Source organism: Pseudorasbora parva, chromosome 21 (genome assembly GCF_024679245.1).
Source record: "Pseudorasbora parva isolate DD20220531a chromosome 21, ASM2467924v1, whole genome shotgun sequence".
NCBI lineage: Eukaryota > Metazoa > Chordata > Actinopteri > Cypriniformes > Gobionidae > Pseudorasbora > Pseudorasbora parva.
The window spans coordinates 35,883,823-36,028,001 of NC_090192.1; the positions used below are offsets into that span (position 1 = coordinate 35,883,823).

The window sequence follows — 144,179 nt, forward strand, 5'->3', positions numbered from 1 at the left end:
TGCATTACATTGTACACATTGCCTACTCATCTTTGCACCAATAAAATGTGCAACACTTTATGTTTTACTGCACAGTTATATGTAATATCTAATTAATGTACCTTACAGTGGAACATTTTCCTCGACATCTCAGGGTTTCGGGGCTTGTGAGTTCCCGACCATAATGCATGATGGGATACACTTAGCCTCGAATACCACTCTAAAGTGTGGGCTACAGGCCAAAGAATACTTCACTTTTTAAGCTTAAGTAAGGGTCAGCATACAGTGCAAGTGACGCAAATTTCCTCATTAGAAGAGTACGTGCATACTGAATGTAATTTGTACGTGCAGGTTGCACATCCACGTCATTTTTTTTGTAGTATTTCATTGGGTTGTAACTTGTGGCGAGACACTGCGGATGTGTCGAACGCCCACATACGAGTCAAAAGAAGTATACTGCGCAAGGTTGTGTGTTCACCTGTGTACACGTAAAGTATACTTTCGGCTTTAGTGTGCATTAAAGGCACTGCACTTTGGCATTTTTAAGACATGGGAGAGTCTTGCACACTTACTTCCTGTCGTTTGCACGTGCTCTCAAGTGGACATGACCGCAAGTGTGTGTATTTGGACACGGAAACTTTAGTGTTTGGGGCTACTATGGATACAGCCACGGCCAGATTGTCCTACTGGGCATGCGCACATCAATATTGCATCATATTTGCATTATTCTAAGGGTAGGCTTAGGGTTGGGGTAGGTGTAGATGTTAATAAAACACAATCTGATTAGTAGCAAATTCATGTATAGTTTTATGGTGAGATTTTGCTTCACTTCTGGTCGTAGCTGTATCCCTTCTAGCCACAGCTGTCTTTTGTGGAACCAAGTATGCTGCACACATCCTGAAAAGTGAAGTCAAAAAGTTTTGATTGCCCCCTGGTGGCTGGCTATGGAATAGATCATAAACCCCAATCTATACCTGTAATCAAATGGGATGCAAACCAAATTTAAAAAAATCTCTTTTTTTTTCAGGAGATGGTTTCTATTATTTTAGGTAGTTCTTCTTATACAGACGTATATTCAAGTGATTGTTTTTCAAACAAGTTTGGTTTTAGTTAGTTATTTGCTGCTATGAAAATAGGGTGTGACCTCATGATTGACAACTGTGCTTGATACTGAGTCTATGGGAGCGGGAATACAGGCGGGACTTTTATAAAGCGACCACCTCAGGGTCGCTACTGCGCAGACTCAGGCTCGCTACTGCGCAGACTCAGGCTCGCTACTGCGCAGACTCAGGCTCCAAATGATGCCATTAGCAATTGCCGTGTCTGGGATATTTTGACTTTTTACAGTGGAAGGAAGTGGAGACGCGTCGTCCAGCTTTTCTTACACTGACTGGAACTGTACAAATACAACTGTGCTAAATTACATTTTGCAGTTGTAACATGGATTTGGTGGCAGCGCTGGAGTTTTACCTGTCCCTGATGACTCAGAACACACTCCAGATCTGCTATCCTGGTCTGGTACCGTATCATTTCAGCCTGAAGCTGCTCTCGAGTCTGAAACAGAAAACAAAGAACAGACACCTTGATGTGAAGGTAAGATCGTTCTGTGATGTGAATCATGTCAACTTTCCTTATGAATCGAACTTTCGTTTCATTTTTGTGGATATTTATGAGTAAAACAAGATATTCAGTTAGGAAGAAAACAATTGTAGGGCACAAGTGTGCCAAATAAGTCCTGAAAAGTGAAGCCAAAAGGCTTCAATCGGCCCCAGGTGGTCGGTCCCAGAATAGATCATAAACCATGTAATGGAATGGGACATGAGACAAACTAAAGATTTGAACAGAAATGTATTTATTTATTCATATATGTTTTTTGTCACTTTATGTAGTTATCACATTGATTTCAAGTGTTTATATTGGGCCACACTGGGACATTGGCAGCTTCACTTTTCTACAATGGAAGAGAGCGAAGGTGCGTCATCCATATTTTTTCTTCAGTCTATGGTAGGGTGGGATTTCATGTTTTTCATCAGGAAAAAGAGATCTAGTCACTCATCAAGGTCAAAATAACTTTTTAAAGCTTGACACTTTATTACATTGTGCTTGGTTATGACAGTGTAATACCGCAAAAAGAATCATATTCATATGATGAACTAGCCATCTGTTAAGAGCTGAGATGTTGTTGTTAAGAGAGTGTATATATAAATATTTTATGGCCGAGATGTTTAAATGATTTACCTTGACCTCTTTCTCTGCATCAAACGTTCCTCCCACCTGCTCCTGCAGGAGAGCGTAAGCGCGCTGAAGAGCCTGATACTCCATCGTCAGCTGCCGGAAACGCAGCTCGGTCTCCTCCTTCTGCATTCCCTAAGCACAGGAGATGACAAGATTACAGTTATAGTTTACAGAAACACACGCTTACGAACACACACGCACCTCTTCGAGGTCATCGTCTGGTGTGCAGGGCGTTCGGTCTGTGTGGTAGGAAATGGAGGAGCCGTCCGAGTCTATAGAGCCTTCCTCATCATAGCCAAAAAACGTCTCCACCACCGGCTATGGAGAGAGAGAGAGAGAGGATTTTTATTTTAAAACCCTTTTTGACTTTAAATATACAGAAGGGCAAAAAAGAAAAAAAAAGAAAAAATTCCCATCTGGTTCACTATCTTTGTGGGGACTCTCTATAGTCGTAATGTACAAACTGTATATTCACTCCCCGACCCCTAAACCTACCCAACAAACAAAACGACCTGTATTTTTACATTTTCAAAAACTCTTTGTTAATTGTTGCATATTATATTTTAAAAGAGACATAAATCAAACATCACAAGCCTTAATCAATGGTGTGCAGCTGAATTAATAAAATGACATCATTGAGTACAAAGTAAATTAATTATATTGAGAAGATAAAGATAAGTGCATATTAAATGCATAATTAAACAATCAATCAATAAAACACACATAAAATATTATTTAAAAAAAATGCATAATTGAAAGTGCATCACTCTCAAAAAATAACTATATTAAAAAATTAACATGAAAGTAAATATTTAAACTATGATTATACAAACAGATGCAAAGCCAAGAATAATGTAATGAAATGTCATTTTAGTATTTATAATAATAGGAAACAAATAAGAATTAGATTGAGTTTATTCATTTTTATTAATGGAAAAAAACTTTATAAAACCCCTTATTGTATTCTATCTATCTATCTATCTATCTATCTATCTATCTATCTATCTATCTATCTATCTATCTATCTATCTATCTATCTATCTATCTATCTATCTATCTATCTATCTATCTATCTATCTATCTATCTATCTATCTATCTATCTATCTATCTATCTATCCATCCATCCATCCATCCATCCATCCATCCATCCATCCATCCATCCATCCATCCATCCATCCATCCATCCACATATATACATACACAAGTATTACTATCACAAGTATCACAACTATTACTCACTTCAAACACAACTATTAAAAAAGCTTAAATTTTCACGGATGCTCCAGAACGAAACACGACGCATTGGATCATCCAGGCAACTCAGCGTAAGTGACACTTTTATATTAAAAAAATCTTGTATTTTGTATGATCTCTTTAATTTTGTTAAAACTATTACATTTTCACAAATTCTGCAAGCGGTTCACATATTTCCCCTGCAATATATATATTTTTGTTTTTTGGGACAATGACGTGTGCATGCGTACCCTACAGGTTCTGAAGGGCTTCTTCCTGCGCAGGCTGTCCTGTCTCCTGTATCTCAGCAGCATGTCTCTCTCCTGAGAAACAAGATTAAAATAAGATGTAATATAGGGAACAAAACATTAACTTACATCAGATAACCTAAAGTAAATAACATTTTCCTTCTGTGTATTTAAAGGTGTATTGAATAACAGCTTCTATTGCACTTCCATTTGTATCCATACAATTCTAATTCTGCTCAGTCATTTCAGTTTTCATTGAATTACTTCATTCACACTTTGAGAAAACAGATACTTCTGCAGATATTTTAATCTGGGTTGTGTTAGGTAACATGTACTCCATTCATATTCAAAAACATATTTTAGCATTTTACAGTGTTAATATTTCCCAGAGGCAAAATGACTCACTATCACAGTCTTCACATATCCAGCAGTTTCCAGCGCCTGAAAAATTTAAAATCGGCCAATCAGAAAACAATACGAGAGATTTTGTACAATTTGTATTCTTATTCATTTTAATCCTTCATTTAATTGAGGCTTTGTTGACTTTAAAACACATGTTAGTACGTCCCTGTGAGAATAAATGCTGATACCCTGGACAGATCGTCGATTATGTTCTGTTGCTCCAGCACTTGTAGTCTCAGAAACTCAATCTCTCTCTCCTCTTGACTCTGATCCAGGTCGTTCAGAGAACTGGGCCGGCGTATCGTCCCAGCCTTCTCTCTCTGCAACATAAAATACCATTCCTCACATCAAGAGGCCGGATGTGTGCACAGAGACTGGTGACAGATAATTACTCATGTCTGATGAGTTGCCATAATGATCAGATCATTCAGACATGAGCAATAACAAGGTTGTGTGCTGAACGGCTCGAGCGATAAATGTGTTTATATGAAAACATGGCCGTGTTACATAAAGATGCATCAGTATTCAAAGCAACTGTTTTATGCAGTCGGCGTGAACTTCAACTGAAAAGACTACTTCAGGATCCAACATATATGGTGTATGCAGTTGAATAGGCAGATGAATGCTTATTTTGTCTAGGGAATAAATCAAAATAATAGCCTAAGCTGGAAATGGCCAATTATGTCTAATGACAGTGGAGCGGTTGTTGGATATAAATTGACCACAGCCTCTCCTTCACCATCAGGGAAAGTGTATAAGATAACTAGATTTCCAACAGGAATAATATCTATTTGTTAATTCGCAGAAACCTAATGCCTGCAGGAAAGTTTGTAAGAAAGTTAGAAAGAAAGCAATGAATACTTTTATTCAGCAAGGATGAATTAAACTAAGCAAAAGTGACAGTGAAGACAAATGATTTGTATTTAAATAAATGCTTTTCTTTTGAACTCGTAATCAAGACGCATCGTGGTTTTCACAAAAAATAAGAACCAGCACAACTGTTTTCAACACTGGTGATAACATTAATAATTGTTAAGCAGCAAATCAGCATATTAGAATGATTTCTGAAGGATCATGTGACACTAAAGACATTAATAATGATGCTGAAATGCAGCTGTTATCATCACAGGAATACATTTCATTTAAAAAATATTAAATAGGAGAAAATTTAAAAAATGTTCAACTTTATTTTTGATAACACAAATTTAGCCTTTGTGAGCATAACAGCCTTCTTTAATAATCAATTAAAAAACTTCTGAACGGTAGTATAGTGTGTATACATTATTTATATCAACATCATTATTTAAAGATTATTCACCACGTAATATTTCAATTTGATAGATATATTTTTTCAAACATTGAATCACACTGTTGCTCTGTTTTGTGGTATAATAATGATTTCCTAAAATAAAAATCCATCCCAATTAATTTGAGCTCATGTTATGCAAATACATTTATGTGCATAGTGGTTTTCTGCTTCATTACCATTTCAATGTTCTCCTGAGTGACGAAGTGCAGTTTGTTCTCCATGCGTCTCAATGCATGAGCCAGCTCCTCATTTTTGTGGCTGAGACGTTTGTTCTTGTCCAGTAACGGCTTATACTGGCTCTCAGCTTCACGGAGACGCTTTAACTGGGCGCACAGACATAAACAGATGGTTATAAAAATGTTATTGGTATTTGGAAAATTGGCAAAAGAATGCAGTAACCTAGTGAAGCTAAGCATTTTGAACACAATGCATGCTTTCAGAATATGGTCAGACTTTGCAGAGCTAAACGATTAGACTGTATTTTGAAGAGCCATCTGGCAGCAAATATACCACAATGCAAATACAACCTGTATAAAAGTATACTTGACTGTCTAACTAGTTGGTAAATAAGTTTAAGAAATGAACTCTAGACGAATAGAAAAGCTGACTGGACTATTGCAGTCTACTTGAACATCATGGCATATTTGAGAACTGAGTGGAAAATTGAGTCCGAACCCTTCCTGAAGGTTTCAGCTGCCATGTTTAAATCACTCTGTCTCTGTATCGATCTTTAAGCCTGTCTGAGCTGAGTCATTCATCACTGCTCAGCCATACTTACCACCATTACTGAGAACATTTACACCACCACATTACACTTAGAAAGGCAAAGACCATCTTTAATACGCTATGATGTTACAGTAAACATGATACAGAAGAGATACACATATACTGTGTGCACAGACACTTCTTTTGTGCACAAAGCAAAGACATTGAGCATTAAAATTATTTATAAACAAGAAGGCCGAATTATTTTCTGGATATAGTCTGGATACATGAAAAAAGTTAAATAAAATAAAATACATATTTTACTATAAAATAACAAAATTAATATTTGTATACAATATATACTGTCTTCTTTTGCTTTCGGCTGTTCCCTTCAGGGGTTGCCACAGCGAATCATCTGCCTCCATCTAGTCCTAATATATATATTTTATTATATAGAATTTTATATTATTATTTTTTATAATATTTAATCACTCTGTTGTCTGTGGTATAAATGATTTCTTTAAAATCTGTCCCAATTTTACATTTTTACACACACACACGCACACACACGCACACACACACACACGGTTAATAAAAAAAATTCATTCAAATTCAAATGAAATTCAAAAATTTCATCCAAACGCCAGCACACACTCACCAGTTCATTGCGTTCCTCTGACAGCAGTGCATTGCGGTCTTCTAGTTTGCGGATAATGGCACTCAGTTCTGCGATTTTTAGTTGGAAACGTCGAGCGTCCTTCTCATCCAACTGCTGCATCTGGAAAACAAACCAACTGCAGGTAACTGCGAAAAAAAAATCAAAATAAAATAAGTCAAAATCTGCTTATTGGCAATAATGGAACAACGAAAAGTGATTTTTCACTTTTATTTACAACAGGATCTGCATTTTCAGTTAAAAAAAGGTTTTTGTTGTAAGAGACAAAATCAACTCAGCATAAAAAAACACTCATTTTCTGATAAAAAAAACGAAAACTGCCTTTAATTTTTTTTTTTTTTGCCACATCTTTTTGTTTCTGATTAAAATGGAATTTATTTACATCACAAAATCACCTTAGAAAAGTAGAATGAACTAAGCAAAAAGTATTTTGAACGCCCCAGCAAGTTTAATGCACATATCTACATCTGAAAAAACTTTGACGGGCTGTCGGCTGGAATATTAGAACTAAAAATATCGACATTGCACACTCATGAGTAATCAATCACTTCACTGAATGCGTGCAGGCTAAGAAACAAATACTTATTATTTTGATAATATAATATACCCCTGAACAAAATCTTAAGAACAGGGGATGCATTGCAAGTTTTGCCCCGATGCATAACCGGGTTGTAAGTGCTGCTTCAAAATGCCAAAAGAAGAAACAGGAGCATGAGACAAAAAATAGAGAGTAGGCAATTTATTGAAAACTGCATTTAAACTCAAACCGGCCGTTCATTAGCTGTGGCTGTAACACAATCAGCAATAAACGCACAACTGTACTAAAAGTGTCAAAAAAGAACTCAGTAGTGAGTAGCCCCAGCGTTCTTGTTGATCTCTTCAAACACTCGTTTCGGCATGCTGGATGCGACTGTTTCCAGGAGGCTGGTGGGAACGTTGCTCCATGTGGTGAAGATGGCTTCACGAAGGGCATCCACGGTCTGAAATTGACGTCCATTTTTGTAAACTTCCCTTGCCATCCATCCCCAAATGTTCTCAATGGGATTTAGATCAGGGGAACACGCAGAACACGTTGGAACATGTTGGTCCAAAAGAGCAACGTTATTCTCCTGGAAAAAGTCCTTCGTCAGGCGGGCGTTGTGAATTGCAGCGTTGTCCTGTTGAAAGACCCAGTCATTACCGCACAGACAGGGGCCCTTGGTCAAGAGGGATGAACGCTGCAACAGATCCACATAGCCAGTCGCCGTTTGACGCCCCTGCACAACCTGAAGCTCCATTTTCCCATTGAAAGAAAAAGCACCCCAGATCATGATGGAGCCTCCTCCACTGTGCCGTGTAGAAAACATCTCAGGTGGGAACTTCGTCATGCCAGTAACGTGGCCTTTTGGAGACGTTTTTTGTTCTTGAAGCCCTTCTCTAGCAGATGACGTCTTATGGTTATTGGGCTGCAGTCAGCATCAGTAAGGGCCTTCACGGATCGACCTGTGTCTTCACGGACAACCCGTCGGATCCTGCGGCTCAGTGCAGGTGAAATCTTTTTGGGTCTACCACTTTACTTTTTTGTCCCATAACTCTGAGGATTTTTTAAGAAATGTAAAATGACTGTCTTACTGCGTCCAACCTCAGCAGCGATGGCGCGTTGCAAAAGGCCTTGCTTGCACAACTCAACAATCCTGCCACGTTCAAAGAGAAAGCCTTTTTGCCTTTGCCATCAGGAGATCTTTACAGTATGACTGCTTGAAGAACAATGACATGAAAGCCATATTTTTGTGCAGATTTGACCTTTTTATAGCTATGGTCTTAAACTTTTGATCAGCTAATGAATGGCCTGTTTGAGTTTAAATGCAGTTTTCAATAAATTGCCTACTCTCTATTTTTTGTCTCTTGCTCCTGTTTTTTCTTTTGGCATTTTGAATCAGCACTTACAACCTGGTTATTATCCACAAGTGCGAAATGTGTAAAACTTGCAATGCATCCCCTGGTTCAGGAGTGTATTTATATTATATATTCACATCATTTGAATATCACATCTTCAAAGTCTGTCAAAAATAACGTGCACAATACAGTGTACGGTAGTATTTACACTTCCTGGGAAAACCACACTGGATGTTTTAACTACGTCATCACTTTCCAAAAAAAGGGTGAAAATGCTGTGTGTCAGAGGTGATAACGTGTGCATTATATAAAAGCATGAATATGAAGTGATCAGGGAACAAATACTTCACACACAATCTAAAGAGAACAAGCAAATCCAAATGAAAAACTTCACAGAGTTAGGGAAACAGACAATTTTTTACAGACTTTTGTATACACAAACTACACATATACACAATTTGTTAGATTTAATTAACCGTTAGCATATTTTGACTATATAGTATGCATATTTTTGTCAGTTCTGTTTGGTGCTGTAACCGTAGAAACCGAGCCAGAGCACACCGGTGTGTTGTCCACATCTGACAAAGACCTGAAAGGTCACTAATCAAAACCATTTTTTCTCCTGCAGAGTAAATGAAAGCACACCACACCACAGCTGAACCTGATATCAAACCGACAGCAGCACAAATATAGACCGAGACACAGATGTTCCACTGCTGGAAAACAAGCCTCAGATATGAAAACGCAAGAATAAACCACAGGTGTGAATACAAAGTGTGTGCGCTCACAGATTGCGTTCATCCACAAGCCCCGAGAAAGTGATATGTGAGAAAGATCACACTCTCACATATAAAGCCATCTATCCACTGCTGACAGATCTATTTTTATAATTATATATTTGACTGAACAATGGGAAACCCAGGAAGAGTTTAAACTTGTTGGAAAAGAGTCAACCAGTTTGTTGGTGCCAGAGAAATGGCACAAAGATGCTTTAAAGGAGTCATGGACAGAGAAATACTACAAGATAATCTTGTAAGTCTCAGAACTGAACACTTAATAATTATTAATTATAGTGCTTTTTTGGATACTCAAAGTACTTTACATGAAAGAGGGGACTCTCCTCAACCACCACCAAATTCTTTTTTTTTGTCCAAACAGCTTTTACTGTTACCAAGCCCAGATAATGGCTCGTTGTGTAATGTGTGAAAGAATACCTCTGAGGAAGAAAATCATTGTTGCAAAAACCTACTTCAAACCTACTTCATCATTGCAACTTTGGCCCCACCCACTGGCGTGTTAGTAAGATGACAAGGAGAGAAGAGCAATACACGACTACAAATAATATTATATTTTTTTTTTTCAACAATGTGAATATCTCAGTTAAGCATTATTTATTTGTATTCGATACATACATATATACATATAAACGATCACTTTACAATGAAACGGCTCAAGTTTATCAGTGACTGAGTTCTGTACCCTTGCCAAAACTCCTGTAATAATCAACAAATCTCTTATTTTCATTGTGTTTGCACTGTTAGTTATGATGAAATCATTTGTTAGTGTGAAATCGAGTTGCAATGATGAGATGGCTGCATACACACGCTCAGCATGTCTCTGATCAGCTACAATGCTCATCTCTGCAATCTTTCATGCCACGATCTAAATATAACGGAGCGCTAAACGTTTTTGAGAGAGTTAAGCCAATCACAGCAGTGGGCGTTTACACTGAACATTGGATAAAGCATTGCTTTAGAAATGACTATAAAGATGACAAGTGTTAAAAGTGCCTGCTAGATTGCAGAGAAATTATAAAAATCTATAGAAAATGAAAGGGGCCCTTATTCAAGTCGCAGCAGGAGACACTTTAAATAAAGTTGTTGTAAATATGCTTTAGATCACGTGCAAGAAAAAAGTTAAACCACAAACCCAAAGCACAAAGCCAAAACGGCCAATTTCTAGCAACATGCATACTGTAAATGGTTTTGTTTTGAAGCATGATATAAAATTAAATCAAAAAGCATCAATGGCCAAATTAATATTGTGTTTAGCTTGGCTGTTTTGTCGATCATCCTTAAGTTAATTGAGTGTAAACACTATAAGTATTGAAAAAGCTACTGGAAACCTGTCCTAATGTCTGTTGACAAGTTTGCGGTGTGATTATGATCTTTATGCTGTAATTTGTGATATAGGACAGAGCAGGACATTAGATTCATGCAGTGAAGAGGGACGATCCTGGGAAAACTCTGAGTGAGAGCTGCTCTCAAACAAGCAGCTGGACCAGCAATATCTTCCTCAATCCCAGACCTGATAATACTCTGAGAACCTCCTCACATAAATTTATTTTCAATTACCTGTCAATGAGGTGCATCAAGTTAATACCAAAGGTACATTAATGACCCTTTTAATGATCATTTATATGAATGTTCTTGCTCTGGATTGGAGTAAAACTCATTTTATAGGCTCTTCAAGGACTGATGCTGAACAGCACCATCATTCATAAACAGGGAAACATAAAAATGCAAGTCTCTGATTACTTTTGACATCAGTTGTGTGTCCGCAAGTATTTCCCCATTCATTTTCTCCACAGGCTTTTAAAAAGCAATTTTCAAAGAGATTGAAGCCATTAAAGGTGCACTATGTAGTATTTTTGCAGTAAAATATCCAAAAACCACTAGGCCAGTGTTATATATTTTGTTCAGTTGAGTCCTTACAATATCCCAAATGTTTCCAACTATTTGTAAATTGTGAGAAAATTGCTATTTTAACTAAGGACCGGGACGTTTCAGCATAGCGTTTGAGCGAGTCGCCTGTCAATCGCGTCATATCTGCGCTACCCTCGGTTTTATTCTGCAGAAGCGCTTTACTCTTAGCAGTGTGAACATGTCACAGCAGCGCCGAGCGAACACACAGAGTAACGTCATAACATCATTTGAAACACACTTAAATGTATCTAATATGAAAACAGAGCTGCTTTACCTTACTCGACTGGAAAAAGCGGAAGTGTGCGCGCCCGGCGACTGTGTCCCGTCCCGTCATAATAAAAGTCCCGGTACTCGCGAGCCGTGTGTTGGTATAACAATCACTCCAGCGGCCGTGCTCCGCTCCACAACACTCGGTCCTGTTCTGCTTTACACTACAGTAACGTTAATAACCGCATCCATGAACATGATTTCTGCCCGTGTCCTATTTTCCACCGGCTGTGAGGTGAAGACCACATGTCCCAAGATACTGCGCTCACACTTTGCGTCATCAAACTACGCCTTTGTTTAGAATAGGCGCCCTCCAGTCGAGGGAAAGTTGCATAGTGCACCTTTAACCAAAAAAACTTCAGAACAAATGACCAGATTATAAACTTTGATTTGAAGCTACAGGTGAAGTTTAGGGTCTGTAAGATTTTCTGTTTAGGGTCCAATTAGGGTCCTCAGTACAAGTCGTTTACTAGCACGCATTTTTCTAGGATATTGGCTTTTTATTAGTACTTAAAATTCACTTTTTAATGCCTTATTCTGCATGATGATAATATTCTACATCCCTTAATCTCAATACCTAAATTTAACTATTAACTACCTTACTAACTATTAATAAACAGTAATTAGGAGTTTATTAAGGGAAAAGTCGTAGTTAATAGGTAAGAGTGAGTATTGGACTATAATCTATTATCTATTATATAATCTATTATATTTTTGAAAGAAGTCTCTGACCAACTCTGCATTTATTTGATAGAAATACAGTAAATACAGTAACATTGCATATTACTTCAATATAAAATAACTGCTGTCTATTTTAATATATTGTAAAATGTAATTTATTCATGTGATCAAAGCTGAATTTTCAGCATCATTACTCCAGTCTTTAGTGCCACATGAACCTTCAGAAATCACTCTTAGGATCATTTGATGATCATTATTAAATGTTTAAAACAGTTGTGCAGATCTTTTTTTTTTTACTTTAGATCCATTTCATGTATCTAGGATGAATAAAATAAATCTCTTTCCAAAAAGAGAAATGTACAATATATTTAACAACTTTTATAAGGCAATGAACTATATGATCTCATAAAAAGAAAAAACTTTTATATAAAGTAAATTGAAGATGTCATTTTAAGTGTATTGTATAATATTCAAACATACTGATTCAAAAGTAATTTGTAGTAAACTAGGAATTTGGCTTTTAAACATGACTTTTTTTTCTTTCTTTTTTTTTAAAGACCTTACTTCTAGTTTTTAAAGAAGCATGTTAGGTCTATCTTAAAAATGTATGTTATCACTCACAATCAGTTTATCTATGGAGAATATGAATGGGATATTTATATCTGGGTTGAGGAAAACTGAACCACAGTAAAAGCAGAAGTGCAGCAAGCGGTGAGGTTTAGTAATGAAGGAGATGTGCTTACAGGGTTAGCTGTGTTCTCTGCTGCGTCTCCTGCAGTGGGTGAGAAAGGGCCCTCTCGTCTGGGGCTGGAGTCTCGCAGCAGGGCCAGCTGAGTGTCTACAGCCTGTTTCTGCTGCTGTAGTTTCCACGTGTGGCCCGCCTGAGCGCTGAGCTCTCTCTCCAGCCCACAGACAGCACGCTCCTTTAGTTTAATCTCATCCATCTACAGGACAGAACACAGCACAGTCACACTATGCATATGCGCACACGCCGGCCTTATGTAGGACACAGTTGTAAGTATACATAAAACATGACCGACAGTCAGCAGGAGGAAGCGTACAGCTAATACGTCCAGGACAGGAAATGGTACAACCCGTACAGTGTATGTGCCACGCCACTTAATATTCAGCGATTTTATTGATTTGACTGCACTGACACTATTGGATGGAACTAAACTGAGCTGGATGACGACAGTTTTCTCCAGAGCTGCTTTGTAGCTGAATTAAATTAATTCCACAATTTACCTATTTATCTATAATTTATCTATCTGTCCGTCCATCTGTCCGTTGCCCATCCATCCATTCATCCGTCCATCCATCCATCGTATCGTATTTCTCAAAATCCATAAAGCACTCACAGACCTCACCAGCTCAAAATAATCTTTACGCTCTAATTATGCACCGATTCAAACACCGAATACCATTATACATCTTAGATGTACAGTTTCTAAAAACTGCATGGAAATGGTAATTAGCTGATTATCTTTGACTTTTCAGAAAGTTTGAACTTGAATGACTTTTTACTCCAGAAAATTTTTAACAGGATTATTTTTGAAAGTCAACTGTACAGAAACATGAGTTAAAGTCTTGGTTACAAAAATAATCTATTGAATATTTCCACAGTTATTGCCCAGGAAAAAAGTCACAGACACTGAACAGACTGAACTCTTATGACAACCAATAGCATGGCATGTTGACACACTATGGGGAAAGTTGTCACAATGTAAACCAGGCATTAAGCAGCCTATTATCTGGACATACAAATGCTTGGGTTTAGTAAGATTTTTTAAATACTTTAATTCAGCAAGGATACATTAAAACTGATCACCAATGACACGAATGTCACCAAAGATTTCAATGTCAAATAAATGCTTTTATTTGGATATTCATCAAAGAATCCCAATGAAAGAATCATGGTTTTCACACAAAAAATGTCGTAGCAAAATGAGTAGCAAATAATCATATTAGAATAATTTCCAAAGGATCATGTGACACTGAAGACTGGAGTAATGATGCAACCCCCCCCCCCCCCCCCCAAAAAAAACAGCTTTGATCACAGGAATAAATTACATTTTAAAATATATAATAATAATAATAATAATAATAATAATAATAATAATAATAATAATAATAATAATAAAGAGTAATTTTAAATTGTACAAATATTTCATAATTGTACTGTTTTTTTTACTGTATTTCAGCCTTGGTGGATATTTCCTTTTCACCCCATTTTTTTTATGTTCTTTTTAGATTTAAGCAGTACAACAAAGATGAAGCAAAACAATCCATGAAACAGTAAAAACAACTCCATATGACCACTATCCCCCAGTCTCACCTAAACATTCCTATACACATCTCAGTAGTGTGCTTAGCTAACCTACTGAAGAAGTGACAACTATTCAGTGAATGAAAGTGCAGTGTATCTCTCTTTTTATCTCTTTCTATCTTGGTGTGAGAATGACTCATTCTCGGTTTGTCAGGCACGCCCAACGTAGGCGTTACCACAGTGATCAGTATATCTTGTAGGAACTCTCAGTGTGTGTCTATGTTTATCTGCGTTATATAAAGCACTACATGGTGTGGAGGTAAAGATTAGCTCGCGTTCTCTTATACGGCATCCCTGCAACTAGAGGAAACGACTTATTGAGCATAAATGCACATTCTATAACACATTAGCATTTTACATTTTCATGAGCTTCATGAATACACTGATTATGATGTATGCCATTACACACGCTGCACTGTTTCCTTGGTAATTCATGTGCATGATAACTTAATTTAATCGAAGAACATCAGCCTTGGACATTTAGTATCCGGGCTCCAGGCCAGACCGCAGGGCTCTAGACCCATGAGGGATGCCGGTGCACTGAATAACATGGAGGTGAGCACAGTGAGCCCTGCTCCTCCGTGGAAATGTCCTAGTTTATTAAAACAGCTTTCTTATAGGACCGTGCTTTGAATGTCAAGCAAACCAAGTTTCTGATGAGCATGGATTTGCACATAAATATTACACATCATGGCTACTGCTCATTGGTCAACTGTGTAACAGTGCCCACCCCTTTTTCAGATGCGCTGGTTACATAGATTTTCCCCCATAGGGAATTTTTTTTAAAAAGTCTTCATGAAAGAGTAAAGCCACAGACCAGCTCAAGCCAATCAGCTACGAGGTTAATCACAACACTACAAACTTTGATTTGAAGCAAAGTTTTTAAAAATCTGACAAAATGACAAAGGTACAAGACCCAAAAATGAAAATTCTGTCAATATTCACTTACCATCATGTCGATCGACACCCATAAGACCTCCGTTCATCTTCGGAACACAAATGAAGATATTTTTGTTGAAATCCGATGGCTCAGAAAGGCCTTCATTGACACCAATGTCATTTCCTCCCTCAAGACCCATAACGGCACTAAAGACGTCGTCACAAAGCCCATCTCACTACAGTGACTCTACAATAATGTTATGAAGCGATGAGAATAGCTTTAGTGTGCAAAAAAACAACAACAACTAAATAATGACTTTTATAGTGATGGGCTGATTTCAAAACAAGGTTTCAAACGGTTATGAATCAGCGTATTGATGCATGATTCGGAGCGCGTGTCAAACGCCTGAAATCATGTAACTGAGGCGATCTGAATCATGAATCGATTCACAGAATCAAAACGGTTTGAAACTTTGTTTTGAAATCGGCCCATCACTATATCAGTCTTTTTTTTTTGCGCACAACAATTCTCATCGCTTCATAAAATTATTGTAGAACCACTGTAGTGAGATGGGCTTTGTAACGACGTCTTTAATGCCTTTTATGAGTTTAATCCCAACAACATGGGTGATGTCCTTCAAAATTATTTTCCCTTTGCTGCTTTAACTGGCTGGTTTGGCAACTGTGCTGATGTCACCACTGTAGCTGACCAATCAGAAAAGGTCTTGTGTGATGCATTCCGCCATTCCATTCTTTTAATCCCGGCTCATTATTCAAACTTTCCACAAGCAATAGATCAGGTTGATCCAAACTCCCTGAAATGGCCGAGGCACGGCTATCTCTGCAGAAAAGGCGGGACAGCTGTAATCCACCTTCCCTCGTGAGCGTTTGAGCCTGTGTCTAATTGACATCTCAACGCCTCAGACGACTGAGTCTCGCTTTCATGTATCAGACGGCGTCTCGTTCTCTGAAACTAATCCTGTTACACCCCTTATCCACGAACTCAATGTTATTTACCCAGCCTTTATGCAAAACCCATTCACACTAACACATGCTTAATAACTTACAGTCTGTCTGCACGCAGAGGCTTGACACATTATAAAGAGCACCTAATTCCACGTTTCTATATCCGTTGGTATTAAACATATATTCCTATGACTTATTAAAAGCGATGTGTGCCATGTTCTGCTTAATATTACAACTTAATATGCAGAAGTATTGTTTACATTCCATCTGATCATGCTAGTCACAGAAATTACACATTTAACATCAAATTCATGAACAACACACGCACAGCATAAAATATGAATAGTGATCTAAGGCGGCTGGAACTACTGAACACAACATTTTATAGATATTCAATGACAGGATACTTTTTATTTATTTTTAAGTAACAAGTTTTTGTGGTTAACAGTATCGCTATTTGGCTGCAAAGGTATTCAAGATGTTTTTAATATGTTGCTATGAGGTTGCTAGGGTGTTCCGAGTGGTTACTAGGTTGTTGCTTACTGACAAAAGTCAAGAAAGGCTATAGGGTATATGTTATATAATTATAATACTAAAAAAAGTAATAAAAAAAAATCAAAGTTACAAAAAAATAATAAATTTGTATAACATAATAAATACATTTAAAATATATAAATATACATGCATGCTTACAAACACATATGCATGCATACAAACATACATAAACTTTAAAGACTCTACATTAAATAGGTTTTAAAGGGGGAAACCAAGAAACTTCTCTATCTGTAAAATGCATGAAATGTCCTGGCATCTTCTGGAGAGTAAGCACCATTTAAAACAAAAATCCACAACTCAATGCCAACATTCCCCTGTGAATTGCATCAGTTGGCCTCTTAACAATTTTAGTAATCACGTTCTTCACTTCTCACACCACTTGTCTAAGACTCAGACTGTGTACCAACAACGCTTATCCCTTTATTTAATTTAACTGAGATCCGAACATCTCTTTTATTTAAAAATCACACACAAGCACATCCTCCTATCGGATCATTACTATAGATGTTTTAACTGGCTGGTTTGGCATCCTGTCAACTGGGGCTGATGTCATCACTGTAGCTGACCAATTAGGAAATGGCTTGTGTAAATCATCTTTTCACTATTTCAATCTTTTAATATACTGGCTCATTATTCCAACATTCTCTTTTTCTACCCTTTATTTATACATATTTGCTACTATGAGGTCGCAAGGGTAGCATATGGGTGGTTGCTAGGTGGACACTGGGGTCTGTAACACAAACAGTGCTTGCCTCAGCAAGAATCTCTAATGATGGGCTGGCTTTGTTGTTTTGGTTGGGTGATCTGTCCCGTGCACAAAGGACAGTCGTGGACTTGTATCAGCAAATAGGTGCGCGAGCACACACACACACACACACACACACACACACACACACACACACACACACACACACACACACACACACACACACACACACACACACACACACACAGAGTGTTCACCTTGGCATGCCCTGCCACTCTGCTTGCTAAATGCTATTACATCTGTAGCTGGGCCGAAGATCCAAAGATCAATACCTCCTCAACACACAACAACAACACAGGCCTCTATAAATCGCATGTAAACCTCCTGCCTTCACAACACACATCAGCCACATTTATTCAATAGCTCTCCAAAGAGTTAAAAGAATGGATTAAGATCAGGGACAGGCAGAGACTTATGGATATGAAATTTTATAGGAGTGAGCAGTGCACCAGCATCTAATATCACGGTATAAGTAATTTAATAATCCTGGTATTATGCACAAAAGCTTTATAAAAAGAAATGAAAGGTCTATGTAAATGCAACACGTTTTGGAGGAAAGCATTTATTTTATAATGTGCTTATATCTCAGCATATAATTCAACATGAATTCTACTTGAATATCGGTACTACTTAATTTAATTTGCTTGTTTTCTTGAAAACTAAAAGATCAGATTATTCATAACAAAAGAATAATAAATGTGGCATCAGTGCAAAAACAGCTTCATGTTATGTATCCTAACACTTGACAGACAAACATACTGTTTGTGATATTACAAACGTGGGAGATATTAAATATCAAGGCTTCTCAGAAGAGAGAGAAGCTTCCTGTTTCTTTCCATCACTCTGTTCATCAACACATATCATTCAGAGACCTGAATCAAACCCGTTTTCCACAATATATCTTATATTCAGTGAGTCCTGAAGCGATATAGTGTAGAACGCTCAACCACATGAGAGAGATCGATACCGTCAGGCACTGACTGCAGAGATATTTTCATACTCAAGGAAAAAACGGATGGCAAAAAGCCCAGAACAAGAGAGAACGGAAGACAGCAGCTTCACTTTAAAGACACACACTGCCATTTTGAGACACACACACACACACACACACACACACACACACACACACACACACACACACACACACACACACACACACACACACACACACACACACACACACACACACACACACACACGGCTAAATATAAAATGTGACCCATTGATATAGAACCTTGAAGCTTTAATAGGAGATCAAAGTCTTCAATAAGCTCCGCCTTTAAAAGATTACCGAAGAATACTACATTAGCAACTGTTGCCGTCCTCCATATCAGACAAGCTTTTACTCCCTTCTAATGCAAGTCTATGAAAATCTTGTTTTGAATGGAATTTTACTAAACATTTTTTCACAATAACGCAAAATACATGGCAAGGAATTATACAGTTTCAAATTCTACATTTGTATAGTAAAAACACCTACATTTGCTCCAAGGTAAATAAATGTTTTCTTGATTCTGATTTGCGGTGCCCGCTGTATATTTAACTATTTATTTAAAGATAAAATGCATAGCAATGCCAGAATGCATTCCAGCCCATATAAAATTAATATCCAAACATTTTTAACACTTAAAGGGGGGGTGAAACACTCAGTTTCAGTCAGTGTCATGTCAATCTTGAGTACCTATAGAGTAGCATTGCATCCTGCATATCTCCGAAAAGTCTTTATTTTTTTTATAATTATATAAGAAAGATGCGCTGTTCCGAGTCTTTCCGAAAAAAGCCGAGCGGGTGGGGGCGCGTCGTGTGAGCGGAGCTAAATAATGACGTGTGCAGCAGCGCGCTGCAGTGAGGAAAGTGAGTCGCTCTGTGAGGAAAGTGATTCGCTCTGTGAGGAAAGTGATTCGCTCAGTGAGGAAAGTGATTCGCCCGCCGCGTGAGGAAAGTGATTCGCTCTGTGAGGAAAGTGATTCGCTCAGTGAGGAAAGTGATTCGCCCGCCACGTGAGGAAAGTGAGTCGCTCTGTGAGGAAAGTGATTCGCTCTGTGAGGAAAGTGATTCGCTCAGTGAGGAAAGTGATTCGCCCGCCGCGTGAGGAAAGTGAGTCGCTCTGTGAGGAAAGTGATTCGCTCAGTGAGGAAAGTGATTCGCCCGCCGCGTGAGGAAAGTGAGTCGCTCTGTGAGGAAAGTGATTCGCTCAGTGAGGAAAGTGATTCGCCCGCCGCGTGAGGAAAGTGAGTCGCTCTGTGAGGAAAGTGATTCGCTCAGTGAGGAAAGTGAGTCGCTCTGTGAGGAAAGTGATTCGCTCAGTGAGGAAAGTGATTCGCTCAGTGAGGAAAGTGATTCGCCCGCCGCGTGAGGAAAGTGAGTCGCTCTGTGAGGAAAGTGATTCGCTCAGTGAGGAAAGTGATTCGCCTGCCGCGTGAGGAAAGTGAGTCGCTCTGTGAAGAAAGTGATTCGCCCGTCGCGTGAGGAAAGTGCTAATACAGATCGACCGCCGGCCTATCAGTGGGTAAGTCAGTAGCTACTGGTTATATCACCTGTTTAGCATCCTACAAGCCAGCGCTTTGATGGGCGTAGCCTGTTGCTTTCGCTCTCTCCCTCGCTCTCTCTCACGCGCTTCCGGTAGAATTGTCCGTAAGGCCCATACAAGGAAATTCCGCCCCCATTAACGTCAATGGGGACGCATGATCTCAAAAAACTTGCCGAAACTTATGACTAACCGGAAGTAGTATTTTTGACAAAGAAATACTCCCATCAAACGTCCACCTTAACTTTTAAAACTTTGTCTATGTTTAGGATGGGAATCCAAGTCTTTAACAGTGTAAAAAGATCAGTATGCATGAAACAGCATTTCACCCCCCCTTTAATGATCACATTTCACTTAAATTCATGCATTACATCAAAACTCTCTATGAATTGGTTTATAAAGCTCATCTAAGGCCCTGTCCACAGACTCCACACAAAGCCTGAGTTTTCCCAATACAATCTTTTTTTTTCTTCCTAATTTCAAGAAATATCTGCGTACACGTGATCACGTAATCCGACTCAAAATGATGTAGTACACTGTAAAAAATCCAACTCACAAAAATTTAGCCTAATGATTATGTTTTAGTTAACTGGACAATTAAATGCAAAAAAGTTAGCTTAACTAGTGAAAAGAAGTTGGTTCAACAAACAGCAGCAGTAACAAATGGGGGCAAGGCTGATTTAAATTTGAATGAAACTTAATTTTCACAGAAGTGTGTTGCAATCAATAATAAATAAATGCAACTAAATAATTTCTTGCTTTAAATTAAACGACTGACTAATAAGATTGATTCCAGTTACAAACACACAGAAAAGTTCCCATCATGGCAACACCCATGAGGTTTTCCCTTGTGAAGCCCTGCCAGTTAACAAAAGGTTTTAATTGAAGCACATAAATTGCACAGACCATCCCCATGGAGAAACCCGGAGAAAGTGGATTTCTTATCTCTCATAAGTCCACAGGAAATATAAGAGGTAGGTCAGTCATTTACAGACAGATTAATACATTGATTAATAGTGCATGCATTGGAACTGTATTACGCACCAGCCTGCGGATGTCTCTTTCACACTCTCTCTTGATGCGGTTGATTTCCTCCTGGTGGAGATGGTAGACGCTGCGGATCTCGGCGGCTTTGATCTTGTCGGCTTGCACGGCCATGCTTAATGCCTCCTCCATTTGCCTTTTCACCGCCTTCAGCTCGGAGATCTCCTGCTGCATTCGCATGCGCTCCACTTCAAAACTCCTCCTGGACTCCTCTCGTACCTCCGCCATCAGTGCAGACTTCACCTGCAGCGGCACAGAAACCACATGGGATTTACATTCAACATCAACATTTTCACCCATAGAGATTTTTTTTTAAACCAGATTCTTTAATATTGGGTTTACTGATAATGGAACCATTTGGTGGGACTTTAAAAACCAAACAATGGCACAAACAAGCCTTTAGCTTAACAATTAGACCAAATGAAAGATGAAAATAAAATTACAACCATCAAGATAGCAATTTTGAATATATATAATTCCCTAAATATTATTATTGTTGTTGCTATTATTATTATTATTATTATTAATATATTCATTAGGTGTTAACAGACACTGCAGCCAGTTGAGGAACTTTAAGTAAATGTAAACCTCTGAATATGTAAAATATTCCATACCTTTTCGGTTGATCCATCTCTGAGGGCACCGACAAGCGCCTGGAGTCTCTGAATCTCTCCGTCTTTGATCTTAATGACCCGTACCAGCTCGGACTCGTGCTGCCGTAAGAGCGTTTCCCGAACGCTGTGCATCTCCCGAAGTTTCTCCTCGTGTAGTTTGGCTTTTAACTCCGTCACCACCACCGTGGATTTGTGCTGCTCGTGACGGACCTCCTGAGACTTCTCCCTTTCCAGCTTACTGACCTAAGAAAGAGGATGTGACCAATTAAATATTCTATCATACAAATCATGTTCAATAAAATCAAATCAATAAATTGCATGATGCTATCTCAGGCCAGATGCATAAAACAAATAAATAATCAAAGTAATATATATTTGGATGGATGGATGGATGGATGGATGGATGGATGGATGGATGGATGGATGGATGGATGGATGGATGGATGGATGGATGGATGGATGGATGGATGGATGGAAATATTCAATGCTATTTATAAAGCTGAAAGGATATCTTATCTTTGGAAAGCAACATAACTGAATTGTAGTATAATGTAATGAACATTCATGCAAAGCAACGCTGCACTACAGCTGTGGGCAATGCCCCATGATTCAGTGCAGCGGAGAATATATTGAGCGTGCCCTGAGAGTCAGTGTGTCAGGACGTGACCCCACCACAACAGGGTCACATCAGGACACCCTCTCTGTTTCGACGCAATCGGACACATGCTGCCACAGGCAAGCAATGAACCACAACGCTGTTAACATAAAGAGATCGCATCCTGAAACTCAGTCACAAAACTGACAGACAACACTGGAAGAAAGGACAGTTAACTAGAGATTAGCATAGACAGACCTAATTACACATACCCTAGTTACATTATTCTGACCACTTCGATCACATTTAATCCACAAGCCGCATGCCTTGCGGTATCATTCATGTCTGTGTGGGACGACTTGAATACTTAGACCAAACCCTTCCCTAACCCAATATGCAACAATAATAGAGATGCTTGCCTTAGCAAACACCACTGAATAAAATCAGGTTAGGAACGTCTTAAATGTTGACAGAAGAGTAAAAGTCTCTGCTCTGCACCCTGTCTGCTGATTTTTATAGGTCTAACTCCAATCGCTGGCAGTCAGATGAAGACAGTAATTTATATATGGCTGACACCACACCAATCTAGATTAAAACTGGGTCAGACGGTCACTGGACGGCTTTGCATGTTTTCATAGAGGAATAAAACCGCTGAGGAGAAATAATTTTGGGCCTACAGGGAGCTTGCATTTTAATGCTGCTTAAGAGACGTGTGGAGAGGTTTAGAGTCCAGCGAGAGTCAGCAGTGCTGATATCCCATTAGCCTCTGCTGAAGACCCAGCCATCCGTGACGTTAAATAAATGTCCAGGGTTCAATATCCGTCCAGAGCCCTATTGACGGCATTCGTGGCGACAACACAATGTTGATTACCACAGAAAATCATTTAGACTCTGTTTGATCGGTCATTTTCAAAATATATCTTCTTATAACTATATCTGACTTACAAAGTGTGTATTTTAAAGAATTGGATAATTTTAAGAATTGGTTAAGAAGAGTCAAATTTGACTTTTTTCCCCCTTTTTATTATATATTCCTTTTTATATAATAATATAATTGTATTTTATTTCACAAGTAAATCAAAGGTTGTAATGCTAGTGAAAATTCTTTTATACCATAAAAAAATATTTTCTTATTTTAAACATTCAAAAATAACATCACTGAGATGGAATTTTCTTGGAATTTTTTTATTACATTTTAAAAACTAGTTTTACCAACGTTAACAAAAGGGACTAAAATATTATAATGATAACAAAAGGGACTAAAATACTTAAAACAAAAGGGACTAAAATACTTTGTGCATGTTAGAGCTTGCTAATGCTTAAGCTGGGGGAAAAACGAACTAACTAGATGATTGTCTTCTTCAAGCTACATTTGTCCGTTTATTTGAGCTTGAACGGACACATACACACAAAATTACATCAAAAAACACTTCTCGGCAGGGATCCTCATATTTATTTATCTCTCGGTTTGATGCATCTTGTTAAGTGAACAGTTGAGAAAGAAACAGGATGTGTGTCATTATATTCGGTCTTAAAGTGACAACAGACATATTATAATATTATAATATAATATTTTATACAGCTTTAACAAAGATGAACCTATATTTAAATTCTACAGTGAACAAATAGGCTTGTATTATATTTATAATTAGGCAGCTTGTAGGATGTGCTCCTTTGAGAACCAGCACAAAAAAGTTATTCGCACCCCTGTATATAAAAATAATATAACAATTATTGAGCCCAGAACAGTCTTTTCATTAAAGTAATCTTATAGTATAAGATAAAGTGCACAGATTGCACTCTTATAAAAACAGGATCCACAAATGTCTGTAGATCGGTGACGGGGTTGCAGTAGGTTGGAAAAGTCTTATGCCATTCTTTGATGGCGTGGGAAAACATCAAAAACCTCCAAATATCAGTCTTCCTTTCCCTGGCAGACTTGATCTTGACATTTTGATCTGACACAATGGTCAGGAAAAACGATTGCAACCATAAAAACATAACAGGCAAGAAATAGGATTCAAACTAGAAAAAAAAAAAAAAAAAAAATTAATGGAAAAAGAGTCCAAAATGTCATCTCCTAAATTCACATAAAGATGTAGGCATACTCTATAATGCAGTCCTTCCCCTGTCCACAAATAGCATTTATCAAAACTAAGCAGTAAAAGCAGCCTGTTCAGTATTGACATCAGTCCATGAGCTAATTAACATATGACTGCCCACATTTGCATAGCAACTAATATTATTTGCATATACTCGTCAAAAGTTCAGTAGTAAAAACAGCTTGTTTAATTCTAAAGGTCAGGAAAACAAACATATACTTTGACGACTAGTGGACAAAAAAGGCATAATATTATAGAATAAAATATCTTTCTCGCTCATAATAACATTCCATGACTCAAACTCCCCATTAAAAATGCTATTCAAAACAATCGGGGACTATACAGCTGGAGAAATGCAGTGTGAGACACCAGCACCATCTCTTTCCATCATACATGATGAGTATTGTTCATTCAGGCCTAACAACAGTAGAGACAGCTCCTATGTCCCCTCTTACTGTCAGTCTAAAGAAGCCCATCACAATAGCTGCATTGATGCGCGCAGTCTGACAGCACATCTATGATTCGTATCTGACAGTCTCACACAGTGGTGTGCTCTCACTGCGCTCACCAAGAGAACATATTCATTTACACAGGAGTGTAATGTCTGAAAACCTGCCTGCACGCTCACAGTTCATTTCTGAATGATGCTAAGAGACCGTTTTGGGCTTTAAGCAGTGTGGCGTTTATATAAGGGCACTTAAATTGAACCACATCTTACAGCATCTTAAGGGATTGTCAGCGTTAACTAAAACCTAGACTAATATATTATAATATATATATATATTTAAATTTAATATTGTGCATTAATGTATTAAGTTAGTTTTTATTTATTTAAATTTAGTTGTTGGGCTAGATTTTTTTCGTTAAATTTATTTTCCAAAGCACCATTCCTAATTTTGCTTAGAAATGTCATCTAATATGTATATATTTTCATTTAATTTAAGCTTTTTTTGTCATGAAAAATCACATTTGTGATATAATGTCAAAATTGTGTGTTCTCTTCTAAAGCTGATTTCTTTGCTTTTGATTCATGTAATTCTCTGAAATGTGCAATCTACTAGATTCAATTATTTAGGGCGAATGTGAACCAATTAAGTACTCCAAAATGATTTTTGCTGAAACTGAAATTCCTAGTATGCTTTGCTTGGGACTTTAAATGTTAAATGTTACTGCAATTAAATGTTATCTTGTGTTTTTAAGCAAGATGAGCAAAGGTGGAGACTTGATAGTGTTTAGAAGTGTTTAATGTTCAATTATTGGAACAATTTTAAATTGCACTGGGTTAACATTGTGGAGAAGACTGATAATTTGCTTGGGCTGTGAACTGATACATTTCATGCTTAGTATTTGACATGCAAATGTGTGCTATAGCTAATACTTTGGAAGCTAGCTAGTACAGTTTTATAATTTAGTCATATAATTTAGTCAATTTAATTAATCCTGTAAGGGAACCATATTAAAATAATCTACTACTAAAAGCAACACTGTAACCTTTGGCACTCTAGTGATTAATACACAAAACTGCATGTGCCTTGAAGAAGAATATTTTAGCCGGAGCTACTTCTCTCTGTTGTCTATGACGAGTCACGCAGGGACTGTACCCAAACCGGACAAAATAATCAGAATATAAACCCTTATTATATGTGTACCCCATATGAGCTAAGACAAAAACACATTTGGAAAATGGATTCATTATGTACTCAGTATATAAATGTAGTACATTTTAAGCACAAGAAGTTATATAGGCCTAGTGCAGCTTTAACTGGGATACTTAAAAAATAAGTGACTTCATTCTATGATTTTGAAATTACATTAACAAATTATGTTTGTTTAAATTAATTGATGTACATGGAACCGATGTACAAATTAAATAATGTAAATCCAACAAACTTTTTTTCAGTGAATAACAGCGAATGAGGACAATGTTTTAAAGTTTCATAAGACACAAAAGCGCCACAAAATGAGTCTGCAAATGTTGGACTATATTCCAAAATGTTGAATTTTATTGTGAGAAAATACCATAATTTAAAGTGTCATTCATGAAAAAACTTCCCTTCCAGTGAGTTGATGACTCAATGGTGAGAATCAATTAACCTGATTGCCAAAAAAAAAAAAAAAAAAAAAAAATGAATGATTCATTCATCAATCAGGGGTGCGTTTTCCCGAAACGATAGTTGCTTACTAAGTTAGCAACTTTGTTGGTTGCAATGCAATTTCCCATTGCCAACCAACTAAGTTGCTAACAGTTTTGGGAAACGCACCCCTGATTGATGAATGAATCATTCACATGAGGGTTTATGAATCAGGTTTGATTCACTGAAAATATCTAAATCAAAAGAATCTGTTCACAAATCGGGCATGAATATCTTTAGTTCCCATTTATTGTAATTCCATGGAAAGTGCCCAAACAAAACAACATTAAAACCTCTCATTCTGTGCAGAAACAAGAAAGCAGTTGGTACAACATGAAGATGAGTGAATAATAGCATTTTCCTTTAAGGGTGAACTCTCTTTCAAATCATTTCCTTAACCACGGACCTTTCTCTCCAGGGTCTCTGATAGTCTAACATGATTCTCAGAGACATCAGTCATTCACAGGCAGGACAGGACACAAGATTCGCTTTTGGCTATTTGATATATAGGAACCTGTTTGTGTTTATTTCCCAGCAGGCCTTGACACTGAAACACTGAACACTCTTTGTTTATATCAAATTATAATAAATCAGTTCCCCCTCTCTTTCTCTCTCTATCCTCAATACTGATGCCCTAAATCATTCCTGAACGTCGCATTTCATGTTCCTGCAATCAGAAAAGCAATTTTACAGAAAACAAGGTATAGCAGTGAGTTTGACTTTCGGGCACCGGCAGTAATTGGCCTGTTAGAGTGTTTTCCCAGTCCTGCAGGACAAGGGTCAGAATATTAAAATAAAACACTCCCATTGCTGAAGGACGTCGTGAACAGGGAAAACACATTATTCCAGAGCATTTACACTTTTCTTTTAAATAAAAGATTGTACTGTATCAGCAAGGAGAGTCAGGTGAGAGGTTTAGGAGTACACACACACACAGTCAGATAATTGAACCTCATTACTATATTCACTATACATTGCCTGACAGCACTTATTAAATTTAGCCTGACATTTTCTTAATGGTACCATTACTATAACTATGGCTGACATTATGATGATTAATTGAGTATTAATAATCCCTTATGACTGCTTTGCATGATTCAGATAATGAAAGGGTCAACCAGAAGGGTTGTACACTAATATACTCTGTGATCTTTAAATGTACAGTATAAAGAAACCTTTCTGAGCATTAATGTTCGTTGGTGGTGATCTGTACTTTCTGGTGTGCTTTTTGCAGAACCTCGCTGTCATTTATTTTCACCCTGAGATGTGTGTATTGATCTTGGAGAGCCACTGCAGTATGCGCACAGACACACAATGAGCAGACACACACACACACGGCGAGTATGACCGCAATTATATCACATCTATATCTCCATCCATCCATCCATCCATCCATCCATCCATCCATCCATCCTATATGAAATACTATTATAATTTAACATTTTTATTAAAATTTTAAATTGTAATTTATTCCTGTGCTCAAAGCTGAATTTTCAGCATCATTACTCCAGTCTTCGGTGTCACATGATCCTTCAGAAATCATTCTAATATGAAGATTTGCTGCTCAAGAAACAAGTCTCATTGTATTTTTTTAGTATTCACTGATGAACAAAGTTTAAAAGAAAAGTTTTCGCAAAGAAAATTTCATTTGTCATTGATTTGTCAAATGTCATTGACTTTACTGTCATTTTTGATAAATTTAACGCATAATTGCTTGATAAAAGTATTAATTTAAGAAAAGAAAAAAAGATTCATAACATAAAATGCAAAACTATAAATCTGATTCATTAGACTCAATTATGAATGGATTACTCACATTCAATGTCAATTTAAATCAAACGGTACATAAAGCTGTAAAATACTTTTTTTTTAAATGTAGATTGATAAATAAAAATATATACATATAATCTTAGCATTACATTAAATAAATATTCAATTTATATGGCCATAATCAACTTTTTGGTTTTACATAATATCAAACTTGGTTCTAAAGTATGACCTAACAAATCTACATGCGTTTCACACACACATTTGATTATCATGTTGACATCTGCAATAATCCTGTATAGAGTCAGCAAACTTCAATTATGAAACATAAGTAGCCCTTGCTTGCACTAATGTCAGAAATGTTTTACCTGAAAAAAATTTAGATTGCATTATACGGCAAACCTAAGATCTAAAGTCTAAGATACAAAAGCCTACAACAAAGTACCTTTTTTTCTCGTTTCTTTTATTTTTATTTTTACAATCCCTGAAATTTGAAACCCAAATGGTTTTACAATGTACTGTTAAACACATTATAAGTTACTTGTGTCTTTTCCATGCGACTCCAATTCTTCAGAGATTATTTATGAGCAAGTGTACATCACAGTGTTAACCTAATAAATTAGTTTTTCATCTCTGAGAACTAAAGTCCTGCAGTTCAATGTCACTCACAACTGAGGCATTAGTGAGTTGTTCGACTCTGCAACCTCGATCGAATCAAATGAAGTGTTCTTCATATTGACAGTGAACAGAGGTTCACACCCATCGGTCAATCATCAGGACATGATATGGATAATTTAGATACTCTTATGATCAACAAGATACTAGTGTACTGGACTAAGCTAAACCATTAACTCCTGACCAGCTGTCAGTCACAAGCTAGCCTGACATTGAACCGGCTTTGACAGAATGCCTATATTTTTTACACCCTCATTTAACACTGTACCCCGGTCCTAATGAACCCATAAATGCTAACACCACATGAGTGATGGATCAACTCAGCTACTAAATAAGCCCAATCCATAAAACATAAAAGGTGACATCGCCATTAAATGACAGGCCATCACAATCATTTGGTACTCTTGAAATTGAGGGACTGAATTTCTTGAGTGGTTCTCACATGGAATATCCCAGAGCCCATGTTGTTCAAAATTTTTGATCTGGATCAGTGATCTAGTTTGGGAAATCCCATGTTTTGCAATCCAGTTAATCCATCTTACTTTTGTCACCCTGGTCCAAATACACATTTTTTCAAATCTGAATGCTCAATGGAGCCCCTAAAGAGACATGGCGATGGAAAAAATAAGAGATGAGAAGGGGGAAAAAACACTTCTGGCTGGGTTTTCTCTTAAGATTGTGCTAATGTAGATTACAGTGATTAAAAACACTTTAAATTAAATATACTTTTGTTTGATCTTTACAGATGTTTGAGGGTTATTTTTTTTGCGCCAAGTTATCTTTTAAGATAACCAAGTTAAACTAATAAAGAGCAAAAATAGTTTACATTACATTAATTTTAAAAACGTTTATAACATTTTTGTTCCTGGAATCCGCTCTTCTGCTGGGATCAGTATAAGCCTTATTTTTTTGCATCCTACTAAAAGATTTTGAACAGCACAAACTGATAATTTGATCCAGTTTACAACCAAGATTGGATTTTGTGATCTGATTTCAGAATCTTTTTTTTTTTTGAACAACACATTTTTAATATTTGATTCAGTCCGACAGCCAAAATCAGATTAGATTACATTCCATTACATTGTGACATTATAATGCCTTTTCTGCCACTTTTAATGAATCAAATGCTTCCTTGCAATGACTCTACCCACCCATATAATACAGAACAAGAATTAAAAGGCAATTGTACTAGTTACATAAATGGTTGATGTGACAACAAAAGACAGAAAGAGATTTTTCAAATATGCGGAAGGAAATGAGGTCAGTATTAAACGCACTGCAGCAGATGAGAAGCCATTTTCTAAAATACAAACCAAATAATACATCTGAAATGGAGTCAAGACACTTGCACGCTTTCCACAACAAACTGTAAGTAATCTAACCTTGGTTTTCTCCTGCTGCAGTTCAATTTGGATTTCTGTGAGTTTGGCCCTCAGCTCCTCATTGGCTGCCTGCAGTGCTGCCATGGCGTCAGGCCGCTCCCCTTTGCCCCGCCCACTGGGGGCCTTCTTGGACATATTGGGCTGTACTCCACAGGCCACGCCCCTTTCAGGGATGACCTGAGCTTGTGAAAGGTCAAGATGCGCTTCCGTTTGTTCCTCAGCTACATCTTTCCACCCACCTGCAGTCCACAAGGAAACAAATATTCGGTCAGCGAGACCTTGAATAATCAAGGTATTATGGTTTGATTGTTCCACTTAAAGAAAATCAGCTTGAAATACTAACAAAAAGCCCATGAAATGGTTTAACGAATGCAAAGTTGCAATTAATATTGGTTTGTTATGGGACATATCTTCCTAGAAAAGAAAGGCTACATCCGAAATCGCATACTCTCTTGAGTTGGTCCTTATTTACTTCACAACCACTAAAAATGTACGTTCTCTCTAGTAAAAATGTAATCCACTTACTATGTTCAACATCTTGTTGTTATCATATGACCTAGCAACAGACATTCACAAAACCTCTCCTGTGGCCTTATGGGATAGTAAAGTGTCCATCGCATGAACACTTCAGAATCTCATCAGTAGTATTAGGACATCTGTGTACATTTTTTGCCAACCCTTTTATAAGTACTGTGAATTCTGACATTTTTTTTGTCACATTGTTTTTCGTCTACTATATAGTAGGGAAGTTTGAGATTTCAGATGCAGCCAAAGATTTTTTTTTTTTTTGGTATAATACCAGATGGAATAACCGCTAACAGAAATAAACTAAAAGCCACAACACATTTCATTGCATGAGGTCTTCAGGTTTAAAATTGACAGAAGGCAACCTTCATGATGACTTTCATTCAAATACAAGAAAACAATGAAATATGACTATCTTTCCATTTGTATATCTTTCTGTAATGTTATTGTATATCAAAAAAGACCCCCTTACACTTTAGGCGCACGTTTCTGAAAAAAACCCAAAACGATTTCTGTCTTTGTAATCTTTCCTCAGAATGCCAGGTTGCTCTGCCCCTGCAGATGATTCATGCATTCATTAATGGTGCTCAAACAGGTCATAATTTCTTAACATAACTCTCACATATCAGTCAAATTGAACGGTAATTGTGTCCATTTAACAGAGAGCATTTTTCTTTTTCACATCCTGACCCACCAAGGTTTCACAAATGATAAATGTTTCTAAGCATATGTAACCATGGCAATGATCACTGTGACTTTACAAAAATGCTGATTATCTCTGTCTTCCTTTAATTCATCATTGGTTAATTAATAATTATAAACATCAGATAATGCACAGATTGGAATTGATTATTGAGTATTTAACTCTTTATCAGCAAAGATGTCAGTATGAGCACCTGGCTTTTTTTATGATGAGACCTGACTCCATTTTTATCAATAAATGATCTCAATTCACATCTCGAGTGACAGAAATTAGATTAAGTAAAGAGAATATGGAGTCTCCTGCTTTTCTCAATGTTTCACACTGCGCTGAGATGTGCCATTAAGTCTGAAATCAAAATTCAGAGATCTCAATGTACACTCAAACATTTCTAATCAGACTAAACCAAATGATCGGAGCTCTGTCTGCATTCATTTTACTCTATACTCTTACTGAAACTTATGTCTCAATGGGTCAAACTGCTGGAAACATTGATAAGCTTTTTGGTGTCTGTGAAAGTAGTATCCAGCCGTCAATTACTAATGACTTTTCAGTATTCCCCCTTTAAGTTTGATCAACTTTCACAATTGCAAAACGGCAATTACATATATGAGGACTTAATGAATTTATTGGCTTTGAAAGCACTCCGTTTATTACATTTTTCATGAAGATGCAATTTGAGATGCACTTTGCAAACATCTCCACAAAAGTTCCAACAGTGCTCTTGGGTTGCCTTGATGTTGCTAAAAATGCTAAAAAACTATTATATCTTAACATAAAAAAGAGTTTGATAGATAAGCCTCCTGTGTTGTGTTCAGTAACGTTGTGTCCAAATTGTGATTACATTAAGCATAATTAAGCTCACTATATAGTGGTATTAGTATGAGCAAAGTTTTATAGTTATATCCATCAATACAGTACTTGCCAAAGTATGATATAGACTGAAAGAAAGTATGTACTGAAGACATACTAAAGCAATCCCACTTAAGAAGTGATGAAAGTCATCCTTCTGCTGTGCCCAGCTGCACAGAATACATTATGTGTATTATTGGGTAAGATAATGCACTTTTCATATATACAGCAGCTGTACCGACAGGACTGAGGTCCAGCTCAATTACTGTCCGTCTCAGACGGATCCCTATACAACAAGCCGTTTCCTGAAAACAGCTCAACCATGGTCTAATGATAATTCAACTAAAGATCACAACATGTTCATATATGAGCACAACATGATGGCAAATACATAATGACACACTTAATTTGAGTGAACTGTTCCTTTAAAGTTGTAAAATGTGAAATTACATGAGGCATCTAATCTGAGTGAATTACAGTGACTCAGCAGACTTGATGAAATATGCTGCTCTTAAATAGGAATTATTTTGGTATATATATATACACACACACACACACTCCTGACCAATAGGGCAAAAGCATAATCATAGATTAAGCAATCATATTTATCAACATAAATGTCAATTGAAAGAAAAAAAGGAACACACACACACATATATATATATACATACATATATATATATATATATATATATATATATATATATATATATATATATATATATATATATATATATATATATACACACATACATATATACACATACATATATATACATACATATATATACATACATATATATACATACATATACATACACATACATACATACATACATACATACATACATACATACATACATACATACATACATACATACATACATACATACATACATACATACATACATATATATATATATATAAATAAAATAATTTGCATCCTTTCCAATCACAACAAAGATATATATGTGCATCAACATCATGCAGCCTGTTTGTAGTCATCTAATGAAAATCTTATTATTTGCAATGCAACCAATGCTTTGAAAATAAATTAGTCAGTGCATTCATAATTGTTTTTTGCCTTTTGTCAAAAACTTCCAAGCACTCTCTCTAACCCTCCACATCTAAAGTCAACGAGTTCATTCCCTTAGGTTGACGATTGCACGCTCCAAAAAAAGCAGCACATTTCGTCATCGGTTGCTTGCATCATAAATACAACCTATGCAACCTGTGCTGTGTTTTTCTGCCAGGCATTAGAAGAATCAAGCCTCTGTGCGTCGCAGATGGCCCTCTGAGAACCTTTCAATAAATGCCCCAGTGGGCAGACGACAGCCTGTGGACGTTATTCCATCCTGCGCAAGCGAGGCTGTGACTGCTACAAGCACCATTTGATCAACAGCTCCCCTTTTGCACCGGCACATTGATAGCTCTGACAAACATCCCAGCAGGCCCATATCAGGATCGTTATCCGGTAATCACACAGGTCCTCCTGCTTGAATCGAAAAAGGGAATTCAATGCATAAAGATTGAGACTAACCTTAAGTGCATGATTTGAGTTAGGATGTTGGTTTAGTCTGCAGGGTTTATCCAGGGAGCTCCATCATTCCGTGCGATTCGCAGCACATGCTCTGAAACGACAAGGGAGGCATGTTGTCAAGCTCTGAATTCCATGCAGAAGATGCTTGAATCCTCAGCAGAGCCGTACGCTTGCAGCCTGCGCAGACAGCTGGATCCTCAGCAGCCGGTAGTGATGGATCACCAGGAGGGAACAACAGACGAAAAAAAGGGGGAGCTATTGCATGTTGGAGGACAGACTATGAAGCAAGAGAGATTTGATTCCTTGCACTTACCATAAACACTCTCTCACCATCCCTGATGGAGAGAGAGGACTGACGCTGGTAGGGAGGAGGGTGGCAGAGGAGTGGAGAGAGACACACACACACATATGCGCAGGCGTGTGCACATGCATACACACTAGGATCTGGCAGTTCTGTGGGATGTGTGAAGCCTGGCTTCTATCCTTTCCTAGGTCGCCTGTGAGAGAGATACAGGAAAATACAGCTATTGTAGCCGCCCACTGGTCAATGCACTGCAACTGCATCTCAGTCTCATAACATCACGTCATCATCCAGCCTAAATGCATTAAAAAACAACCGAATGGATAGCAAGCTATATGTAGGCTACGTGCCATTGCATGGCTCACTTATTTGGAAGCAGTTCAGGATTCACATACAACATGCTGTTCCCTCCATATGGGTGATGCTAGAAACTGCATCATTGAACATGGCTTAAACAATACTGCAGAACAACATCATCCTAGTGCAGTGATTTGTCCTCCAGACATACAGACGGCGACAAAGAGCCAAAACAAGAAACGGCTGATGTTAAGGGTGCAGTGCTTCATTTCTGTGAAATTACAGAGATGCACGAACACTGTTTTCAAGTAAAAATACCTCTCATAATATATTAAAGTTTAAGTCTCAAGAGATATATAATATACTGGGTGTTTGGGTCAAATATGGACAAACCCAACCATTGGGATTAAAAATGTAATTAAGGGATAATTCAGCCAGCAATGAAAATGTTGTCATAATCTACTCACCCTCAAGTTGTTCCAACCCTGTATGAGTTTCTGTCTCCTGTTGACCACAAAACAATATATTTTCAAGAATGTTGGTAACCAGACAGTTGACTGCCACCATCGATATTGTTTTAAAGAGGTAGTTGTTTTAAAGAGTGTGTAATGTTGCCTTTTGAACATAAACAATGGCTGCTAAAAGTTACAATGATAAAAATGTTCAAAGCAAAGGAAGATATTTTCATAAAGAAATTGCTTTTTGAGGACTACAACAAGCTTCTTCACAGGTTAGTGACATCACTAAAATGTACACAAACCCTGCCCCAACAAAGGGGATGAGCGGCGAGGCCATGTTGGGCTGCACAGCAGAGGAAGAGTTGTTGTAGAACACATTTAGGAGTCTGCTCAAGCTGCCACATCTATCTTGTCACATTTATTGCAACAAATCAGTATGTAACAAGTGCAAAAGCATGGTCGTAAAAGCAAGATGACAACATAAGTTATAACCGCAATTAAACTAAACTATACCTATTTATCTCCATGCAGCAAATATTCTCTGGCTCTAAGGCTTCTTACGACAGTTCCCACATGACTGATTTATAGCTTATCAAGACAGAATACTCTAATCAACAATTTGAAGATAGTTAACTCCACATCAGCAACATAAATTAATCAACTAACCATTCAAAAGGGTCTGGATATAGCCTGAAGTGGTCATACTCAATTCTAGTCAGAATATGAGTCTGAAACTGCTCCATTGGGCTGTGATTAAGGAGGCGTGTTTCAAGCGAACCAGGAAAGACCTCAATTGAATAGAGCTACAACCAATCAGAGCAATGAAGCGACGTTAGATGTCAAATGCCAAAAGAGCTCACTGTGTTGCCAAGTCTGCATTTTTTTTCTGCGGGTTGTTTTCTATGTCCACGGGTTGAAGCGACTATTTTGTGATGTATAGACCCATGGGTGCGAATTTTAGCAGGCAACCTTGTCAAAATAACATTTCACCCCCCCCAAACAACATTTTTTTTTTCCGGAGAACCCCCCTGAGAAACTAGTTTTGGGCTAGTAGTTTGCAGATTTTTTTGTTAAAAATTGCCAACCCTGTCTGCATGCTTACTGGAATAAACGACCTTTGCCGGCGTTGTAAAAAAATAAAAGAATTTAATGATACACAGAGTACTCACCAACATGATCATCATTTTTGACAGAATTAGTGAAGGTGAATGCATATACAAGCTCTCTGTTTAGGATTCGAACAAATATAATCCAAGCGCCTTTGATTACGTTACTGTTTATCATCTGTCCGTCATCGTCTACAGCTCGCCCTGATGATTTCATTGGTCCAAACAGTTTCTGTTCGGAGATAATTACTCCTCTATGGATCGAGGCCAGACCGAACAGCCTGACCTAAAAATGTTGTGGGCGGGGCTAAGTTCGGCTGGCATCCAGGCTAGTCCTGATATATTCTACATGTCACTTCTTGAGTCTCATCATCGTCTGACGGCGCCTCCACAGTTTGAACATAAAAGGCTGAAGAGTTTCTGAGCCTTTCAGTGCGTGTCTATGAGGTATTTGGAGCTGCTAACACAAGCTATTGCTTCGCCCTTTTACTGAAAGGTAATTTGCATTTAAAGGGACAAACATTTTTGCTCATGCTCAAAAAGTGACAATTTTATCTGTGGAGTATTTTGACTTATTTTATATCTTGTAATTATAGGACCCCTTTAAAGGGGTACTTCAGCGCTGGGAAGATGAATCTGTATTTGAACTGGGTCATCAATGCAGTAGAAATGTGAAATTATTTTTGAATTTGGTGCTTTCTAGACTGAGAAAAGACAGAAAATGTATTTTTGTCCCATGGGGATGAAAGACTACAATTCCCAGAATGCTTCGCTGCCCTGTGCCATTCCCAACGCCACCAACTTGATTACAGTGACTGAGTTAGAGAAGAGACTACAATTAAAAACTGAACGTGTCTGTTCAATATAATGAGTGAGTCACCGCGCGAGTATCAAAGCACTGAGCACTAACTGCACGAGTGATGAGAGCTGAGGGAATCGCGACTACACTCGCGGCATTTACAAGCTTAACTTTCATAGAAATTAATTTGAGAAGTTAAAAGACTTACATTGCACACCATAGCTCCGTTTAAATGAGTGCCTGCCAGCTGAGCTCTCCCTGCAAGCTGAGTGTAATCTCCCATCCCCCATGCGCGAGTTCAAAACATGCGGAAATAGCTCCCTCTGCTGGCTGTAGTCTTTAGCCTTTGGGCAAACATTCCTCCTATGATGCAAAAATCGTCAATTTGCATCATAGGAGGAATTTTTCTAGAAATAAAATGCATAAATCTCTTGTCTCAGGGAGATATGAGGGGGGAAAGCACAATCATTTGAATATACTCCAGGGTTTCTACTGATACAAAGCCATATGCTAATCGCTGAAGTAACCCTTTAAGTCAATGGCTTCGGTCAACTGTTTGATTACCAACATTCTTTAAAATATTGTTTGTGTTCAACAGAAGAAATAAACTGATACAGGTTTGGAACAACATGAGTATTTTTGATGAGTTAATGATGACAACATGTTTGTGTGAACTATCCCTTAAAAAAATTTAAACGGGCAAACAGTCAGCATTTTTAGAGTAACCCTGGAGATAATATCTGGAAAGAGATATGAGATATAAGCATACACATTGCTATTATTTAATGCTTTTAAGGGGTCGTATATGCAAATATAAAAAAATAAATAAAATGCATATAAAACCAAACTGTGAACTGAAAAATTATTGAAAAAAAAAATTGTTTATAAAAAGATAGGCCGACTGAAACAAAAACAGAAACCAATGAAAAAACTAAAACTAAACCAATAAATAAACTAGGCTAATTAATATAATTATACAATACACAATGAACCTTACAAAGCTTGTGTCCCTGACCTAGCATTAAACAACCTGGCAACAACTCTGAGGAGGATTTAGCACAATCTGGCATCCCTTGTGCCAGTATTGTTGTCATTCGGTTTGCCCTATATTTCCATCCATAGGACAGCCGCATGTTGCGTCACCACCAGCTGTGTGGATTCATGGAATAAATATCCCGATCCCCTTCTGTCACATGAAATTTATTATACTGGACGTGCAGAATACATAAAACAGAGCTGTTCTCGTCGACAAACACTTTGTTTCGCTCCGACCCATGCCTTTGGATAACACCGCGTTTCTAATTCGTAACGTTACCGACTCCTGTTTAAGGATTTAGACGGCAGTGAATCATCTTCTGCGGCTTGTTTGGTCGGTAAAGGGAACTGAAATGTCAATTGAAAAACAAAGCGTGTCCGAGGAAAACCTTCAGGGTATGTAGCTACCAAAATAGCTCAAGTTAATGTTCTTTTATGCATGTTTCTCCTCAAAACACCATTCATAAAGCTACAAATTTACATGCACATGTGGATATTATCGTCTGAAGCAGACAATATCTCATAATTAGTCAAGTTATATGCATCATTCACGTAAATTTAAACAATTGTTCACGGTATATTATGTAGCAAGAAGTAGGTGGTGTGGGCAAAAAAATAACAATAAAAAACAAAAACAATAATGACGCATGTGATCTGCAAACTGCAATAATAAAAATGGAAGCGAAGCAATATTCGGATCTCTTCAGTGAACCAGTTCATAGAAGAGCAACTCACTGAACGGAGAACCGAATCTTTCGAACATATCTGAACCCGTATGATTCAATAACTCGTGAACAGATACATTTTGATTGATTGGGCTTGCGAAAAGTAAGTATTTTACAGACTAGCAGAATAAACGTAATGAAAATGTGCACGATTTCTGTGGCAGTTTAATCAACACGTGTGTTGTATCATTTTAACATCGAACCAAGCATCGAATGAAATGGTTTTAATATTGATTTTTGTAACTGTAATTTAAACATCTTTATTATTATAAAGTTAAAAAAAAAGAAAAAAAGAATTAGGCTATACGTTGTAAAGTAATGGAATCACGGGATGTTTTAAAGAATCAATAAACTATTTTTACCGGTTCCTTAATACGAGCTGTCTGAATGAACCGATTCACTGACGGAGGCGGACTACTTGAAAGAGGTGGGTATTACACAGCCTGATCTCATTCGATGATGAGTGAGAAAAAAAAGAAAAAAAAGACCTGACATTATGAGCTATTTCTAGCCAGAGCTCTGTTTGTTTTCCTCTGACTGCTTGGTTGAGTCTCGAGTGCTGGCATGTCCTCTGTTTTTCTGGATAAACTGGTCGCTGTGTCATGATAACTGCATGCCCAACCCAGATTTCAATATTGTGTCCTGTTGATAAAATATCCACAACTGTTTATCATATGTGGTGCTTGCAAAACAATAATTTGAATGAAAGCCACTGGCATATAAAGACCATAGGCATGCACAACATTTGAAGTAAATACTTACATTTTTGCTAAAAACAAAACAAAACAATAGACTAGTTAAAGTCAGCACGAAACGGGAGTTTCGATCGTCATTTCTTCCCTATTGTGACGTACCTGAGTGAAAAATGTAGGACAGGACTGGATTTTGTCCATAGGGAATTGATTGGCTAGTTATGGTATGCTATTGGTCAGTCTCATATGAGTGACAGGTTGCCCCGCCCTTGTGCCAGTAAACACATCATCAGAGAAGAGATGTTGCTGCAAGAGAGAAGGGAAGTTATTTTGATTAAAGATTACAAGGCACATTAATAAAAATAGTGCAAAGACAAATCATTTATAATAAATACAGCAATATTCTTTAACTCTGCATGCAACAGTAAAAAAAAAAAAGACCTAGAAAGGGTTTGTCTTTTTCCTGCAGGTTCCTGGGTGGAGCTGCATTTTAATAATGGAGGTGGCAGCAGTCCTAAAGGTGGAACGGAGGAACAGGCCACCAGCACCGCCCCGAGCGGAGACCTGGAGAAGATGCTTCTGGATGCGCAGCACGAGTCGGGCAGGAGCAGCTCAAGAGGAAGCCTGCCGTGTGATAGGTCAGTATGAGCAGCGCATAAACTGCACTGAGATTAGAATAGTGCAAGATTCCAAGATGCTAATTTGATAGGATAAGCATGTTATACGTAGTAGATATGGATAAATTATATAAATTTGGGAATCTCACCAGTCCTCCAAGATCCCAGACACCTTCACACTTGCGCAGGGGCTCCGAGGTCCACAGCTCTGGAGAAAAGAACAGCTCACAGGTAGATATTAGTAGCATGTGTAACCTTGTTTTGTACTAGTGCAGGTGTACTACTGCTTTAATGTAGACTTGGTAACACTTCAGTATGGGAATACATATTAACTATAACTTTTGCCTCAATAAACTCCTACTTCTTACTAATAGTAAGGTAGTTTTAGCAATTAAGTTTATGTATTGGGTAGGGATTACCCAGTTAAGGAATGTAGAATTTGATCATGCAGAATAATTAATATGTGCTTTAAGTGCTAATAAACAGCCATTATCCTAGAAATATGCATGCTAAAAATAAGCAACTAGTTAAAAGTGAGAATTGTACCCTAAAATAAAGTGTTGTCATAGACCTTTATACAACCTTTATTCTATGTAAAATAAGGTTCAAATGTTCCCATGGTAAAGAAAATAGTGGTTTCCATACCTTTAAAATATCATGTTAATAAATATAATTCAAAATATTTGCATTTTTATCTAGCTCTTTAAATATTACACACACACACACATATATATATATATATATATATATATATATATATATATATATATATATATATATATATATATATATATATATATATATATATATATATAAACCCAGTGATCAAAGTTAAATAAAATGAATGGATATTCATTGATTAATAGGTGTAGGAAACCAGGATTAGTTTCACAAGATTACAGTGTACAGATTAATAAAATAAACCAATTTATAACATGAAAGTGGTCCGTTAGCCATCCTAAGAGCTGGGTCACACAGAATGTAATGTTAAAAACGCAATATTCAGGTCGATAAAAAAAAAAAAAAAAAAAGGCAAGGTCTAGAAAATAAAATAACATAAAAGTTGAACTTTTAAACTTGAGCCCTGCATTTTGCGGTTAAAGTGTCCGTCTAGCATGTTTACATTGAAAAACAATGGAAAAGGAGCGTAGTGTAACAAACACGCATTCTGGTAACTTTATTGTGATCTGGTTTAAGTCAGAGGAAGACTATTTGGAGAGGAGAAGAGAGGTGGAAATCTTGATGAAGAAAAATGCAGACTGGATCTGGGACTGGTCGAGCCGACCGGAAAACTTGCCACCCAAGTACTTAAACTTTTAGAAAACATACCATTTATTAATATTAATAAGCCAACTTAATGCATAAACACATCTTAACATAGTAACGAGTCAGGTCAAACAGAGCATTCAGTAAATTTTGCCTTTGTAGGGAATTTCTGCTGAGGCACCCGAAGCGGTCCAGCACACTCAGCATGAGGAACACCAGTGTGATGAAGAAGGGAGGAATCTTCTCAGCAGAATTCCTCAAAGTTTTCCTACCCTCGCTTGTCCTTTCGCACATCCTTGCTGTGGGTCTCGGGTGAGTACATTTAAACACAACCCTGACACCTAGTATTAAATGTCAAGAGTGTAACTTGTGTACTAATTACTACTTTTAAGATGCAGTATCGTTAATGTTAATTTAAACTGGATTATGCCCTACATATCCATATATACACCAATCAGGCATAACATTATGATCTATGGGAAAGTGAATAACACTGATTATCTCTTCATTACGGCACCTGTTAGTGTGTGTGTATTATATATATATATCTCCACAAAGTTGATGTGTTAGAAGCAAGAAAAATGGGCAAGTGTAAGAATTTGAGTGAGTTTGACAAGGGCCAAATTGTGATGGCTAGACGACTGGGTCAGAGCATCTCCAAAACGGCAGCTCTTGTGGGGTGTTCCCGGTCTGCAGTGCTCAGTATCTACCAAAAGTGCTCCAAAGAAGGAACAGTGGTGAACCGGTGACAGGGTCATGGCTCCAAGGCTCATTGATGCACACGAGGAGCGAAGGCCAGCCCGTGTGGTGAACAATCATGTTTTCTTTTAGATCACGTGGTTGGCCGGGTGCGTGTGCATCGCTTACCTGGGGAACACATGGCATCAGGATGCAGCAAGCCGGCGGAGGCAGTGTAATGGTTTGGGCAATGCTCTTTGGGTCGTGCCATCCATGTTGATGTTACTTTGACACGTACCACCTACCTAAGCATTGTTGCAGACCATGTACACACTTCATTGGAAATGTTATTCCCTGGAGGCTGTGGCCCCTTTCAGCAGAATAATCCTCCTGCTACAAAGCAAAAATAGTTCAGGAATGGTTTGAGGAGCACAACGAGTTTGAGGTGTTGACTTGGCCTCCAAATTCCCCAGATCTCAATTCAATTGATCCATGCAGGCCCCTCCTCGCAAATTACAGGACTTAAAGAATCTGCTGCTAACATCTTGGTGCCAGATACCACAGCACACCTTCAGGGGTCTAGTGGAGTCCACACCTCGATGGATCAGGGCTGTTTTGGCAGCAAAAGGGGGACCAACACAATATTAGGAAATTGGTCATAATGTTATACCTGATTGGTGTATATACTTATAAATAAATAAACACTTTACAATAAGGTCTAATTTGTTAACAAAAGTTAATACATTAGCTAACATCAACTAACAATGAGCAATACATTTATTACAGTATTAATCTCCATTGATGTTAGTTCACAGTGCATTAATGTAAAAAAAAAAAACAAGAAATGCAACTTTTGATTTTAATAATATATTAGTAAATGTTGAAATTAACATTAAGATTAATAAATGCTGTAGAATTATTGTTCATACTTTGTTCATGTTAACTAGAGAAGTTAACTAATTAAATCTTATTGTGGATTAATGACATTAAGTTTACCTTTCACACAACAAAATAAAGAAATACAATGAAGTTACATTTAAGGGGGATCCCGAGTCATACATAGGGAACTGAATATTTTAGGGAGTTGTGCATAGTTACCAATAATCAACCACCCACATAATCACAGAAAATCAAAGAATGTTGTGCATTTGTATGATTTTAAGCCTTCTATTATTTATCAGTATTGATGTTAAAAAGTAAGCCAAGTCCTTTTTATCCTCAGAGACAATATTTTATAGTAAGAGTCTGCCTCACGTGGGTCAGCAGTGGATGCGGTCTGCGTGCTGGAATGCATGCTAGTGTGCTCTACGGGGGGTTAGCATGACTTAGCAGATTCTCTGCTGGCGAAAAAACAAGTCCACTGATTTATGGCTGCTTTTAGAGCAGCAGGACAACGGAAAAAGAAACCTGGAGGAGGAGAATGTTGGAAGTTATTCATTTTCATGATATATGAATACTAGATTATTATAGACTAAATATACTTATAACTAAATCTGATATTCCTTCTTTTTAGGGTGTACATCGGAAGGCGTATCACTACTTCTGGCACATTTTGAGGGAGCAGGAAAGCCCAAGAAACAAGAAAATCTCATATATACGCACATCCACCATCTCAGCTGCTTTGTCGTGAATCAGTGCTCATGTAGATGCAGATAAAACGAGGTCACATGACATTTCCTCTCCCAAGCTGTGGGCCGCACTGTTTTGCTTCCCCCTTGTGTATTCCACTGGCCTTTCCCATAGTTCCTCTCCCAAATCGACACGGAATGCCAGTCCATTCCAGGGCCGTCAGCGCAGGGAAAGCCATGCTAGACTTATGGGCACATCACAAGCCTGATAGCATTAGACGTACTGCATCCTCATCATTTTGTATTTACTCGTACCAAGACTACTAAGAATATTATGAGAGGATCATAAAATAAGGGATAAAGAGGATGAGTGGATCAGGAGATGCTGGATCTCCAGAGATGTGGTACCTGAAACTTAAGACTGTGAATTGGGAGATTTAACTTTCTACCCTTATATCAAATCAGGGATTGTATTTCTTTGATGATATAACAAAGTATATGACTTGTTTTACCTTGTCAAAGCACCATTTTGCTGTATCTTGAAGTTGTTTCTGCATGCATGTATGATGTTCCAGACACAAAAACAGACCTTTGCTCTGGGAATCAGGCTGTGCACAGTATTATAAAGTACATACACAACAGCAACTGTGCTTATTAAATACTAGCCAAACGTTGAGTACCATTATCAACTCTTATCTGAATGTCAATTGAAATCACAAATAAATGTACAATATACTTCAAGCCTAACTTGAGAGATTTCACTAATGTTGTTAAATTGATTTAGCCTTATTACTCACCTGAATCGTAATCACAGAAGTTCTCCACAGATGCTTATCTGAATGGTCAGGGTTCCAGTCCAAAGATTGCCTTAAATAAAACTGTTCATGAATCAGGCAGGAGTTATAAGGGAAATTGTGTAAATTTGTGCATGTTTTGTAGTCGTATTCGGTTTAGGTGTCGTCAGTGGTTTTGTATCGACAGAAATAAATGTCAGCCAACTACTTCAACACTTCCTCTGAATTCTGTGTTTTAAGTATTATTACAGTTACATTAAAGGGATAGTTCAACCCAAAATGAAAATTCTGTCATTTATTCACCCTCATATTTTAAAGAATGTTTGTAACCAAACTTTGGTTTGCAGGAATGTTTTATAACATTATAAATGTCTTGAACTTTTGATCATTTTAATGCATCTTCGCTGAATAAAAGCGAAAAAGAAATAATTTCTTTCAAACAGTATATGTAATATTCACTAACCAGGCATAACATTCTGACCTAATATTGTGTCGGTCCCGCTTTTGCTGCCAAGACAGCCCTGACCCATCAAGGCATAGACTCCACTAGATGCCTGAAGGTGTGCTGTTATCGGACCAAGATGTTAGCAACAGATACTTTAATTCCTGTAAGCTGAGAGCATGTGCCTGCATGGATCTGACTTCTTTGTTCAGCACATCCCACAAATGCTTGATTGGATTGATATCTGGGGAATTTGAAGGCCAAGTCAACACCTCAAACTCATTTTTTGTGCTCCTCAAACCATTGACCAGGGCACATTATCCTGCTGAGAGGCCACAGCCGTCAGAGAATACTGTTTCCATGAAAGGGTGTACATGGTCTGCAACAATGCTTAGGTAGGTGGTACGTGTCAAAAGTAACATCCACATGGATGGCAGGACCCAAGGTTTCCCAGCAGAACATTTCCCAAAGCATTACACTGCCTCCGTCGGCTTGCTTTCTTCCTATTGTGCATCCTGGTGCCATGTGTTCCCCGGGTAAGTGATGCACCTGGCCATACTACTACTATTTCTCCGTGGTCCAGTTCTGATGCTCATGTGCATGTTGGTGCTTTCGCCGGTGGACAGGGGTCAGCATGGGCCCTCTGACTGGTCTGCGGCTATGCAGCCCCATACACAACAAATTGTGATGCACTGTGTTTTCTGACACCTTTCTAACAGAACCAGCAGTAACTTCTTGAGCAATTTGAGCTACAGTAGGTTGCCTTATGGATCGTCCCACACGGGCCAGCCTTCACTCCCCACGTGCATCAATTAGTCTCAAACTCCCTCAAATCCTTACACTTGCCCATTTTTCCTGCTTGTAACAAACTTTGAAGACAAAATGTTCACTTTACTGCCTAATAAATCCACCCACTAACAGGTGTCGTAAGGAAGAGATAATCAGTGTTATTTACGTAACCTGTCAGTGGTCATAATGTTATGCCTGATTGGTGTAACTAAAATTAAATGGATAGTTCAACAAAGAATGAAAAATGTCATTATTTACTTACCCACAAGTTATTCCTTCAAAATACCTTTCAAGTTCAACAGAAGAATGCTGGCAACCAAACAGTTATATAAAATGATGTTAGTCCTCGCCAAAGAATTCTTAAAAATAAAAATCCACAAAAATATTAAGGAGCACAATTCTTTGAACATAGATATAAAAAAGGGTTTCTTCAGCATATTAAAATAATTTCTGAAGGAGACACTGAAGACTGGAGTAATGTAACACTGCCTTTGTAAGCATAAGAGAGACACACACACTATCATATATATATATATATATATATATATATATATATATATATATATATATATATATATATACATACATACATACATACATACACACACACACACACAAACATACATATACACACACACACACAGAAACACACAAATCTAAATGAGAAAAAAAAAGGTTGTTTAGAAAGTGAACATTATGCAATTTTTAGCATGAACTGACACCCAGTCCCAGATGATGTACTACCTTTGCCAAAATATGCAGTATACTACAAAACAATGCATGAGATACTGTAACCCAGACTGCAATGCACTTGATTTATCCTCCCTTTTTACAGTAGGGCCAAATGAATGTTCAACAATATTGAATGTGATGTATCTCATTTGTATGCTCTGACAAGTTGATGGTAGCAACGGTTGATGGCTATTTTACAGTCCTGTTCCCCATGTAATACTATGCAATTTATTATAGTAACTATAATAACTGGGTAATAACTAGGTACTTACCCTGAACTCAAGCTTAACCAATTTACAGTACAGTAAAGGTAATGTGCTGAATACCTAGACAACGTCAATAGTTAAAACCTTGATAAAAATGTATTAATAACACAAAATAGGCATTTAAAAATACGTAGATACTGCTGTTTTGGGTAATTCTGCACAAATGCATGCCATGCCTCTAATGCATTGTCCTGCATACTACACTTTAAAATGGCAATTATGAATGTGCATCAATGGAGAATGCATATGTTGATTCAACCATGACCATTAATTTGATTTAAAGATACATTTCCAAGAAAACGGGATGTTACCCACCAATTGGTTGACATCAGGCACCATACTGAAGTGTTACACATTTATCATTACATACTGTACGTTTTAATAGGAATCAAAATACATAACACCATTACACAGCCCATAAACTTTACCAAGGCTACCTGAAACCATTTAAAGAAGTGTTGGCCAGTGTGTCGATTCAGATAAACACAATTAAAATTTTATTTAACTTTGGTCAAAAATAATCAAACAAGTGTACACTTTCACAATGTTAGCATCATCATCATCATCATTTAACAAGGAACAAGGTCTGTGAGTACGTAACCGACCCGTCAGTTCCCAGATTTAAAGAGCGTCACAATCAGCTATACAACAACTTTGTACTTGTCAACCGTTAAGTTACGTTTGTCATTTTGACATCAGTTTTGCAGCCGCATGTCAAAATTCAGCAGCACACAAACTGTATATTGTCACCGGTTTCATTAAACTGCATCCTGATGCACGATAAATCCGCTTGGGTCAATTTATGCGCAACCTTTTCTTTGCGCAGGAATTGAGCGCTAGGAGCATATCTCAACATTGGTTTGTGATTGGTTTAACTTTGATTGACTGGAGGAAAGCCAGTTTTGTCTCTAGAGGCACTCGACACATCGGTTTCAATTTGAGTGTTCTACGCAGGTCGCCGTCCGCACGATATCTTGTATATTAGTGTCCAAATACTAAGCCGCAAGAACCGTAGCAGCACATGAACGGACAAACGGAGTGCTAAAAGGAAAAATAAAGCATGTAGGAAGAAGTGTGGGTAAGGTAGCCGGGCGACTTGATGTCGAGATCATCTAGTCCTCAAGGTTATCAGGTGAGGATTATTTCAGGACAGACTTAAGGCGGTAGAATCCCTTTACGAAAAATGAAAGTAACTGTAATATCAAAATAAAAACAGGATCTAAAGCGAATCAGACGGCAATACTGATGCTCATGGCCAATGTCCTCATTCAAACAGTGCAACTGCAAATTCAAGTAGTACAACATGGAGATTTGCTTCCCAACCGGCTCATTATCAGGGAATTACGTTTGGTTCGCCGCCGCCTGTAGACTCGTCCGACATACAAGCACGTGAGAACGTAAAACGATTTAGTTTGAATCATTTAATTTAATAAATTTCATGATTTTAGGGTTGAATTCCCTAATAATGCTACCGATGCAGGTTCAGCAGGAGGATTTCACATTTTAACCACTGGCGCTCCAGATCTACATATGCAGATTACATGCAAATATAGAACATAAAATTCATACATACCTGCTCATAATGTAAAAACGCTTTCTCTTTGTAGTTATGTTACTTTTATTAAGTGGTTTGACACCAGATGGTGTAATATATAGATACAGTCAGTGAGTAGATATTATGCATGAGAAAACAAGAAAATAAAGGTATAAAAACAGAACAAAAATAAAAACAAAAGAAAACAGAAACAAGAAACTGTCCACTGACCAAATTGGAGACCTGTTGGTTTTAAGTGCTTAAAAGGTAGAACATCAAGGCCTGAGTCGGGCCAGGGGAAGGAATGTTAACAGGCAATAAACAAACGCTCATGAAGGCCTGAATTTCAAAGTCGAACAGCGAGTACATACGATTGACAGGGACGTTACTCATCCTGGTGCGTTTCTGTACTTTTGGTCGTCAAATCATAAAAACGTAAGGCTCAGTCGAAGGACGAACACATGTACGACTTTTGCGACGTTGATCTGATCTTAATGCTGATTCTGTCGCTGGAGGGTTGGTTGAAATGGGCCTTCTTCCTTTTCTTTTTCTATTATTTGAAGCCCTCCCAAACAGGGTTTTTTCCAAAATATACGATCTTTCTCAGCTTCCTTGTCTACATGTGAAAAACAAGTGCTTCGCTTCTTTGTCAGGATGACAACAGGGCCATATTTCTCTTACAGATTTAACGACTAGGCTTATCATTGCAAAGTACGAGATTTCTTGAGCGTCCTCCGACCTGGGCCGGGGGAAACGGGGAGGAGGGGGATGTTTCTTTTTTTTCTTGATTTTTGTTTCTTCTTGGTTTTTAAATCGCTTGCTTTTAATTAATTTTGTCCTGGAATATATACAGGTTGTTGGTGGCGGCCACAGCTATGACGTTCTCTTTCGGGTGCCAGGCGGTGTGTAGGATCTTCTTGTTGAAGTCCAGGCTGTCCACGCTGATTTCGTCTTTCTTCCGCTTGCCGCCGGTGCAGATCTTGCGGGGTTTGAGCATGGCACGGGGTTTACTGTTCTCCCTCGACGCCTCCAGTGTGATGTCCCTGCGCGTGTTCCGGTCGAACATCCTAAAAAAGTTGTTGTAGGAACCCGTCATAATGGCACTGAGGAAGAGGGAAAGCACAACGGTGATGAGACAGGAGGACAACAATCAAGATTAACTGCCATTTACAAATAAGCACAGATCATTTTGCATGTCTTGTCAATAATATAATATTTATTTATTAATTAATTATTTTAATTATTTATTTATTATTATTTATTTTTATTTTTTATTATTTTTTTTTATTTATAATAAATTAAATTAATAATAAATAGCTTTATTTATTTATTAATATTTAGCTATTTATTTTAATTGATTTAAAACAGAAAAAAAAGAATAATTAGGTTTCCCTGGCTTGACTTCTTTGGAGAGTGTAAACAAGTTATTTATTTATCATAGGTTTGTCTAGATAATAATCACAAAAATTTGTGTGGACGACACACCGTGTGTGTGTGTGTGTGTGTGTGTGTGTATGTGTGTGCGCATTACACACATACAGTGTGTGTATGTGTATATACACACACACAGTAAGGAAAATAAGTATTAACACCCTGCTATTTTGCAAGTTCTCCCACTTGGAAATCATGGAAGGGTCTGAAATTGTCATCGTAGGGAGACAATCTAAAAAAAAAAATATATATATATATATATATATATATATATATATATATATATATATATATATATATATATATATATATATATATATATATATATATATCCAGAAATCCCAATATATGATTTTGTAACTATTTATTAGTATGATACAGCTGCAAGTAAGTATTTGAACACCTGTCTATCAGCTAGAATTCTGACCCTCAAAGACCTGTTAGTCTTCCTTCAAAATGTCCACCTCCACTCCATTTATTATCCTAAATTAGATGCACCTGTTTAGCGGCATAAAGATACCTGTCCACCCCATACAATCAGTAAGAATCCAACTACTAACATGGCCAAGACCAAAGAGCTGTTCAAAGACACTAGAGAAAAAAAATTGTGTACATCCACAAGGCTGGAAAGGGCTAAGAGGAAATTGCCAAGCAGCTTGGTGAAAAAAGGTCCACTGTTGGAGCAATCATTAGAAAAAGGAAGAAGCTAAAAATGTCAATCTCCCTCGAACTGGGGCTCCATGCAAGATCTCACATCATGGGGTCTCAATGATCCTTAGAAAGGTAAGAAATCATCCCAGAACTACATGGGAGGAGATGGTCAATGACCTGAAAAGAGCTGGGACCACAGTTTCCAAGGTTACTGTTGGTAATACACTAAAACGTCATGGTTTGAAACCATGCATGGCACGGAAGGTTCCCCGGCTTAAACCAGCACATGTCCAGGCCCGTCTTAAGTTTGCCAATGACCATTTGGATGATCCAGAGGGGTCATGGGAGAAACTTTTGGGTCATAATTTCACTAAACATGTTTGGATGAAGAAGAATGATGAGTACCATCCCAAGAACAGCATCCCAAATGTGGGCATGGGGGTGGTAGCATCATGCTCTGGGGGTGTTTTTCTGCACATGGGACAGGGCGACTGCACTGTATTAAGGAGAGGATGACCGGGGCCATGTATTGCGTGATTTTGGGGAACAACCTCCTTCACTCAGTTAGAGCATTGAAGATGGGTCAAGGCTGGGTCTTCCAACATGACAATGACCTGAAGCACACAGCCAGGATAACCAAGGAGTGGTTCTGTAAGAAGCATATCAAGGTTCTGGTGTGTCCTAGCCAGTCTCCAGACCTAAACCCAATAGAGAATCTTTGGAGGGAGCTCAAACTCTGTTTCTCAGCGACAGGCCAGAAACCTGACTGATCTAGAAAAGATCGGTGTGGAGGAGTGGGCCAAAATCCCTCCTGCAGTGTGTGCAAACCTGGTGAAAAACTACAGGAAACGTTTGACCTCTGTAATTGCAAACAAATGCTACTGTACTAAATATTAACATTGATTTTCTCAGGTGTTCAAATACTTATTTCAGCTTTATCATACAAATAAAGACTTACATTGAATAAAAAGCATACATTGTGATTTCTGGATTTTTTTAAAATTATGTCTCTCACAGTGGACAATTTCAGACCCCTCCATGATTTCTAAGTGGGAGAACTTGCAAAATAGCAGGGTGTTCAAATACTTATTTTCCTCACTGTATACACATACACATTTTTTAAAATAAAATGTATAAATAGCTTTTAATCATAATGTAATAATTTTAATAGATAATTTATTATATAATAATATATGTATATATATATATATATATATATATATGTGTGTGTGTGTGTGTGTACATTATCTATATATAGCCATTTATTAACATTACAACTAGGGTTGGGCATCGTTTTGATTTGAACGATTCTGATTCCGATTCCGATTCTTACTTTCGATTCCGGTTCTTTTCGATTCTCGATTCCGATTCTTTGAGGGGTGGAGTCAAAACATGTCACATCGATATTCAATGCTATTTTCAATACAACGGGGGAAAAACGCTGCATATACTGTCAATTAGATATTTTTTATATAATTTTTTTTTTTTGTCTGTCTTTTGAAAGTCTAGGCAATCAAACATTTCTTCTGAAGAGATCACTTCATATGATAAAGCTTTTAAGCTTTTTCTCATATATAAACATTGATCAATTACTATTAAAATTATCTCACAAATATTTGTTAACTCAATGTATTTTTTACAACGGGGTAATTGTGTTGCAATAGTTTACACACAGCACAAGTAAGCTTGATTTTGAATGGTAAATTGAATAAACAAAGATACATATTACAAAAAATAGCACAAATAAATACAATAGAATAAAAGATATAAATGAAATAGACTGCTTTATTTTTTCAGGTAGGTCTAACATTCAGGTAAGAAACTGAATAAAAAAACGCAAAGTGGCTAAATAAATTTAAAATAACATTGGATAATGTTTTTGCAAAAAATTAAATAGTTTCATATAAAACCATTAAAGTTAGACAAGTTGATCAGTGAAGAGCAGTGTGATCGTTTGTCTTTTTGTAGTTTGACTTTGAATAACAAATGACTGCTGTTCCTTTAAGAACTGCTTGTTTCAGACTGTGTTTACATACTGTTCAAAATGTGCACTGAGAATTAGTTTGAGTGTATTTGACCAATAATAAGCTGGAAAAAGAAGCGAATATTTGCACTTGTATGTCAGGGGCGGCTTTATTACGGTAGGCTATGTTTGTGTGTGCGCTTCAGATGTGAGCTTGAAATCTGCGGGGATTCGTAGAATTATGTGCAATCCCGCGCGAAATTCAGACCGATCACACACACTAACACTAACACGCTGTCGTAAGGAAAAGTCCAGCAGAACGCGCGGCCGTCGTGTTCAGAGGTTAACCGGGCTGAGTGAGAATATGCGGCTGCGTGTCAACTCGCTGTTGGTCAGAGAGGAGAGGAGAGCAGCTGGGATGGATAGTGTAGGCTGAGCAGGCTATCGTATCTTTTCAGATATTTCAGTATCGATATTTTTGACAACACTAGTTGCACTGTGCCGACCCAGGCTTTAAAAAGTGAAATAAATCCACACTTCAGAGCCGCTTACCGGGCTTCCATGAACAAGCGGGCGCGCAAGCACCGGAAATCAGGTGGCCATGGAAACCAAAACTTGCGCGCTTGGAACCGAAGATCGGAACCGAAAATAAATTTTCTAAACGATTCCAATGGAATCGTTGTTTTTTAAATGGTTCCAAGTTGGAACCGGTTCTCGATGCCCAACCCTAATTACAACACATATAAGGGTTGTCACATTAGCGGGAAGAATAAACTGCTTTAAAATGTGGAATTGTGGTAATGGTCTTCATTAGTGCATGTGGGAACACAGTCCTCTACATTCACCCTCATGAAACAGTTTCGCACCTGTCTGAACCGTTCCAACAGCACTCAAACTTGTCGAAAATGCAGTCATTCTCGTAGAGTGAGCACAACTTGCTACGTAGGTACTCATGTACCTGAAACAGAGACGCACATGTGAATCAGCAAAAACAGTTATATCACTCTGAATAAGACACATTTAAACACTGTGTGAAACTTTGGGGAGTTGCCGGCACTATCTGAAGAATGTCTTAAATCGAAGACGTGCAACACCATGTTCTGAAAACATGCCAAACATGACGGGACATGCTCTGGTATGCTAGCAGTAGCAATAATCAGATCTCTACTGTACCTGGTAGGTCTCTACAGGCCGGTTCTCCATGTTCAGGTCCCAAACCTTAACAGAGAGGTAATCGCGGGTCATCATGTATCTGCCGCTGTGGCTGAACTTGACGTCGGATATGGAGGAGATGATTTCTGAGAAGAACGACCGGCTGCTGGGATCTTCTGGCTCCTCAAAAACTTGGGAGAAACAAAACATTTTTTTTTTTTTTTTTTGAAGACATTTCTCACTTGTAGCTCAAATGCTTCTGATTGTTTGAGTACAACATGTAAATTTGTGTAGTGACAATGCATTGCATTGTAAATGCATGAATAATAAATTGAATAAATAAAAAACGTTACAGTTACATTCAATCAATTTAATGTTACAAAAGACTGAACTTTATATTTCACCCAAGAATCCTGGGGAAAAAAAGTATTTTCGTTTCCACAAAAAAATATTAAGCAGCACTATTAATGATTAATATTAAGCACTAATAAGAATGTTTCTTTAGCACAAAATCAGCATATTAGAATGCATTCTAATGAAATCATGCGGTCCCATTTCATTTTTGTAAAGAATATTAGATTCCAAACAGTGCATGAAGACAGTAGAACATCCATTTATTCCATCCAAACACTGCATTTTCAGTCTGTTTTGAAACGAGCAGATTTGACAGGAAGCAAATGGCCAGAGTTTGCTGTTTTGCTTTGTTGGTCTGGAGTGAGGTCTAAGTTGAGAACAGAGTGTTCGATTAATTACATAACCCAGTGATTATGTAACACAAGGCCCTGCTGACATTAAACACTGGAAACACACGGCAAAAACGGGAACTTTCCACAGACTTTCAGTGAGTCTGATCGTTTTTTTAAGGAGGAAACAACACTGCGTCAGGGAAAATTCTCATGAACGAAGTTCAGACTCTCCACCTGATGGACAATAAAGGGATGCAAGAATAGAAAAGGAAAGAAAAAAATGCTTGGAACTTAAAATACTCACATTTACTATGTCTATCGCAGAGCGCAGCGGCCCTCATGTCACACAGGCGGATGGTTCCTTTACTACTGCTGTATACAAAGACATTACACTGGTGTGGGTGACACTCGGCTGCCGTTATCACCTCCGTCAGCTCCTCCATATTGGCTGGTTTTATATCTACAATGTCTGAGGGGGGATACAATAAAGGAAACCAACAGAAAGAAGTTCACACACACTTTAAAGCGGCTGAGACGACACCGCCACACGCCTTGGTCATTGCTTGGGGCTTCGAAACAAAATCTTGATTGAAAAAGATGATTGGAGGATGTTTTCTTATTCTCCAGCAGTTGAGTGACATTTAAAATATATTCAGATCCAATAGACAAATACTGTTATATTTTTGTTTTATTTCTTAGCGGTTTATATTGAAATATAACTCACTCTTACTTGATAAGTTTTTTTCCCCAAATGCCCATTCAAGAGCAAGACAATGAGCAAGAAGTTAGTGCCCCTTCATGTCTTCTTGCGCTTGAATATTTTAATTGGCAAGGCATAAACTTTTGTGTAACGGACCAATACACAGAGCACCGAAACACTCCTGTAGCCAATCAGCAATAAAGGGAGTATCCTCTCATGATGAAGTGAGCAAGCGGAACATTTGTAGGAGTACTGAAAGAAGGTTTAAAATCAGGCATAGAGAAGACGTGCGTTAGTATTGGAAAGGCTTTCCAGCGCTAGAGACAGAGCAGAAAGGCCTGAAATTTGTTTCTGCTCGATACTTGAGTAACATTGTCTACGTTTACAGGCAACCAAATAATCCATTAGTAATTGCATTGATGGCTCAATCAGATTGAAATGCCTTAATGTAAAGACCTTAATCAAGCCCATTGAGCTTGATCCGAAAGGGGTGGTTTATTCCTTTTCTAATGCGATTGAGAGGACATGTAAACCCCTGATCAGACTGAAAACCGAAACTGAAAGGGTTGTGCAACGATGTAGAAATAGCGTAATGACGCACAGAACGAGCTGCTCTTCCTGTTGAACAAAGTGTCATATAAATGAGCATACCGTAATTCTAAAATTATCCTTTCACTCTGCGTCTGTGAAGTGGACCAGGACAATGTCCCACCATTCCCTGTTTTGGAAAGGGATCCACAGACAACAGTGGTTCATATACTCGTAATAATATCCAAATAATCTCCAAATTACGATCAGAAATAGTCCGCTGTTTAAAACAAAAAGAACCAATGTAGGATAATTGTTATGCACAAACAGCGGGAAACTATATTTGTATATTTGTGCAGGGCACACAAATCCCAAAAAAACGTTTATATTCAAATATGACTTGTAGTTTGTGACATATAAAGGCAGACATCAACCCAATCACTTTATTTAACGTTCATGCTCACTGCCGTTTCACAGAACTAATGTGTTATGGTGTTGTTGAATCACAGCTGATTCATCCATACTTGCGCAAGCTGTCTGATGCGCCAGCTGTTAGTGGTTGCCTGTGTTGCATAGTGTTTTTGTTTTGGTGGGCGGAGCAAAGGAGGGAGGGGTGTGTTCATTTGGGTGTTGATAAATATAATAAATATCAACACCCAAACGAACATACCATTGCTCAGAAATGGCCTAGTGCACCTTTAAAGGATGGGCAAGTGAAAGTGCACAAACCCAAGCACCGTACCTTGTTTCATCTGCATAGAAGATGTTTACATAAGGTACAGCAGCAAATAAAACAGTTTTCTTCTAAAGGTGTGAAGTGGTCATGCAAACTAAATTACTAAAGCACAAATATAAATATGGCATAATAAATTCATGAAGAATATTTTTCAATAAAAACAAGTCACAGATCATGTAAAGGATACTAAAACTTCTATCTGTTATTTCTAAATGCCAGAGGTTTATTCTGAGGTCATCTGCAGAAATGTATGTTTCATAATCACTATTTACTGAAATGGAATTGATGTGATATGTATGTGCGTTTGCAAATATTCTGCGTGGGCTGGCTTCCACCATCAAGTCCATCGGCATCAGCACAGGAACCTGCAAAACAACCAGTCACTGAATATTTAAAATATTAAACCAACAAAAACAAAGAATATTTAAATGAATTCACCTTTTAAATATTGAAAATTCATATATACATTAAATATTTTATATATAATGTAAAAAACAAAAAAACAACAGCATCAGATTAATTTCTAAGGCTTACACTTTACAAATAAGGTTATATGATTTTAACATAAATTTGTTTTTCGCAAACTTTTTTTTTTTTTGTCAGCCGAAACCATTTGAACCAAAGCATTTAATTAGCAGTTAATATTCCCATAATTGAACCCATTCATGATCCTCGATATCGGTTACCGTTCACATGACACGCACAAAAACAAATACAATGTTTAATCTTTTTTAGAAAGTATTATTTTAATGATTATTTTCATTTTAATGATTAAATTAGCAGCTTTTTTCACATCACGGTTTGGATAATGCAATAGTTAACATGAACTAACAATGAACAAAAGTTTATATATTTTTTTAATTATGTTAACTAGTCAAATAAGTCTACATCTATAGCTAAACATTTAAAGGTCCCGTTTTTCGTGTGTTTTTGAACACACGAAAGTTTTTGAGTTCATGTTTCGCGTGTAAAAAAAACCAACAGTATTTTCCACACAATTTACTTATCTGTACAGCGCTGTTTCCTCTGTCCTAAAAACGGCCTGATGATTTCCTTGTTCTATGAAGTCCCTCCTTCAGAAATACGTAACGAGTTCTGATTGGGCCAGCGCTTCCCGTGTTGTGATTGGACAGCAGCTTAGCGCACGTTGCCCGGAAAGGTCCCGCCTCTTACCATAACGGGGAGATGCAAGCGCTGAATGCGCTCTTCTCCACGTGGGAGAGCAACAAGACCACACCCCCTTTTTTGCATATTCTTGTGGGCGGAGGGTTAGTCAACAAACGGTTCTGTCATTACATCCCTTTACTGCCTGCTGTAGTCCAAACCAGCCGTTCGCTGTAGGCTTTGAAAGGGAACTTCTGTTAAATAAAATATCTCTATCTAAAATATCTATATATTGGCATTGAACTTTGAGCTTTATAATTTTACAGGTGTTATTTATGCTCTAACAGCAACATTACACACTAACTAAAGTTTGAAAAATGGGATCGCGGAGAACAGGACCTTTAACAGTTAAGGAACCATATGCTTACACTGTACAATGCTATATTGTACAGTTTTTGCAAAATACATCCTCGTCTTGACTTGCAACATCCTGCTGATCTACTGCGGTATTGAAAAACTGTACAGTCGCAAAGCATGAACTCCACAGACTACAAGTTCTGGAAACATCAGTGGAATGACTATATCATTAAGTATTTATTCACTAAAAACCAGTGCACTCACAACTCAGAATTTCATGGGAAACAGAGAAACAGACTAACCCGTAGTGATGTGATTCGAAACGGATCTCGCAGTCTTCCGTCTTCGTCTTTAAGGTTGTATCCTTCCGCTCGTTTGTCCCTTTCACTAATCTTCCATAGTTTGATGGTTTTGTCTTTTCGATAAGAAAACAAAATAGAGAAAAACATAAAAATCAGTGATACACATTTACAAACTGCATTTCTAAAAGCCAAAGTGCACCCATGTTTTCCTTTAATCAGTGCAAATACTTAATTTTTTTGGTCAGGACGGTCAAATATTTTGGAAACAGTTACAGGTACAGATAAACTACCATTCAAAAGTTTGTGGTCCAATTTTGTCACGTTCTTGAAAAAAGTATATTATATGCTCAGTGGTCACCAAGGCTGCATTTGATCAAACAGTAAAAAAAGAGAAAAAAAAAGTAATATTGTGAAATATTGTTACAATTTTAAACCAAAATGCATTTATTGATAAGCATTTATTTAAAATAAAATTTTGTAACATTATGCATGTTTTGACCATCTTTTGACCATCCATTTAATGCATCCTTGCTGAATAATTACTTAATGTTTCTAAAACCTTTTCATACCATTTGTGGACAGGAGAAAGTGTGCAGCGTTCTGTTGTGGGAGCCATCTGATTTTATTGATCTTCTCCTCTATTTCTAAACTTTTCAAGTAATCAAACTCAGGCTCGTGACTCTGAAAAGTGCTGTACACGTTGTATTCCCCTCTTGAGAGTGGGCGGTTTTTACTCTGTGAAGAGAAACATTGAACACACTTAGTTAACACACCTATTAAGTCACACTTTCAAAAATAAATTAAATAAAAATAAAGCGCAAAAATCTTTGGGTTGCATCACCTCCTGTTCTCTCTGAAATATGACGACTCTTCCCCCTTTGTCTCCTGTGGCTAGTAACTCCCCAGAATAGTTAAATTCAACAGTTGAGATAATGTCCGCTGTATATGCAAAAGGAAGGAAGATGGATGAGACAATGGATGTCATACATTCAGCATGCACAGCTTTAAGAAAGTAGAAAGCGTTGACATTTCAATTGTTCTTGGACGGATCATTTTTAGTTGTGCCAAAGACAAAAATTGCACTTATTTTGCCATTTTTAAATGTTGCTAATTTTGTTTTGGAGGTCTCCTATAGGTTTACATGCATCCAATATCAAAACACTTTACATTTTTACATAATACATAATATACACTGCAGCATCACCTCTATTCTCCCTACAGTGACCAAAACTGATGTCTCTCTAAACACCTCCTTTCTGAGAGCCTACTCTGCTCTGATTGGTCAGATGGCCCAGTCTATTGTGATTGGTCTACCACTTACAGCATGTATCGGAAACAAAACACCCATTACTATATCTAAATCTAGATCTTCCTCAGCACTTGCACACACAGAGATACGAAAAGTAACGATGGCATAATTTCTTCAAACTGTATCAACACGAACCATGAGTCCTCATTCTTTCAACATGTGATTTTCTTTCGTAGAGCAGAAAACAGCGTCTTCTTGACATATCGACAACACGAAACAAACTCTTCAGGGCTTCAGCAACAACTACAGTATTTGAGGGCGGGTCATGGTAGATGTCGTTAATTAACTAGTTGCATTTATATAGCGCTTTTTCTGAGTCCTCAAATCGCTTTACGATGAAGGAGGGAATCTCCTCAACCACTACCAATGTGCAGCATCCACCTAGATTATGCGACGGCAGCCATTTTGCGCCAGTACGCCCACCACAAACCAGCTGATTGACAGAGTGAATAAGCCAATCAGGAGAGGTTTGCTTGCATTATGCAAATGTGTTACAAACCTATGTAGATTCGTGCAGGAATTACTCAACTCGTTTCAGGCAGTTCAGAAGAACCTGTTCTTTGTCCATTTATCAACCTTTGATCTATGAAGCCTTCTATATTCACAAAAAGCTGTATTACACTGCATAATAAGGGTCACTTTAAAGTATTTCTTATTCAAGTCTCATCTTAACATGCTTAAGTTTAGATGTTCAAGTTTAAAACTAGAGTGAAAAACGTATGTTCAGCGTGGATCCTTTCCTCTCTCCACCCCTACCGTTTCACCTCTCTGATCTCTCTGGCTCGGAGGGAAGGACACAGGGATAAATATGATTCAGTGTTCCTGAAACAGAACAAACCGCTACACGCACACACACCTGGGCTTCATTTATCTGACGGTTCACATGCCAAAAACAGTATGAGAGATAATCAAATGTCTCTTGCACATTTATAGAACTGAAACAAAGCAAATGGTCATCTGGTTTTATTACTGTGAATTTTATGAGGAAACTGCATCAGGTGAGAAACGCTGATAAGCAACGAAACAAAATGGAGAAATCTGCGTTAACCTCTGAGCTGGTCACAGCTGGTTTTAGCTAGAGGTTTTGGTGTGTGGTTAAAAACAGTAACACGTTACTGATGCCTGACAAAACAAAAAACAAGGTTATGATGATACACACACAAAAAAAAACACTTGTGTTCTGTGTTTTCAGTTTACAGTTCAGTTAGTTTTCAGTTACCACCAAAGCCAACGAGAAAATACAATTTACTACTACTACATAACCTGCCCACAAATCTGTCCTGTGTTGGAGCTAGGGCTGCCACTTTTTATTCGATATTCGAATATGCATTCGAACATGACGTGAAATATCCGTAATCGAACTATAAATAAACTATCCGGTTTTTAAAGTGCCATGTAGCGCAGTTTTTTACAGTCGGGTGCGTTTACATGGAGCCCTGTAATCATTTAAAAGTCCAATCTGAATGAAAATGCTCCATATAAACACCTCAATCGTAATCAAAATGCCCAAACTGAATGAAATTGTAATCGTTTTGAAATGGGTGGGATAAACCTTTTCATGAATCGATCAAACAAAACATTTCACCATGTAAATGACCTGACTGGATTACTTTTGAGTGTGCGTTCTTATATGATGTACACAGCACGCTTTCAGCACAGAAGAGCATGCGCCGCGCTCACATGCACCAAGCATGTTGACAAGAGAGGAAAGTACATTTTTCTGAGGAATAAACTTTTTATTTCGTAAGAATATATGAAGATAATGTTGGCATAATGACACTGTGCCTAAACCTAGCAAACAATCAACTACTTAAACTGTGCCTGACATTGTATTAATCATCTCAGAAAAAAATTTATTCTAGTTTACAACAAATAAATAACTTTTATAAAACCGTATAAGTCCTGGTGGCCGTTGAGAGTTGCTATGGCATCCGTAAACAAATTCCAGCTGCTGGAGAGGACGGCGCCCACATCTGATGCGGTAGACAAACTGAAAGCTGTGATGATTGCATATAGTGGCACTTCATATCTTAATTTACACTTAAGTTGATAACCTGCAGTTTCAAACATTTAAGTTAACAATTTATTTTTCCATGCAGGCTGTGGCCTGAGTCCTGTTTGTGACTGTCAGACTGTTAATGCATTTGTGATTGAATCTCCGTTATGGCGTGTCTGTTTTTATTTTTATTTTCATATGAGGTCGTAGATATTCGAATACATTGGTTGATATTTGATATCTGTTCAAATTCGATTTTTTTTTTTTTTAAATGACAGCCCAAGTTGGAGCACATACTTTTACATTTAAAGAAATCTGACTCATTTTTATTCCATTTCAAGCTGACTTTTTATATATAACAACAAACCTCTATGCAAACCTTGCCAATAAAATCCCCATTGGCTAGCACATTTTTTTAGTTTACTTGCAAGACTGATAAACTATAAATTAATTATTTTCAACAAAAAGCTTCTTTGTAAAATGAGCTTTTGATATATAAAAGTCATCGCAATATAAGAATATCCTGTAAGCTTCAGAGCTGAAAATTTCCTTGTTAGTCAAAAAAAGTTTTTATTGACAGCTGGTTCAGCAAACGATCAATCTCAATGTTCTTCCCTGTGCCATCAAAGAGCAGTGAAATGGCGCCTCAACAGAAGAACAACGACTAATTATGTAGCGTCACCCATCTATTCAAGCCTGACATGTTATTGATAAAAACATGGGCCTAAGTTGCGCTAAACCGGATTGAACTTCAAAGCAATAAACATGCGGCATTACAAGTTTGTTTGCTTCGTTTCACCGCAAATTCATTTGTAAAAAAAGAGACTTGATTTGCTGACAGAATGAAAGAAAAAACAATGCTGTGTCTCCAACAGGATTGGTGCAAAACAAAACAAGTATTTCATGAGAGATCATTTGATATCTATTGATTATGTGTATATGTCTAACTAAACATAAGTTAGCACGCTGTCACAGGCTGGAGTATCTTTTGTATTTGAGGTGTTGTTGGTTCATTGTGCTGCGATTTGGGATCAGACCCAAATGTGTGGGCCAGGGCTCGCAAAGCCGATGTGTTTTCCAGTCAGCCTACCAAAATTTATCCTAAACCAACAGTAGCTAGACTGTATTTTACAACAATCACTGATCGTGATGATTCTGTCATTACGTTCGAGTTTTAGGGAGAAATGGCAGCGTTGCTGCAAAGGGAATTAAGTTGCGCTAGACATAAATATTATTATTACAATCTTTGGAAGCCAAAATCTAAAATAAAATCAGACTATCACAGATCTAAAGTGTAACCAGCTATGTTTGAATGTTTAGTTCTGTCCTCGGCTGTCGTTTGCGCCTCTCTCTCTCCGGTCACGTGTATTTTCAAAAGTACCAACAGCAGAACCGATAACGTCCGAGTTTATCGATACAACGGTCTTTCAAAATTCACACCCTGGGCCCGTTTAATACCGGTTTTCGGTACCCATCCCTAGTCAGCGGTCACTCGAACTGATTTGCTAAAATCAAAACAAGGACCGCAAGAGATGAGCTGCAACCAGTGAGATTGTGTTTGCGCATTAGTTCCGCCACTAGCAGAGAAACCGGCATATCTTCTGCTTGTTCTTAAATGCTGAATCATTCCAAATTAACTCTGTCATCCTGACAGTGAAATAAATATTTTTTCGTATCTGTAGCACAAATGTTTATCTGTAGCTAGGGGTGGGTGAGATCTCGATATTTAAAATATATCGAGATATTTTTTCAACTCGATATGGATTTGGACATATCGTATATATCGATATATTGTTTATATTTAATTGTGATTCCGCCACTTTGCTTGTTTGCCTTCCCTGTGCTGTGCTCGCTACCGCTCGCGCGCCTCCCGCCTCATTGCTTTTGTTCCCCCTCCCCTCGCGTGTCGTCTCAGTGCACACGGCGGCATCCGCAACCAGGTGAGGATTAGTTATCATGTTGACAAGCGCGCGCGTTGTTCAGGACTCAGTTAAGAGACTATGTTTTCCTTCTAACACAACTGCTTGCTAAAATTTATAAAGAAATGTATAATGTTCATCATAGTTCAAATCGCACGATTCACCCATAGTCAGGTGATTGACACTGGTGCGAGACGCACTCTCAGTCGCAATCATGCCAGTTTATGATTTGTGTCTAACTGATCGCATGGTTTTCGGTTAAAATGTCAAAATGATCGCATATCATTTGAAAACATTTAAAAAGTATTGCAATATCATTACTATGATTATTTTGTCAGCGTTATCACGGGATTATGATGAACAGGTCTATTCACGTTTTAACCAAGAGGGAAAAACGCGACATCCCGGGTGTCCTGAGACACGCGGTGCTCTTCTGTAAGTTGTAGCCTACTGTATCATATTATCATATAGCCTACCTTCTGACATTCATATTTCGTTCTGTAACTGGAAAAGAAGTGAAATTCAGCTCATGTGTAGCCTACATGATCCGCATGATGAGTTTGAATTTGGTCAAACTCATGACAAACATCACTGTTTGAAGTTTGATAAAAATTTAACAGGAAATGGTGTTATGACAAAATCAGTTTATTTATATCTCAGTCATGCCTCCATCTTTCTGCAAAATGCTTACTGTTTTACTGTTAAGTGTAAAAAAGGGAGTCTTTGATTCAGCTTTTGAAAGCATGAAATAAATGAAAAGAAGGCAATATTATTTATTTCCTTTTACAGTTAAATTATTATTATTTATGTAATCAGGGAGTTTTTTTTTTTAAATGTCGCAAAAGCACTTTGTTCTTACATGAACTGACTACCTCTTTGCACTTCAATAAAAAAAGAAAAGAATTTGTGGTATTTGGCATATTTGTTTTTGCTGTAGTTTTTAGGGGGTTATTTTTCCTGTAAAGATATCGAGATATATATCGTATATCGAGATATAGCAAAATATATCGAGATATATTTTTTGCTCCATATCGCCCAGCCCTATCTTTAGCACATCGATACCTCTGTGTGTGTGAGAAAAAAAGCGCTCACACTACACTGTACATTTTTTTTTTTTGCTTTTTTGTTGGTTTAACTTAAATTTTTAATTTCTATAAACTCAAAATTCTTACTTTGAGTTGATAAAATGCAAGAAATTTGTTTAATGAAGTCAAGTCTCAAGTCTCTGGGCTCAAGTCCAAGTCAAGTCTCAAGTCTCTGGGCTCGAGTCCAAGTCAAGTCTCTTTATTATAATAAGTAATGTCGCATCACGTTCAGCGAGCCATCCAGGCTGTGTAGAACACTGCAAAGCTATATATAAGGAATTCAAAGCATGTAATGTGTTTTGACACCTATCTCTATTAACATACCGTGTCAGCTTTGATTTTGTTATATAACTGTAAACAGGGTATTGCAACATGACAAAAACACCAAGAATACTTTACCTTTAAGATAATATCAGCAATTTGCCTTAGCATAAACGCACAGTAGCCTATACAGTAAAGACCAAAAATGTAGGTTCTGAAGAAAAAGGAATCCCTTGTCTGTCGCTGAATTATAATGATGACCTGTGAGAGCACCAGCACCACAACATACTTGGGGGAGGTCCATATTCCACGAGTAGGAATATAGCGTGACCCCTTTAAGAGCTGCGCGCTTCCCCACTGAACTGCCGGTATGTGTGTCTTAGGGCTGGGCGATATGGCCCCCCCCAAAAAACCCAGATTTTTTGCCAAAAAATTCGAATTACGATTTTAATCGATTTTTTTTTTCCCCCTCCTACTTAAAATCAATCTGCATGACAAAGAAATTGTTCAAAACAAGTTTTAACTTTATTTTGTTTAGGTAAAATATTTGCAGCTTGGTAGAACGCCTACCTGGGGTGCCAAACTTTCAGCATGTGAATAACCCAGACCATTCCACAGTATAAATGGGCACCATATCTTTTGCAATATACAGTATACATATCAAAGGTTTATTAATTGATATGCAGATCAAATTAACTTTTATTAACAGTAATGTGCAAAAAAAGTATAGGGAAAATTGAAATGTTATGCTATTTAATGCTAATGATATTATTAAATATAGATTACCATTGTTCTTCAATATTCTCACACTGAACTGACCGATAGCTTCAGTTATTATAAAATGAGCTCTTTACTTGCTTTCTGTGTAATTTAGTTTTTCATGAGACTTGGTGACTTCATACTTTTCTCCATATATTAAGGAGTGTAAATGGCTAATAAATCAATAAGTGCTCTTCTGCTGGTTATAGTGGTGGGCACTGCATATCTTTTTTTAATAAAAAATGCTTGCCATAAAATGGATTAAACATTAAAAAAATTTAACTAAAATACGATTTCTTTCACAAGACCCCTTTACACTTTTAGTTTTACAAACCATCACATTAAAAATAGCATATTTTGGATATTAAGTGTACAAATAAGTGTACGAAACCATTGGAAAGTGCTTGAATTTCAATCTCAAAAGGTTGTACGAATCCTAATATAAATAACGACAACAACATTACATCCACGTGGTTTTACTACAGTAAATCATGGTGAATGTTGGTGATTTGTGACTGAAACCCCTGACCTTCGCTCATGTTGTCTCCACGTCAGCTCTGTTTGATCTGATATCTGTGGTTCATCATAACAGAATTCTGCGCCGAACGCTTCCACTAGATCACAGTAGCGATGTTATTAACTCTGTGGTGAATTTAAACGCTCTCTCACTGGATCTCCAGCGCTGTGTATCGTGTCTGTCACGAGATCTGCCCGTGTATGAGCTCGCGCTGCGTCCATTGTCCGCGCAGCTCAAATAAGCGCAGCTCCGTTCAGACTTCAAACACACTTTGCAGCGAGGTATTGTTAATAGTTCTGTGAAATACTGAACCAATGGCACTTGTTAGACGCTATCCTTGTTGTTTGTGTATCTCTGTGGCAAACGCGCGGGGGAGGGTTGAGCCATTACGGGAGCCCAGAGGGAGCGTCAGCGGATTTTAAAGAAAAAAAACGATTTTCATTCACAAAAATCGACATGAAACTACAAACTCGAATTAATCGATAAAATCGATTTATCGCCCAGCCCTAGTGTGTGTCCGTGCGCCGAACTGTGCAGCGATTCACGCGAACAGTGTGATTAACACTGACTCGGGAACGCTCTTATTCAGAAAACTAACCTGCATATTCATTTTAGCCAATTTAATGTATTTAGTTCAATAAAACATGTACTGTAAGCGGTGATGGTGTTAATGATTTACCTCAGACATGAGCGAGAGTGAGCTTCAGTGCATCGCGCTCGGATGGCAGAGAATGTGCTCAGTGAAAAAACGCACTTTTCGATCTGGAGTCTAATAAAAGTAGAAAATATGGTATCTTATGTAGGCTATAACTGCACTGCAGTTTCAGAGTAATGTTATTGTTAACCCTTTTGTTCCCCTATTAATGTTTGCTACTGCTGCATTACTAGCCTACGTCTATGGCTGATCTCAATTTCTCCAAATACGGTCCACAGATCAAACAGAAAATGCGCACTGCGTTAATAAAATTAGTGCCGTTAAAATGAATTTGCGTTATTAGCACGTTAATTTTGACTGCCCTACTAAAAATAAACATTGTTCACGAGTCCCGCAGCTCGAGTCTGAGTCGAGTCTGAAGTCACTGTGTGTCTCAAACTCGAGTCCCCATCTCTGGCAAATGATGATTGATTTACACTTTATTTACACAGTGTTTACACTGATAAACACTTTATTTTATTTTTTACAATCATGATTACAATATTGACAAAAAAACTACAAAAAAAAACCTTCTGATTATGATTTTGCCATAAATCCAGCAGCCCTAACTCCAAAAAAATCCAGGGTTGAAGAATCAGCTAATGAGCACAAAGGCCTCGGGTGTCTGTCCGTGTGCGCATTCTGGACTGTGTGTCTGATTAATCAATCTCTAGTCACACTGACAGAGAGAATTTGATGACTCAGAAACATCAGCGGGTGAACCTCACAAAACAGCAAGATCACGCCCGCTCATATTTCACTCCAAGAATAACAAAGAGAGATATAATTTTAGCGATTTTTTGCAGAGAAAATTAAGGCTATTTTGGGAACCATTCGGGTTTTTTTTACCCCACATTGCATAAAACACAGAATTAAGCACATTATTCGCATATGTTCCTATTACAATGATGCTTAAGGTAATTGGCAAATAAAATTTGAACAAAAAGTTGTCAACTAATATTTAATAAATTCAATATTTAAAATAAATATGAAATACTACTGTATTTCAACAAAGATGTGTACAAATTAATCAACACAATTTAAACATAAATTTAATAAATGTATTATTTAAAATATTAAATAGAACTGAATTTCTGCATATGCTATATTTGCATGTTAAATGTCGATAGAGCGGAAGGTCCTTGTATGGGCTGTATGGGCTCTTCTCCCGGAAGGGTGCGCGCGCGTGACTAGAGCGAGAGAGGAAATGCACGCCCATAAACACTCAGCTGTCTTCTAGTAAACACAGAAACTGGCGAACGGCGGCGGTCTTTCGAATCAGCTCTGCCCGCGCCTCTGGAAGACTTGGAGTAAAGCTTTCCTCTGAGAAAAGAACAAAGAGCGGCACTGAAGTCATTCTTAAAAAGGGAAGATGTGTTCGGAGTTTAGCCGACCGGATACGGTGAATGTTTAATCAGTCAGCGAGGAGCGAGCTCCCCTTCACCGTCGTTGCTCAAGTTGGTGTACCGCTATCCTATCGCGTGCAGAGGGAGTTTGAAAGACAACCGTTTATCCCGCCCCTCGGACTGAGCCCTGTCTATGGTGAGTTTCCAGACCAAACATCTTGATGTGGGTCTGGCTTGTCAGGCTACACTTCTTTGGTAACATTGTTGATTTTGCGACCTTTATTAAACGTTTTAACTCATCACCTTGTAATGAATGTCACTTCAGTTCTATTTTCTGAGTATGACTTATCAAATACATTGAAAGACAACAATCCTCAAGCAAAGGTTTTGCCACAAACTCAACTGACGGTCTTCTCCCCTGTAAGATTTCATGAGTCTACAAACCTTACAGTACATGAATCATTGAGGCTGTGCGAGACCTCATTCAACTACTTTCTACAAAGTAAAAAAAAGTAAAAACTGTTCTTAGTCTTATTAAATGTAAACAATAAGTGCAAACATAATCAAAATACTCTCTCGATATTCAAAAGTGCAAACAGAGAGAAAAACAGAGACCAGAGTTAAGAGGTGGTTACAACTACAGTCCAGCCCAAGATAGCTTTGCCATTGGGAGACTGGCTATTGTATATCACCTAATTTGTACCATAGATTGTAAAAAAACTAAACAAAAGGACATAGTGTCCTTAATTATGCAGAACTTTAAGGCTTTATATAATGTAAACGAATGTGTTATAAAAAAATTGACAGTGGAGGATGTAATGTAAAAGTAGCGGTGGCATATTCTATGCTAATTTCACCCTCACTTTATTGTCATGGCGATATCATGAGACCAGCAACTCGCCACAGCTACTTTATACATATACTACGTCATCATTTTTTAAATTGTAATTATTCTCATTTAAAATGTTGTACAATAGAATAGCAAACAACACAATTAACATTCAATATTTAAAGGGGGGGTGAAACACTCAGTTTCAGTCAATCTCATGTCAATCTTGAGTACCTATAGAGTAGTATTGCATTCTTCATATCTTCGAAAAGTCTTTAGTTTTATTATATTTACAAAAGAAATATAGGCTGTACCGAGTCTTTCCGGAAAAAACCGAGCGCCTGGAGGCGTATCGTGTGGGCGGAGCTAAAGAATGACAAGCGTGCAAAGCGGTGACGTCCTCAAGCGTGGAGAAACCCATCTATCTCAGCTAATACAGATAATGATCCACAATCAAATCTGAGGGAGAAATAAATTGAACAGGAGAAACGGCAACATCAGGACGTCCGTCTCTGTGGTATGTAAGTTACTGTATTTAATGGCCTCTCCACATTTCTGTGTCTTTACTCGCAATGTATGAGGACATGATTCAGTTTATGGACTATTGTATGCGACTAGACCTTAGAAGTATCAAGCAAAACGGTTTTGCACGTCAGAATACTGTAACGTTATACAGAGAACAACAATGGAGTAACCGTTAGCGCATTTGAATGACGAAGCACGCGATCGTATCGTTTACTGATGTTTACTCATGCGTCGGTAGACAAAAGCAGAGACATTTGAAGCAGTTTAACTCACCGGCTGCTTCCAAAGCAGGACCGAAGCTTTATCGCTGGGACCGCTCCGTCAGAAACACACTTCTTTGGTATGATTTGGTAAAGTCCTGACAGCAGTGGCGTGTAAATCCATTTTGAGACGCAACTGAAACGATGTTGTGAAGCTTCCCGTCATTTCTGCGTTCAAACCGGTTCAAATGCAGCGCTGCCTTCCCGGAATGCTGTGCTGAAGCGTTGAAGTCGCTCGACGTCACCCATAGGAATAAAGAGAAGCGCGGCGCCACATAAGTGTTCACAGACGACTGGATCTGCATCTGAGAGAGTGTTTACGGCGTGCTCTAGTCACGCGCGCGCACCCTTCCGGGAGAAGAGCCCGTACGGCCCATACAAGGACCTTCCGCTCTTATTAACGTCAAGCCGACCCATACTCCAAAAAAACTCTCCGAAACTTGTGAGAAACCGGAAGGAGTATTTTTGACACAGAAATACTCCATCAAACGTCCAACATTAGTTTTTGAAACTTTGTCTATGTTTAGGATGGGAATCCAAGTCTTTAACAGTGTAAAAAGCTCAGTATGCATGAAACAGCATTTCACCCCCCCTTTAAACATAAATATGAAATACTTTATACATACATTATTGTTTAATAATAATAGTTAATCCAATAAAAAAAAAAACAGTTGCTGATACCGAAAATCTAAACATATGGCCCATATACTGGTTTATCAATTTCTTACAGTAATTACATATCTTGCTTAAGGTTTGTCATAAACATGTACAAATGCAAAAGATCTTAAAATAAATAAATCAATTATTTCTACAAAATACACATTTTATTTAAAATATCCGTCAAGACTTTGGGGTGTTATGTGACATGTTTTTGTGAGATTCACTTTAGCGAGGAAAGCCGTGGACATTAACTATCCTGATTTGTCATCCTGTGCATCTGAAGACGACGCAAGTACAGATCCAGAGGAAACACCAGCGTACTGTAACAACACAAACAGCCGCAGAAGCAGCAGGGAAGCGTAGGCAGGTACATGAAGGATGGTGACCACCTCGTAAAAAAAACATCCGAGCAAACATTAGCGATTCGTCCTAAAGCTGCTAACGTCCACCTCGGGCATCCCCCAACAACCTACAGCAACGTTACATCAGCACCTCCCAAAACCAGATCGAATCTGATCATACAGTAACCCAAACATCACGGAGGAGTCCGTTAGCGCAAGGAAAAGCAGACCGAGCCTGACCTCATAAAGCTCAAAAACAAGCGGAGCACCCGGCGGGAGAGGCACACGGAGATAAAAGCACACATACCCATCCTGAAAGGTAGGGAGAAGCCATTATAGTACAGTTCCAGACTGTGGCTGTCAGCAGCACACAGAAGACAGAGGGGAAGATTTAAGAGCCTGGGAGAAGCTGCGGTACGGACGGCGTTGGCTCGTCTGCAGGGAGGGTGAGCGAGGGGTTTCTGTGCGGCCATGTTGGACAGGTAAGATCATGAGAGGAAACCCCACACACTTGCACACCCTCCATGTGACATCCCCAATGAATTATGGCCTCATAAACATGAGCATATAACTTTAAGGGAGTTTGCAGTGCAGTCCTTGCCACAAATTACTCACTTCCTGTTTGAAAGGCATTCAGGGACAGAGAAAACGCACGCAACCAACTGAAGCTGGACAACATGGAAAACTCACAGTATTCACAATGATAATTTTTTATATCATGGTAAATATACTGAGTTTTCAATGTTGTCCAGCTTCAGTTGGTTGTGTGCGTATATAATATGCAAGACATTTCAACACAAATGTTTGAACAAAAACAGTGGAGTTAATTAATGGAAAACAAAATGTATGAAAATACTGCCATCAGTACTATACATCTCTATTGAAAAGTTATTCATTTTACTTTTTCTTTTTTTTACAAAATGTCTACACAAATGGGTGCACGAAACTACTGCTATTTATTACTATATAGTTACTACAAGTAAATATTTATTTGTTAAATTATAGTGCTTAGTAAAAAATTATATATATTTATTAATGAATTCTCATGCTCATAAAGGCTGCATTTATTTGATCAAAAATACAGAAACGGTAATATTGTGAAATATTGCAATTTAAAATAAATGTTTTCCATTTTAATATAGATTCAAATATAATTTATTCCGGTGATCAAAGCTGTATTTTCAGCATCATTACTCCAGTCTTCAGTGTCACATGATCCTTCAGAAATCACTCTGATATGACGAATTATTATTAAATGTTGGAAACCGTTGTGCTGCTTAATATTTTTTTTATAACCTGTGATACTTTTTTCTTTCTCCAGAATTCTTTAATGAAAAAAAGAAAGAAAAAAAGAACAGTATTTAATTAATATAGTAATGCAAAAAGTAATATAGCATTCAAAAGTTGGGTCAGTAATATATTTTTTTCGTTCTTTTTAAAAAAAAAGAAATTAATACTTTTTATTCAGCAAGGATGTGTTGCGTTAAATTGATTTAGAAAAATGTGATAGTAAAGATTTATATTGTTAGAAAAATATGCACCTCAGAAATAAATTATCTTTTAAAGTATATTAAATTGTAATAATATTTCACTTTAAATATTTTATTTAATTTTGATTAAATAAATGCAGCCTTGGTGAGCATTAGAGACTACTTTCAAAAACAGTAAAAATAGTACAGTAAATGTTAGGGGTGTCAACAATAATCGATTCGGCGATGCATCGCAATGCGGGGCATGAACGATTCAGCATCGATGCGGCAAAGTGCCATAATCGATTACGTCACTGTTTATTTTCTGGCGGACGATAAAGTTGTGAAGTTTCAAATACTTCCGGTTCCGGGAGAATAACAACTACAACAAGGAAGATGGCTGAGGCGGAGGGAGATGACCGCGATAGACGGGTTATTAAAAACGCGCTAACGACCCGAGGTGTGTAGGATTGTACGTATATTTTTTTTGCACAATAATAAATTAATCTATAATGACGAAATGCGGCGCAATTCACCTTTATTCCACAAGGTGGCAATGTCTGATACCCAATGATGAAGTGACGTTTCACTCATAGTTACCTCTGACAGAAAACGAAACAATAATTATAATCTGCAAAACTTGAAATGGGTTAGTGATTTACTTCAGAGAGCAAGTACTAAACACAATCATATGTTAGTGTCACTGTCTCTTGATGATGGATGCGGTCAAGAAGCTGTCAGTGATCAAAATATTGATTTTGAAGACGTTGAAAATGAGTTTGGAGAATATGCTGGAGATCGCGAATATGAAGCAGATGCTGAATATACTGGTAAACGAGCTCTGACGAGGTCATATGATGATGGTATAAAACATCTGCTCAAACTGAATCCTTCCAAGCTCCAAAAGGTAACGAAATAGGTTTTATTTTATTCTTCTGTAGCTGTTACTCTAAAATCAGGAGTTTTATATATTATCACGACAGGTAGAGGTCTATCCATGTTAAATATAGATCTGGGTCGCTAACGACCTGAATATGTAAGAATGTTTGGTGAAACAGTCATGCATTTAAGGGCTAATTGCATTTAATTTAATTTTATTTAATTACATTTTATTTTATTTAATAACTTTTATGTCAAAGATACAGGAGACACATAGCAGCCAATACAATTTGTTGTTTAATATCTGCTTGTATTGCCTCATGACCGATGAAAAATTTGCTTTGTGTGCAGTAGAATTTTGATGCATCACAATGCACCGTAGAATCGAATTGAATCGAATCGTTACCTGGTGAATCGGAATCGAATCGTGAAGGCAGTGCCAATGCACGCCCCTAGTAAATGTTTGCGTTTCCAAACTTTTGACTGGTACTCTGTCACACATACACACACTTGTATGCATGGGGAAAACTGCACTTTAGTTCTTTTTTAATCTATTTACAACAATTGCTGTTTTTCAAGTTATTTTTTTTTTAATCAACTGTTAAACATGAGGCATATCGCCTTATTTACACTTACGTGGCAATCAAACAAACTATAAGCATGATATCGAACATCTAATATGAACCCTATTTTGCACCTATTCAACAAGTTAATAACGCTACAAGAACATCTTATGACAAATCTTTGGGTTCCTGCTCTAAAATCAAAAGCTCAAATTTAAATGAAACCAGAAGTCTTCACACTTAGGAATTACTTGCATGGAAAACACATTGGCTGTGAGCCAGCGACTATCTCAGAGCTATTATATTGTGTGAAAAAGTCAGTCAGTCATATTTATTTCTGTCTTTGCATCCTGTAAGAACAGTCTGAAGGTCTGCTAAAAAACAACAACACACACACACTCAAATTAGCATACATCCTTATCGCTACGGCCTAAACATTTCCATATCCACAGAATTCAGTGGAAAGGAAACATGCCCCTCGGAGCAATCCCACCTCACAGTCTAGCCACAGTCTACGGTGATCTCTAAATAACCTTCTCTTCCACATAAGGGTCAGTCTGCTCAGATGATATTACACTAGTCAACATGTGTCCATTTCCTAGAAATCCGTTTTATTTTTCACAGAGGGCAAAGTGGAGACCTAGAAGTTGCAAAAACAACAACAACCAACCGCCATAATACTAAAGGCCCACGCACGCCAAGAACGATAACTATAAAGAAAACTATTTTAGGATCCATACCAGCAGACGATAACTTTTTGTTTATTCTAAGCGCGTGCTTGTCTGTCACTTTAAATGCTTGGATGGATTCTGATTGGCTGTCAGTGCTTTGTTTTTATCCAGCTGATGAACGATAATTCTTAAGTGGATCTTAAAGTGACCAATGAGGTTCATTCTGGTGTTACGCAGTATGTTTAAGCTACAGCAAGAACCAATGAGGTTTATTCTCTGGTTATGCAGCACCTTTGAGCTTCCACACGAACCAGTGAGGTTCATTCTGGTGTTACATAGCACCTTTGAGCTTCTGTAGGAACCAATGAGGTTCATTCTGGTGTTACGCAGCACGTTTGAGCTTCTGTAGGAACCAATGAGGTTCATTCTGGTGTTACATAGCACCTTTGAGCTTCTGTAGGAACCAATGAGGTTCATTCTGGTGTTACGCAGCAAGTTTGAGCTTCTGTAGGAACCAATGAGGTTCATTCTGGTGTTACGCAGCAAGTTTGAGCTTCTGTAGGAACCAATGAGGTTCATTCTGGTGTTACGCAGCACCTTTGAGCTTCTGTAGGAACCAATGAGGTTCATTCTGGTGTTACATAGCACCTTTGAGCTTCTGTAGGAACCAATGAGGTTCATTCTGGTGTTACGCAGCACGTTTGAGCTTCTGTAGGAACCAATGAGGTTCATTCTGGTGTTACGCAGCAAGTTTGAGCTTCTGTAGGAACCAATGAGGTTCATTCTGGTGTTACGCAGCACCTTTGAGCTTCCACACAAACCAATGAGGTTCATTCTGGTGTTACGTAGCACCTTTGAGCTTCTGTAGGAACCAATGAGGTTCATTCTGGTGTTACATAGCACCTTTGAGCTTCTGTAGGAACCAATGAGGTTCATTCTGGTGTTACGCAGCACGTTTGAGCTTCTGTAGGAACCAATGAGGTTCATTCTGGTGTTACGCAGCACCTGTGAGCTTCCACACGAACCAATGAGGTTCATTCTGGTGTTACGCAGCACGTTTGACCTTCTGCAAGAACCAATAAGGTTTGTTCTCGTGGTCAAGCAGGTTCAGATTCTTTTTATGCTTACTGATCAACGTTTATATGTGATTAAAAGCCTAAATCCAACAGGTTCACCATATAAAAGATTGATCCTTGAGAAGACTTGTATTAAACACTCCATTTATATGGATTTATTTATTTATAAACCATGAATACTTTCAATGAAGGGATCGAAATCTCACATTTCTTCCATTTTTTCCAATTAAAAATGGAAGTGATGACAGATTTCAGAGTCTGAACAGAACAGTAACAAACAAGAAGCTACATTTTGTCTTATACATAGTGACAAGCCACACATACCTGAAAGATTTAGCTAAAATATTTACGGCAGTAACTTCAAAAAAAGCAACAAAAGATTCTCAAAAAACTACTTTGCCAAAAAAAAAGAGGAAAAAAAAGAAAAGAGAAGAGCATGAGTGGTCTTCATAACTATATTTATACATAAAAGCAAAGGAAAACTGGCAACAAAATCTCAACACCACAGAGAATGTCAATTTGCTTTCTGAGATTCAGAAGCACAACTGTATTCCCATGCCTCCCTCACTGATCTCGGGATGGAGCGCACCCTCGGACACGGCACATGGATAATGTGAGCTGGTCAGACCAGTTGGACGTGCTTTCCGCCGTTTCAAAGGCAGGATGTGCTTCCCTACTGGAGCCCCAGAATGCAGCACACATGCTCACTGACGCCCACATCAGCAGACACATCTATCAATCTATAATGTGTCATGTCAGAATACATTTTTTTGGAATTAATACTTATATTATGCAAACTGCTCATTTGCCAACACTTGCCTTTATGAGATCAAAAAAAATTCAAAATAGTATGCCGAACACTGCACTGCGTTCCTTCCCACGCTGACATATTTCCTACTAAAACTGACATATTGTTCTCTTTAAAAAAAAAAAAGCCAATCATCTGCTCCTCGTCATTGCTAGTCACAGTTAAGGCAAGACGATACAGGATAAACCATAGTTTTTTTCCTTGAGATAGCAGGCTGTTTTGTTTCCATAACATCATCTTTGACTAGAGGAAAGATAACATCCACATTACACATTTACATGTGTAACAAAATAAATAAACTTTATCTTTTTGCATCCATAGATTTCACATAAAAACATATTTAAACACTGTTTCCAGAGTTTACACAAAATGTTTTAGTCCAAACTATATTCTGGAGTATTTTACAGTGGGGTTTGTCCATATAACATATACATGGCAAAAATGTATTATCTGATTTATGGAATGATAAAAAGATACAAAATCCCCTCTGTAAAAACACCTAATGTGTCAACAAAAAACAATTTGAACATTGCTTTATCAGATGTTCAGATTTCTGTTTCGGTATATATAACATATTTTTAAATTACTGCATGTTAATTATATCATGGCTTATTTGCATAACATTTAATGTAAAAAATGTCATGTAAAACCTTGACATGTCTTAATGTATGGACTAATCAGCTGGAGAAGTACAGTTAGCTAAACATTATTACCATGTTCTCCTGTGGTATTTTGCCTTATGTAGTATATAGGGGGAGCATTTGATTGGACAACAATTTGGACACGCCTGAGTGCAACTTGAGTCATCATTATTTTTACCTGGTTTCCTTCAGAATCCTCCAATTTTGATTTCACTTAATTCCTAATTAAATAAATATTTCATGGATGCACTTGCAATATATATTATTACTTGCATCTATTAGCAGGTTTTACCCAGCACATCTTACAAAATACAAATGAGGAACATCACAAACTATCTGTCCCAATGAGACCCAACAATATATACAGTACTGCAATGCAAAGTTTCAAGCACGAGCTCATCTGTCTATCGCCTTCAATACATATGCTATTCGCAAACGTGTGGGACTACTTTTTTAGCCGGTAATGTCAATCTTTGGGGTGAACGTATACATTGTGATGATTTTACAACACTCCATCTCTTCCTATTATACCTCGCTATGCATGCTTTTCCTCACAGGACTCATGCATACTCACCCGAGGGTGTATAAGACAAATGCAACCCAGTATTTACCTTCTGCAACATCTTCATCTATGGCTCCTTTGACCTGGGAGAAGCACCACTGGAAATCATTGCCTCCACCAACCCCTGCAACAACAACAACAACACAACTGCATTTAAATGCATGCACAGATCATCCTCCCAGAAGCATTTAATCACGCTGAAGTCGGAGCCCTGCCCCGCACGAGCATGCATAGTGAGATAAAGCAGTGGATGTGGGCTTGATTTAGGTTCAGTTAAGGGGGCTGGTTTGATGTTTAGGCCGCACTACTGCCGTTCTCGCCCCCGCCTACCAACACAACCCCCAGCGCGGCGCGTTTACCTGCCATCATCTCCGGTGCCTGTGCCTCGAGACTTCAGTGCGGCTTATCCTCGAGCTCAGCCGGGCGGACGGTGTGAACGAGCGCGGAATGAGAGCGAGCGGAGGCGCGCGGGATCAGCGAGAGCGGGATCTGCCCGTGATTTGCTTTCGCTTCAAGATGGCGCACACTGCCCGTCGACATGACACAGTGACGTCATTTAATCAAGCGCGCCTTGCGCCCGACGCATCCTCGCTGCGCTCGGGTTTGCGCAGAGTCTGGAGGAGTTACGCAAATACCAAACGCCCTTGTTTGTTTGTGTACTGGGTGGATAAATGTGTTATGCATACGAAGTGTCATCAATCCCAGACTTTCAGTCTCAATAATGAACAGCATGTTTTATTGGTTGTCATATCAGACTGAGGTTATTTGTCAGAATTATGAAAAAAAGTGTGAAATATAATTTAACACGTGTGTTTAGGATATAAAATGCAACGTCTAAAATTTGATTGGGAAAAATAAATAAATTAAAGAGGTGTTTCCATTCCACTATAACAATAAAAAGCTATTTATATTGAAATGTGTTAGAAATTAATATTATTTGTTTATAAAGGTTCAGAAATTAAAAAAAGGAAAGTGTAGGCTATATATATATACCAGTGTGGGACCTAAGAAAACAAGTATGAAACGTGTTGGAGTCAACAACACTATATTTGTCACTATTGTTAATATTTACAATAATTTTAAAGTGTAAGTAACCTAAATTGTAGTCGGTTACTGATTCAGAATTACATGACAGAAACTGAAGCTATAACATAATCCATTACATTACATATTTTAGGTATAATCTGACTACTTTTAGATTACTTTTGGTCTAACTCCTTTATCACATTGATTTGAATAAGCTACATTTGTACTATATTGATATAAAAGTACAAAGAGAAAGAAAATATATGCATTCTTTGTTATCACCAACATGAAATGTGTTAAACATCACATTAAACTTTGTGATTGAACTGCAGGGGGGTTGTGAGTTTAATGAAAAGCCATTAAGTAATTAAATCATAAAATTAAAAATTAAAATAAATCATTTTAAAATAATAAAAATTATAATAAAATGAGCTTGAAAGACAAAAGATTTCCATACAGTAATACATGGTTAAATGACGTACTGAATGTTAATCAGTTAGTAATTAATGTGTTCATCAGAAGTTGATTCAATGCTGATAAAGCACTTCTTAAAAGATGAATTGATTTCTGTAAATCCAGTGGTCAAATGTTTTTGTGGACTGTCATGTAATTATAGCCACGGTCTCTGTGTGCAATGTCACAAAACTATGACTTTCTGAATGTAAGCAATGCTTTTTTTAGAAAGGGAAATGGAACCATGACAAAGAAGAATTAGGGAGAATCAATACATTTTGAATGATTTACTGCCATTGTGTAAATAATTTGTAATCATGTAATCTATTAAAATACTACCTGTAGTCTTACTTTTATTCATAATCTTAATTTTTGGAATCTGATTACGTAATCAAAATCACATTTAATCAGTCATTACCCAGCACTGTGTGTGTGTGTGTATATATATAGATCAGGCATGACATCATGAAGTAAATAACGGCACCTGTTAGTGGGTGAGATATACAGTATTAGGCAGCAAGTGAACATTTTGTCCTCAAAGTTGATGTGCTAGAAGTAGGAAAAATGGGCAAGCGTAAGGATCTGAGTGAGTTTGACAAGGGCCACATTGTGATGGCTAGACGACTGGTAGGGGTGGGCGATATCTCGATATTTAAAATATATCGAGATATTTTTTCAACTCGATATGGATTTGGACATATCGTATATATCGATATATTGTTTATATTTAATTCTGATTCCGCCACTTCGCTTGTTTGCCTTCCCTGTGCTGTGCTCGCTCCCGCTCGCGCGCCTCCCGCCTCATTGCTTTTGTTCCCCCTCCCCTCGCGTGTCGTCTCAGTGCACACGGCGGCGTCCGCAACCAGGTGAGGATTAGTTATCATGTTGAGAAGCGCGCGCGTTGTTCAGGACTCAGTTAAGAGACCATGTTTTCCTTCTAACACAACTGCTTGCTAAAATTTATAAAGAAATATTAATGTTCATCATAGTTCAAATCGCACGTTTCACCCACAGTCAGGTGATTGACACTGGTGCGAGACGCACTCTCAGTCGCAATCATGCCAGTTTATGATTTGTGTCTAACTGATCGCATGGTTTTCGGTTAAAATGTCAAAATGATCGCATATCATTTGAAAACATTTAAAAAGTATGCAATATCATTACTATGATTATTTTGTCAGCTTTATCACGGGATTATGATGAACAGGTCTATTCACGTTTTAACCAAGAGGGAAAAACGCGACATCCCGGGTGTCCTGAGACACGCGGTGCTCTTCTGTCAGTTGTAGGCTACTGTATCATATTATTATATATAGCTTACCTTCTGACATTCATATTTCGTTCTGTAACTGGAAAAGAAGTGAAATTCAGCTCATGTGTAGCCTGCATGATCCGCATGATGAGTTTGAATTTGGTCAAACTCATGACAAACATCACTGTTTGAATTTTGATAAAAAAATTAACAGGAAATGGTGTTATGACAAAATCAGTATATTTATATCTCAGTCATGCCCCCATCTTACTGCAAAATGCTTACTGTTTTACTGTTAAGTGTAAAAAAGGGAGTCTTTGATTCATCTTTTGAAAGCATGAAATAAATGAAAAGAAGGCAATATTATTTATTTTCTTTTACAGTTAAATTATCATTATTTATGTAATCAGGGAGTTTTTTTTTTTAAATGTCGCAAAAGCACTTTGTTCCTACATGAACTGACTACCTCTTTGCACTTCAATAAAAAAAGAAAAGAATTTGTGGTATTTGGCATATTTGTTTTTGCTGTAGTTTTTAGGGGGTTATTTTTCCTGTAAAGATAACGAGATATATATCGTATATCGAGATATAGCAAAATATATCGAGATATATTTTTTGCTCCATATCGCCCAGCCCTAACGACTGGGTCAGACCATCTCCAAAACTGCAGCTCTTGTGGGGTGTTCCCGGTCTGCAGTGCTCAGTATCTACCAAACGTGGTCCAAAGAAGGAACAGTGGTGAACTGGCGAGGGTGGGCAGCCAAGGCTGGCCCGTGTGGTCCGATCAAACAGACGAGCTACTGTAGCTCAAAGAAGTTAATGCTGGTTCTGATGGAAAGGTGTCAGAATACACAGTGCATCACAGTTGGTTGCATATGAGGTTGGGGCTTTATAGCCGCAGACCAGTAGGGTGCTCATGCTGACCCCTGCCCACCGCCAAAAGTGCCAAAAGTGAGCATGTGAGCATCAGAACTGGACCACGGAGCAATGGAAGAAGGTGGCCTGGTCTGATGAATCATGTTTTCTTTTACTGTGTGTGTGTGTGTGTGTGTGCATGTGATCTTTTTTTTTTTTTTTTTTTTTTTTACTGCAATTTAGAAATTTCACTTGTATCATCTACTGCTAAATATTGCTAAATTAGGCTACTTGACGGAAAAAAACGGTACAAAAAATTTCAAATTATAAGCCCTCCAAATTGTCAAAACACTCTGTGAGGTATGTATTATTTTAGAGAGATTATACCAAGGTCTATTTCTCTGTAACACTGTTTAATATGCTAAATCCATTTTAACTTCCAAGTCCTCAATAAATACACCCCTTTTTAATGTTAGGATGGTGTGTTAATCTCTCATGAAAGTTTGGACATTGTAAAATTCATTGCAGTGTTATGGCTGTTTCATAAATGTACCACATGGAGGAGCCACTTTATCTGTGTATGCTTGAAAACACTGGATTTAGGGTCTTTTTAAATGTTATCAAATTGTTAAAATGAGCAGTCTATTCATTGTTCATAATTTGTGCATTTACTCTTGTTATCATGAGATTAAAACTTAATAACTGTAAAGCCAATTTGGTATTCATATAGGGCTATATATATATTATAGTTTCTTTGAGGAAATCACATTGGGTGCTTTATAGAACACAAATAAAGCATACAGAATAATATCAAAATGAATAATTCATCTGTTTGCAAGACCCATGTGGATATGGCAGATGTCTTTAAATCAATGTTTTACAGAGAGCAGTGCAGGACAAAATTAGAGCGTATATCAACAGAGACATCCTGCAAACGGGAGTCATTACCATGAGCCATTATCACGGCACCAAAACACATCGCACCGCACTGCTAATGGGAAAGAGAATGAGTGAGCTGTGATTTGAAGTACAAACAAGCGCTTCTCTACCACCTAATTAATATAATATATAATGAATTCATTGATGAGTTATTAAATAGCTGGCCAGCAGTAATCTGCTCTGGTATTCCTGTGTGTAATACAGAAGATTAGGTTTTGTTTATATTTACATTAACGTTCAACAAAGCTGAGGGAATATCATGAATATTTATTTCTAAATGGCTTTGCTGGATTATTCTTCCATCCATTTCAGAAACACTGTGAATATAAATTTCCCTGAATGCAACCACACATTTTCACATGCATTATTTTAGGAACTTGACTGGTCACATTATAGATGAAAATGCTGTTCATTTGTTTTCAGGTCCTATGATGCTGATTGCCACCCAAACGAATCACACATTTCAATAAATAACTAAGGTGACTGTGCACCATAATTTAGTAGGCCAAGATTATTTACTGTAATACATGCTTTAATGACCAGCAGATGGCAGTCTTTGAATATAAATGGCCTCTTGTTGTTTTTTAGTAGACTCTGACCATACAGCAAACAGCAGAATTGACATGCTCTGTTCATCACGTTCAGCCCCTGTGTGAACGGTAATGATATAATGCGTCTGCCTCAGTATATAGGAATCAACAGTAATTTAAGGTGGTTTTCAACAGCTTGAGTCAGAGACTCAGAGATGGATTACAGTGTCTTAACACATGCTGTGCTGCTTGTCTGCAGATAAAAGGCAGGCAGAGCATTTTGTCGTGCTTATTTAACATAGCTTATTGCTCAAATCATCTATGCTGCATACAGTGCATATGCAGAAATCTATGTCCAGAGTGATAAAAATGACACAAAACTGACATTTATTTCTGAAGGTTGTTCATCATGACACTTCATAACCTTTGACGACAACACTGCTAGAACTTTCTTTTTCTTTTGAGTTCACAAAACGGACACATTTTAAGTCATCAGAATTTTTATAATTGTTTTGAGTTTTATGAAGTTGTTTCATTCAAAGGTGCAAGTGTGTACATTTTAGCGGTATCTAGTGGTGAGGTTGAGAATTGCAATCTCCCACCGCTCCATACTCATTTTCGAAGCACATAGAGAATTTCTATCAATAGATCCTCATAAATACTACACACTGCACTTTAATTTAGATACACTTAAATTTGAAAACTTAAAATGTATAGGTACAAAATAAGTTCTGTTTACTTATAGTTTAAATTTCTTAACTTCTTAATTTTATTACCTACATTTTTGGAACTTATTCGGGTTTACAGTGAAGTGGGACATGACTTAAAATTTAAAAAATGCCAGTTTAGCTGATTTATTTATATATATATATATATATATATATATATATATATATATATATATATATATATATATATATAAAGTACCTTTTTTACATATTTAAAATAAATAAAAGTTTGAGCACAGCATTTTCAACTTTTATGACACTAAGAAATTTTTCTTGCAGCAAATCATCATATTAGAATGATTTCTGAAGGATCATGTGACACTGAAGACTGGAGTAATGATGAAAATTCATTTTTGATGACAGGAATAAATTACTTTTCAAAATAAATTACATATTAAATAAACTGTCATTTAAAATGTTTATGTGATTTCACAATATTTTTATTAATAAAAGCATAATGCTTAATGCTTTTAATTAAGCATTATGAAATCGTACCAAACCCAAATGTTTAAAAAGTAATATTCACATTAATCCTTTGTCATATTGTTTGGGCTATAAGCAGTTAATATAAGCTTACTATTTATTATTTTCACTTGATTTTTAGCACATTTAATCAATATTAGAACTTTGTGTGACGGTAAGGTCTATGGTGATGCCCAGGGAGGAACAGAAAATGGGAAATGCAATCATTTCATGTAAGGGAGTGTTTTCTATGTCCTTTAATGAAACAGACTCTGAAAATGAAAGCCTTTGCCATGCAGTGATGTGGGGAGCAGCACAAGCTTTTAAGTGTAATAAACCAAATTAAATTAGCTCGGAAATCACACAGAAAATCACGGCTACTTAGGAAGAGAAAGAAAAACAGGCCTTCATCTCACTCACCTTAATTATTAGGCCTTTATTAGTTCACCACAGACTGGATGTAAATTATAGGCTACCACTTACTGCATAAGAGCAGTTTCCCATAATTCTGAATACACATTAGCTGGGACGTGTATGCAAATTCTGTCAAGCACTATTTCTGTCATTGGATCAGTGTCTTTTGAAAATCAGTTCTGTTATTTATTTTATTCATAAGTTCAGATGCTCAATCACAAGCTTTTACACACAAAGAAGAAGACGCAAATAATGAATCGAATCATTGGTAAACCATGAGGTTTTGCTGACTTTTTTTAAACAGCTATTCTAGACTAACTTAATGGGAAAAAACTGAGTATGTATGAAATCATTAAGATTTCGATTGCTATGAATGTGAATTTATGATGACAGAACGTTAATTGTTTTGGGGCAAACTAAGACTATAGCCTGTTTAGTCCGGGACACCTGGCACACTTTATTTCTTTGCCTTTTCCCCTATCACATTTGAAAAATCATCATAATTTAGGTATCATTTGAAAGCTTAAAGACCCCCTGTGGTGAAAATCATGTGGTGTTATTAATAGACTTAAAAAAGCCATGTGCAAATTCATAAGTCAACACCACTGCTGAGTATTTTCTCTTTAAAATTACAGTGAACCAAAGACAGACTCAAAACCGCGGTTTGAAATCAGTGAGGTTTATTACGGCACAGACTACCTTGTAACCAATCACATCATTTGGGGGGTTGGGGGTCTCAAGAGAAGCCAGGTTATCGTGGTTTCTGTTGATATAAAAAATCAGGTATTTATAGCAATAGCGGCTGAATTATTTATAATGTATTACCATGTTATAATAAACTATATGCCTTTCTCCACTGATGTATGATGTTGTTCAAAGCATTTCTAAGGATGCTGATTTTTAAGACAGACTTGAGATGGCAAACAGGAACATGATTTGTGTAACATTAGCAACACATTATTAGCTGCTTGATAATGCAGTCATGCAGAAGGCTAATCATATTAATTACCGATATGTACCGATACCATTGTGCAGTGTTTACTACAGTAAAGTTGAGCGAGTTAATCTCTGAGTTGGTGCGACTAAATGTAGAAGGGGCTAAGCAAGGGTGTAACTTTACATTCAAACTACACTATATTACCAAAAGTTTCGGGATGCCTGCCTCTACATGCACATGAACTGTAATGACTTCCTATTCTTAATATAGAGTTAGCCCACCCTTTGAAACTATAACAGCTTCAACTCTTCTGGGAAAGCTTTCCACAAGATATAGAAGAGTGTTATAGAGAATTTTTGATCATTCTTCTAGAAGCGCGTTTGTGAGTTTAGGCACTGATGTTGGACGAGAAGGTCTGGCTCACAGTCTCCGCTCTAATTCATCCCAAAGCTGTTCTATCGGGTTGAGGTCAGGACTTTGTGCAGGCCAGTCAAGTTCCTCAACACTAAACTCACTTATCCATGTCTTTATGAACACTGCTTTGTGCACTGGTGTGCATTAATTTTGGAACAGGAAGGGGCCATCCCCAAACTGCTCCCACAAAGGGCATGAAATTGTCCAAAAGGTATGCTGAAGCATTAAGAGTTCCTTTCACTGGAACTAAGGGGCTAAGCCTATAACTCCTGAAAAAACAACCCCACACTTGGTGATGTAAGGCTTGGATGAGCTGCTCGGCCAAGGAAACTTATTCCATGAAGCTCTCTATGCACTGTTCTTGAGCTAATCTGAAGGCCACACGAAGTTTGGAGGTCTATAGCTATTGACTCTGCAGAAAGTTGGTGACTTCTGCAAGGAAATTTCACGAATGGACTTATTGCACAGGATGTACCACGCTTGAATTCACTGAGCTGACCCATCCATCCATCCATCCATCCATCCATCCATCCATCCATCCATCCATTCATCCATCCATCCATCCGTCCGCCCGCCCGCCCGTCCGTCCATCCATCCATCCATCCATCCATCCATCCATCCATCCATCCATCCATCCTCTTCTGCTTATCCAGGGCCGGGTTGCGGGGGCAACAGTTTAAGCAGCGACACCCAGGGTGCTTCTCAATATCCCTCCTCGTTTCCTCGCTCCTCCGTCCTCCATCCTATGACCCGGAAACCGATGGAACTCAGCCATCTTGCAGGAGATCTCAATTCTCTAATTGCACCGCGAGGAGGCGAGGATCGAGGAGCGTCTGCATGTCTAGGTTCTTGATTTTATACACCCGTGGTTGGCCATAGAAGTGATTGGAACTCCTGAATTCAATGATTTGGAGGGGTGTCCCACTATTTTTGTCAAGGTATGAAGCATTATTTTATTTTCCGCAGGATTTTTTTAAATAAATATGTCATTTTGGTAATCAAAGATGATTTTTGAGGGGTAAAATGACTGACTACAGGGGGTAAAATTTCATCCTGTGCAAACCGTTTTGAAATTGGACATCACATTACCATGAAAATAGTAGCTACTTTAAATCCTTTTAGCGAGCTCAATTTTTGTGATAGGCTATTAACGTCAATTTTTGGAACACAATTTGTCTTTCACTTCCTGTCAATTTTTGAATCCAAAAATATTTTCTAAAAATGTTTAGAATTTTTTTTTTTTTTACATTAAACGCATACTTCTATAACTTATACACATTATCAGGTTAAAGATGTTTTATAACTCAAAAGTATCACTTCATCAAAAAGCAAACTGTGTGCTGGAATGATTTTCTTCTCTCTCCAGTGACCATTCCTTCTTTTATCTCCTACCCCTTTACTCTGATTTCATTAGTTCCATTGATATTCAGCCCTACTTTTCCATGGTCATAAAAAATTAATAACACTTCTTTTTTTCACTGAACTATTTATACGCAGATCAAACTGAGTCATGGGAGTAATGAGAACAGGCCTTTTAAACTTTAGAATCCCAGCTGAATAAACAATTGAAAAGCAGATGCTCTGGATAAGAAGCAGAGCTATAATCTCTGCAGGACACCACAAAGAATCGAAATACATCTTTATCCAGTCAATAAATACATGTGCCGTTCTATGTGGTGTGAGTTGCTGCTACTGCCCAAATAGGGAGTTTCCAAGACAGCAAATTAGCCATCAGCAACTCGCACTGGCCTACGGTTTGGAACATAAAATGCTGTCTGCTGCTTTGGAACAATGCTTTTGTATTATGTTTGGTTGAGACATCTCACTAGTGTTCAGGAGGAGCAGGAAGAGATTGATGTTTGTGATTATATTGTGTTGTTTTGATGTGATGGCTCTTTACACGGCGGGGGAGAAAGAGGGAGAGAGAGAGCGAGAGAGAGAGAGAGAGAGAGAGAGAGAGAGAGAGAGAGAGAGAGAGAGAGAGAGAGAGAGAGAGAGAGAGAGAGAGAGAGAGAGAGAGAGATGCTGTGACAAAGTGATGATTTGTCATAGCAAGAACAACAATAACAGGCACATGACATCACCCCCCTTGAATTAAAGCACGTAAGGCAGCACATTATTGAGCTGGGATGATCAGACACTTAGATGTCGTAACACAGTGGTTTACAGTGAGGACATACAGCGCTCGTGATTCAAGAAGTGTTCATGGCTTTCATTTTTCTGGCTAGTGCTCAAGAGGTTACTGCCTTTTTCTTTTCGTGCTCCAAATGTTTCTCTGTGAGAATTGGTTCACCTTGAATGCCATGCCTGACATTCTTCAAGGCTAGTAAGGGCCTGTGTAACAGTGCAAAACACACCTTAAGGTGTGTTTTAATTGAGACGGTGTGTGCCTGTTTTATCTTGCACAATTTTACATTGTATGGATATCGAACAATTCCTCATCCTCCAAAAAATAAAAATAAAATATATTTAATTTATTATTACTATTAATTAAAGTTGAAAAATCTATTTATGAAAATATATTGATTTAGAATAATAGTAGCACAAATAATTATATAACAATATAACAAAGAATGTTTTAATAATTATTAATATCTATTATTTATGAAAGTTTTATGCATATCAAATATAGATTAAATAAAGAACTACAGATAATTTTATAGATATTTGAATATTATTCTATTAATTTTAATAACTATTATTATTATTAAAAATAATATTATTAATTATATATATATATATATATATATATATATATATATATATATATATATATATATATATATATATATATATATATATACAATTACATTTTTATTATGAATAATGAAAGTTTTATGTATATCAAATAGATTAAATAAAGGCCTACAGATCATTTTATATAAATTAAACTTTCATTAATAATAATTTCAAAAACAATAGCTTAATAATAATTAACATTTATAATAATAATAATTATTATTAATAAAAAATATCTAAAATATATACATTATTATTATTATTAAGTATTAAAATAATACTAATATTAAAACAAAAACATATTTTATTCAAATTAAACTCATTTGTAATAATAATTTCAAAACCAATTTTTTTTATAATAATAATAATTATATATTTTTTTAATAAATTAAACTTTTATTAATAATAATAATTTCAATAACAAAGCATGTTGTTTTACTTTAACTTGTTAACTTAAAATTACATGAAAATTCCAGTAATTTCATTCCATTCCATTAAATAAATTCAATTAATGAACAAGTAAAAGATCAATGCATTTTGTAAAATCATAACTCTGTTCTGTTCTCAATAATGATGCATGTAACATTTATACAAAAGTGTTCTGTCACAATAGACTGCACAAGAAATTACTGCTGACAAAAAGCCTTGGAATAGTGTTGTTGAATTATTTAAGGCATAACAAATGCCGATGCTCCGCGCTCATCCCCCCAGTGCCCTTTCCAGGGCTATAAACCAGCCGACTCAACACAAACCCGACTGGAGCTCTTTCCGCATGCACCGAGGCTTGGGATGTAAATTGAACAACAACTGATTGCTGACCTCCCAAAACAGTTAATTAGGAACCTGTTTGAGTTTTGCAGACAGTTTAGGTTGAGCACATTTTATCAGCTTAATTGTTTGTATTTCCAGCCGAGCGTGTCGGAAATCCATGGAAAAATCAGAGCTGATAGGTCGGAATGACCTCCCATCTGCCCTACTGAAGGGTGTTATTATCCCCGTGCATACACTGCAAACTTCAGCTCTGATAGACGGATCTGTGCTTTAAAGACTAAGAACAAGAGCTGTAACGTGTTTTTTCTCATTCGTTTTCTCATTCGTCTCATAGGAGTCAAAGAAACTATGAAATTCTTTGAAGTACAATATTGCAAAACTGCCATGTTCATTTAATTATAAGGGAATAGTTCACAAAAAAACAAACAAACAAACAAACAAAAAACACCCACCCTCACCCTTTCCCCCCTGTAGCCTACAACTTTTTTGGAGCTGGGTTGAGTAAACATGAGGTTAAATAAATAATATTTGGGTGGATTTTTTTTTAAATTTATCCTTAATATTTAATAAAGCATTAGAAAACCATAATAAGTGCTATATTGAGGACAACAGTTTTTTTTCTCAATGGAGGGTTATGGTGGCCTTAGGAATTCTGGAGTCTGACAACTTTATCTGAACATGATTTAGGGCATCGTCACTTTTTAAAATCGAGTTGAACCCTGTTCTATAACATATGACTGCAATTTCCTTTATTGTGACAATTTAGTTTTTATAAGCATAGGTTCCGTACAATGCCTGAAGCCAGAGAACATGTTATGACTTTTGTTCACCTGAGGCTGTAGGATATGTTTTTTGGGCGCCTGGCAATTCAACAGTGTCCTCTGGGTTATCATAAACTGCTGCAGGTAAAAACCAGGTCAACCATATTGTTGGGTGTCTACATTCTAGCTGAGTTGTTTACGGTTGTCAGATGTGTATAAGTAAATGAGTTTTGTCATTTAAACACAAACTATAAGAATCATGTTAGTTGATCTATAATCATGATGGACACCTCCATGCTAGTGTGTACAACAATTCAGAGAATTAGACGGATCTGTTGGATTAACATCAGTTAAATTCATCCATTTCTCCCGAAATACATAGAAGTGCTTTGTGAGCTGGCAGAAGATAGAGCAAACTTTATAGATTTCTACAGTGTGCAGCTGATATGAAAAAACCACTACAAGAAATTAGCCAATAATTGAAAATATGATGAAATTTGTATTTAACAAACTATATATTTTTATAGTAATTCATTTAAATGTCTGAAACCTAAAATAAACATTGTGTGGTTATGTGAATAGTTGTGATATATGATATGTAAGCACTTACAGATACAGATTTTTAAGCAGTGATGACAGGAAGTTGATGCATTTCGACTGCTGCTCAGCTGAAGTCAGTTCCCTGTCGATTCAGTTCCGTCACAGAGATCGTCAATTACTAAATCAGATCATTTTATCTATAAAGCAGTTCTGCAAAATAATTATATTAGTAAAACAGTAAAAGAAAATTGGCATTGTCTAGTTCAGTTCTCTTCTCATACAACAGTATCAGTAGTCTGATCAGCCTATTGCTGAATATAAAATATATTAAATTGTACGCATATTATCACATGCATCACAATTAATAGCAGCGTGGGACAAGCTTATGTGGGTTTAGTGTATTACAATTTTGGCCGACCAAAACACAGTCTCTGAGAAACTGAAGGATATGCAAAAAGTGTTGCCACCGTCCCCCCTCTCTCTCTCCTATATAACAAGAATAACCCCAGCCCTTTATTAATAGACTTATTTGAGCCTTTTTGTGAAGCTATCAATTTGTGACTTGTTGAATATTCTGAGTCTGTTCCCTTTGTGTTATTGAAATTACAGCAAGAAAATATTCTGACACAGCAGTTTATTTCTCTTTGATTTTGCTATTCATTTTCAGAAGAAATGAACCAGAGATATCTATTTGGATCGTAGCGCTTCGCTGACTTCTATTCATTTAGCGTTATCATTTGTTCTCCGGGGCCTGTTGATTAAACATGTTAATGCCAGATGATAAGAAAAAGCCAGAAAAACGCTTGCAGGAAAACAGTGGAAACACAGCTTAGCGTTAAGCTAAAAACTAGTAATAACGAGGCTTACATCAGCTTACATTAACTCTGCGGTGCTGCTGACAAACTTTAACCCCTGCAATTAATAGCTCATTCCTGCCGTGTTTGGATTGCACCGGGTGTCTGAGCGCCTATCTGGAGCCTGCAGACCCCGGCACGAAAGCAGGAGAGTGATTTTATCAGCGGGCTTACTCAGTCAGGACTCCACAAGCTCAGCTTTCGTCCAGTAATACTGTGCGACAGAGTGATTTAACGCAGCAAGGCTGTTGTCACCGGCTCCTAAATGAAAGCTGACAGGATCACGAGGTCTTCCTTTGCCTCCACAAACTCCCTAAAAGAGGAAATCAAACACACAAAGTGATAGAAAAACTAACAATGAGGTTGCCAATAGCTGAAATGGTCTCTTGAATTACACGACCGGCACTAATGCCATGCTAGCGGCATGTCTGATTGGTAGTTAAAACACAAGACCGTTTTTCCAGCCTGGCTGCTGTAATTCCAAGTTGATTGGTTTGTGTGTTTTTGGGTTGTTTGGCTCAATCAAAACTGTTAATATATCAATTTGTTAGGGCGATGTTTTAGTCGTTTGAAATGTCAGACTCACCACCCTTAACACTAATCTAATAAGCGGCTCGTAATTAATCATCTCGCTGGTTAATTAGTTTAAAGTTCCCTGTGATTTAGAGGAGGAGAAAGAAATCTAAAGCCCTTATCTGTGTTTTGCACTAACTAAGATAGAAAGGTAACACTATAACTCCAGTAAAGAATCAACCTGGTGGAGTTTACACTCTTAAAAATAAAGGTCCTTTACTGGCATCAATGAAGAACCTTTAAAGTGCCCCCATTTTAAAGATTCCTCATTTTGTTTTGGAGGTCTCCTAAAACAGGTTTGCATTAAAGGTCAAAAGCCACTTTCCTTTTCTCATACTATACATTGCACACATAGACCGTAAAAAAATATGGACGACTCGACATCATCCGTTTCCGCTTGGCAGATTTGAAGCTTTCAGGCAGCCTTGCACGGCGCGGACATCTCGGGACCGAGTCTGCGCAGTAGCGATTTCGGGACCGGAGTTGCGCAGTAGAGCGCAGGAAGTAGAGCAGGAAGTACAGTCGCGATATCAAAAGCCCGCACACACTCTCGCAGATGCAGAACAAATAATTATGTTGGTGTGAAATAAACAGTTATGGAAATGTAGAAATTAAAGCTAAAGCTCTAATCTGCTCCCAAAAATTTCGGAAAAAGTCTGTTAGTGCCTCAGTGACAACTTCACTCAGAGAAGCCGTCAGTCTCAGCTGTCAATCATGACGTCACACCCCCCCCCCGTTTTTATAGCATCAAATAAATAACTAAAGCTAAACTTATTTTTAAAACGAACACCTGAAATGAAATCATCGTGATGATAACTGCCTTCAGTGACATACACTAACTTTGGGGGAAATTTTTTGAAGTGTAATTTTATTATTTAGTTTGTCTCGCGTCCATTAGAAATCACAGAGGGGCGGCTATACTGGGACCGGTCACCGGGGGGCGATCGAGGCGCGAAAGCTTCAGTAAATGAGAGGGAGACTGCAGGCTTGATTGCACATCACCACATTTTTCAATGATTCTCAAACGACTCGTCTGAAGATTCAGTCTCTCCAAATCCCTTCTTTCCTCGAGCTACTCTGCTCTGATTGGCCAGACGTCCCGGTCTGTTGTGATTGGTTGACTGCTTACAGCGCTTGTCAGAAACTTAATGACCATTATCATTACAAAATTCATTACCGAAGGCTACCTAAAGCTCAGCTATAGTACACATTGTAAGGATGCGTGCTGACCATACAAATGATGATCAGGATGCACCTGAGCTCAGCTTTTAGGGATTTATTTTTTTTAAATTGCAAAGATTTCAATCAAACTTCTTTCACATTGTCATTATGCGGTACTGTTTGTATAATTTAATCCATTTTGGAATAAGGCTGTGACATAAAATGTGGAAAAAATGAAGCACTGTGAATACTTTCCAGATGCACTGTATTAATGCCTTATTCTGCATAATCTTATTCTACATCCCTTAACCCAATAACTAAACTTAAATGCTATAAAACTACATTATTTAGTTTAAAGTTTAATGGAGCCAAAAGTCTGATTTAATAATAAATATGTATTCTCCATACTAAAGTGTTAGCAAAATGTCATTATCCCCATTAACTTTTAGCTTTCAAACTTCATACTTTGTACCTGTACATCACCCCAACATATCCCAGAGCAACATCTCTGTTTGGAGAAGATTAGAAAGTCATATCCCCATGAGATCCAGCCAGCCTTTTTGTGCTCAGTTTAGTATGCATCTCCTGTTGTGATTGAGCGAGCTTCAATGGTCGCAGAGCAGCGGCACCAAGGCCAAGAGCTCATTGACACCAAATAATCATCTCTCAAAACCCAACCGTCTGTTTCTCAGGCACTGCTGTTTAATTGGCGCATTGTCGACCCAGTGAGCACAAAGGTTCTGCTAACAGAAACCACACATTTATTAAACTTTCTTTGGGTTTGAGAAAGGCAGTGTCCAATACTGCGTTCACCTGCCTCACCTTTATTTACAGGTATGCGAGTGCTCCATCATGCTCAGTGAATGGTGTAGCCATAGAGCTCTAATGATTCCCAGCGCCCATTAAATCAATGGAGATTCACTCCTGGGAGAGATACTGGAAAGAGAATAGCAAATGGTGCTCACATACTGTGAGTCTATTAAAACCCAGTGACAGAACACAATGAATAAGAATTATGGAGAGCGCCAAGCTAGCATTTATGAGCAATTCTGTGGCCTTCAGTTTTTGCATATTCCAGAGATGCTTGCAAATGAGCAGGGCTATTGCTACTGCTATTTCCTGCAACATATGACATTAATACTTTTAAAAATATGACGTTTACACCATCTTTGCATGCTCACTGCAATGTACAAACGTACAAATACCTTGGCTGTGTATGAAATCGACCTCTTATATCCTCATTCACTAATATAATGCACTCGAAAGACTGAAATGATCTTGAACTCTGTCATAAAAATCTTCTTGCGAGAACCAGGTATTTATTCGGCGCAACCCTCACAGTGCATCATGGGTATTCTCTAGCAGTTGAGTGTACATCAGTTGTACACGTTATTGCGGTGCATTATTGGATTGAATGAGTGCACTCGATGTCCATTACGGTTGCAGATACCACTACAAATGTCTGTTCCCTCATATAATGCCCTATTTCAGGGTATAGGAGGTGATTTCGAAGACAGCCCTTCACATCATAGAAAGAGATTTACTTGGAGCTGTGAGTCTGACAACGTCGAAATGAACTGAAATGACCTCCAGTGTGATGAGCTACACTTCATCCACGTACATGCACAATAATTATAAAGCAATCTGAATGCAGTTTAATACTGACCTCAGTAACAGTTGGTGGCAGTTGTCAAGCACTGACTGAAACAACTTGGCACTCTGAATGCGTGTCCTGTAGCATTCTTCAAAAAAGGGTGACATTGTCTGATAGCATAACAGGTGAGAGCTGAAAACAACATAGTAAATTATAGGCAGCATGTTTTGAGATACTGATATAATGCAGGGAAGCCACAGAGGCAGGAAAAACTATTTGGTGTCATAATTCAATTTGAAATTTGAAATGCATGTCCTAGTTCTCTCTGACAGAAAAAAACACTTTTTTAACAAAACAGATTTTGAAATAGCCTAACACTTTTTTGGACAGCAATTTTTATTTTTCAAGCTATCTAGGTTGTTGGTTTTGAATTTGCATGAATAACAAATGCTCACATTAGTTCCTTAGGAAAAATAGTATGACTGAAAGCAGTTACATGATCTTAAACATTAAATGACAACGTGAATGAAGTTTTGTTTTAAATCTTTGCAAATGTATATAAGTCTTTGTTTCATCAGACCAGCTAATTTCGTTTCTCATGGTTCGATAGTCCTTCGGGTGCTTTTAGCAAACTCCAGGCTGTGATGTGCCGTCTGGCCCCTCTACGGTACAGGCCGATTGGTGGAGTGCTGCAGAGATGGCTGTTCTTCTGGGAAGTTCCCTTCTCTCCACAGAGAAATGCTGGAGCTCTGTCAGAGTGACCGAGGCCCTTCTCCTCTGATCGCTCAGTTTGGCTGGGCGGCCAGCTCTAGGAAGAGTTCTGGTGGTTCCAAACTTCTTCCATTTACAGATGATGGAGACCACTGTGTTCATTGGGACCTTCAGTGCTGCAGAAACATTACTGTACCCTTCCCCAGATCTGTGCCTCGATACAATCCTGTCTCGGAGGTCTACAGACAATTAATTGGACTACATGGTTTGGTTTGTGCTCTGACATGCACTGTTAACTATGGGACCTTATATAGACAGGTGTGTCTTTCCAAATCATGTCCAGTCAACCAAATGTACTATAGGTAGAATCCAATCAAGTTTTAGAAACATCTCAAGGATGATCTGTGGAAACAGGATGCACCTGAGCTCAATTTTGAGTGTCATGGCAAAGGATGTGAATACAATTTATAATGTAATTTATAAATTTGCAAAGATTTCAAACAAACTTCTTTCACATTGTCATTATGGGGTATTGGTTGTACAATTTAGGAAACAAATAAATATGGAATCCATTTCGGAATAAGGCTGTATGTAACAGAACAAAATTTGGAAAAAGTGAAGCGCTGTGAATACTTTCCGGATGACTGTATAGTCATGCTCAAAAGTTTAACATAATAAGAGGGATCATACAAAATGCATGTTATTTTTATTATTTATTACTGTCCTGAATGAGACATTTTGCATAAAACATGTTTAGATATAGTCGACAAGACAAAAGTTCACAAGCATATATATCCTTGATTCTTAATACTGTGTCATTACCTGGATGATCCACGACTGATTTTGAGATCCATCTTTTCACACTGAGGACGATTAAGGGACTCAAACTACTACAACTACTAAAAAAGCTTCAAACATTCACTAATGCTCCAGAAGGAAACACGATGCATTAAGCGCCGGGAGGAAAACTTTCGAACAGGATGAATATCAAGGTTATTGTACTTAATTTGCCTTCTGAGAAATATGCAAGTATCTTCTGTTGCTTCCTGTTCATAAGTTTTCACCCCCCAGATCTTAATGCATTGTGTTTCCTTCTGGAGCATCAGTAAATGTTTGAAAACAAATTAAATAGCTGTGTTTTAGTGCCTCAAATGTCCTCCGTGTGAAGGAGGAAAAGATGGATCTCAAAATCACAGACACTGCTGGAGAGGGCTCAAATATGAAAAAGATTTCTGGAAAACGGAAATATTTTTGGGACATGAATGATTTTTCTGAAAAACAATGGGCAGTTTAACTGCTCAAGACAAACAAGAAACTCAGAACAACCATCACACAACAAAACAAAAAATCCTAGATTGTGGATCATTCATCAGGTAATGACACACCGTACTAAGAATAAAGGGTGTGTAAACTTCTGAATAGAGTAATTTTTATGAATTCAACTATTTTTGTCTTGTGGACTCCATGTAAACATTTTTATGTAAAAGAACTTACTATACAAGGCCAGTATAAAAAATAACATGCATTTATGATCCCTCTTATTTTGTTAAAATAACATTTTGAGCATGACTGCATTAACTACTAATGCAATGTTACTTTAGTGCACTTTTATTTGAGATACATTATCTATTATTGAAGACATATTCCATTATAGGGAGTCTATTATTGAAACAGCTATGAATTGACACATATAAATATTGCTTAAAAGGTGGAAGGTGGATTTGTAGTGTGATGGGAGAGTAATGGTGGGAAATGTAGGGAAAAAAAGAAGTTAAAATTGCTCCTGGTCACAGTATGAGGTGCGACAAGAAAAGGAGTCCCAATGGTTTGCCTCTATCAGTCAGTTCTTTTACTAATGACTGTCCTGAGGGGGCAGCTTACATACGCTGGTGTCCTACATTCAGATCCGAGCAAGGGCGAAATCAATAGCCCAAACCAGAGGTAATCTCTCACAAACAAGACTTGATTTAAGATTAGAATAAAATCTCTGACATTACAACATCAAAGGACCTAAAAATGTCTTTATAAAATATTATGTTCTTAAAATAAATAACCACTCTCATTTTTAAAAAATGATTAAGATTGATTAAGAACCCACAGTGAAATCTTGGCATAGTGTGCATGTAAACAACTTCTTATTTTAAACCCCTATATGGACATGCAGTGTTGTTGAGCACAGAATTAATTGGTTTCCATTGACTCAGTCATTTATAGTAAACATTTAATTAAACAAATCTTTAGGGTACGTTGTCAGCCAGGGAATTAAGCCTGAATGCTCCGCACTAGTACAAAAATCCATTATAAATGAAGCATCGGGGGTAAAGAACTACTAATTGCATCGTAAAACTGGGCAGTGGTGATATGCTGCTAATTGCAATAGATTTGTCATAAAGAGAACCAGCATAATAACGCTCTTAGTTCTGATATATGTATGTCGGTATGAGTGTTATCGTTCAAAGCTTCCTAGACATTTCTACAGGAATTATTAATAATAAGAAATATATTTTTTCATATTCCCATTTACTGTGACGCCAAAACAATACAAAATGTTTTTTTACACAGCATTAAATAAAAACAATAGGCATTAAGAATATTTATAATAACAATTATTAGGGGCCAAGCACCCAAGGTGTGCAGGCACCAATTGTAATCATTGGCATTCATATTATTCTTCCGTTTCTTCTTCTTCTTTTGCTCATAGAACTGCTTTCAGAAAAGTTATGAAATTTGTCACACAGATAGAGGACAGTCTGAACTGTCAGCATAGCAACTTTTGAGTCTCAAACTCAATCCCTGCAGCGGCCAAAGTTTCACTTACATTTATGCAAATAACTTTTGAACTGTAAAGGCTAGAAACAAAAATGTTCCGCCATTTCGAATTTTTAGAAACACCTACTTTTTATTTTTAAATGTGAATATGAATATTGATTAAAAATTTCTCTCAGTTATCATATTTATTTAGAAGACTTGCAATAGCACATTGGTTCTATGAACTACTTACAGTAATGAAAAAAAAATCAGTTTCTTTTTTGTGTTCAAAGAAAAACTAAATTAATACAGTGGTGTTTTTTGGCTAGCTAGTGCTTGAGCCTCCATAGCACAATAAAGTATGTTAGAACACAAACAGCAGTTTTCAGATATCCCCATTACTGTTCGAGCCGCTTTCCCGGATCTTGGTGTCACTCATTTAGAGGCTTATTTTGTCAGGCAAGCTGGCTTGTATTTCTAACGAGATTTGGCAACCCTGACATGGTTGTTTCTTTTCACAATTGATGCAGGACTGAATTATCCACAAGAAGCTCTCACATCACCTCACATGAATCAGTAAACACATCTTACTACAGAAAACTAAACCAATCCGATGTCTCCAAACTCAGGTGAGATTTGATTCTCAACCAGCTTTCAGGACTCCTGCCCATTAGTGTTGTTTACCTTAATACCACCAGATGCATGCCTGACATCACCTTTATTCTTTTCACGTCTCCAGACATAAATGGGCTTTCAAACCCACCCAATTATCATGTCCTGCACGTGGTGTCAAGGGATACAATATTTACTTCACATTGTAACCCACATAGCATCAGCTGTCGAATAGCTGCTAGATTCCATTACAGGCATTAAACCGCCCTAATTATTTATGTGATGAACTAATGTTTTGAACGATACAAACTTAAATTACAAATGTAAGTTCCAATAGATCTTATTCAGACCAGCACCCTGACCGGGATAAAGTTCCTATAGATCACTTATTTTACACAGCTCATGTTGTCTGGCTTTTTTTGTTTTTTGTTTAATTTCTTGGAAATATATGTATGTAGCATTTCATCAGCAGAACAGTCCACATTAAATAAAAGCACATTAAATAACATTACAAGCCACTGAAGAGATGCAGGTCTAACCCTCATAGCCTCACTTTCATTCCTGTTAAAATTTAAAGATGACGCTGCTGTGAATAAGGTCTATATTAATGTATTTTCCAACATAGTTTGCAGAAAGTTTTGTTAATTGAATAGTTTGCCCAATGGAAAAATCAATAATGAAAACCAGTAACCATGTAAATACTCATACATTTAATTTCTCTTTCACACACAACAGTTCATTGGGATCCTTTTTCCAAAAAACGTCTCGGTTACGTATGGTAACTCTCGTTCCCTGAAGGAGGGAATGGAGACATACATCGAATGTGACCGACTAAAAGGGAACAATATATAAGAACCATAAATGTAGTCCAGATGAGTGTGCACTATATTATAAGTCTTTTGCATGGCGCAGGTGCACTTAGGGCATGTCCGAATCTACTTTTGCTAGTTTAAAGGACAACTTTGGTGAAAAATGAACGTAGGGGTAATTAACACATGGTTACCGAGTAGATCGTTACCTGGGATGAGTTTTAGTGAAAATCGAATGTAAAGAGTTTTATCTCTAAAAACAGATTAGCTTATAACGCTAGTGTATAGGGCATAGAATAAGTAAAATTAAATCGCTAGTTAATACCACTAACACGGCTCAAAAAAATAACCTCCCACTAACACGGTAGCATAATGAGGGTCACTACATGCAAACCAAAGCATTGAGAACTTTGTAAGAGTACAAGCAGTTTAATAAGAAGACACTTTATAAAGACAGTACATTACGTGTTTTACAGACAGGCGCCATCTTGGAAAACAGTCTCAAAACAGTCATATAACAATCCCTAGATGGTAAACCTTACAATAGGCTATGATAGACAGCATTAGAAATATATGTAAACAAAAAAACCTTTTCATCCCAAGCTTCTGTTTCTGTTAAGATAAGAGCAAAGCTGGCAGGTCATTGAAACAGAAAGCTTTGAAAACAAACCAGGGCATTCAACATCGTTTTCACTAGAATACCATAGTGCTTTAAAGGTTTATCATGCCATAATGACAAGCATATAGAGACACAAATTCCCTTTTAAATGTGTGGCTGCTTTTGTAAACAAATTGGAATGCAGTCTTGCTGTTTCTTGAGTTTTTACTTAAATAAATCTGTCAGATGAAGAGAATAAAGCTCATTCACAACTTCAACTAAAAGTTGGGAAACCAAGGCAAGGCAAGAACTTCTTGACATATCTGGCTCCCAGCTATTTCATATGCTTCTCTGAAGCCACGGTATCAGGGTTGTCATTGCTGAGATGTTTTTCTGTAAAACTGTTTGGGGGTTTGCAATGTCCCCACAAACCCCTGGTGGAGCTTTTGAAAGGATGCATGCTGGATATGAGAGCTGACCATCCTCAAATACCTTCGTTAAGAGCATCCCAGGATGCAGCAGTGCTGGGAAACATCAGGATAACAAACAGTTGTTCCTGAAAGCTCAAAATGCTCATCCAGCAGTAAAGGATTGGCTGGTGAGACCATGGGATTCAATATATCAGGGACAACGAAAAGCAGGGATCCCTTACAAAAAAGAAGTATACTTCAAGTTCATTTTAAAGTTCAAGTATATTTTATGTAGCAAGTATACTAATATCAATGTACTAGAAGTATACTTAGGACTAAACTGCCCCACTTTTTAGTGTATAAAAGTATGCTTTAAGTGTAACCGAGTACTTTAAACTGAACTAGTTTACAAAGTTTTTCATTTGTACTGCAACTATACTAAAAATGAACGTATAGGCAAACTAGTTAATCAAATACACACAACAGCCAAAAGTGTCTTCACAAAACTTATTGGAAATAAATATTTACTGTATTTGAAGATTAAATTATCATTTTATAGTAGTAATAACTACTAATTTTGGTTTGGTTACAGTACAGTAAGAGTTATACCGTAGTATGTTTATAGGGTTTATTTTTGGTAATATTTAAAAATGTTATTTACACACAAATACTTTACTATTCTTAGTAAGGTAAAAACAATAAAAACAAGCACCATAAACTTTAAAATATATTGCATTATACTTTTCATATTCTATGGGTCACATTTTTGGAATGCTCATCAAAAGTCCCACACTTACATTTCTGACAGGCTGATGAAAGTCTACAACACAAACATCTCTTTAGTGATCAGAGCAGTCTTCCTGTGCACTGCAGTGAGCCACAGCAGCAGAGCAAGACCTTCCCCTCCACACTGCCCACCTCATAGTTATAATCCCACGTCAACTCCGTTCCTGCCTTGATGCGCCTGATAAAGAGAGAAGAAAGGAAAAACAGGATACGAACACATTAAGATTCTTGTCTACAAGGCAAATAATACATGGTTTGAGGCTGTTCACACAGAATACGTTTTACCATTCCACGGCTTTGCTTTTGTTGCGTCTCGGACATGAGAGGCTGTTCATACAGAATGCACTGAATGGAGCGTTATACGTTAATAGAGCTTCTGACTAAACCTCGTAGCTCCAGTGGATCCTCAAAATGTCAGCAAAATTCATATAGCAGCTCCACCTGCCTCAATCGTGAATAAAGTGGCGCACAGCGATGTTGTCAGTTTACAGCTTTCCGATAGCTTTTTACTTCTGGCGACTGCATTTAGGTTATTGCTATTAATTTTCATAATACTTTAACAGTTGGTGACATATCCTCTGAAAAACTCATTCTTCAACGTGACATTGCATAGGGTGTATTTGAATTCATGATCGGTTGGCTGCCAAATTAAAATATTAAGCAGAGTGATAAAATAACAGTTCATGGTCATTTTAAATAAGCGCTTCTGTTCAGAACGATTAAACGTGATTTTGTGGTTTTTTTAACGTTCCTGTAAAAATTTCCAGTTTGGAGCACTGCTCTATATGAATGGCCCCTGACATGGCATTATAAAAACACGGTCACACGCAAGACACGTGGTTGGTGGACTCGTGGTTTGAACGTTACGCATTCTGTACGAACCATCCCTGAGAGACATTTTTTCAACTGCACTGCTGTTTCATTTAAACATGCGCTACACAGATGTTTCTGATTGTGCATGCATGCACCTTGTGGCGTCCCACAAATAGGAATTTTTGCGTGCGTAAACCATGCCTTTTTCATTGCACTGACCTGCATCTCACATTTTTAACTGCAAAAATCTCTCTCTACTGTAAAAAATTATTTAGAAAAAAAGTTACCTGGTTGCCTTAAAATTTTGAGTTCATTGAAATTAAAATTTTGAGTTAATACAATGAAAAAAAATTGAGATTCGACAACCTTTATTAAAATATTATTAAAAGATTTTGTAAGCATATTGGGTAATTGTGTGTTTTATTTCTGATGATGCAGTGAAACATGCCAAATAGTGTTATTTTCATGATTTATCACATTTTTTATGTAGTTCAGATACAATAATAATTTGAGTTTCTATTTATTAAACAAATTTCCTTCATTGTGTCAACTCAAATTTTTAATTTCAATAAACTCAAAATTTTAAGGCAACCAGGTTACTTACTTTTTTAAGTTAAACCAACAAAAACTGTTTTTTACAGTGTAGCGTTACATAGGAAAACAATGAATAATTTGTGGATTGGAAAAAAAACATTTCCACAGTTTATCTTGAATAAACATCACTCATTTTTAAGTATATCAACACAATTAAACAGAACATATAATCAAGCTGTTATAAATCAAGGAACTGACTTGCTGGCAAAGAATGCCACCCATGGGAACCGAAGATCATGAGTGTCAACAAAGATGTTCTGGACAAACAAATTTGGACTGCAGCTATGCTGTTGAGAGAGGCAGAATTACAAGGCAAAACTAAAAAGTACAACATTTTTACAAACTCGCATCATTGTGAGCACATTTACAGTCACAGGTTTAGCTTACATTGATGTAGCGGCTGAGGTTGCCCTCTTGTCTAGGGTCAATGATGTAACAGGTCTCCTCGCCATTGAACAGTCTGCGAGTGTTTTTGGCAGGCAGAGCTGTCCTCGTTTTCTCATTTTGCGCGTCAATGATTTCTAGTGGTTTTACTCTTCTGTGGAAGGACTTTCTGGCAAAGTAGCGCTTTGGACCTGTGGTCTCTTGCCCTATACACAGAAATTATAGACTATATATTATAAATTATAGACATTTCCTGTTTCATAGGCTTCATAGGTTCTTCTCTTTCTATGCAAATAATAAAAAATAAAAAAAACATTTCAGTTACACATACAAGTAAAAACGCAATTGCTTGGATATATATCAGTGTTGGGAAGGTTACTTTGGAAATATACGGTAATAAGTTACAGATTACAATTTACTCTTTTTAAAATGTAATAAGTAGTGTAACTATTTCAATTACTTTATTAAAAGTAATATAACCGAATGTAACTCTACCAAATGTTTTAAACTGTTAAATTTAAATCTGGCAGGGCTAACCTCTAAAAAACAGATATAGTTATATTTAGTTATGTTTAAGAGAAAACACACACTTCTACATCATTATACTGTCGTAAAAAAATGTTTTTGTTCTTACTGATTTAAAAAAAAAGTTAAAATATGCATATACTATTCTTTTACCACTATGTGTGTGTGAAGAGAAAACATTATACCATATAAGGCCCAATACTGATTTCTCCCTAACAGAAGCAAGAATGTGTTGTAGTTTCAAAATAACTGGCAACCAAAGAATCCAGTGTAGCTGTCATAACATTCCTGAAATCGTTTTTTGTTTGTTTAAATAAATAAAGTTATATTCTACCTAAAATATTGTTAAGACTCAATGACCAACGTTTAGTTAGTAGTTAAATACCTCTATTTTGCAAGTCAAAATGGGACAATTATCATAGGAGATGCTCAGTTTCGACATTGAAATCTTTGATGTCAATAGCATTTTAATAGGTCAATAGCATTTTCTATTTGCTGCCTTTTTTAATTTCTGGATGAAATGATTTTTAAATTTCCAGCACTGGAACAGAGTTATTTTTCACTCTCAGACAGGTTGTTGCCTAAAGCTTTCAGCAGTGATGTGGATTGATGTAATTTGCAGATGTGGTGCTTTGCAAAATCAAACAAGTGAGCCAATCAAAAGCATCACTTTAAAAAACTGCCTTTAAATGGCAGGAGACATCATGCACATCAAAAACAGGCAAAGCAACAAATTAATATTATTCGACATATTTACAGAAAATATTCAGATGTAACCCCATTTGTAGTCGTTAACTTAGTAAATCCCCAACACTGGTTATAAGTTGATTAGTCGTAAGGCTGAATATTTACCCACACAACACACCTTCAGCACTGATAGAGTTTTTTTGGTAGAGAGTCTTTTTCCGCAACTGCTCTGTTTTCATGGTTATGGTCTTGTTGCTTTTGACCTCTGTGTCAGAGCAGTATGCCTCGCTCTCATAACCCTCTTTCTGTTTCTCCACTACCTCAATGAAGTCAAGGTCGGTCAAATACTCATTGCTGGACATGGTGTCATCTTCATTCACTTGGTCTTCATTTACTATTTTACCTGCGAGGTAATAGATAGAGGTGATATGGAAGTAAATGTTTTGGTTTAACAAGTGTTTGGTTCAAATTCATGATTGCTTACCAGTGAAAACACACACAAATGTGCCCTTGGCCATATCATCTCTGCAGCGGATTCCCCATCCCTTGTGCTGTGTCATGAAGAGCTCCAGACGCACCTGCAGACCGTGCTGAACCAGCCTGTTGCTGCACATTCTCGGGTCACAGCGGCACAGTGGGTTACACTCGTACACCCTACAGAGATGGAAAAAAAGAAAGAGAGAAGAGCAAACTCAAACTCAAATCTCACTTTATTAACCAACGTCTTTGGTGGTGACTTTTGATGATCAAATTAAACCATACTAATAAGGGAAAAAAGACTTCAGATAAACCACATTTGTTTAATTTCTTAGTTTTTATTGCTAAAATAAAAGTAAAAAAATAAAAGTGTTGAGCTCTTGGTCATTTACGAGGTGAAAACCCTATACACTACCATTCAAAAGTTGAGGTAAGATTTTTTTTACTTCGCAAGGATGGATTAAATTGATCAAAAGTGTCAATAAAACATTTATAATGTAAAAAGTGAATACAAAATATTAGGCAGCACTACTGTTTCAACATAATATCTATCGAGAAGCAAATCATTAGAATGATTTCTGAAGGATCATGAGACACTAAAGACTGGAGTAATGATGCTGAAAATTCAGCTTTGAATCAAAAAAGTACACTACATTTATAATATATTTTTTAAAATAGAAAATGTTTACTTTAATTTATAATAATAATATTTCACAATACTACTGTTTCAATTAATTTTGATCAGATAAATGCAGCATGGGTAAGCATTAGAAGCTTCTTTTAAAAATATTTAAACAAAATAATTGACAACTTTTGAATCAGGGCTCGACATTAACGCTTGTCCTGGACAAGTGGGTGTTTTGAAGGGACAAGTGAAAGAGAATCTGACTTGCCCGACGGACAAGAGCCTGATTAAAACAAAAAAATAACTAGCAAATCACCAAAATGCAAGAATGATTGTGCATTAGTTTATTGTAAGTGGGGATCGATAGTGTATGATATTGATAATATATAACGAACTGACGATAATAAGGTTGCGCTGTTGATGCTCGTGCAGCCTCTCAAGGAGAAATTACAACACTAGAGAGTTTAAGCTGTTTCCTGAATACCATCAAAACTGAAAATGACACTGATTTCATATGACAGCTCCATAAACAATTAATTAACATTCACTTAACGTCACTTACATTTTAGATGCAATATTGAGTGTTTTGTTCTACTTTAGCAGCGAAAGTTGTTCATTTGCAGAACCGTAATGCGCCCCACAGCAACAAGTGTGTTACTGAACGATTGAGCCTTTGAATGAATCATTTGAATGAACACCTCAATGACTCACTCATTAAGACGGCCACCTGCTGCCACCTACTGGAGGTTTAGTTACCAGTTTCATGTTTAAACATTTCTTTCCAACATTTCTTTTTTGTCTATTTAAAACTACAAATCTCTAAACATTACTTAACGCAGTTGGTATTTTTCAGTGTAAATTATTTAATTTGATTGTTAACAGCCCTTATAGTGTCTTATTTTAATTTAATGTATTTATCAAATTTAACAAAATATGGCTTTTTAGATTTTGGAGGGTTAAAATTGCTTTCTCTGCTGCGGTCGAGTTGGGCTCTGCACTTTCTGCCATCTTCCATGCAAGACGCGTCACGTCACCTTTCAGCGTCCGACTCCTGTGACCTGTCCCTGAACCCCCATGCGCGCGCTCACTCGCAAAGCAGACACAAGGGGGAAATCTAGCACTCGAAAAGCGTTCCACCCATAGGGGCGGCCATTGCTAACCAAGCCATCACCTGCTGTTAGCATCCCATTGACTCCCATTCATTTTTGAGTTACTTTGACAGTGAATAACTTTACATCTGAGGCGTTTAAAGACTCCATTTGTCCATTGTTTATTTCTAAAAAACACGACAATGCATAAAAGGCTCCGTTACCTTGTATCTTACACTATATCGCCCCGCAGAAGCTGTTTTTGTAAAAATAGGCTAACGATTGCGTCATAACCAATGCGACTCTGTCGCAGTTGAGAAATTCCCGTATAGACCTGAGGAGACGCTCGCAGGCAATCTTTTACTGTCTATGAGACAGTCGGGGGGACGTGGAGATATAAAGTCTGATAAAGTCAAGGGGGAAGAATGGGGAGAAGCCCATAGTGAGCCAAAAGCAACGGGAGAAAATATTTAAACAACGGGATTCAGATTTCACTTTCCACAACTACTAGAAGACCTACAGCTGTCAGACAGGTTGCTCACGTCACATCTACGTCGTCAAGCTCAGTCTGAGCCTGCGCAGTTCGCTCAGCCATCAGGAAGTGAGTGCTCCTTTACTGACCTCACTTTCCGCCATTGAAGTCAATGGGATAGCTCTGTCCATTTCTTTTACTGTCTATTTCCTTTTTTAAAAAAAAATTAATATTAATTTTCGTCTTCAAAATTCTTTGTTTTTAACTATTTAAATATATATTCGAATTTAGAATATTTGTTGACAGCCCTAATTTCTAGTTATGACCTGGAGCAGATTCTGATTATAATATTTTTGTCAATAAAATTAACAATTGTGTGAAGCAATTCAGTTATAATTAAACAAGACGGACAGAAAAACAGACAGAGGTTGTTTCTAACCCTGTTGGCAAGCTTGTTGGCAACCTCTTATGTGTGTATCCAGCACTAACATCAACTGGACCACCACTGCATAAGGACGTGGCTTCAATGGTCAGCTGGTAGCATGCACACTTTGACCTGTCACACATACAAATACAACTTGTTTAATATTGATACCCACCAATTAAAATTCATTTCAATTAATCTAAAATCACACTTTTTATTATTTTTTTATCCTTGATTCATTATATCCAGGTAAAAAATTATAAGAATTTTATCTGTGAAGCCATGTTTAGTGTATGACATCTCAAGAATTATGATTATGCTGGATAGGTATGATTATGGACTAAATCAGGTATGGGCAACTTCAGCCCTGGAGGGCCTCTGCAACCCCAAAGAAAACTCACCTGCCTGTAGCTTTCTAATAATCCTGAAGATACTGATTAGCCTGTTTAGGTGTGTTTGATTAGGATTGGAGCTAAACTTTGCAAGACAGTGCTAAGACCGAAGTTGAAATCAAAACATTCCTTTAATTTAGCAAATTTGCACACACAAATACAGACAGAAAAAGAAAAGAAAAAACACCCAAAAACCATACCTGTCCCAACAGCCATCTGTGCAGTCACAGCCAATCAAGAAGTCTAAGCTTGTATTAATGGAAACATCTGGAGCTGGAATTCTGTGCTTGGTGTAAGTGACGTTAGGAGCAGGCGTATTGTCCACTTCATTAATACAGGGCACCGGCAACACCTCCCTGCCCTCTGAGATGTCCGACAGGTAGAGGTGAGGTTGGCCGGTTGATGTAGATGGAGGTTGTGTGCGATTCACTAGGACAAATTGGTCCATACAGAACATTTCGAGGAAGAGGAAGTTACAACGCGTTTCAAACATGTATTCTTGCACTTCCTGCATGTCACACAGGGTCCGCCCACACGGAGAGCAATAGAAAATGTGGGAAAACACCTAAAGAGAGCGAAGGGGAGATATTATTTATCATATAGAGAAACACCTCTGTTCAAAAGTTTGGGGTCAGTAAGATTTTTAAAGAAATCAATACTTTTATTAAGCAAAGATGCAGTAAATTGACAGTAAAGACATTTATAAGGTTACAAAATATTTATATTTCAAATAAATAATCAAAGAATTCAGGCAAAAAGGTTTTCACAAAATATTAAGAAGCAGAAATTTTCAACAAAATTGATAATAATCTGAAATGTTTCTTCATATTACAATGATTTGACACTGAAGACTGGAGAAATGATGCTGAACATTTTGATCACAAGAATAAATTACATTTGAAAATATATTAAAATAGAAACCTTTTTTTTATTGTAACAATATTTCACAATAGTCCTGTATTTTTGGTGAAAAAGCAGCCCTGCTCATCATTCTTCTTTGAAAAGCATTTTTAAAAGCAGAAGGATCTTACTGACCCAAACTTTTGAATTGTAACACATTCAGTGCAGTTGGAATGCCAATCTACTTCCTCAAACACCTCCCACCTTTCCATTGACGAGCCTCCGAGCAGTCATTCGCCGAAACTTAAAAAGCAATGGGATAAGAAGCGGATTTTGACCACGATGCATGCTGTCCTGAGACGGTCTTACCCCATCCAGACATACTGGACAACAGCGATGAATCAAGTATACAGACTTGTACTGGTCTTGCTCTAAAACGTGCTCATCTTCCTCAGAAACATACCCCTCTTCCCCATCAGTGGCTGGTCGTTTTGGACTTCTGGAATGTAGTGTGAGGTGGTTAGTATTCCATCCCATATTTAACAAGTACAAGCCCATTACTTACCTTAAAGTTGAGGTACTGATTGCTGTAGCAGATTCTACGGTTTGCACACTATCCTTCAACACGCCAATAGCTGGTAAGACAGGTGAGAGCATAGACAACTTCTGGATGATGACCTTTGGCTGGAAAGCTGCCCACATGAATTTTCGAGGGGAGATAAATGGTGCTGTGGTGACTGTGATATCGGATTGTCGGGTCATGCGTGTGGGGCAGTCAGCGTCTGAGGTGACCGTTGTTGAAGTAACACTCGCTGAGGCAACTTTTGTCCAGGAGAAAGTTGTGTTGTGCTGAGGCACAGCATTTCCTGCTAAACAACAAGCAAGAAAAATGGTAATAAATACTAATACAATAAAATAATACACAATAGAAATGTATTAAGAAAACCAATTTTGCAAAATAATACAACCGTAAACAATCAAAACATTTTAATGCAATATATAGATATCTTTTCTGGTCAGGTATATTTTAGTCCAGGTTAAAATGTAAAAATGTATAAGTGTCGCAGATTAGAATTCAAATCCCTGATTTGTTAATCTGTGTTTAAAATGAAGTGGTGCAACAGAACTTAATTTAAAATTACAACAAATCCTAGATTATCTTTAACTGTTCTTAATTTAATCCTTATTAGTGCAACCCATCCTATGGGCCCGATTTTAACGATCTGAGCACATGGTCTGAAGCGCATTGCGCAGATGCATTTAGGGCGTGTTTGGATCCACTTTTGCTAGTTTAAGAAGGGGAAAAACAGTTGGTGTGCCAGGCGCATGGTCCAAAAGGGTGATACCTAGTCTCCTAATAAGTCATGGGTGTGTTTTGGGCATAATGAGAAATATAGCAATTAGAGTCTCATCTCCCATTCCCTTTAAAGGCTAGTTGTGCTTGCACCATGACGGATTCGCTATTTACATGGCAGAATTTGCGATCGGAAAGACTCAACGTTTCTCCAGGGAGGAATACTTTTATTTTTAATATTTAAAATGTATGCGTGCTGCTGTGCATCAATATGTGTGTAATAAGCAGAGTGTATGCACCTGCCTATAGGTGCATATTACTAACGTGCCCTTTAAATTACATAAAAAATACTGCGCTATTGAATTAAGACCAGGTTTTTGTTGGTAAATTGTCTCAAAAGAGTGACGTGCCAACAATGCGCCTGAACACACTTCGTTTTCAGACCAGCACGCCCACGGGCGAACAGATGAGCGCAAGTGCATTTGCTACTTAAACAAAAATGGATGTGAAAATGATAACTGCGCAGGGCTGAAACTAGCTAAAAACACTTGCAATGCATTGTGCCAGGTGTATGATAGGGCCCAAAGTATTTATGTATTTGATAAACACCAAAGTGTGTACAAAAACTGAATGGCTATTAAAAATACTTAAAACATTCTGACTTTCCTTTCTGGGACAAGTGGGTGTTAGAATCAGAAAGTTGTGCAGCGCTGCTTTGAATACAGGGGTAAACACTGTATTTATTCTTCTTCATAACCTTCACCTAACTGACAGACAGTGAATTTGTAATTTCATTCAGCCTGTCTGTCGTTCTTGTTCAGACCAAAGCAAAAACCAAAAAGTTTTTTTATACACCATACACACAGTTTCGTAAATAATGTAAAGAATGTGCTTTATACAAATCTAATTCAGAATATAATGCATGCAGCATTAGGCAATGTACCATATTACTGAATGATAACACATGCCTAGCTGGGAATGCGCATGCAAGAGACAGGAAAAGTGAATGAATAACAAACTCAAAAAAGCTACCTGTTTTATCTGGGTGTTGGGTTTCCTGTGGAGGCACTTGGTGCGATTTCTGTAGAATGGATTGTTGCGTTTTCTTTTGAGGCAACTGTTGTGTTTTCTGTGGAGCGGTTTGTTGCAGATTTTCTTTAGCAAGACATTTCTTAAGATTTACAATGTGTTCCAACAGGTCTGAGCCTTTATAAACCCACTCTTTTTGCTTGTCTTTCTGGGGGGGGGGGAGAAAAGCAACAACACATTAATCAGCATCAAAATGGCAGGCTTTTGTATTATAGTTATGTCTAAAAATCAATGTGATACAGCCTATAAAATTCACTAACAAATTTATCTCCTAGATCAGAATCTCCTAAAATCTGTCAGTAGGGTCAAGTGAGTAGCCCGGTTCTGGGAGAAAATTTATGAAATGCACTTCAGAATATGATATATCTGTGACATTCTCATGAAATACCCACTGACTTTCATGTCCCTTTGTATTAAGGCACTAAATTGTAAAATTCAGTTAGGAGTGGGCGATATACAGGTAGAAATCAGGTACAGACTGTAGACTATTATCTCTATCACGGTTACCCTCACGACGTCGAGGTGCTGCGCGGTCATGAAAACTTACCGTTTGCATGAGTTTTTAAGCATTGCGGTTTGAAATGAAATAATTTTCAACCATTGAAATGCAATTCCCTGCGATTTCTGAGAGACGTGAGACATGAAGCCGCTGCTCAAATGTGAGAACTGGACTGAGTGCTTTTTCCTCATTAAATGGGCCCGAATAGTTAAACACACATACCTACGTGTCAAAGGGACCACGTATTTGCAAATACACACAGTAATTAATGTCTTAAGTGAACATAAACAGAAAAATAAACACAGGTATACTGGATCTGTGCAGTTGGTCTTAAAGTAACAGCATCCATGTACCTGCTGCCATTATTAATGCTAATCAAACAACAAAAAAGAGAAAATCTCTGACTGCTCTTGACTGAATCACTTTTGTAATTGTAATAATAAATTACATTCATTTACTTTATACGTTTAATGCAGTATTTCTTATTTAAAGTGCTTAAAGTTTTCATGTAGATCTATTTCATTTATCACTGTTTACTTGTCTTCAGTAGAGTGAGAGTTTTTAGGCTAGTATTAGTTTTTTTTTTATTATATTGAAAATGGTGATATGAATTATGAAAATTCGATGGTATGAAAAAAAATGTATATCATAAAAATCTTATTTAAAGCAAACATAACTAAAAAAAATGTATCGTAATATAAGATTCTGGTCATATCACCCACCCCTAGTTTGCAATCAGGTTAACAGAATAAAACTAACAGACTTAGTTTACCTTATAGCAGATCTGGATCAGGCTGCCATCCAACTGAACCACCGTGCAGGCCTCAAACTTGCCATTTCTCATCGCCTTGGTGTCTTGCCCTATGTTAAGATGCAAAATAATGGGGTAGGGATAGACACGAAGATATTCCTTCACCTGCAACCGATTTGTCTCATCCTCAATGTCCCTCCACACCCTTTTCACTGCAAAGAAAACAAATGTTAACAAAATTCACATCTTTCAGTTTTTAGGGTTTTTAAACTAAGACTGAAATGGAGTCTGAAAGTGAGTCTCTTACATTGTTTGCAGACAACATGAAGGTCTGGCAGTGCCAGATACGCTGCCCGGCCATCATCATAAAACACCAAGAACCTGACAGAAACATTTAGTAAAACTTTAGAGATAAATCTCATTTTTAGGGAAAAAAAACTTTCTACAAGTATACTGCAGTCATCTACAAGACTTAAAGATAATGAGGCACTGATTAAGAATAAAATAAAGCTTTTGTTTCAAATTTGTGATTATTTAGTGTTCCAAATATTTTGGCTGCTGTCACTTTAAGACAGAATGCACGGACCGAATATAATAATATAAAACACACATTCAGTTTCTTTCTCATCTGTTCACTTAAGACATAACAAAGAATACTTGCAGAGAAGGGCTTGACATAATTTTGGGTGCAAACAGATATTTTTTACCTCTTTATTACATTTTCACCTCTTCTTATGCTTTTTAAAATTGCTTGAATGTGTAATTTGGCAAGATAAAAAAAAAACAAATGAGCAAATGCTAAAATTTCACTCTATGATGGTTAAATGTAGAAATTATTTTGCAAATCACATGCATGCCGAACCATGGGTGATCCATTGCACCCCTAGAACAAATGACATGTATTCATTTGAGTGAACTATCCCTTTATCATAAATTCACCTCATGTGATTTCTACACTCAGGAAGCTCAATCAGCACGGCAGCATTAAACAAGATCTTTCCATTTTTATCTTCATAGCTGGCCACGACACGACAGCCAATAAACAAATCCTCAAGAACAGGACGCTTTACAGATGCCACATGATGAGCATGCAGCAGAATCGTTCGTAAACTCTTCGTGAACTCGACCTTATATTTATGGCCCTTCTCTAAAATGGAAAAAAAGATGAGACAGGTCAGATTAAATAATTTATAGCCAGTTTAATACCCCAGAGAAATGTTTTGCTTAGTACAAAACAAACAAAACATTTCCTTTTTTTGTTGTTGGTAAAATACAGACTAGATCATTCTTACCTGTCGTTCGGACTTCTTGTACTGTTCCATGACACCACAAGTTGGATTTCATTTTCCCTAAAACTCCCATGCTGACCTTGAGTATCATCTCTTTATGAAATGAAGGCTTGGAACCTAAGAAGAACAGTGACAGAGGACAAATAACGTTACAGGGTTCCCACTCTTTTTCAGAAATATACATTTTTCAGGTACCGTTAACTTACTTTAATCAAAATTAAACCAACACCACCAGTAGGTGTCAGCAGATAACGGACTTAATGAGTGATTCAGTAGAGTCGTTCTTTCAAATGATTCGTTCAAAACGGTTCTTAATTTTCAAACGAATCAAACAACGGTCTTTGAATCACTTTCTAGAATGGTTGATTAAACTATGAATTCCCTGTATTGCTAGGAAACATTCTGCTTTGCCTAAAACATAAGTCACGTATTAATCGTTTATAACGTTAGGAGCTATTTTATTACCACAGCGCATAAGTTACAGCACAGGGTGCGGGAATAACTTATGTTTTAGGTCGGGGTGCTGTTTTATTTTTCTCCTAGTGTAATAAAACACGTCAAAACTTCATGAAGTAACAAGCGTATTGGTTCAAACAGCATTCACACCGGGACATTTGACTGCACGCCACATTTGACATCACTGATATAACTTACGTTAACGTTACTGCTTTCAATCGCAACGACGGTCTACTACAGGGCATACATTAAACCTATAAATAAAAGGTTACTGAGCTGTTTACACTGTCTGTCATATAAAAGTGCCAAACTTACACAGCAACAGGAAATAAAATGAACACAGAAAACCTTCCTACCTTACACAACATCGAGACTTGCGCCTGAGTGAACGATTTTTTTACGCACTCCGCGGGCGGCAATTGTCACAATATGACGTCACAATTCGCGAGTAAAAATAAATAAATAAATAATAATAAATAAATAAAAAATCTAGGTATAAATATCACTTTTTTATAGCCCACGCATAGTTTATTACAAGTAAATTACTAAATGCTAAAAATGAATAAATGTTATTTAACAAAAATGTGTTCACAAAACCAGGAGTGAATTAATTGCTGAATGTGTGTGATGGCTATGGAGTCAGCATCTCATTTTGACTTCAGTTCCCATATCTCTCAGAACCAAATAAAACTAGGGGACCACATGAAATGATTAACTAACTATGAAAAACAATCTTATGTCATGGAGATGCAATAAATGTCAACATTGATTATTTGAAAAAACGATTTGTTAATGTTTTATTTAGTCACATCGACAGGCTAGCATTCATTAAATCTATTTTTCGTTAGGGATAATTCACCTAAAAAATGAAACTTCTGTCATGATTTACATGATTTACATAAATGGCCCCAATCAACTGTTTGGTTACCAACATTCTTCAAAATATCTTCTTTTGTGTTCAGCAGAACAAAGAAATCCATACAGTTTTAAATAACTTAAGGTTGAGCTAAATGATGACCGATTCTTGTGTGTGTGTGTGAGAGAGACAATCCTTTTAACTGAAATAAGTTTGACCACTGCATTAGAAAATGCTTTTTTTTTCTTCAATTAATAATAGAATGCAATTAGTTTATAAAAAACACCTTGCTTTCCTGGATGATAAAAAATTAGTCATGGTTTACTAACCATTATGTCTTTCTAAACCCATAAGACTTTTGATCACCTTCAAAACACAAAATATATTTTTAAATGAAACCTGAGAGATTTCGGTCCAAAGTTCACCAAAACTTTGATGTTTCAAAAAGTTTATAAAGACATATTTAAAAAGAAGTCCATGTAATTTAAGTGGTTCAATCAAAGTCTTGTAAAGAGACACAATTGCTTTAATTTCGGATTGTATTCATATATCAATAAATCTGAACCTTGATCAACGCACAAGCTATATAACACATTAAGGTAAATCGAAGATCAAACATGATTCCTTGAAACACAAGAACCAGTGAGATATTCTCAGATTACACAAGCAAATTTGAGCTTCTGCAACCAGCAAAGTTTGTTCTCACCCATCAAGCAATCATAGACCCCCTGGTATTTCCAACCTATAGAAAAGATAGAAGAAACTAACTCTCGTCATACCAGTGAAGGCAGATAATGGCAGAAGGATTCAAATGCATCTCTGACTGATATCCGTCTTCTCTATGTGCCTTCTTCTGTGCATGGAGAGTCACATTAGGAGATGAAATCTCCCTCTTGATGGGACAGAAGAAGAGAGGGATGACCCTGTAATGATATCTTGACTTAAGTGTGAGCGATCACTCACTTTGGTCCACGTGCATTGCTGAGAACAGCGAGATTACTCCTCATGATCTTCCAGAGCCGGATTCATGGCAAACATTTGTCTTTATTCTCCATCTTTAATCTTTAGAGTTCACTTACATGAGAAGGTCTCAGTATAAAAACAGCTGTGAAATGCTAATGTGTACGCTGCATTTAGAAAGAAAGCATGCGCTTTATGCATACATGATCGTATTAACACTCAATTTCCAAGATTACCTCTGAAATATCAGGACTTTTGTAAGGTGCACAGTACAAGTGAAGAACACCAGCAGTCAAGTCACTTCTCATTTGTTTTGATCAAGCAGGGCGGGCTAGAGCCATGACAGAGCGTAGCACGGCCGGTGATTGCAGTTGAGCATCACCTGTGCGTCACACCGGTCTCTTACGGAGGAGCTCAGAAGCATAAAAGCAGGAGCGACGACAGTGAAGGACGAGAGAGGACAAGGCCTGGATTTTATGTTGTGTTTTGTTTAGGTTTTATTATGAGTGTGTGCGGCAGCCGTTTGTGAGGGAGTGAAGTCCTTGAATGTTCACCGGTAACCGCCTCCTTCTTCCCATAACAAAGAATCTTGTTACAGTCAGTATCTATCAAAAGTGGTCCAAGGAAGGAACTGTGATGGACTGGCAACAGGGTCATGGGTGGCGAAGGCTCACTGATGCACCTGGGGAGCGAAGAATGGCCTGTGTGGTCAAAACAGACGATCAAACTGACTCGCAGAGCAGTCAGGGTGCCCATGCTGACCCGTCCTTTGGGCAATGTTCTGCTGGGAAACCTTGGGTCCTGCCATCCATGTGGATGTTACTTTGACTAGCTCCTCCAAACCTAAGCAATGTGGCAGACCATATGCATAATTTCATGGAAATGGTATTCCCATGGTGTCTGTGGGCAGGTTAATGTGCTCCTGAAACAAAGCAAAAATGGTTAAGGAATGGATTGAGAATCACAACGAGTTTGAGGTGTTGACTTGGCTTCCAAATTCCCCAGATCTCAATCCAATCGAGCATCGGTGGGATGTGCTAAACAAAGAAGTCAGATCCCTGAAGGCCAACCTCGCAACTTAAAGGACTTAAAGGATATGTTGCTAACATCTTGGTGCCATATACCACAGCACACCTTCAGGGGTCTTGGAGCCTATATGTAAATTCATCTGTTAGTGAATCGGTTCATTCAGACTGTTCACTTGTTTGACAATAACCCCCATTCGGATTGTTCAAATGAATTAAACAGTTCATTGCATCTGTATATTCATATCAACAGCCTTAACAAGATATTGCCTCCTTTAGAGAAAAATAACTCCAAGGACCCTGATAAGAAGCTCTGCCCTCATAGTCTCATTTAAAAGCTTAGATTGACTACTTTCTGGGAATATGCATCACTTTGGCATTTGTTTTTATACTAAATTCTGGAACCATTTCTGCTTGGATTTGGCTTACGTAAATTGAAAAGCTTCGCATACACATATACAGTGGTCCAAATACAATTTTGGAGTCATTTTACAAGATACCATTTGAAGTTACATAAACCAATACTAAAAGTGATAAACATTTAGTATGTGATGTCTGAGCTGTAATAAAACAAAACAAAACAGCGGCTTCTTTATTTTTAATTTTTTGGGTTATAAAGTGTATGTTTATAAATACACTTTATATATATCATTAGTGTGATCTAGCACACTGCAGACGATTCTTGGCTGTTTCCAGCATATGTCAGCAAACACTGAAAAATATTGCAAAAATATTTGAATATTGCATTAATACCACTGGAGGCTTGTATATTGGAGAAATTTGGGTAGACGGAAATTACATAAAACAAAGTAAATAATCCTCCCTTCAGATCCATTTAAATAAATCAAAATTCTTTCTTTAATTTAGCTACTTTACATTATAAGTTGATTGTAGCTTTCACTGATGGTGTAAAAACCCTTGTCCAAACCACAAGAGAATAATATCTGCAGTGCTGAATCCTTTACTCTCCTGTTCATATATGCATAAAGGAATGCTCTTAAATAGCTCTTGACCTTGACAGCATAGACTACATGTGTTAGCCAGTCATAAGAGTTCTCCTATAGCACTGACCGCAGATTCTCGGGTTCTTTTTTTCACAAGAGGTGTGTGACTGTCCCGATGGAAAGGAGAAATGACCTTCCTTTTCTTTTCATATGGAAATGTTTTACAGCCATCATGCAGGCTTAATGGAGTGTGACTATTTGATCTAAAGCTCAGCTCAACACAGTCACTCACACCGGCAGTGAATAATCTTCACCGTTTTCTCTTCTCTCATATTTCTCCTGTTTATAGTTCACTGTTGTGGCCCAGAATGCCTCTTCATGCTGGAAGCATCATATTACTTTGTTAAAGGTTAGTGATCTGAACAAACTTCTTATCTGAAGTTAACTTCAGTGCATGCAGACATAACACCTCAAATATGTTTCTTGAGGATAAATGTGATTACTTTTTGTAGGTGGAAAAAATGCTGGTAACATTTTCAACATAGCAAAGCAACAATCTGTGAAGAATGTATTTCAGTGTTTGAGCAGTGGCCATGACATTAAGTTGCTTAGTTTCTTTGCTTGAGTTTGCTTTCAGTGTGGATAGATTGTATCAGTCTGAATTAAAGCATTGCACCCTAGAAACCACCTAGCCAACACCCCGAACACCCTAGCAACCTCGCAGCAACAAATTAAAGGACAAGCAAAACATCTTAGCAACCCTGCAACTCTGGCATCATGGCATCAAGTTTTGTCTGTGCAAAAAAATATCATAATAGAATTTACATGCAGTATAGATTAATGCCCAGCTAAATGAAACGATAATACCAGTAAGATGTCATATAGCCTCATTTAGAAACGTCAGGACTGGAGGAGAATTTGATTACAGGACCATAAAGCTGTAATTTATGGGATAATAATATAGCTCTTTGGATTTCTGTCCTCAATCTTCAATGCATCTTCCACTTATGCTGTCACCTGGAGCGGTGGTGACAAGAAAAAGCAAAACAAATGATTACAATTTTGATCACAAACTAAATACCACACTTCTTGTTTGATCTCTCCTACGGTCAGTTTGGGATGTAAATGTACTCATTGTGTTGCTTGTCAAGGTAAGATTAGATTAGCACTCAGCTTCTATCTGTTCTCAAGCACTAATGGTTTTACAACAAACAGCTCCATAAAATATTCCCGAATATGTGTATATGCTGCATACAGTTCCCCCATAATGTGTTTGGCAAGCCAAATTTATTTATCAAGCACATTTCAGAGCTTTAGGCATGCTAAAGAAATGGACACATAATGTTTTAAATCCTTCATTATGATCACAAAATGCACTTAAAATGCTATTACTACCTAATGACTTTTGTGGTTGTAATTTAATATAGTCAGGTTAATTAATTATATTAAATTATATTTATATTTAAACCAAATTGTTTAGTTTATTTTATAAAGTAAATCTTTGGGTTACGTAACATAACTTTTTGTGAATGAAAACTGAATAAGAAAAAGTAAAGAAAAAAGGTTAATTTAAAAGCAGATTCAAATGCATAATAAGCAAAGAAAAATACGTTGAAATAAGGCACACGCTGATCATCTGAGCTCGAGTCACACCGTGTGGTTCAGTGTTCTAAGCTTTCCCGCAGGATTCCCTTAAGCAAGCATCATTTGTGTCAGTGTGAGATTTACAGGGTGGGAGGAATATCATTTCCATATAAATGTGTAAAATCATACACTTCCACTTCCGGAAATCACATGAAATCTGCAATCAAATAGTGTGACTGAAAATGAAGCGATGGGAAATAGCCATATCCAATTTTGCATATTTCATTTTTTCTAGTATCTCATTTTCTTTCAGTGTTTTAGCTCAAAACATTAACCCCAAAATGCACACATCCAGTCTTGGGCTATATCTTTGATATGAAGTGTTTTTTAATATTCCATTTAAATACGAATTAGCCAATGAAACTGGTACAATGCATCACTATAACCATTTGCTAATAATCTCAAAACTGCCAAATATTGGATAATTAATCCTTTCTAACCAATATATAACAAGTTTATAAAAAATAAAAAAAACACACATCACCAGCATCCCTTCACTCCCACAGTTCTCAGTCTCTGCCCACTCATAATGTCAATTACACGCAGTTAATTTCCATAAACATCACATCCAGATCTTCATGGTTAAATTGAGGTTAGATAGCAAATAACACATTATTGTCACTATCAAAGATACTATCATACTTGCATGTATATAATCAGACAATATACATTATATGTGGCCTAAAAAGTTTTGTAGCCCATCCTATACTCTTCCCCACAATGGTATAAACGAACATTACAGAACCCTTCTAAAACCCAACACAAATTTAAACACTAACTTATGTCTCCCTCTGTTAATCTTGAGCAAATCAAGATTTATGCTCCAGTCTGACGCAAAGCACGCTGGAATTTAGAAATCGGCTGCAACTCTCAAATTTTGAGTTCACAAATTTTTTTTCCATTAAGTACACTCAACTTATTTTATGAGTTTAAGTATTTTATGAGTGAAACAATCTCATTTCATTTAATTAATTACCTGGTTTTACAGTGTAATATACATTTATTCACCTATCATAAATAGTCTTTCTGGAAAACAAAACAAAACTTTTCTCATGAAAAAGAGAAAAACTGGTCTGAAAGAGTTCAAGCCTTTACAACAACTACAAGTCATTGGTTGTTCAGGTGACTAGATACACACACACACACACACACACACACACACACACACACACACACACACACACACACACACACACACACACACACACACACACACACACACACACACACACACACACACACACACACACACACACACACACACACACACACACACACACATTTCAGCAAACCTTCTCACAGAAAAACCCAGCAAAGAACTGAAATTAGTTTAGTCTTTTCCAGTCTATAGTAAATTAACTGAACTAGAGAGATGGCCTAAATACAGGCGGCAAAAGAGAATATTTCCCCCTTATAAGCTTCAGAGAAAGTTCCAGTGAAGTCCTCTGCCACTCTTGGCTTTTCTCACCCCAGCCAAGACCGGCTGGAGAACCCATGGGAACCAGCGCTGTGCTGCGGAGATAAGTTTTTTTTTGCTGAAACACATTAACATCTTCACAATCGTTTCTCGTCGTTGTCTTTGCAGCTTACGCTGTCACACATCTCCGTCTCTCCCCTTCTTTCCTGTGATTTAATTCACTCCTGTCACAAACAGCGGGTGTCTGGTTGTAGGCCAGGATTACTTTTCCCAGAGTGCAGTCACACATCTGTGCTTTTCTCAAAAGAGGAGCCATTATCCAAATGCTTCTGTCAGGGCCCATATTACTGGGCTGTCAATTGATTAACATTATACTAATAGTTATTTTTTTTAAATTTGATGACCAAAGTCTCCATATAAAGATCATTCAATGGCAGACTGTTATGACAGATGAGTAAAACATTCAATAGACATTATTAAAAGTGGCTTTAAAATCAATATTTAGTATATTTCCACACTTTTGCTTTTTTCACCAAACAGCATTGATTTTATTTTACACACTCGCACATATTTTTTTACAAACAAACAAACAAACACACACACACACACACACACACACACACACACACACACACACACACACACACACACACACACACACACACACACACACACACACACACACACACACACACACACACACACACACACACACACACACACACACACTCCATGTTTTATGCAGGCTTGCGACACAATACGTTTTTTATACTGTACAGTACAAACTGTATATTCTCTCCCCTTATACTAACCCTACTCCTAAACCTATCACACACAACTTTCTGCATTTTTGCATTTTCAGAAAAACATCACTTAGTATGATTTATTAGCTGTTTTCCTCATGGGGACCAAAATGTCCCCACAAGAACAAGGATTTTGGATATCGCCATCATTAAACCTCTCTAAATGCTGTTAGATTTATGCTTAAACCAAGAAAAAAACATTTGCCAAAGGGGAAGAAAAATAAACTTAATTTAAGATATGTTCTTGTGTCAGTGTCTCGTGGGCATGATTAATGATTTCATCACATTATTTTCCTTCTAATTAAACACACTAAATAAACATATTAAGCTGACAGCTAGTGCCGCTGCAGAGGCTTGTGTGAGTCTGCCTGATTAACCGCATAAAAACAGTTCCCTCTGATAGCAGATGATTGTTTATTGGTTACCGTGGCCTCAGCTGGAGAAGAGGAGGCTCTGTAAATTTGCTCATTCTTTTTGCTTTCCTCCATTATCCAGGTGTCTCAATATTTCCTCCTCCTCCTCCTCTGTGGATATTGTGTCCTTTGTGCAACACGCATCGACGCATCATCTGCAGCCAACTGATAGCAAACCAGCTTCCTGAGATGGATGCCATTCTGTCCTGCATTCACGAACAAGAGCAGATGCCCTTGGACAACTGAAGAAGTTACTGAAGAAGAAGAAACATGGCTCTCTGTATCAAAAACGACAACTCGAGGTGCCATGGGTCACTCTCATTACATAAGAAACATATACTTTTCATTAATTCATTAAATCTCGTGTTTCAGCTCTTTTAATCCGCTCCGATGGCACCGCTGCTAATCACAATAATGATATTTCAAACACTCAGTCCCTGTGGCCCTCCACCTGCGGCTCAAGATGTGGAACATCTTTGCTAATTAAAATGTTGCCTGAAGTCAAGCCAATACACTCCACCCTACTTTAGTTCAGAGAGTGCTTCAATTATGTTCATTAGCATGTTTTAGCTCGCCCTGATCCATGACATCTTGGATCCGAATGTCTGGTCAACCGAGTAAGCTTATATGAGACAAGTCCTGAACCATTAGACTCCGGGAGTGCATTAGCATTCAGCTACAGTAATTAGATCAAACTCTCAGGGTTCTGCACCTCCCTTCCTGGAATCTGAGAAGGTGTCAAGGTCATTTCTTCAAACGCCAATAATAGAGCATGATAAAAATCATAGTTGCAATAGAGAAGTACCTCTTTAACGGATAATTGAAGAATTAATGGAAACAATAAAAACAAAAAATAATCATGTAACTGTCAGGAAATTTAACAAATAATTACAAAGACATGGCAAGTAAAACATTGAATTAAACCTTGAATTTTCTTATTTTATATTCCAATAAACTTTGAAAATTATATGTTGTATTTCATTGCACTGTGGAAGTTGTCAATAAAACAAAGATCATTGGAGGTTGCGTTACAAGAATATATATATTTTCATTTTTTTTATTTATATATTTTTTTACACTTAATTTGATGTGTTACTTGCACTCTAAAAAAATGGTGCTATTTGGAAAAGTGGTTGTTGACTTGTAATCGTAGAGGAACCATTTTTGGTGCCAAATAGCACCATATCTTTAAAGGTTGCCATATCGCATTTAATTTCTTCCACAATAATTGTGCTATCCGACACCAACAGTTGTTCTTTGGCGTGTAAAGAACCTTTAAAGGGGCTTGAAAGGTTCTTTGTACTAGCCTAACAAACCAGACCCACATCAAGACGTTGATAGATAAAACATTCGCCGTATCCGGTCGGCAAAACTCTGAACACATCTTCCCTCATTAAGAATGACTTCAGTGCCGTTCTTTGTTCTTTTCTCAGAGAAAAGCTTAATTCAAGTCTTCCAGAGTCGCGGTCAAAGCTGATTCGAAAGACCGCCGTTCGCCAGTTTCTGTGTTTACTAGAAGCACGCAAACGCAACTCTGGCGTCATTATGTTAAGCCCCGCCCACCGACTCTATACACGATGTGATTGGACCATCAAAAGTTTGGCAATTACAGCTCAGAAGGGTATTGAGAGATGCTAGACAACACTTGCGGGCAGATTAGATTTGCTGCCGCTAGGGTGCGTCTAGATTTCTAGGCTATCTTTGTACGGCAGTGTTGCTATATAGCACCATTACCACCCCAAAGAACTACTGAAGAACTATGCAGGGGTTCTGTATACAGTAAATGTGCTATATAGTCATCCCAAAGAACTGGTGAAGAACCACAGAATCACCAAGATTTGGTGCTATACAGCACTTAAAGTGGCTCACCTATATGATAACAAGCCAAAGAACCACTTTTATTACTATATAGCACCGTTTTTTTTTAGAGTGTGCTGTTTCCATGTAATTGCGAAAATCACTAGCAATTTCTGAGTAAAAATTGAAGACAGCATTTTTTTTTCAGTGCCTCAGGCTTAACTTCAAGTGAACTGAAATGTACTTAATTTGCCCTGAAGGGAAACCATGTCAAAAAAAAAATCATTTTTATTATTTGTTCACATTTATAACATACCAAGCATTGCATAAAAAAGTTTACAATAAAACAATGGCATTTATCTGCACCATGTTATTTAGCATGCTCTCCTTCACACTTTTTCACATGAATATTTCAAGATGCATCTCCTACAAGTGGACACCCCTCAACCCTCCTGAATGTTTGAATGCATTTCCCACTGAGCCATGGCTTTCTCCAACTCTACCTTGACTTTACAGTGTCTTTATGCTTTTCTAAAGAAGTCCAGGCCTATAAGAGCCAGTGGGATATCAGCCAGCTCACACCAATTCAGCTTACTTTTCAGAAGAAAGAAACAGCTGTGCCTTCCCTGCATGTGATAATGCGTCATCTTTCTGGGTCAGGTGAAAGGATGGATGGATGGGTGGATGGGTGGATGGATGAGTGAATGGAAATAAGGAGGCAGCAGGTAGATGCTATGATGTCTGGATTCCAATTTCCCTTGGTATCTGAAGGTTTAATTTTCCACCCTCTGGCATACATCCCAACCAAATTCAACACATAATTGGCACGTTCTGTATAAAAATCATATTTGTATCACTTAATAGTTCTGCATATTGCTGGACAAGTGTTCGGCAGTGACAAACTTAAAGATTTTCAGTAACATGAAGTAACTCTTGTCCAATTATTTATATATATATATATATATATATATATATATATATATATATATATATATATATATATATATATATATATATATATAATTTTTTTTAAGAATCCAGTTCTTTAAAGTAAAGACATAATTAGTATAGTATAGTATAGTATAACAGCATGGTTTCCAAAATATTAAGCAGCACAACTGTTTTCAGTGCTGATAATAAAAAGAAATGTTTCTTGTGCAGCAAGTCAGCATATACGTTTTTTTGATAGTTTCAGCCTGATGCAGTTATGATTTTCATGATCAGTGCCACACTGTTTAAAGCAAATGCACTCGTGATCATCTGTTCACCCATCAGTGGGCTGGTCTGAAAATCTCACGAAAATGCATATAAATAGTACGAGTGTGCAATCTCGTGGAATGTATACGCCAAAATGATTTTTTTTTTTTAATGATGCATTTGATACGCACTTTATGGCGTATTATACGCACGTACACCCCACCCCACCACCCTAATCCAACCCAAGTAAAGTGCATATCATATGCATGCGAAAAACTGCGTAGCATTTGCATGCCAAAACTCATTTTGGCGTATCCATTCCACGAGATTTCACACTTGTACTATTGATACGCATTACCATGAGATCATGTTGGTTCAGGCACATTGTTGGCACAATGCTATTTTGAGGCAACTGAAACCGACTTCACCATTGACTAACAAAAACCTGGTCTAAAGTCAATTTTAAAATTGTTTTATTTAAAGAGCATGTTAGTAATATGTGTGGGTGCACAGCGCACATACACTCTGCTTATTATACACACAAGGACGCAGCTCACAAACATTTTTAAATATTAAAAATAAAAAGATTCCTCTACAAGTGCAACTGGCTTTTAAAGGGAATGGGAGATGAGACAACCCTTTTAGACCATGTGTCTAGCGATAATTTTCCCCCGCCGTTAAGCTATAGCAAAAGGGGATTCGGACACACCCTAAGTGCACCTGCGTCATGCGCTTCAGACCATGTGCTCAGATCTTTAAAATATGGCCAGAAGTCTGCTAAATTGGAACAAATAATTTTGTACAACAAAAATCTTACGGTAGTGTACACTAGCCATAAATGTCAAAATGGTTATCAGGAGTTGGCATTTGATAATTATTGCAAACTTGATCTAATTAACATGAGGTGGATCACACCCAAAACATACATATCGGAATTCAGAGTAACCACTGTAAGTCTGACCTTTTCTCAAACACTTGAGTTATTAGTAATAAAACTGTTTTATTACAAATTTGTAATAAAGCTGCCATATGCATCACAATCTGACCAACAAAAATACTGCACATACATTTACTGTGAATACTGTAACCTGTTAATATAGGTGCTGAAATAAATATGCAATGCTTTCTTGGTTTGGAAACAGACATTAGACTGTGAATAGCTGATGACCCATTGAGGGAACAGTTCATCACAGACGTTGGTTGTATATAGAAAGTTGTGGTGAAGGCAGCAGGTCTGGCTATATTATCCCCAACAGATGAACATTATGCGAGGAGCATTACCTCAACAATAGAAATGACTCATTCTTCTGAGTTTTATTGTTGTTTTTCTCTCGTCTCTCTCTCTTCTCTCTCTCTCTGTCTGTCCATTTCATCATCTCTTTACTTCCCATCTCTATCTGTTGTTTTTTGGTCATCTATTTATGTCGTCCTAACACACATACATTAGTTCATCACTAATGGATAGCTACAGGGCAAGATTCTCCACAAAAACATTCTGTAATTATGTTTTTTTGTCACAAGACAACGGTAATAGTAAGTACTGCGAAAACTATTTTCAGAAATGTAGCCTAACCTTTTGTCTTGCAAAAGGATTTTGCCAATAAAATATCTATAAATGAGATTGCATATTCTTTACAGACTAAAACTAAACAAAAAATATTTTTTTGAAGAGTATTTCACTCTTTTTGCATCTAAGACTAGCAATTGAAACATTTATATATGCTCATAACCTAGATCTACAGTTTATAAATGCACATAAATAGTACGCGTGTGTCGTGGAATGTATAAGAATGTATAATACTGTTTTTCGTGATACGCACTTTATGGCGTATTATACGTACGAACCCCCCACCCCACCACCCTAATCCTACCCAAGAGCGTGTCATATATATAAGCCATAAAGTGCATATCATATGCACGCGAAAAAACAGCATATCATGTGCACGCCAAAATGAGCTTTGGCGTATACATTCAAAGACATTGCACACTCGTAATATTTATACGCATTTACATGAGATCGGGTTGGTTTATAACACCTATATTTTATAATGTATCATCAGAATTAACACCTTAGACACCAAAAACACAACACATCGATTCTCTGTCATGTTTTGTAATGCCTCAAAAATTATTACTTTCCGTTATAAGACATTTCAGTTTAAAGGTATATGCCGTTTTTCGCTGCTGGAGATAGCCTTGATGACACCGAGAGTGAGAGCGGAATCTTGGGAGTTGTCGACTTTACGTTCCCACTGGATTTCGTCCTTTGCAAAGAAATAATTGAATAAAGCCTGAACCTTGCCGTAGGCCCATCGGTCATATTTTTTAAACTACATTGTTGATTCAAATACCAAACAACTCTTACTGCACTCACCACAACAGACTTTTAAAAATAGTGATTGAAATGAAAAGCTGTTTTATTAAATGAGGTTCGGGAGGAACATGATTCAGATAATTGACACAGGTGGAGAGTACTCAGCTAATTTCTGGCACATTCAGAATCAGCACATTCATGCCCAAGTCCCACCCCAGAAAGTTCCTAAACTTGTGAGCAGGGCCATTTTAAGGGGGAAATTCAGAACTTAATTTAGACCCTGATCCCTGCGGTCGAAACAATCTGAGTACCCACCCCAAAAGTCCCTATAATTCCTGGGAAAAGTTCCTGCAGTGGAAATGCAGATTAAGATACATTTGAGTTTGTTTGTTGAAAATGATGTTATAACATCACTCTGTGCGTTCGCTCCGTGGCTGCTGAGACACTTGGTGCACACTGCATATATTTATTAATATTGCACACACATTAATAAATGCTGGATGGCTTGTTTTACTAAAAGGCATGCAATTCATTTTAAAACATATTGTATGATGGAGAAAATTCTGTATTACCGTACAATATTTAGTTTTCTGTCTATAAATGTATCCAAACAGTTTTTCCCTTAAAACATATAATTTATTTAGGTATTTGGTGGTCCATGGTTTCTACTAAATAAAATGAATCGAGGGTAACGCGGGTATATACATTAATAGGCGATGCACAAAAAATATCTTATTTCTCTGGATTTAAACATTCTTGGAAGCATTTTGGATCATTTAAGTACACAAGTCAACAAAATATACTGTATAACATTATTCTAGTGTTTTTTTGGGGATATTCAAACTGACTGGCCTTTATCATACAACTGAAAAATATTCCTAAACTAAAAATAAATAAATAAATACATACAGAGTTCAATAAAACTCAATAAAACAGCCTTGGTTAATATAGAGTGGGGTTGTTTATTTTCATTATATTCCGTCTGCCCATGCTGTGACCTTTCATACTGTCGCACAATGTCACCAAATAAGCTCAGACTCCTGCAGTCGCTGTTCTGACATCACTATCAATAAAATACACCAGGTGTGTGTGTGTGTTGGAGCATCATATAACATAGCCAAATAACTCACATCAGTGTAGCTCCATATAGCACTATACTTCACAACATTTCAACACCTTAGACACAAAGGATATTTAAGTCAATTTTTATTAACACACATCTGCCTATTAATATTAATTAACACGATTAGGTTCAGATAATTAGCTGACAGCATGGATGTCAAGTTGCTTTTGGTGTCAGTATTCTTTTCCTCTAGGCCAATCTGTAAAAAATAACTTTTAGTTAAACTTTCATGAAACAGCATCTTAAAACAGGGTTACACCAGGGTATGTGTGCATCATTGTGGTACTGTGTGGGCCTTCCTTGTTCCACATCATTGCTCATCCGTAAGATAAAATTCATATTTGACAGCGGCATATCCACTACACAGAGCAAACGGAGCACAAACCTCTATCTCGAGCAGCCGATAGAGCAGTCGCTGGAATTAGGCTCGCTACACTACAGATTTACCCTCTTGTCAAGATCAATTCAAGGTATTCGGACTGTTTTATCGAATTAGTAATGCTCTGTTCTTCTGCTGGTGGAACAACAAAGTCAGTAGCCACAAAACTATAATGGGAACTGATGGATTTTTGTTTGGATGAGTTTTATTCTTTTTGTCCTGTTTTCTAGATTTGTCATGCTACACAAACAGAAGTTGCAGAATATCAGTATTCAATATTATATATACATAATAAATACTGCAGCATCATTTAATAATAATTACAATTAAAAAAAAAAACATTCACAGGCAAATTAATTTAATTTCGGACAGGATTGTAATGTTTCTTTGACATTTTTCAAGGCTTAGATTTAAAATCCTGCTAATGCAACTGCATCAATGGCAAAAAAACCCAATCCACATAGGTTCATCAGAGCACCTGTTAGTGGGTGGGATAAATCAGGCAGCAAGTGAAAATTTTGTCCTCAAAGTTGACGTGTTAGAAGTAGGAAAAATAGGCAATCGTATTTGAGCAAGTTTGTCAAGGGCCGAATTGGCTAGACGACTGGATCAGAGCATCTTCAAAACGGCAGCTCTTGTGGGGTGTTCCCGGTCTGTAGTGGTCAGTATTTATCAAAAGTGCTCCAAGGAAGGATCAGTGGAGGACCGGTGACAGGTTCATGATGGCCAAGGCTCAATGATGCATGTGATTAGTGAATCCTGTGTTGTCCAATCAAACAGACGAGCTACTGTAGCTCCAGTTGCTCAAGAAGTTAATGCTGGTTCTGATAGAAGGTTTTCAGAATACACAGAGCATCGCAGTTTGTTGCATGTGGGGCTGCATAGCCGCAGACCAGTCAAGGTGCACATGCTGACCCCTGTCCACTGCCAAAAGCACCAAACAGTGGGAGTATAGGAACTAGACCACGGAGCAATGGAAGAAGGTGGCCTGGTGTGATGAATCTGCCCTTCTACATCACATGGATAGCCGGGTGTGTATACGTCGCTTACCTGTAGAACACATGCGACTTGCTTATGGATAAAAGCATTATATGCGTGAAAAGATCAATTTGAATGTATTTTAAATTAAAGCTTTCCTTTCCAATTCACCTTTGGTGCAGCATGTCTTAAAGTAGATTGCTGATTTTCTTTTATAAGACTACTCCTCACCTGAACAAATCTCTGTGTGTTTAGTATTGTCAAATAAAAAAAAAAAACAGAATCGCTCTGAATGTACAAAAATTGGTTTTGAATCGAATCCCTGTCAACTCAAAGAATTACACCCCTAATTTTAGAGTATACACATTTGTAGAAATATAATATGTCTTGGCTTTTAAGGCAAAACATTTCCTAGACACAAGATTCAACCATGTGACAGGTTGTTAAAGGCTGACAAAGAGGAGAACATAAACTGAAGGTTCAGTAATGCGAGAATCTCCTCCAGGTCATATCTGTGCGTCTCTCACTCAGTCCAGAGGAGCAGATATAACCCTTTTATTTTAAAGCAGAAAACACTTTGAACACGATTCTTTTTTAAAAGGCTCATAAAAGAGTCAATATTTTAGAAATTCTGTTTGGTGTTGCAATTGCACACTTCACTTTTGAAGAACCGCTATGGACTGCTGATACTTATTCAGAAATACTGGAACAGTACTGTTGTTTGCAGACTGTCAAATTGCACAAAGCCACTTATAGTGTGGCCCTCCCTACCAAACAATGTGGCACTGCAAAACCTCATGGACTGGTACCGTGAAGGCCTGCGGCCAAAGCTGCAGGCCAAGTGATGGATGGCACCATCAAGACCCAAATTTACTCTCAGGCAGATGCATCTATTGTGCCTGTGTCTAGAAAAGGGCCAATTAGGTGAGGTGGAACTCTAAATATCGCTATAATCTGTTAGTGTCAAAGGGATTTATGTATTGGAAATGTATATGGATACAATTGACCATACTGTATGCTGTTATATATTTAAGAGGCAGCATGACACAAGATTTATGGCCTGTTCGTACTGATAGTCCTTGTTACTTGCTATGCAACTAATTGCTGCATTTTCGTGGATTTGTGCCTCCCAAAGTCTGTATATTTTTGGCTCTACAGAACATTAAAGCAATGAAAGAAACCATTTCTCATTACTGTGCACATTCTGAATGACTTCAGATGTAAGGAGAAAGATAATCCAAATACATGCATATCAAAGAAATGCATTTGAAACGCAGAAGTGCAATCCTATAACATATGCAAACTCATTATTCTTAAATCCTCCGTTTCTGAGGAGCCTCCAAAAAAGAGCCTGTCACCTTCGGGTTGATTTTCAACATGAATCTGTAATATTATAGAGGCAGTGTTTTATATGTGCCAGTGGGCTAATGTTATCCACAAATTAACAGTTATTCAGCCAGATATCATTGGGTTTCAATATGAAAGGCTTCAGTCTGTGATCTCAGACAGAGCTATGAAATAATAAAGTAGAATTCATTCAGTCTCTGTCTCTTAAACTCAAATGCTTTTAATTAGAAATAACAGATCAAATTAAGACTCATTTAAATCAGCAGGATAGCTGTACGTGTTGTTTTAGTTGACATTTGTACGAAAACATATTACATACAATCAGTAATTAATTTGCATATAACAGAAACCAAGCCCCATATATATATATATAGTTTGATAAATAAAAAGAAAGTCTGTCTGCATGTGGGTTTATATTTCATATTCAACAAGTTTGGCAGCCAATAAAACAAGATGAATATATAAAATAAAAACATACATAAAAACTACTGTAAATATATATGTAAATGCATAGCAACGCCCTGGTAACCACCCTGAACATATAGAAACATGCTAAATACCATTGTGAACATTGTTAATTGGCTAGCAATGTTCTGTCTGTCAACCATCCTGAGCTCCGCTAAAACGACTGTGGACACATTGGTAACTGCATAGAATAATCCTAGCAACCACCATGAATATCTAAAAACCATAGGAACACGTTAGTTACTGCATACCAACACCCTGACAACCATTCTGAATACCCTAGCAACATGTTAAAACTGTAAACACATTGTTAACCGCATAGTAATGCACATTGAACACCCAAGCAACAAGCTAAAAACTACTGTGAATGTATTGGTAACTCCATAGCAATGCCCTGGCAACCAGCCTGAACATATAGAAACATGCTAAAAACCATTGTTAACTGCCTAGCAATGCTCTGTCTGTCAATCATTCAGAACACCAATAGGAATATGCTAAAAGACTGTGAACACATTGGTAACTGCATAGCACCACCCTGACAATCACCCTGAATATAAAATAACATGCTAAAACCACTGGGATCATAACTCCATACACTCTAAAAAATTCTAAATTCTGGACTAACCCAGCAATTGGGTTGTTTTAACCCAGCGATTGGGTTGTCTTAAGCAAATATTTAACCCAACTGCAGTATTAAAACAACCCAATTGCTGGGTTAAAACAACCCAATTGCTGGGTTAGTCCATATTTGACCCAACATTGGGTTAAAACAACCCAACATTTTTTTAGAGTGTAGAAATGCCCTGGCAACCACCCTGAACACCCTATAGCAACATGTTAAAAACTACTGTGAAGACACTGGCAACCAAATGAACATCTAGCATCATGGTTTCAACGTGTTTACGTAATTGAATCTAAATTAACAAACCAATGTACAAGGGGATCCGTAGCAGTAATATCATTTGAAATAAAAAAAAACAAAAAACAAAAGACTGTGCAGTATCAAGGATGTGTACATGGTTTAGCCTGGAAAGTATTGGTGGAGTTCACCTGACATGAACTTATCAATCAGACAGCATTATTCGCCTGGATGTATGGATACTGGGTTATGTAATTATTTATATGCCGCTGTGTTTCTCTTCTCTTTATATCTTGTCTTTCCTTGTTCATTCTGTCCTTCACTCTCTCTCTTGTGCCTCACTGACTGCCTGCAGACATTTGAAACTAATCAGTAAGGCCAGCAGTGTATTTCATTTCCAATAGAATACACACAATGGAAGCTCAGAAATGTTATGCGTTATTGAACAACATTAGGGAACGCAATTTTTATAAGTGGCATATTGCTTTACAAATTATACAAATAAGCATGTGAAAAATGACATTTTCATAAATGACAAGTCAGTAATTGACAAGTCAGTAATGTGAAAAGTTAGCTGACAAGTCAATCATCTTGTTTAATTATTAGGGCTGATTTAGAGTGTGTTCACATTTTGTAGATTTGATTAGATTAAAATGAACTCTGATGAGATTGCCTAGTATTTTGACCAGCTGAGAACTGGTGAAGAGCTTACAAAATGTGTAAAGGAGTCAAAACAGAGACAGGAATCCCTCATTTCTCTTTTAATGCTTGTTTCACGACTTACACTTTTGTGTATGTCACTTCATCATAGGAGGCAGCGTAGGACCAGGACACACAAACAGCCATGAAAATTATAACTGCATCGGGTATGATAACTGGAAAACAGACCTTCTGACTCTTAATTATAATGAGTTAATGCTCTTTTTCATAGACAACTTTTCATGCACAAACATAATTACAGCAAATTTAACAAAACTTGCCGTCCTGAGTTGCTTCCACTGGCTGTGACTTGTCACAATGAGAGAATACGATGGAACTGTGAGAGAATTATGTGGCATGAGGAGAGACCCTCCATCCCTGATCAGTACAACTCTACCTGTGGGCTGCCTTTTATATGTATAAATGAATTATGCATAGAATATTTAAGTTTCATGGCCCTTCGGTATCTCTGAAATGTGTTGCCTGAAGACATCACAATACACTTCAGGGCAAATGTTCAGAGCTCAAACACACCCCATGTGTAGCCATTACAAAACCGGCCAGAAAAATCCGACTCGACAATACAATACATCATGTTTGCGGTTTATCATAGCAAGCTTTGAATCTAATAAAGCAAAGACAGATGCTCCCATTGAGGGAAGCACAGATGGTTAGAAAATAGCATATAAACATACTCATTCAATACTTACAAAAAAACAAACAAACAAGCTCCTTATGATGGCCATTAAAGCATGCTCTCTATTTGAAGACATCAAAAGCAGAATTAAATCTGTCGTATAGAAGCCAACACACACGGCGGTAGCGCACAGGCGTACTTATGCATTCAGATACTAAGTGCATAATTAATAACAATTAGAGAAGCCAATGATGTTCTCAGCAGGGGAGCAATATGGCCCAGGCATAAATGTCAAGAGAAAGAATAATAAAAATATGGGCCACTGTTTTTTTTTTTTTCATTCAAAAAGGCAATTGATCCACTGGTCTATGAAGACAATACCTAAAGGTTAATTAGTCCTTCCAAACAAGCTTTGTCTTACTTTTCAAATTGAAGAATTAATGGCGGTAAGCACAGCACTATTGAAGGCTTGTATAAATTAAACTACACTGTAAAAAATTTACTTAATTAACTTTTAATTAACTTAAAAAAGTAAGTAACCTGGTTGTCTTAAAATTGTGAGTTTATTGAAATTAAAACTTTGAGTTGATACAATGAAGGAAGTTAGTTTAATAAATAGAAACTCAAAATATGATTGTATCTGAACCAAAATTGATAAATCATGAAAATAGCACTATTTGGCATATTTCACTGCATCATCAGAAATAAAACACACACAATTACCCAATATGCTTACAAAATCGTTTAATAATATTTTAATAAAGGTTGTCGAATCTCAAATTTTTTTCATTGTATTAACTCAAAATTTTAATTTCAATGAACTCAAAATTTTAAGGCAACCAGGTAACTTTTTTTCTAAATAATTTTTTACAGTGTACGGCAACCGTCACTATGCTCAGGTAAGGATTTGAACAAAACACTAATGCAAATACTAAACTTTTATATTAATTCTCAAATCATATATCTTGTTGTCTGATTTTGCAACATTCACCTGGCGGATGATAAAATGGGTAAAAATCTCTTACGTGCACCGACGATTGGAATTATGACAATGCCCTGGCAAATCTTTATGAAAAATGTCCGTTCAAAGGAACATCAGTTCAGAACAATAAAATCACAAATTTAAACGTACAATATTTGGCAGACTTTTTTCCACCCAGAGAGAACCATTATCAGAATTGATGTCTTGCTCTCCATGCTCTTCACCTGTTAAAATACTGCATGATTTAAAGCAAATGTGGTTTTATGCCTGCTTCCACTAAAGAGTATAAATAAAGTTTTTACAGCGGCGATCTTTCTTCCGTCATGAATATTTGATCGGGTTTACGTTCAGGCCAACAACGACATGGTTTCATTTCATTGCGATTTTTTTCCCAGGATACCAATGCTCCAGAAAACTGATTATCTCTCTATATCAGGACACAGACACCAGTTTTATTCTCATAACTTTTTGATGATGCTTCTTTATGCATCGGATCCTCCACAAATACTGTTGAGATTTATTTGTCTCTGAGTGAATCCAGAGATGCTGAGATCAGCCTGAACATATGCAGTCGCTCTATTCACACAGGACCACCCTCCTCTTACTATTCTTTGAAATGTATAGGGACATGTTTTAAAATAGTCTTCAAATCATTGATTTATGATTTATTCATTTCAGTCTTGACAAGAAGTAGCAAGCAAACTAGATATCCACTTGCAAAACTGTATATTCTGCTTATGATGTTATTGGCAGTTTTGTGGGTAATGCATTACAAGTAACTTGAGTTAAATAATCAGATTACTTTTTTCAAGTGACTAGTAAAGTAACACATTGCTTTTACATTTACAACAAAAAATTTGAGTTACTTTTTCAAATATGTAACTCAAGTTACTTTGCTTTTCAGTTTATTGACTGACACCTCTCCTGTACCCATGTTGACAAAAATCCAGTGCTATCTCACTACCAATTCGTATGTATTTTACAAATTTGTATTCATTGTGAAATTACTTATTAAACTGACCCAGAAATCTGATTGAAATACAATTTCTTATAAACTACATCTTACTAAGCTGAAGCTGAATACAGGAAATGGCTGGTAAACATCAATTTGACCAGAATCCAATCCATATCTCACAGTATTTTCAAAAGCTGAAATGTGTGCCAGCAGGAGGACTCTGATATATCGTACCCAGCAGTCTTTCCCTTCAGGAAAGCATTTCAGTCATCTGACACTTTCTAGCTCTAAGAGACTTCACAGAAAGAGAACCTTCTCGTTCTCAAACAGCCACTTCTCGTGAATGCTGCTTAATTGTAATCAATGAGTTTAAACATGGTTAGTAGCTCTGGGAATTGAAAACCGCTGCTTAAGGTATGAGAGTAACAAGAGAGAGATAAAGATAGGGATGCCAATTTGCAGCATGTTTCCTTGTTTTAATACTGAATTTTATGCAGAATATAAGCCCCCTCAGGCATACGGCTGCATATGCAGCTCCAGGACATGGTGACACAACTGCAGAAGCAGAGGCTCGGTGTGGCTTCTTCTTTTCATTTAAAAGTCAGAAGCTCTGTCTCTCGCTCTCTCTCTTATGACAAACTCTAACTGTGCAACTCACAGGGAGAGCTGTCTCATCACTGCAGCTCTGTTCCCAACCGAAAGTCAAACAAACCACACTAGAAATATACTGGGAGAATAAGGGTTGTTAAGCAAACGAATAATGTTAAGGATATTAAGTAAGTTTAGACACTGGTTGAGTGAATTTGCATTGGAGTATGCATCACATTTTTTGTAAGCCGTGCATGACGATCAACACTTATGCTCATTATCATCTGCAGGTAAAAACCTTAATAGCACTTCTGTTCAAAAGCCGTATGATCTGAGGTATGCTGGACCAGTTACATGTTTTTTTAGAATTACGAATCCTTTACGATTACAATTCCAGTGTTATCCGTGTCATATTTCATCTGCAATAACAATGTGGACTTTTATAAAGATCCGTTAGGCCATTAAATTTTAAATGCATCATTATGTATTAATATGAGGAGAGCTCTCCGCATGAAAGACCCTGCAGATCAACGTGCTACTGTATTTCTGTCCGATACGGTAGGAAATGAAATAAAAAGTGGAGGATGTTAACTGTTTCAAGATGATTGACAGGCCAGTTTACGGAGCATACAGGATGCGACAGGGAGCAACCGTTAAAGACGCAATTGTATGACGTAATAGTATATCCCAAAGTTTTTGCTACATATTCAAAAGTATGTACTTTTTTCACAAAAAGAATATGTACTTTAAGGGCATCATATAAGTAGGCAAATTGGAACCATAGACAGTAAAAGAAATGGACTGAGCTATCCCATTGACGTCAACGGCGGAATGTGATGTCAGTATAGGAGCACTCACTTCCTGATGGCTGAGCGAACTGCGCAGGCTCAGACTGAGCTTGAGGACGTAGATGTGACGTGAGCCTCCTGTCTGACAGCTGTAGGTCTTCTAGTAGTTGTGGAAAGTGAAATCTGAATCACGTTGTTTAAATATTTTCTCCCGTTGCTTTTGGCTCACTATGGGCTTCTCCCCATTCTTCCCCCTTGACTTTATCAGACTTTATGTCTCCACGTCCCCCCGACTGTCTCATAGACAGTAAAAGATTGCTTGCGAGCGTCTCCTCAGGTCTATACGGTAATTTCTCAACTTTGCGACAGAGTCGCATTGGTTATGACGCAATCGTTAGCCTATTTTTACAAAAACAGCTTCTGCGGGGCGATAGTGTAAGATACAAGGTAACGGAGCCTTTTATGCATTGTCGTGTTTTTTAGAAATAAACAATGGACAAATGGAGTCTTTAAACGCCTCAGATGTAAAGTTATTCACTGTCAAAGTGACTCAAAAATGAATGGGAGTCAATGGGATGCTAACAGCAGGTGATGGCTTGGTTAGCAATGGCAGCCCCTAGGGGTGGAACGCTTTCCGAGAGCTAGATTACCCCCTTGATTGGGACCCATGCAGCACAAGTGTGCAGCGAAAGTCCTGAAGAGCAAAGTCAAAACGCTTTGATCGCCCTCAGGTGGCTGGATGTAGTATAAAGCCCACCCTCTCATTGTAATCGAATGGGACGTGAAACAAACTAAACAATCAAATTACACTGTCGGTAGTTTTTAGGTAGTTTTTATCATGCTGATTTAAGTTCATGTGTTTTTTAGTAAGTTATTTGATGCTATAAAAACTGGGTGTGACGCGAGATGATTGCCTGCTAAGATTGCTAGCTTCTCTGAGGGAAGTAGTCATTTGCATCTGAAATTGCATACTTCCCAACTATATAGTAGGTGAAAAAACAGTATTCGATAATAATATGTTCGAATTCACTTTATTCATAAAAGAGCAGGCAAAAACTACCTGAATTACCTACTTCATCCAGTGAGATTCTGAAGTGTGCATAAGATATCTATCCCATGAGGCCATGGGAAAGGAGTTGTGAATTCAACTGACACTTGATAAAGACAACATGGTGAATGTAGTACGTCCAGATTATATTCCTACTTCACATATTCAATCATACTATATACTTTTTTAGTGGTCCTGAAGTAATTACTTTTTCAAAAACAAGTATACCTACTCAAGAGAGTAGGTGATTTCGGATGCAGCCTGAGGCACCAAACAGACTTTTTTTCTGGATTTTCCGGTGGAGATTGGAGCTTGTGGGCAGGGCCTTGATACGACGGCTCCGCTTCATACTTCATCGCTCAGACTCGAGCTCCAAGATGTCCGTGCCATATTTGGACACTGGCGGCTTTAGTTTTCAGGCACTTCATCCATCTTTTTTTTAACAGTCTATGGTCTACACCAGATGCAACATGACTATTAAACATAACAAAATCAATCAAAAATCCCAGCTATTTAGAAAAGTGTATTGGTGGAGTCTTTCTGCAAGCGCACTACTTGCAACGGAATGGATCAGTACATAAATTCATAACATTTAAATTATTAACACACTGACTGACTAAAACAATATTTTTCTGTTCGCAGTTCGACTAAAACAATATTTGTTTGTTCACAGTTCGAACATTCTCCTTTTAATTTAGGTGAATTGTCCATTGCCGCTTTCAGCTTTAAAGGGGTAATAAATGGAGAATTTAATTTTCCCTTGATCCTTTGATATATAGGTCATGGTAACATAAAAATATCTTGTACATTTTGGAGCTGAAAACTTCCTTGTTAGAAAAAGAAAAGCTTTTATAGACACCATCCATCCATCCATCCATCCATCCATCCATCCATCCATCCATCCATCCATCCATCCATCCATCCATCCATCCATCCATCCATCCATCCATCCATCCATCCATCCATCCATCCATCCATCCATCATCTTCCGCTTATCAGTTTTATAGACACCAGGCCCAGAAAATGAGGCTCTCAAATCAATGATGTATTAGAAGGTTGAAACGCTGCCTCCATGTGTACGCTGATTCTGTAGCCCTGTCCACCATAAACTGATCGCGTTACCGAGCAATAAACACGCTGAAGATAGCAAGATAATTGTTGGTGAACAAGACACAGGTTGACAAAGGATTTGCAGACATATTGAGATTAAAACACAATGCTGGTCCTTCTATATAGGATACGACAGGAATGGTGCAACACACTTATGTGAGTAAAACGTTTTTTATATGTGATAGTGTTGCATTGTTACAGATCGTATTGATTATGTGTACGTGTCTAACAGAACATATCTTAGCCCGTCACAGGCTGGAGAATCCTTTATTTGTTGATTCATTGCGATTCGGGATCAGATCGAATATGTTATGGGCCAGGGGGCTCACAAAGCCCAACGTCCCAAGGCTATGTGTTTTTCAGAAAAAAACGTAAGCACATCGGCAGGCCGGTGAATCTTAAATAGTGAAATAACAAAATTTCTGTTAATGTTCACTCTCTTGACTTGATATTTGAAGTTTGCGGTTATATCCACCGATCGCGCAGGCCAAGTAATAAAAAAATAAAACAATCGCGGGTCGATGAGAGATAAATCATTGTGTTTGTCTGATGAATATGTTTTAAGAGCCCTGACAGATAATTATTCTGGGTGCCTCTTTCAAAACAATCCCTCCCGTGAACTGACAGGGGAGCAAAAGCTCATTAAATATGCAAATCTTCTCCAATCCTAGACGTGGGCGTTTATGTCTTCAGTGTGGCATGCCCATCAAAACCGAGTGTTCTAGAGTTTTTTTCTTCTTTAAAAGGTGTTTGGGTTTTTTCAGAAAGCCTTTTAGGAATCACTCTTGTATGGTCATGTGAAGTTCAATGATTTACCTTTTTTGAACATTTATTTATATTTTATAGTTTATTGACTATAGCATATAGTCAAAATGTTCATTTTGGCGAGTAATCACATTAAAGGTGGGGTAAGTGTTATTTCAAAACCGTTTTACAAAACAAACAAACTTGTAGCCAATCTGCAGGTAAGAGGCGTGTCTACTTATGATGGTGAGAAGAGAGGCTCAGTGCACGTCATTATTCAAAACACACGACACATATGACTAGAACTAATATATGCTGGCTTTTGCTTGAATATGCTTGTGTGTCATGTTCACTTGTTTGTCCATTTGTGATCGTGTTGTCGCTCACTTCAGCGATGATAAAGACCCGTTCATTTCCAGCATCTAAATCTCCTCACTGTCTGTTTCCAGTGTCGGCTTACAAAATGTGTCCGATAAGTAAGATACTATACTCCTAATATATGTTTGTTTCCTCTTTTCATGACCTATATAACCCTTATCTAGTCATAATTGTAATGTCGTTAGCTGGACTGTTTTGCTCGTGTACTATTGAGTTATGAGAACGGTTTGTGTTTTGTGATCCCTGTAACTCTCTAATCTTGTCATAATTGTAAAATGTTCAATATAGACTGTCGTGCTTGTCTATCAAGCTGTTTATAAGAACGGTCTGTGTTTTTGTGATGGAAGGGATGACTTTTTCGTTGAATATTTGACCTGGATTAGTAACACAGATTCTGCCATAGTCGTTTCCTGGGTTATGTATGTGTGAAGCGGAGTTATCAAAATAGGGGCGAGACCCTTTTGGGGGTAGGGGCGTGTTTGTTTTTGTGATTTCAAATATCAACAACGGTTACCAGAAAGCACTTACCCCACCTTTAAACATAGTTGATTATGCATAAACAGTTGGCAGAATATCAGATGTGTATCAGTGTATTGGATCCGTGCATTCGGCCTTAAGTGACAACGCTTTGTAAAGGGCTTTGTAAATTTTATACAAGTATTTAAATGAGTTTAAGTTAGTCATATGCTAGTATGTCGGATGGAGCAGAGGATGAAGTCTGCTGCAGAGCTCAACAAATGTGTGCATGTGTCGGCTACAAATGGGACACCCTACGGTCTCGTGGACTTCACAATCATGCACACACAGCGGCCATCTTAAGTCCACAAGTCCGTAAGTGCCTATGAAGTGTGCCATTTGGAACAGGGCCTGATTAACATGGAAAATACACCTTTGATTGCCTCCGCTTAGTACAGGGTGTTAGTATGACTCAGCTGTGGTGATCAAGATCCTGTGCATTATATACAAATTAAAGGAGAATATCCATGTGAGATCCGACAAGGGACAGGTCGAAAGCAGGGTTTAGGCCTAGAGGAAGGCTGTGTGTTACAGACGGGCAACTTATTAAGATCTAGTTAAGTGTTCACTGCTAATTTCCATTGATTAATGAGTGATGCGTGGACGCAAGGTTTGAAACACTGCAGCCGTTGAGCATGCCCTCAGTGCACCGTCATGCAACCTTTTTTCTGTTTTTACTCTCTGGCTGCTTCACTTTTCTGTTGCTCACCAACTCTCTCGCCCTCCAACAGCCTGTTTATCCATTTCTCTCACACATGCCTGTCAGATCAATCCATCCATCCACATCTCTACACTCATAGTCTTTCATGAGAGTGCACATTAAAAGGAGACAGGCAAAGTTACCCCTCTTGACACGTGTCACATCTGTTTTTGCCTCGTCCCGGTGACTAAAGTCACTTTCTGTTGAAGAATCCAATGGAGGGCGTGTTTGTCAGGGCACACGATAGGCCGTTTATTCTGCATTATTCGAATTCCGAGGAATGGTTCACCAAAAATCGAGCAAATGAGATGAAACTTTCAGTGAGGTTTCTGTAAAATACATGTTGTTATGCTGTATACAACACAATTGCTTGGTGATGTTTACATCTTGTGATTATGGAAGAAAGATAATTCATAGTTAAAATGTTTGTTTTTTTATCCCGGTGAAAAAACATGACATTCATAGGCATGCAGATGTCAATGGGCTTATGTGCATGGTTATTTATTTTGGGTTTATACGCCAGCATGTGATTGCTTATTTTGTGGCAAAAGACGTAATTATTTTTCTTCAGACTTCATCTCATTATCTGATTCCCATTCCATCTCTCTCAATATTATGTACATGGGTTCTAAAAAATTCAATATTTTATTGATTTCTCCACGCTGCCTGGCAGGAAGTGCCATGCATGAGCTCTCAGATGTTCTGGGCTGACGTTTGAAGAGCAAACTTGAGATCTTTAATTTCTCTTGCACTGGTTTGTTCTTGACTGTTCTGCTTTCATGCCCTTATCGATCTGTTGACCTTTACAGTATTCTAACTCATTCTGGGAAATACTTGCTAAATTGTATGTGCTGCTATTAAAAACAGATCACAGGAAGTCACGTCCCCTGCCAATTATATACGAACAATCGCTCGGAGAAGGTACCTTTAAAAGCACTGAGAGACTTTAAAAGCTAGAGTGAAGTAAAATGTTAGGAGTGCTGGTGAATTTGTGCTATTTGTTGGCACAGTGAGTGGTATAGGATAATGTTAGCAATTTACTCTAGAAGCACAACAGCTCGTCCATCATGTGATGTCTATAATTTCAGCTCACATAATAGGAGATGTACGGCAGGTTCCATAAAGGTTCCGGAAATGTGTGTGGAGAGCAACAATGGGCAGAGGTCATCAAACTAACGCTTACAAGATGAGAGGCGAGACATTCCTCCATTCACAATTCACATATTTATTCCGTAAATAGCACTGTTGACAAGTGCATCGATTTTAACGTCTTTCAAAATTTGAATAGATAATAGTTCTGTTTCCATAAAGACAAAATGTATGACTTGAGAGACACAAAGAGAAAGAGATAGCTAGAGAAGTTACAGAGAGCCATCTTCAAATGCTAGTCAAAACAACCTCACTATGCTTGCACAATTACCACTGTTCAATGGAAAGAGAAATTAATACAGTTTACAATAAAACAGACACATTCAATAAATCTACAAACATTTAACTAGTTCCTAAAAAAGTGTTTACAACCATTATGTGTACACTCTAAAAATGCTGGGTTAAAAACAACCCAAGTTGGGTTGAAAATGCACCAACCCAACAATTGGGTTGTTTTTACCCAATGGTTGAGTTGTTCTTACCCAGCAATTGGGTTGTCTTAAGCAACATTTAACCCAACCACTGGGTTAAAACAACTCAACCACTGGGTTAAAACAACTCAACCATTGGGTTAAAACAACTCAATTGTTGGGTTGGTGCATTTTCAACCCAACTTGGGTTGTTTTTAACCCAGCATTTTTTAGAGTGTATAGGGTATTATTGGGCCTGGATTGATTTTCCAAGAGAACAATGACCCAAAACATTCTTCTAACTGTTGCTGGAAATACCTGCGATGGAAGGAATCTTCTGGAACACTGAAAATGATCATCAAAGTCAGGACCTCAACCCCATCGATCACATTTGGGGGAGTTGAAAAACTAAACTGGATAGATCTGTTGTACATTCAAAGGAAAGACTTTGGCTTCAGTTGCACTGATAACGTTAGTGTTGAAGTTCTCAGAGGAAATATATTATGCCAGAGAGATGTGCTGCTGTAATTGCTGCAAAAGGTGAACATACCAAATATTGAAGTTAAAAGTGGATTGAAACTGTGTTGGTCAGAGCAACCATCTGCACGTTTTAGGAACATTATGAAATGAAATCATGTTTTGGAGGCAAAAAAGGGTCAATTTCCAGATCTGTCAGGTGTTCGAATTTTAGTTGCAGACTGAATTAATCATGACTGACTGTGTACATAAAGCATAGCTGAGTGAGTAACTTTAACTTTAAACTCGTGGACGTTGATATGTTGAGCCAAAGAAGTGACTGATTTAGGAATCTGAATACAGAGGTCAAGTATGTTTCTGATTCACTGTGAAGAACTGGCTCATAAGAGTCACTGGTAACACTTTATATTAGGTGCCTTTAACACTTGCATCAAAAAAAAAAAAAAAAAAAAAAAAAAAAAAAATATATATATATATATATATATATATATATATATATATATATATATATATATATATATATATATATATTATATTATTCAATAATATTCTTTTCTAAGGCCCGCCATGGCACAGAGGAATCAACATCAATCCAAGTCCTAAGCGGTCTCATTTGGTAAGCTAAAAAATAGGACCAAAAACCTTGTAGCGATAAGCCACCATGAGGTTTCAACCCTTGCATAGATTTGAGATAAAATCTAGGCCGTTTCTTATTTCTCAAGAATTGTGTTGCTGCTGTATTAAGCTCTTTGAAGTAACCTATAGGTGGTGCCAGAGGTAATGTTGAAAATAAAAAGTTTACCCTCGGAAATATATTCATCCTACCATGAAGTGCCCAACAGAGTGGAGATATAGAAGATTGCTCTTATATTATCAAGAAGAGACTGATAGTTCCACTAAGAAATGCGAGATAATGAAGAAAACATTCTAATCCCAAGATAGTTAAACTCGCTGACTGA

At 37.4% G+C, this 144,179-nt stretch overlaps 4 protein-coding genes across 19 annotated transcripts in view; 1 reads left to right on the forward strand and 3 right to left on the reverse strand.

Annotated features, from left to right (window-relative positions):
* jakmip3 (Janus kinase and microtubule interacting protein 3) overlaps positions 1 to 34,759 on the reverse strand; it is a 41,404-nt gene extending 6,645 nt beyond the window's left edge. For 4 of the 11 annotated variants that reach the window (XM_067429966.1, XM_067429969.1, XM_067429965.1 and 1 more), the window contains exons 1-13: positions 34,264 to 34,570; positions 30,647 to 30,885; positions 21,994 to 22,236; positions 21,380 to 21,622; positions 13,060 to 13,260; positions 6,771 to 6,890; positions 5,584 to 5,730; positions 4,287 to 4,418; positions 4,102 to 4,137; positions 3,700 to 3,771; positions 2,416 to 2,532; positions 2,218 to 2,346; positions 1,450 to 1,533 (exon numbers count right to left, since the gene is read on the reverse strand). In XM_067429966.1, coding sequence (XP_067286067.1) covers positions 1,450 to 1,533; positions 2,218 to 2,346; positions 2,416 to 2,532; positions 3,700 to 3,771; positions 4,102 to 4,137; positions 4,287 to 4,418; positions 5,584 to 5,730; positions 6,771 to 6,890; positions 13,060 to 13,260; positions 21,380 to 21,622; positions 21,994 to 22,236; positions 30,647 to 30,781 — 1,659 coding nt within the window. In that variant the 5' untranslated portion in view covers positions 30,782 to 30,885; positions 34,264 to 34,570. The other 7 variants (XM_067429971.1, XM_067429973.1, XM_067429972.1 and 4 more) reach the window with 4 other exon arrangements.
* Positions 34,760 to 38,314: 3,555 nt separating this feature from the next.
* Positions 38,315 to 44,812, forward strand: bnip3 (BCL2 interacting protein 3). Of its 3 annotated transcripts, none has more exons than XM_067429980.1 (6): positions 38,315 to 38,655; positions 40,146 to 40,314; positions 40,446 to 40,524; positions 41,491 to 41,597; positions 41,722 to 41,871; positions 43,460 to 43,734. In XM_067429980.1, exons 1-6 carry the CDS (start codon positions 38,613 to 38,615, stop codon positions 43,473 to 43,475), a joined length of 564 nt encoding a protein of 187 aa, XP_067286081.1. In that variant the 5' UTR covers positions 38,315 to 38,612; the 3' UTR covers positions 43,476 to 43,734. The 3 variants fall into 3 exon arrangements, with proteins under 3 accessions (XP_067286081.1, XP_067286079.1, XP_067286080.1); XM_067429978.1 differs by lacking the exon at positions 43,460 to 43,734 and adding an exon at positions 43,751 to 44,812 and having other exon boundaries at positions 38,319 to 38,655; XM_067429979.1 differs by lacking the exons at positions 38,315 to 38,655; positions 43,460 to 43,734 and adding exons at positions 38,679 to 39,411; positions 43,751 to 44,812.
* A 2,490-nt stretch (positions 44,813 to 47,302) lies between these two features.
* Positions 47,303 to 77,708, reverse strand: ppp2r2d (protein phosphatase 2, regulatory subunit B, delta). Its single transcript, XM_067429153.1, has 10 exons — positions 77,502 to 77,708; positions 77,192 to 77,266; positions 58,814 to 58,911; positions 58,542 to 58,707; positions 57,973 to 58,085; positions 56,397 to 56,574; positions 54,550 to 54,714; positions 53,581 to 53,750; positions 53,274 to 53,365; positions 47,303 to 49,465 (listed from the first exon to the last, which is right to left on the reverse strand). Exons 1-10 carry the CDS (start codon positions 77,509 to 77,511, stop codon positions 49,186 to 49,188), a joined length of 1,347 nt encoding a protein of 448 aa, XP_067285254.1. The 5' UTR covers positions 77,512 to 77,708; the 3' UTR covers positions 47,303 to 49,185.
* A 13,359-nt stretch (positions 77,709 to 91,067) lies between these two features.
* Positions 91,068 to 113,917, reverse strand: LOC137055748 (histone-lysine N-methyltransferase SETDB1-A-like). Of its 4 annotated transcripts, XM_067429644.1 has the most exons (16): positions 113,875 to 113,917; positions 113,066 to 113,179; positions 112,713 to 112,920; positions 112,081 to 112,154; positions 111,795 to 111,985; positions 110,467 to 110,671; positions 108,706 to 109,009; positions 108,405 to 108,639; positions 107,501 to 107,865; positions 106,924 to 107,040; positions 104,307 to 104,476; positions 103,992 to 104,225; positions 102,614 to 102,816; positions 102,425 to 102,513; positions 100,831 to 100,997; positions 91,068 to 91,130 (listed from the first exon to the last, which is right to left on the reverse strand). In XM_067429644.1, exons 2-15 carry the CDS (start codon positions 113,151 to 113,153, stop codon positions 100,880 to 100,882), a joined length of 2,601 nt encoding a protein of 866 aa, XP_067285745.1. In that variant the 5' UTR covers positions 113,154 to 113,179; positions 113,875 to 113,917; the 3' UTR covers positions 91,068 to 91,130; positions 100,831 to 100,879. The 4 variants fall into 4 exon arrangements, with proteins under 4 accessions (XP_067285745.1, XP_067285746.1, XP_067285747.1 ...); XM_067429645.1 differs by lacking the exon at positions 91,068 to 91,130 and having other exon boundaries at positions 99,456 to 100,997; positions 108,706 to 109,006; XM_067429646.1 differs by lacking the exon at positions 91,068 to 91,130 and having other exon boundaries at positions 99,456 to 100,997; positions 104,001 to 104,225.
* Between the last annotated feature and the right edge of the window lie 30,262 nt (positions 113,918 to 144,179).

Excerpts from the sequence above, each read along its gene's own strand:
- LOC137055748 (XM_067429644.1), bottom strand. The coding sequence starts at position 113,153 with ATGATACTCAAGGTCAGCATGGGAGTTTTAGGGAAAATGAAATCCAAC. Across the intron at positions 111,986-112,080 it reads TCATGTTGTCTGCAAACAAT|TGAAAAGGGTGTGGAGGGAC; the intron begins GTAAGAGACTCA and ends TTTTCTTTGCAG. Across the intron at positions 109,010-110,466 it reads CCAACACCCAGATAAAACAG|CAGGAAATGCTGTGCCTCAG; the intron begins GTAGCTTTTTTG and ends CTTGTTGTTTAG.
- bnip3 (XM_067429978.1), top strand. The coding sequence starts at position 38,613 with ATGTCAATTGAAAAACAAAGCGTGTCCGAGGAAAACCTTCAGG. Across the intron at positions 38,656-40,145 it reads GTCCGAGGAAAACCTTCAGG|GTTCCTGGGTGGAGCTGCAT; the intron begins GTATGTAGCTAC and ends TTTTTCCTGCAG. Across the intron at positions 40,525-41,490 it reads GAGAAAAGAACAGCTCACAG|TCAGAGGAAGACTATTTGGA; the intron begins GTAGATATTAGT and ends ATCTGGTTTAAG.
- ppp2r2d (XM_067429153.1), bottom strand. Across the intron at positions 58,086-58,541 it reads CTTTCTCCTGTCCACAAATG|ACAAAACCATCAAACTATGG; the intron begins GTATGAAAAGGT and ends CTTATCGAAAAG. Across the intron at positions 49,466-53,273 it reads TGTTGGAACGGTTCAGACAG|TGCCATTATGACGGGTTCCT; the intron begins GTGCGAAACTGT and ends CCTCTTCCTCAG.